Below are 126,444 nucleotides of genomic sequence, written 5' to 3' on the forward strand. Positions count from 1 at the left end.
GAGAAGAGGGAAAGAGAGAGGGGGGGAGAGAGTGAAGGAAGAGAGAGAGAGAGAGAGAGAGGAGGAGGAGGGGAGAGAAGAGAGGAAGGGGAGAGAGGAGGAGGGGGAGAGAGAGAGAGAGGGGGGAGGAGGGAGAGGGGAGAGGGAGAGGGTGGGAGGGAGAAAGAAAGAGAGAGAGAGAGAGCGAGAGAGAGAGAGGAGAGCGAGAGGATGAGAGAGAGAGAGAGAGAGAGAGAGAGAGAGAGAGAGAGAGAGAGAGGACGCCTCACCGAAGTCCCTGACAATGGCTCTCGATGATGCTCTAACATCATGCACAAATCAGAGAGGTGGCTTCTTTACATGGACACATCTAACAAATGGGTTCAGAGAAAAACTTAAGCATTGGGTGACCTTGCCCTCTAGTAGAGATGGGCAACTCAATAAACAAGAAATCACCTGATCCCCCAGGTCCTAAAAGGTATATTTTTAAACACCGAGATGGCTTGAGTCATGAATCCACAGTGGTAACTTCTCAAACATGTACCGATGATGGGCCTCTGAGCTTGACCTTAGAAGAGCACTGGTTTATGTCTTCAACAAAGGGCCAATACCTTCAGAAAGATTCCGGAAAAAGAAGCTATTAGTTACTATTCTATACAACTGAGACGAGACAATGAAACAAGCCCCTTTTGCTAACTCTAAGACTTTTAGAATCTACACTTTTGTGGGCCTAAGTTATTCAGCTGAGAAGCTGTGCCAAACTTCTACCATCTAGGTGGGTCAGTATGAAAGTATCCAAGTGTATTATAGCCAACTATCCACTTTTGCCTAACTTTCTTCTCCTCCTCCCCCAGAATGGCTTAGAGTCCTCCTGGATATATCAGAGACGTGCTTTTATGATGCAATATGAGTAACTATGGCCAAGGGTGCAGTACCTAGTCCAGTCACATATACTCCAGTTTGGAAAAGAATCTTTATCAACGCATTTTTTCAAAGCCTACCTCCAGGTATGTACTGTCTACATTTCGCCACTCCTCCTTAATGCTCACAGGCTCAGGTCCAGGCATATTGATGAGGGCACAACCTCTGCCCTCTAGGTTTAATGGGGACAGAAGGTTCAGGACTGTTGAAGCTCAGAGCAGGTGTCTATGTCCCCAGAAACAAGAACTTTAAGGAAGTTTGCATCATAGTAACATTGCAAAGTATGGAAAGGAGACTTTCTGTCCATAGCAATCATAAGGTGACATGTGCTTACAGGAGCAGCCAGAGGCAGCTGGTTACAGGTAGATCAGGTCTAATGAGGCTCTTTCAAGAACTTTCCAAGCCTGGGAAGCAAGGGTGGGCGAGGAGAGTACTAGGACCCAATGCTCGCCATGGCTACTGTGTGAGGCAGCCACTCAAATGAAGCCGGGATGCACAGGAGAGCTAGGGTGTTGGTGGACATGTCCACACTGACGTGACAAGTAGCAGGCAGGTTGCTACTGTGGAGGCCCATTGTTTGCATCAAAGGAAGGTTCAGAATGGTCACTTGTCTCTCACCCTAACAGGCACTTGAGCCATTCTCTGAAATGCTATCAGGAGGAAAGCAGGTTGGAGGCATATGGAAGCGGGACTTGGTCTGTAAGTGGGAAGACCATCTGCCTGCTGAAGTGTACAGGGGCGATACCAGCATATGGCAACAACGTGGATGAACTACCTTCTCTGAGTATCTTGAGACATCTATAGAGAGGCTGGCTATGCCCTATGGGCATTGCCTCTGGGGCAGTAGCTGTCAGCACATGGGGCTCCCGATAGCATTCTTTCTGAGGAACGTGTGAGATAAGCATGGTGAGACTGCAAGGCTAGGGTGTCACACATGACGGGACACAGCTCAGGCATCTTGCTCCTTTGATCTAGGAAAAGTTGGTACAAATGCTTGTGTCAAGTACAGCCCTGGATTCTCTCTTCTGAGACGAAAATCTCTCAAGGCTTCTTGTGGTGCTGATTCCAGGTCAGGAACTCAGCGACATGCAGGCTTGTCCTCTCGGTTTGCAAGGGAGGGAGGGTCTCGTTCCACCAGGCTTCACGTGAGACCACATCGCTGCTTCCGCATTAGTGTCCCCTGACTTCTTTCTCTGTGCCTTCCAGGGTTCTGTCACTTTGCTTTTACTACCTACTCCCCCTTCACCATGCAGTTGGGCACCTTCCCAGCTCATCTCAATGCCCCTTTCCCTGGACCCTGAGGTCTACTACTCTCTGCAGCCTTGCCCTCCTTCCTGAGCTCTGGTCATGGCAGGCTTCTTCGTGTGGCTACCTGTTGTCACAGCCTAGCTCTGCCCAGCGCTACACATACCAGAGGTGGGTTTCATCACCAGGACCCTCTGTCCTTTCCCGGGTCCATCAACCCTATATCCTGCACCAGAAACCTGAGACAGCTTCTCAGCATCCTCCTCTCCCTACTCCACTCTGCCTCTCAGATCCATTTTGCTAATCCCTCCCTCCACTCTTGTACTCCCCCCTTCATTTCCTTCCCTCCTCCTCACTATCTATCTTAACACCTAGAAGCGGGCCAGCCTTCTCCACAGCACCCTTTTTTGGAGTTGCTTGTTAGGCCTTCCCACACTGCAGCACAACTCTTGTCTCTATTCTTTTTTTTTTTTTTTTTTTTTTTTAATACAAAAGCTGTCCCACCAGCCACAAAGCCCTTCCCAGCATTCAGAATCTGAGTGGCTCCCACTACCCCTTGCAGGCACAGCTTCATGGCCTCATTTTCTCTAGAGGACTCCTGACTCTAAGGCCACGTTAGCAGGGATGTTAGGCTGCTTGGGTTTCTCCACATAAAAGAGGCTCCTCTTTGGGTTCTGCCTACCGCTAACTCCAGGCAAGGAGGACCTCATAGGAGCAAAGATGAACAGTGTAGCCCAGTTCATCTTTGAGGCCAGATAACATTCCTCTCATGACCCCCAACCACTCAATAGTGACATCAGTGACTCCATGAGAAGCAAGCTCTGTTCAAGGATCTATTTGTCCTTGCTTTGAATTCCCTTAGAGCTTAGGGAGGACTGGGTTTTCAGACTTCCTTAGCTGCTTCTTCATTTTCTTCCCTCATTTCTTTCTTTTTCTTTTTTTTTTTCTTTTTTTTCTTTTTCTTTTTCTTTTTCTTTTTCTTTTTCTTTTTCTTTTTTTTTTTTTTTTTTTTTTTTTTTTTTTTTTTTTTTTTTTTTTTTTTTTTTGGTTTTTCAAGACAGGGTTTCAATGTGTAGCCTTGGCCGTCCTGGACTCACTTTGTAGACCAGGCTGGCCTCGAACTCACAGCGATCCGCCTGCCTCATTTCTATGGCCCCTGCTTTAGGCCTTCATAGAGTGGGAAAGGGATGGGACACCTTGTGAGCAGTATTTAGCAGGCCTGGCTAGTAGAGGGAGTCTTGCTGGCTCAGCATCCCAGTGTTCTGACCCTGGCCATAGCAGGTCACAAGCAACCCCAATTCAAGGCTTGGCTGGGCTGCAATTGGCTGGGCACTTGGCTGAGCTAGCGGGCTCTCGCCTGCTATTGCTGTCCGCAGCACCCTCAGAGCAGTCAATATCGATAAAATATTGATATTACAGTTATGCCAAGGACTTAAAGTTCCTGAGAAGGAGTTCACATACCAGTGCCTTGGCCATATTCAACTAAAATGTGAGAAGAGGAGCTGGAGAGGTGGCTCAGTGGTTAAGAGCACTGACTGCTCTTCCAGAGGTCCTGAGTTCAATTCCCAGCAACCACATGGTGGCTCACAACCATCTATAATGTGATCTGACCATACCGTATACATAATAAATAAAAATTTTTTTTAAAAATGCGAGAAGAAACACATTGAGCAAAATCCTCACCAGAGACGTGCCCCCACACGGGAATTAATTGGGTCTATGGAAAACGGGCAGGTAAAACCAGGAGCCCAGGAGCTTTGAGGACCAGTCTAAGTCAGAGCTGCAAGGCCACCCTTGCTGCCAGATGCTTCAAACAAGGTCTCTTTTAAGATGTAAGGCCCAGCTCTGAGATGACTAGGGCGAGGAGGGCTATATGCTGAACCAGGGGAAACAACAACAGATAGTCCTGCTTTGGGAAGAGCACAAGAAAGCCCCAGCCCCACTTACCTGCTTCACGTCCCTAGCAGGTTCCACTCACAGATGTGGAATGGCGGGACGCAGCTATCCTAAGAGTTCTTTGTGTGATGATGGTTGGGGCCCAGAATTCTTAGTCTGCTAACAAGATAAGAGTGTATCTCCTCTCTTGAACCCCTTTTGAACCCTTGGTTCAAACTGGTTTCTTCTCTCAAGCTTCTTATTTTCTATGGCTGTCCTGATCTCCTCATATATAACTCAGTGTCATTCTTCTTTCCAATCCTATGTTTTGACTAAGTACTCTGTGAATTACACATGCGGCATAACATTAATGTGTATATGGTTGATCACATAGAATTATATTTACCTGGGATAAATGAAACAAAGCTCTACATAATCCGCTACTGCAAGCCATTGCCTCCAGGCACTGAAGATGAGGGATCTGGCAGTACGCTCTTCTACTCAGATTTCAGTGCTGGGAACTCTTCCTTCCTGAACATTTCTCATTTTTCCAGACGGCACTGAACACGCACGCCTCATTTCCCCTTTTGATCATCAGCATTCACTGCCTTTCTCAACCTCCGTTCCTCTTCTCTCTCCTTCACTTCCTCACATTTCCCAAGTACAAGACTGCTTTGAATGTGAGTCCTACAGTGACTAGCGCTGTGTTACTTGTCCCTCAAGTTTGACAACATGTAGGGCCCCTCACCATTACACTAGTCCTTTCACTTTCCTATACAGTTAGTAGTAAACTTTGACTGAGAGAACATATGACTGTTTTATACCAACATTCTCTATGTATAAAACCTACTTCCTACCTTCCTCTGGCCCACCTTCAGGGTTTTCTTTCTTTGTTATTGTCTCCTGTGAAGGGGGAGTGTCATTGGCTCCTTGCTCCACTGCAATGTTCCCAGTTAAACTCTGTTAAAATACGTTACAATCAAGCATGTTCTCTGAGCTGGGGAGGCTGGGGAGGGGTAAGAGTACTTGCTATACAGGCATGAGCACCAACAGTCAGGTTGCTGGCACCCATGCACACACCAGGGCATGGCTGCACATGTCTCTGGAACACTTCACTGCAAACTATGTGGCAAATATAAGGATCACTGGACCCCTAGCAGGACTCTGTTGCCTGCTCTTTTCTCCTAAAGGGGCTGCCTTGCGAAACCACAGGTCCTGATGTGACTTGATGGGGTGAGGTGGGTGGGTAAGTGGGGGCTCCTCTTTTCTGAGGAGCAGGGGAGGAGGAGTAGGATGAGAAGGAGGGAGGGTGAGACTTGGAGGAGAGGAAAGGGGAGCTATGGTTAAGGGTGTAAAATGAATTAATAAATTAAGCAAAAAAGGAAACACATGTGAAAAGCTCCTTTACTGACTAATTACAACCCTCTTATTGGAAGCTGGGTGTCTTGGTGCACGCCTGTAATCCCACCACTCAGGGAGGCAAAGGCCGGCGGATCTCTGCGAGTTCGAGGCTAGCCTGGTCTAGAGTGTGAGTCCGAGGCTGATGAGCAGATTTGTAAATCTGCCTCAGAACACCTGGAGCTACATGAATAAAAATCCTACATGGAATTCATCCTTATTTTATTTTTAAGTGTTAGTGCTTGTGTGTCTATGTGTATGAAGACATTACATGTCTTTAATCTATTGTAATTGTAATTTAAACATAATTTAACTATTTACTACAAAACAAGGCATATGGCTAGGTACACACACACACTCACACAGAGACACACACACACACACTGATGCACACATGTGCATGTTGCTTGACTAATGCGTGAACTGCCTCACTATGGAAATTAAAAGGAAACATGTTCACAACACAGAACAGGAAAGCTGCCTTTGTTTTTCACATAATTTTAGATGACAGTTTATAAAATATGCACATGTGTCCAGGTTCTTATAAGGGGCATTTCTATAACACACCATGAAACATGAAGAGTAGTAATAATTACAGGTTATAGGATATCGCGTCTGTTATACGGCTTGTCCTATGTGGTGCTAGGCATGAAAAGAACCTGCAGGAGCTGCCTCTTTTCAGTAAATGGACAACCAAGTATAATATTTCCATTACATTTCCTCCAAGCAGAAAACAGAAACCAAGAATAAAAGGCAACAAAATTACAAAATTGCACTCTGTGTTAAACTGTAACAATGTACCGGGATCCTTGATGCAGCATGAAAATGGTTCCTGACTGACAGAAAACTTCCAAACTCACAGTAATCATTAATATGCAAAATATCACATTTTAGTTCCTCTCTGCTGTGCATCTGACACTTATTTGCCTATTTCCTATTTTGATTTTTATATAAGAAGAAATGCTAGCAACCTTACTTTTAAAAATATATTTTGTTAATTTATTCATATTACATCTCAACTGTTATCCCATCCCTTGTATCCTCCCTCCCTCCCATTTTCCCCTTACTCCCCTCCCCTATGACTGTAAGTGAGGGGGACCCCCTCCCCCTGTATATGATCATAGGGTATCAAGTCTCTTCTTGGTAGCCTGCTATCCTTCCTTTGAGTGCCACCAGGCCTCCCCATCCAGGGGACGTGGTCAAATATGGGGTAGCAGAGTTCATGTGAAAGTCAGACCCCACTCTCCACTCAACTGTGGAGAATGTCCTGTCCATTGGCTAGATCTGGGTCGGGGTTTGATATTTACTGCATGTATAGTCCTTGACTGGTGCCATAGTTTGAACAGGACCCCTGGGCCCAGATCCGCCCATCATAATGTTCTTCTTGTAGGTTTCTAGGACCCTCTGGATCCTTCTATTTCCCAATCTCCCATGCTTCTCTCACCTACAGTCCTCTCTATCCCACTTTCCTGGTAAGTGAAGGCTTTCATGGGACATGCCCTTTGGGCTAGTGTCCAGATATAAGTGAGTATATACCATTTGAGTCTTTCTGCTTCTAGGTTAACTCCCTCATTATGCTCATTTCTAGTTCAATCCATTTGTCCACAAATTTCGGGAATTCCTTGTTTTTAATAGCTGAGTAGTATTCCATAGTGTAAATGTACCACAGTTTCTTTATCCATTCTTCTACTGATGGACACTTAGGCTGTTTCCATGATCTGGCTATTATGAATAAGGCTGCTATGAACATGGTTAAGCAAATTTTCTTGTTGTGTGTTGGAGCATCTTCTGGGTATATTCCAAGGAGTGGAATAGCTGGGTCTTGAGGAAGCCTTATTCCCAGTTTTCACTGTGAACATGAGCATTCAGGGTCAATTGAGTCACACATGCTGGTTATTATTCACTCTGCCCACTGGGCAACACTGTTTGTTGTTCCCTTAACAGGCGTATGTGTACCTCAGCTGAATGCTCATGTTCACAATGATCTCCGACCACAAAATTGTTCTCTAACTGCCACCCCTGTCTACATAGAGTCTTCCATATGATTCTCTACTTTAAATAGTCTTTTTCTCTCCTTGTTGGTGTTTTACCAAATCCACGATCCATTCCCTCCCTTTCAACTCCTCCCCTCCAGCACTTCCCTTTCTCAGCTTGATGGGCTTTGCTTTTTTTTTTTTATATTACACTTATTTTTTTTGTTTTTTTACACTTATTTTTTTTTATCTTAAGATAGATGTTAATTTCACACAGCAGTTTATGTGCTTTAGTAAATTCAGTAGCTGAGGCTATTAATTTCTTTTTTTTTTTTTAATAAAAATCTACTTTGGGAGATTTTTTCTTTTTTTTAAATCTCTTTTTTTATTAATGTATTCATATTACATCTCAATTGTTAGCCCATCCCTTGTATCCTCCCATTCCTCCCTCCCTCCCGATTCCCCCCTACTCCCCTCCCCTATGTCTGTGACTGAGGGGACCTCCCCCCCATATATGCTCTTAGGGTATCAAGTCTCTTCTTGGTAACTTGCTATCCTTCCTCTGAGTGCCACCATGCCTCCCCATCCAGGGGACGTGGTCAGAGATGGGGCAACAGAGTTGGTGTGAAAGTCAGATCTCCTTCTCCACTCAACGGTGGAGAATGTCCTGTCCATCGGCTAGGTCTGGGTAGGGGTTCGAAGTTTACTGCCTATATTTTCCTTGGCTGGTGCCATAGTTTGAGGAGGACCCCAGGACCCAGATCCGCCTGTCATAAAGTTCCTCTTGTAGGTTTCCAGGACCCTCTGGATTCTTCTATTTCCTCATTCTCCCAGGCTTCTCTCACCTAAAGTTTCAATAGGATGTCCTCTCCTTTGACCCACTTTCCTGGTAAGTAAAGTTTTTCATGGGACGTACCCCTTGGGCTAGTGTCTCGATATAAGTGAGTATATACCATTTAACTCTTTTTCTTCTGGGCTTTGCTTTTTATATCCAGTGAGTTTGCCTAATGTTCCTTGTATTTGCGTGAGTATAGGACCATTTACTGGGACATGGGTGGCCTCTCAGGGAACATGTCCCCAAGGAAAAGTGACTCTTCTCCAGCAGTCACCAATTGCCAACAACTCCTGAGACGTGACTTGTACTTCATGGGCCCTCCCACTCCAGCATGCCGGTACTTGTGCTGGCTTGATCTGATAAAGCTCATGAGTACACAGCTTATGTGTTCTCTTCAGGTGGATAGGTATTTAAAAAGACTAACAAGTTTTCATTCCCAACCTATTTTTAAGTCCTTCCAGTAGAGCAGAGACTCTTACCTGACTGAGCATTCAGTGTTTAACTTGTCAGCACATAGGAGACACTAGAGACTATGCTTGAACTTATAGGCACAGGCAAGGGCTTTGTGAACAGGACACTGTACAACAGGCACTAACAACAATGACTGATGAGTGGTTCCTCATGGAACTCACAAGTTTCTGTATAGCAAATGATACTATCATTCAAGTGAACAAGCACCGTACAGAATGAGAAAATCTCTAGCAATTACACTTCTGACAGAGGGTTAAATATTGAGACTATACACAGAGCTAAAAAAAAATTGAGCATCAGGGAAAGAAATAAATTAATTAAAAAATACAGTGTTTGGTCTTGATGTCATAACATACAGGTGTAGCTGTTATGGAAATCAGTGTGGAGAATTCTCCAAAATCTAACATTAAATCTAGCATATGACCCAGGTATACCATTCCTTGGGATATGCCTAAAAGACTTGAGATCCTCTACCGTTGATATTTGCCCAGCCATGTTCCTGGCTGCCCTCTTCCCAACAACTAGGAAATGGAAACATTCTAAAGTCCTTCAGCCAAAGAATGGATAATGAAAATGTAGTACAGGACTGATTGTTGCAGTGTCAATTGTGACTGGTAAACACATTTCCTTTGCTCATCATTTGTTAGTTCATTGAGAATTTTTTACAATGTCTTTTAAATATCCACCCTCTCCCCACATGCCTATCAAATCTACCCTCCCCTTTCCCCCATTTTTATGTCCTCTTATTTATTTTTAATTATTTCTTTTATTTATTGAGATCATACGTATATCATTTACCCACCCCTTTCCTCTTTTCAAACCCTCCTATATACCCATCTGTGCCTCATTCAAATTCATGGCTCTCTTTTATCATTATTCATTTTTATATTCACTTATATGTATGTGTACGTACATATATATATTTCTAAATGTAACCTGACCAGTCTGTGTAATGTTACTGGTAATAAGTTTCCAGGGATGACCATTTGACATTGGATCGTGAATTGGTGTCCTCCTTCTTGGGAACAAAGTTTTCCCCAATATCAGTATTCCTTCGCTGCCTGTAGCTCTTAGTATGCACACGCGGCATCCTGGTGTTTATCCTGTGCACTTTGGCATGTCTATTGCTATTGTTCTGCTCTTGTTTGGGCAGTCATGTAGGTGAAACTTTATGAGTATAGCTTCTGGCATTACTAAGAGACACAATATCCCTGAAAACTACCCGATCCTCTGGTTATTATAATCTTCTGAAATGTTTACCAAGCTGCGGTGTAAGAGTTGCTTTATAGATGTATCCATTGGGGCTGGCTCCTCAACCCTGCCTTTGAACTGACTGTGGTTTCTGTAGTGGTCTATGCCTGCTGAAAAGAGAAGTGTCCCTGATGGGGAGTGAGAATGACACCTGTGTGTACAAGCACAAATGTTTACGATGCAGTGAGCGATTGTGTTGCTTTGGTAAAGTGGTGGTTGTAAGTTCTTCTCTATGACCCATGACTTCATTAACCTTGAGTAGTTGACCACGTTTCCAGTGCTAGACATGGTCTTCCTACTGTTGAGCAAACCTTAAATCTACTAAGAGATAATGTTTGTTCTTGCCAAGGTAGGCGTGCCACTGCTGCACTTGTAGGGTTATTGTTACTGTGCTTCTTGTTGCGGAGGTTCATAGGTACCATAACTGGGTAAGACGGTTGGTGGTTTCCTTCCTTTTTAAGCTTTTTAAGCAACCATGATTGGTTGTTCCTAGGAAGGAGGCATTTGAGCTAGTGTCAGCTCAGGGCCCTCTGAGCCATGTCTGAAATGCATGATATCATCAGCTACAGGAACTTACCTGCGGTGGGCTACCAATGGCGAGAGTAGTACCAAAGACGGCTTCTTATACCTGCTGCTTGAGTTTTGTTAGATGGTCTTTGACTCTTGGGGGGAGTTACCATCAACCCAGAGGAGAAAATTTTCTTTTGAACTATATATGTGTATTTACACACAGACTTACATGTATTATAGGGGTTTTAAAGACAATACAAAATACAATTCCTTCTGACATTTTCAGTATGTTTGTTGTGATTTTACCCTGCAGTCTCACTTTGTACCCTTAGAGAGATCCTGCTTTCTTTGTCTCCCAAGTACTGGGACTATGGAGGCATGGCCCAACACCTGGCTCAGGGACCACTTTCCTCCTCTTCCTCCTCCTCCTCTTCCTCCTGCCATATCCTTCACCTCCTCTTTTTGTGTTACCTACCACTTCGTTTTTCCTTAATTTTTATTTAATTTATTAGAAACACATTTATTTTATAGACTTTAAATGATTTTTCAATTTTTACTTTATACATCACTTCACCCTTCCTTTTTCCGTTCCACCCTTCCACTTCTGACTACCATTTGAATTCACGGCCTCTTTCATAGAACATTCTTATTAGATATGCCTACAGGCAGACTTTGGAAACTAGAAATACAATGGCATGTGTCCATAGAGACTATCTCTATTAAACCCAGTTCAAGAAATATCTCCACTAACTGTAGTGGATAAATGTCTGATTATATTTTCTTAATAGAAATATGATATTCATAAAATTATCTGCCTGAGCAACAAAGGCCTTATTTTGGAAGGGAATAAATACTATGTTAACAGGCCTTTTTGGTTGATTTTGGGACCATAGTCTTTCTCAAATAGAAACCCTAAACCTGCAAGGAAAATGTGTAAAGCCACAAATTTTGATTAACTGGGTATGATTCATTCTTTCCATTAACCAAATTCAGAAGCTACCAATTTTATAGAATCCATAACTTAAAATGATTTGTTATGTTACTCAACTTAATCCCATTTTAACCATGTGATGAGATTAGAAATGAAACAGCATTATTTATGACACAATCAGGATAAAGTTCAATTATGTTTTTAAAAGTTTACCAATGTGACCACATTCTAAGCAAAATATGACTTACAAGTAATCAAAGTTTTAACACTAAATACTGAATTACAGTTTACTATTATACATGATAACATCCTGTAGTTTGTAATATGCACCATCACTAAGCAAAACAAATCGTACTGAACAAGAAATTTAAATTTAAATGATATTTACATACCAGTTCTTGGTTCTCTTTAATCTTATTGCAATCTATTCCACTCTTCAGTGACACTGATTTCTGTCCTGGACCTGTGGACAAATCCATAATACTGTTTTAAAATAACCATATATATCCATATAGTGATATAAATAAATAATTTTAATAACAGAAACAGTGCATTTTGTGTTTTTATTTTCAAGACTTTCAAAATTAACATTTTGTACCCTTTGAGAATTTCTTGCAATGTAGTTTGATCACAATTATATTCTCCACCTTCCTCCTGCAAACCCTCCCAGATTCACCCTCACTTCCCTACCCATACAACTTCCTGTCCCCTCTATTTTTGCTGCCCATGAAATCCAATTTGTGCTTTTCAAATACGCTTGTTTATGGGAACAAATCATGGAATACGGTAAATTATAAAAGGGGCATACTTAAAACAAAAATCAGAAAATTTTTCCAGAGACTATCAGTTTATTATTTTTAAAGATTTATTTATTATTACATATACAGTGCTGTCTTCAGGTACACCTGCGGGCCAGAAGAGGGCATCAAATCACATTATAGATGGTTGTGAGCCACCATGTGGTTACTGGGAATTGAACTCAGGACCTCAGGAAGAGCAGTCAGTGCGCTTAACCTCTGAGCCATCTCTCCAGCCCAACTATCAGTTTATAATGGCTTCTCAAGTATCTTGGAGTTTATACCCAACAACCCCATCAATGTTGAGATTTTTATCTGGATTTATTTGGAAAGTTTTGTTTATGTTGTTGTAACCACGTTGAGTTCATATATTCAGCTATGCTGTTACGTCTGCAAGACACTTCTTCATAGTCACCCATCACCTACTGGTTCTAACAAACTTTCTGCCTCACTGTTTTGTCAGAATCCTTGAATCATTGAGGGAGAAGTGAGAAGGGAAATTTGATGTTATCAGAGCCTTTTCTGCATCTAAAGAGGTGAAAGTGTGGTTTCTGTGCTTAACTCTAGTTATGTGGTGTATTAAACTGATTAATGTATGCTGAACCACCCTTGAATCTCTGGGATGAAACCAACGGGTTCATCATAGTTAATGTTTTTGACGTGCTTTTAAATTTGGTTTAAGAGTATTTGGTTGGGAATTTTATGCTTTTGTTTTGTTGATTTTGTTATCAGGGTAATACTGACTACAGAAAAAGTATTTGCAAATAATGTTTCTATTTCCATTTTATGGAATAATTTGAAGAGTATTGGTGATAGTTCTCTAAAAGTTTGGTAATATTTTGTGCTATACTGTCTTTTTGTTTTGTTAATTAATTATATTCATATTTTTATTCATTTTTGTAATTTTTAAATATCTTTACAATGAAGTATGATTAAATTTATGGATATATGTATGCATATGTATACATGTATTTATACATATATGTATACACATATATATATACACACACACATACACACACACACATATATATATCTCCTCCATGAAATGTGCCCATTATCTCCCCAATATACTCCGTCTGTAGCCTTGTAGTTTTGTTTTTCCGTTTGGTAACCCACAAATTCCTATCAGTGCTGGCCCAGACCATCATTCTCAGCTGCGTACTGTCGATCATCCTGCTAATTCCAAGTGTACAGAAACAAAAACAACACTGATACTGAACGTGTGTCCCCTCCAGATCTTACTAATGACATGATAATGGACCAAAACAAATGCAACCTCAAAAGGCCTGTAAGCAGAATTCAAAGAAGTATTCATTACTCAACAACTCAAAGAACAGAAAGACAAAGATATAAATAATACAGAAAGGTCAATAAAAATATAAAAAAACCCATAATTCAATAAGGGAAGAATTGTTGAAGAAAAGGCAAAATGAAGTCATTCTAGGAACAGCAATCTCAACTTGCTACATGAGAACCGCATTGAAAGCCTCATCCACAGAGTGGATCATGTGAAAAATAGCGTTGAAGATAAAAGACAGATAGAAGAACTAGATTACTCAGCAAAAACTGATAAATTCATATGAGCTCATGAATTGAACACTGGAGAAGTTTGGAGCATGATAAAATGGTCTATCATCTGGGTTATGGGCATTGAACAAAGAAATATGTGCCACACAAGAGGCATAGAAGAAATTTTCAATAAAATTATAGAAGATGAAATTTACACCTAGAGAAAGACATTTACCCAGTTATAAGAAGCCTCAGAACTCCAGACATACAGAATAGAAAAGAAATTCCTCATGACACTGTAACTTAAAACATTAAAAGAAATAACAGGAATGAGCAAAAAGAAGCTCATAGGAACCAAGATTAAGTCACTTATAACATCAGGCCCATTAGATTAACTTATGAGTATCAGACAGAAACTTATAGAGATCTAGAAGACCACAGCTGTCAACTATCTCTTTAAATGAATGAGAAATTTAAAACACTTCCATAATAAAAAGCATTTGAAGGAATTTGTGAGCACTGAGCCAGTACTAGGTAGGATCCTGGAAAGAAATCTTTCCTGCAGATCCTGCAATCTGAAGAGAAGTCTAATCACAACCAAGAAGAGCACAGAACATTTAGAAATCACATGAAGACAGTCAACTATCAATAAAAATAGTCCTAAAATATACCACAAAAAATCAAGTAAATGACAGGAATTTACAATATTGACAAACACTAAGCCATATTGACCAAAAGAAGCAGAGAACACCCATATTCAGGAACTCAGAAACCGAAAGAGAGGCTTTATTACAATATCAATACCACTTAAAGTGTTGTAAGGACATACTTATAAACCTACATCCCACAGGATTGGAAAATCTAAAAGAACCTGGGATTGAGACGATTGTAATTTTAGGTGCTAATATCTGGTGTTGTCTTTGTGGGGTGGGTGTTTTCTTCCTTGGTTCTTAGGAGTGTGTGGTGACTGTGTGCTGCCTGCTTCCCTGGAAGGGGTGGACTGTGGGTTCCCGGAGAGTGCCTGTTGGAGCTGGTGACCACTTCCCTGGGTGTGGCAGAAATGGTGAATTTCTACATGCACACAAAATATAAAAATAAATCTAAATAATATAAATGCTTAGAGATACCATAACCAGCATTGAGTCCTTTAAACTCTAAGTATAAAATATGCTCACTAAAAGATGGGCTTTTTATAGAACCCTACTATAACTTCAAAGAATTAATGTCAATGTAATAAATTTTCAATTAAATACCAAAGGAAGGAAGGCTCCCACGCTCTTTTACAAGTATCACCAAGATACCAAAACAAGGTAAAATGTAAACGAAAACCAAAAATCATAAACATATCTTCCTGACGTATATGGAAGCAAGTTTTCAGTAAAATCCTAGCAAACCAAATCCAAGCTCATGTCAAATGAGACAATCTGAAAGCGTATTAGAAATATTTCAAGAGTCTCTTGTTATATAAAGTCTATCTCAAAATTTCTTTGTTTTAAATAGGTGTTTACTTTAGATAGCCTATAGATCATTCTATTTTACCCTCTAATTTGAAACCCTGTATTTGACCTCAGTATTTCTCTAATGCTTTTCACTCATGACTTTTCTGATTTCCTTGTATCTAAATCAATTTCTTGAATCATAGACACTACTCTTAAATTTCATATGAGGCATAACATTGGTTGTTTCAATCTCAATGCTGGTTAGGTGTCTCTAAATATGATTGATCAGATATGTTTAGAGTCATCAAAGGCAATTAAAACAGCTCTTCATGATCAGATGCCTCAAACTTAATTATGGCAACCAAGCCATGAGGAATAGTAGTAGTCTGGCAGTATCTTTCTCTTCTCAAATAGAGCTTACTGCCAGAACTCGTTACATAGTATCTTGGCATTTTTAATATCATTTTACTTCCTGCCTGAAGGATTTCTCATTTTTCCAGACGGCAGCGAACACGCACGCCTCATTTCCCCTTTTGATCATCAGCATTCACTGCCTTTCTCAACCTCCGTTCCTCTTCTCTCTCCTTCACTTCCTCACATTTCCCAAGTACAAGACTGCTTTGAATGTGAGTCCTACAGTGACTAGCGCTGTGTTACTTGTCCCTCAAGTTTGACAACATGTAGGGCCCCTCACCATTACACTAGTCCTTTCACCTTCCTATACAGTTAGTAGTAAACCCTTCGGCTGAGAGAACATATGACGGCTTTACACCAACATTCTCTATGTATAAAACCTATTTCCTACCTTCCTCTGGCCCACCTTCAGGGTTTTCTTTCTTCGTTATTGTCTCCTGTGAAGGGGGAGTGTCATTGGCTCCTTGCTCCACTGCAGTGTTCCCAGTCAGACTCTGTTAAAACATGTTACAATCAAGCATGTTCTCTGAGCTGGGGAGGCTGGGGAGGCTGGGGAGGGGTAAGAGTACTTGCTGTACAGGCATGAGCACCAACAGTCAGGTTGCTGGCACCCATGCACACACCAGGGTATGGCTGCACATGTCTCTGCAACACTTCACTGCAAACTGCGTGGCAAATATAAGGATCACTGGACCCTGAGTAATGTGAGACTCAGTCTCTGTTCAGTGAGAGGCTGTGTGACAGAACAGGATATCCATCGTCCTTCTCCAGTCTTTGCAGATGCAAATGGGTATGCATGCTCACACTATGAAATGCTGTTCCCTGGACAGCTCATGGCTATGGCAACCATGGAGTCACAACAGCTGGTTTACCTGCAGAAGATCTATAAGATGAAACCCATCCAGCATAAATGATGTAGATGATCTTCAGGCCCCACTGCACAGCAAGGAGCTATTGACAATGAATATTTGCCAAGGCATGGGGGGTTCTTTGAGGATATGGCTAATAGTAGGTCTTCCATGCCCCCGTGGATGGTCCCTAACTGATGCATATATGGAAATCACTAGATGTAGCAGGTCATGACCCCCCAAAAGAAGACGTCATCTTGTTATAGGCATGGGGTATATAAGACTAGCAAAAAGAATTATGGATATTAATACAAAGCAATATAAAAATATATGAAACATTTTGTGTGAATTTGTTGTATATGTGTGATGTACATGCCCATGTATGCCTGAAGACACTGGATTAGGACAAAAAGTGGAGCGGGATACTGAACTCAGGTACCTATTGTACTGGTTGGTTGTGCTGTGTGGTTTCAATGAGGATGGCTCCAATAGGCTTATATATTTGGGTGCTTGGTCCACAGTGGGACTGCTTGGAAAGGATTAGTAGGCATGGCATTGTTGGAGTAGGTGTGGCCTTGTTGGAAGAGGTGTGTCATTGAGGGTGGGATTTGAAGCTTTAAAAGTCCATTAAAGGCCATCTCTCCCCTCCCATCTTTCTCTCCCCTCTCTCCCCTCTTTCTCTCCTATCTCTTCTTTCCTTCCTTTCTTGTTGTTCTTGTTCTTGTTCTTGTTGTTCTTGTTCTTGTTGTTCTTGTTCTTCTTCTTGTTCTTCTTCTTCTTCTTCTTCTTCTTCTTCTTCTTCTTCTCTCTTTTCTCTCCCCCCCTCCTCTCTCTCTCATTAGGATGTAAGTCATGCCTGTCTACTTCCTGCCATGATGACCATGGTCATGTATTAAGCATATAACCCTGTAAGCAAGCCTATTTAATGCTTTTCTTTTATAAGGGTTGCTTTGTTCATGGTGTCTTTTCTTAGCAACAGAACAATAAGTAAGACGGTGTCTTTTTTGTAAACTTAACACAAGCCAGAGTCATCTGAGCATAAGGAACTGCAACTGAGAAAATGCCTACATAATATTAGATTATAGGCAAGTCCGCTTAGTATTTTTTGATTAATTATTGATTTGAGAGGGCCCAATTTACTGTGGGTAGTTCCAACCCTGGGCAGGTGGTCTTGAGATGTATAAGGAAGCAGGCTAAGCAAACCAATAAACAGTGTTCCTCCATGGTTTTTACTTTAGTTCCTGCCTTCAGCTTTTCCCCAGCTTGAGCTTCTTCTCTGACTTCCTCAATTATCAGCTCTTGTCTAGAATTGTAAAATAAACTATTTTCCAAGTTGCCTTTTGTTATGGTGTTTTATCGTAGCAAAGAAACCCTAAGATGTTCATCTATGTTTATGAATATTTACATGGCAGTTGAAAACTGTGCTACTTTAGTAATATAGCATTAGTAGGCCTTTAGAGCTCGTGAGCTTTCAACTCAAGCATTCTTTTTCTTTTTAAAATATATTTTATTAATTTATTCATATTACATCTCAATTGTTATCCCATCCCTTGTATCCTCCCATTCCTTCCTCCCTCACATTTTCCCCTCACTCCTCTCCCCTATGACTGTGACTGAGGGGGACTTCCTCCCCCTGTATATGCTCATAGGGTATCAAGTCTCTTCTTGGTAGCCTGCTATCCTTCCTCTGAGTGCCACCAGGCCTCCCCATCAAGGGGACATAGTCAAACATCGGGCACCAGAGTTCATGTGAAAGTCAGACCCCACTCTCCACTCAACTGTGGAGAATGTCCTGTCCATTGGCTAGATCTGGGTAGGTGTTCGAAGTTTACTGCATAGATTGTCAACTCAAGCATTCTTTACTAGTTTTACATGTATGAGGCATGAGTTCCTCTCAGCTTGGCAGGCTTTGGGTCCAACTAGACAGCTATTGGTTGGCCCAGGATAAGAGTGCCTTTCCAGTCACCACAATCGCTGTGGTTCTCAGTCTTTACAGCTAGGTGGGACTGTTAATAGCTTTTCTCCCTCAGCAGCTTGGATAGCACCTTCCACACTGTGAAAGCCATCTGCTATGGAAGAGGCTTCTAAGTGAGTACACAACCATGACTTCTCAAAATTGTGAAACTCAAGTGTGTGGTATCTTTGGCAAGAGGTTTTACCTTTATGATCTGGCAGAAAACTATTCTGAATGCCTTCTGGGTGCATACCAGAGGCCCGAAGCTCCTCCTGGCTGCTAGTCCTTCTCGCCCGAAGACTTACCAGATCCCAGATCCTTCCTTACTAGAAACACTGCAGCATGCCTGGGTAGCACGGAGATATAGGCATACTCCTGTGATCTCCTAACCAACCCTACAAATCCTTGTTGTCCTGAAGCTGAAATCTTTTAAGGACTAACACCTCTTGGCCCCTTTCCGTCCCTAGGACTGGCTTTGTCCCAGATCTCTCTAGAGATTCTCCATCCAGCCCACATAGCTCAAGTATACAGGTAAGCTACAAATGCGTCCCTCTCACCCCTTCTCCAGCCGGCCACCCGGAAGTTGCCTATGAGAGACCATGACCTCCTCCTTGCCCCTCTCATTCCCCTTTGGGACTCAGTAGTTCCAAGCCTACTCACCACAAGGTACTCTCTAGCCCGCATAACTGCCTGGCAGACACAGGTAAGTACACCCTTAAAGACTTACCTAGAGCCCTTTAGCTGCCTGCCAGGGACCCTCCCATTGCCCTATCTGGACTTGTTACACTGCCAGGAGAAACTGGTTCCAATGTTGTGTGTGTGTGTGTGTGTGTGTGTGTGTGTGTGTGTATTTGTGTGTGTGTCTATGTATATATGTGGTTTTAAAAATTAAAATGTCTGCTCACTTACAATAAATTTGTCTCACTTCAGTCTTGCTGATGCCCCCCCTCCAATCCCGCCTGGTTCTCATTCCCTCTGACCATAATCAGGAGACCCTGGTACTATAAGTAAACTCTAGTGCTTACACCTTTGCATACCTAACACTCATTTCTGTCTCCCACAATTTTAGATGCCATTGTATAAAATACATATGTGCCCAAGTTCTTACCAGAGACATTGCTATGATAAAACATGAAGTGTTGTAAGAGCTACAGGCACTATTCTATTCAGCTCGTAGGATACACATATCTTAAATAACTTGTGTCATTACATGTTGGACATGAAGAGGCTCTCAATACGCAGTCGTCACAAGCCTTTCAATCTAGAACTGGGTATTATTTGGTGATATCCATGTATGCTCAGTTTCATTAAGCGTTTGATAGAACAGCTAGAACAACCTGATAAAACTAAATTCCAATACTGATTTTAAGAAATAGATTTTTAATTTCTAAGTGTTCATAACGCACATTAATTTTTGTTAACGAGAGAACAAATGAGAGAAGTACATATAAAGATCTCCTAAAAAGTACAATATTTTCTTAAAAAGTCCAACAAAGAACAAAGAACTATATTCAAGCATATATGCTCCAATATACATAGTTTTGTACCTAAAGCCACCAGGGAGACCAACTGATTAATTATCGATTAACACAATAATTTGATATGCTAAGCATTTATTAAAGCATAGGAATTGTGGTAGCTGTGTTAGTACAATTTAAACATCATATTAAGTTTCAGCTATCAAAAAATGCTTGCCCAAACTTAAGATTTTCTATATTGTGTGAAAAGTACCAGTAGCATAATTTTTCCTAGTACTATGAATTTTCACCCTATTTTCAGTTGCTAGTACCTCAAAATATTTAGTATTCATCATAGTAAAGATAATTACATACTTTATATAATATATTATTTATATAAATGCACATTTATATGTAACTTATGATTTATGTTTTTCTGTCCAACTTTTCAAATAAGATGATAGGTAGACCACAACTAAACTTTAAATGTACATACTATAGAAAACAAATTTCAGCACAGTAAATAATTTCACAAAAGACAATTTACCTTGATAAAGCTATGCCATTTATCCCTGAGTGGTGTAAATAAGGTAATTCCTGAAGAAGATTCACTTAGAGTTCTGTAAAGCAAAATGCACAAAAAATGGGTAATTGAAGCTATTCTAAAGTATGGCAAAAGTTCAGCTGTTTGAAAAGTTATTATTTTTTGTGCAAAGGGTTTCAAAGGACCATCTAGCTACCTCATTCTGCCTTGTCTCTTAATCAATGAAATAGTCAATAAAACCTCCCAAATTCTTGGAAAAGTCTGAGATTTTATGTTCTAAGTGGCATGTCTTGGGGCTGGGAATGTGATTTGGTAAGCAAAATGCTTGCTGCACAAGTGTAGGGCCTGAGATCAGATACCCTGAGCACATGTAAAAGGCAGGCATGGAGGAATGTGCCTATCACCCAGAAAAGGGGGTGAAGGTTTGTAGATGTGCAGATCCCTCTAGCCAGCCAGTTTAGCCAAAATAATAACCATGAGGCTCAGAGAGAAACTAAGTTGGAGATCAATGGAGGTGCTCCCACCACATAATAATCAAAACACTAAATATGCAGAACAAAGAAAAATACTAAAAGTTGCAAGCGGAAAAGGTCAAGTAACATATAATGGCAAACCTATCAGAATCACATCTGACTTCTCATCAGAAACCATAAAAGCCAAAAGTACCTGGGCAGACATCTTGTAAACTCTAAGAGACCACAGATGCCGATCCAGACTACTACACCCAGCAAAACTTTCAATCACCATAGGTGGAGAAAACAAGATATCCAATGACAGAACCAAATTTAAACAATATCTATGCTCAAACCCAGCATTACAGAGGATAATAAGAGGAAAACCTCCTACCCGAGGTGGTTCACTGCACACACACACACACACACACACACACACACACACACACACACACACACACACACACACACGCACACACGCACATACATGCACATACACAGGCGCGCACACACGCACGCACGCACACACACACAAAGAGGAAGAAGAAAGAAAGAAAGAAGGAAAGAAAGAAAGAAAGAAAGAAGAAAAGAAAGAAAAACCCACAGAATATACCTAAATTCATAACAGCAAACCAAAAGCACACAAGCACACAAACAGAGTTCCACAACCAACACTAAAATAAAAGGTTCTAACAGTTACTGATCATTAATATCTCTTAACATCAATGGTCTCAACTCTCCGATATAAAGACACAGACTTAGAGAATGGATATATAAACAGGACCCATCATTCTTCTGCACAAAAGAAACACACCTCAGCAATAAAGATAGATATTGCCTCAGAGTACAGGGCTAGAAAAAAGGTTTTCAAGCAAACGGACCCAAGTAGCAGCCTAAAGTGGTCATTCTAATATCTAATAAAATAGTCTTTCAACTAAAATTAATCAAAAGAGATCAGGAAGGACCCTTCATTCTCATCAAAGGAAAATTCCACCAAAATGACATCTCAATTCTGAACATCTATGCCCTAAATACAAGGGCATCCACATCTGTAAAAGAAACATTACTAAAGCTTAAGTCACACATCGAACTCCACACATTAATAGTGGGAGACTTCTACAACACACTCTCAACAATGGGCAGATCATCAAGACAGAAACTAAATGGAGAAATAATGAAACCAACGGATGTCATGAAGCAAATGGACCTAACAGACATCTACAGAACTTTTCATCCAAACAAAAAAAGAACATACCTTTTTCTCAGAACCTCACAGAACCTTCTCCAAAGTTGACCATATAGTCAGTCATGATGCAAGCCTCAACAGATACAAGAAAATTGAAATAAGCCCTTGAATCTTATCAGACCACCTTGGACTAAAGTTGGGCTTTGGGTTTACAAGAACAGAAATAAGAAAAAGAATACACACACATTTAAATTGAACAACTTTGTCCTCAATGACAACTGGGTCAGGGAAGAAATAAAGGAATTAAAGGCTTCCTAAAAGTCAATTAAAATTAAGGTACAACATGCCCAAACCTATTGAACACAATGAAAGCAGTGCTAAGAGGAAAATTTATAGAACTAAGTGCCTTCAAAAAGAAATTGGAGACCATAAAAGCAACTTAACAGAACACTTGAAAGCCCTAGAAAAAAGAGAACTAGATAGTCCCAAGAGTAGTAGATGGCTGGAAATAATAAAACTCAGGATTGAAATCAATAAATTAGAAACAAAGAAAGAGTTCAAAGAATCAACAAAACCAAGAGATAGTTCTTTGAGAAAATCAACATGATAGACAAACTCTTCACCAAACTAAGAGCCAGAGGGAGAATAATCAAATCAACAAAATCAGAAATGAAAAGGGAGACATAATGACAGATACTGAGGAAATCCAAAGAATCATTAGGTCTTACTTTAAAAAGCCATATGCCTCAAAAACTGAAAATATAAGTGATGTGTGGACTATCTATTTTCTTTTCTTTTTTTTTTTCTTTCTTTTTTTTTTTTTTTTTTTTTTTTTTTTTTTTTTTTTTGGTTTTTTTTTGGTTTTCAAGACAGGGTTTCTCTGTGTAGCCTTGGCCATCCTGGACTCACTTTGTAGACCAGGCTGGCCTTGAACTCACAGCAATCCGCCTGCCTCTGCCTCCCGAGTGCTGGGATTAAAGGCGTGCGCCACCATGCCTGGCTCTGTGGACTATTTTCTTGATAGATTCCACTTACCAAAACTGAATCAAGATCAGGTAAGTTATGTCACATTCCTGTCTACTATAGAGACACTCTTGTAAGTGGATCAATTTATTTTAAAATTTTACAGCACTAGACTTTGCCAGCTCCAAAAATTAAATACAAAATAAAACACATTTGTCAAGACTACTTTGAAACCTATTTTAATATACATTTAAATAATTTATTACAATTACAATTATCTTGTAGTGTTTATTTCTGTATTACCTTTATCAAAATTGTCATAAATCTCAGTATTTTTATCTTCAAAAACCTTATTCCCACTCATCCCCTGTTGTCCTTTTACAGCTTCCTTTCTTCTGTTAATTCTATGTTCATCTTTATTTTGGCATAACTTGAAAATTTCACCTTTCTCCTTCTTTCTGATCACTAGAGACTCATGTCTCTATATCTGTTTTGCTATTAAAATACCTTACTACACACTTATGGGTAAGGAAGAGCACCTTATAGTTAATGGGAATAACTTTAAATCTCATTTTGGCAAATTATTAAGTCCATAGAACACAGCTTATTGCCTTTGAGTTTTAGGTGCTCGGTAGGAACAACCATTTGCTCAGGATGTTCCTGTTTCATATCAATTTCCAAGATTTCTTAACCCTCCCAATTCCTCTGTTTTTGTCTCTCTACCAACTAAAAAATGAATACATGCCTAAGAGAAACTGAAAAATGTACAAATAGAAACATAAAGAAAAGTAAAATATACAGCAAAAACCTGGCAAGTGATAGAGGATAAAGAATAGGAAACAGAGAAAGAGAAAACGAGTGATATGCACATGGAAATATAAGTGTATACTGTCCTTTAAACAGAAAACAAATATAATAAATATAACATGGTCACATGCACTTGTGCTTTAATTCTGGTAACATAAATCACCCCCCCCCCCCCGCAGGACTTACATCATCTTGATTTAGGATATTTTTCATGCCTAACTGACATCTGTCCTAAAACTATGATGGTAATACTATTTATTGAGTAACATTGCAATTACCACAAGTGTTAGGACAAACTATGATACTGTAACGAGGTTTCTGCTGAGAAGCAGAAATCACACAAAACAATAATTGCCTTTCTGAATTGATCTGTTGTGGAGCTGTATCTTGACCACTGGGACATAGGACCCTCTCAATTAATGCGAAGAAACAAGAGAATGTGCTTCTCTCTGAAGAGCAGCATCCGTAGAGTCTTCTGGGGAAGAGCTTTGGCTGAAAGTCTGGTTATACTGCAAATCACAGTTTACAGTGAGAGAAGGAGCCAGGAAAGCTGACATTCAAATTATGGGACCACAACTTCTTAATCATGGAACCAACTAAGAAAACTAGGAGTGAACCAATTGTTCAAATTATAGTGTCACATAATTAGAAAAAAAAATGCTATAATTTCACCAGTGCTTTAGAAAACTATTGCTATAAATGTAGCACACAGCAGACTATTCTACAAATAGTATTTTTATGCATTTCATAGTCAGTTAACCTCTAATTTTTAGAAACACTATACATCCTACCTGAATAAAGAGAAGTCTTCTGAAAAACATACTGTTAAAGAAAAAGGTAAAAATGTTAAACTGTAAAATGTTTAAAAATGTAACATGGAACTTCTACAGTGAATACGAATTATACTGTTGTGAAGCAATTAATGCAACTATTCTTTTCTACTTGTGAACAAATGAGATGAAATTAAGTTTATTGGTAGCCCAGACATCAACGCAAACTGTCATTTTCAGTCATTTACAGACCTTCAATCAAAACTCTATCACAGAAAACTCTGTGGGTGCTGTGCTTCAGGGAGCTTTTAAACACTTGGGAGTTAGCATGAGAGTAAGTTCCCAAGGATAAGAGAATTATCTGGTATAGAATTGCGTGTGTGTGTGTGTGTGTGTGTGTGTGTGTGTGTGTGTGTGTATGTGTTTAAATGTAAAAGATGTATGCATATTTAATATAAATATATGTATATAGAATTATATATTTATTTTATATATAACAATATATAACTATATACATATATACACAATATATAACAACAATATAACAATGGGAGCACATTTTTTTAACCTACATAAAATGTGCAACAAAAAAAAGAAAAAAAATGCATGGTTAAACTTATTGTTATTTCTCATGAGAAGGAAAAAAATCAACGTATAGAAAGTGAGGCCTCAGTGGTTTAACAATTGTTCTTCAAAAGCATTAGGATAAATATGGACGCGGGGGGGAGGGGCGGGAAGATGTTGTTGTGGGTAAAGTGCTTCCTGTGAAAGTATGAGGACCTGAATTTGGATCCCAGAATCCACATAAATGATGAAACAGCAGTGTACATCTGGTATCCAAGTACCAGGCCAGCAGAGACATGCAGACCCTGGTGGCTAACACATGTAGATAGTCTAGCCAAAAGAGTGTTCTCCAGGCCCAGTGAGAGATCCCATCTTTAAAAAACATGAATAAAGTTGATAGCAATAGGAAAATACGTGGCTAAGTACACCTATGCAGATATGCGTAACACCACACACAGACACCCGCGCACGAACAAACAGAAACATGGCAGGTAATAGCTCTGAGTAAGTAATTGAGTACTTTCTAGGCGTACGGGAAGCTCTCAGTACAATTTTTAACACCATAAACAATAACATAAAAACATATCAGGCATGTCTGGACCAGTTTCATATTCAGGCCGCAAGGAACGGTGTCATTATGGGTCACCTACAGTCTCAACACTCTAGTATTACTTCGGTGTCAAAGGTCACACAACAGACCATGGAGACAGTTTAGAAAAGCATGGTCCCTGGAGACTGTCAGCCTCCACTGAGTTTTGTCTCGCTTGAATTTGCACAGACCTTGTGCACAGTACCTAAGACACTGTGAATTCATGTGGGCAATTTTCATGCTGCGTCCATACAACGCTCTTGCCTTGTAGTCATCTACTGTCTCCTGCTTTTATGTGATCTTTCTATCACCTCTTCCACAATGATCCCTAATTACTTGGGAGGAGGGAGTTTGGTACAGATGTCCTGTTTAGGCTTGAACATTCTGCAGTCTCTTGTTCTTCTCACCTTGACCAATTATAAGTATCCATATTAACCATGTTTACTACAAAAAAAGCTTCTCTGGTGGTGGTTAATAGACACACTAACTTATGCATATCATCACTAGGAGCTGGTTTAACACTGTGGCCATTTAGCAGAATGACAATGGTGGATTCTTTCCTACGGTCTTTGATCTACCTACCCACAGGTTCTTGACCCTGATTAGTGCCAGATATTGGTTTCAACTTGTGATGTGGGCTTAAATTCAATTAAAAGAGTTGGTTACTCCTGTGACATTTGTACCAGTACTGAAAGAATGTGTGTGTCTTACCAGGCCAGTCACTGCTGTAGCTGGCAGGTTCACAGCTGTTTAAGATGGAAGATTTAATGCTCTGGTACCATGCATAGCATCTTCTATCACTGTGAAAATTACCACTAGAGATGAAACTTCAGGTCAGAAGCAGCTTGATTTCTCTGTGTTAGGTGACTCAAGTATGTAATGTCTTCATCATCAGTGTCTTTTTTTGCTTTGTTTCTTTGTTCTTAAATAATGATTTATTTATTTATCATATACACAGTATTTTGCCTGCATGTATACCAGAAGAGGGCAGCAGATATCATTATGATCCACCATGTAGTTGCTAGGAATTGAACTCAGGACCTTTGGAAGAGCAGTCAGTGCTCTTAACCTCTGAGCCATCTCTCCAGCCCCTTATCATCAGTGACTTACAGTCAAGTTCTGGAGAGCAGTCAAGAGCTCTTGTAACAGCCTGTAATGTTTGGAACTCTAAGGACCCTCACTGCCCAACAATTACAAAAACGGTAACCCATTTCCAGCATTAGGCTTTTTCATTAAAAAAAAAAAAAAGGAAAACAATAATATGGAAACTGCTACAGTAAGAACTACCTACACACACATAAAAAGGGCTTAAATTGAATTATCTGATAATAGGGAAACAAGCACCCTACTAAACACTATGGGCTACCAAACCCGATTTTTACTATAACTTCTATTATATAAAATAGCACTGCTAATAGCAATTTATTAGCAGAAATCTTACCTCTATTGGATCTTCGGATATGATTAATTATTGAATTTTGATGGTCCAAAATAACACGGGCACTGTCATGTACAAATAAGGTAGTGTGTAAAATTATTTTAATGCTTATAGAAAAACACTTAAAATATATAAAATTTAATCATATTTCAGACATCAGAATTATTATCCAAACTTGATACCATACACTTCAAATTAATGAGCTGTGAAATATTTGTATTGAGCTTGTAAGTGTAGAGGGAACTAATGAAGATAAACGATAAATAAAAGCAAATACCACCATAGAAACTAGGTAAGTATGACATAGTGAAATGAACTTTCTAGTAGTCCTGGGTCTTTAAAATCTGCTTGTTCTTAAACAGGGCTTTCCCTTATGGCAGCATTAGCTGTCAACTTGGCATAGCCTACACTTATCCAAAAAAAGAGCCCCAATTTAGTAATTGTCCTTATCAAGTCGGTCTTGTGAGTGTATGTTTGGGGGGCTGTCTTGATTGTTAGAAGGATCCAGTTCACTGTGAGTAGCACCACCCCTAAGCAGGTACTCCTGGCCTGTATAAGAGAGCTGGCTAAACATAAGCTTGTGAGAGAACAAAGAAGTAATTTTCAGTAGTTTATACTTCAAGTTCTTACTTTAATGCCTGCCATGGCTTTCTCCAGTGATGCACTGGGACCTGAAATATGTGCCAAAGAAATCCTTTCCTCCCCTAGGTCGTTTCAGTCATGGTGTTTATTACAGCAACAGGATGAAACCAGGGTAGGCTCAGAACTTAAGCTTCTAAAATTATTTTGCTACTTTAGCTCGTAATGTTGGGGTGGTATTAAATAACATAAAAATATGCACTAAGAAATAAAACAGTGGTATATTTTGTCTATTAATGCTGAACTGGTTTAGAATCCCTAACAAAACCCAATGTGTACTTCACATCTGGGTCTATAATTGGTAAATTCCAGGTACCAAAAATAATCCCTAAGCTTGGACATTTTCTGTTCTATTTTCTGTAGTTTTTATTTCTAAACAAATTCTTTAAATTGTATGAGACTCTGATTTACTATCATTACACCAATGAACCCAAAAATGAACAAAGTAATAAATCTCAAGATTTGAGTTGGTCAATCTCTATTCCTCTAGCCAATCAGAGTTTGATCTGGTAGATCTTTGTCAAAATGATGCTTAATCCTGATTCTTATTTCCAACCATCTAGGAAGAGTTAACCCTGTTTTATATATGCACATACACACTGCTACAACAAAATGACTTAGTTCTTACAATTAATTTCAATTTAGAGGTTTCTGAATAATGACTTTCTTGGAAGGCAATATTGGAATATTCCTAAATATTACAATATCCCCACAGTAGCTTGTAGCATTTTCATTAACATGAAAAATTACTTTATTGACCAGTTACAAGTTGATTTCTTCCCTGATAAATATGACACAGTTTCCTCAACAACACAAATGATGATAGGGTGTGCAAAGGAGCCCTTGTGTACAAAAGCTAAAATCAGAGAAGAAAAGGATCTTTTTGCAGTGTTATTTGAAATACATATGATAACTCAGAGTAATCAAAACCCACAAGTCCTCAGAGATAACTTTACCGCACTGTCTTCTAGACTAAGATGTGGGACCACGTAGGCTTTAAAAAGATGGTAAATGCTGGTTTGCTAAAACTATGTCTGTGTAGATAAATCTAGGAGGCTTGGCTCTCAAAGAATAAACTTCTTGTGGTTGGACTATTATTTGAGTTAAAAAAAAAAAAACAAATGGGATGCTATAGCTATCAACTCTTAATAATGTGATTGCCTGCACAAGACCAAAATAATCAACATCCTAACATGGATGTGAGACGACTTCACCAGGCCCAACTCCCAAATGGGTAGCTTCAGGAACTCAATGGATACTGAGGGAGGAAAACTAAAATATTTCTAAGGGCAAGTCCCTGATAGGTTTCTCAACTCTCAGTCGCCACTGCTAAGCTCATATACATGAATACAGCACTAACCGGATCCAGTATGTGTCATATACACACGTGTAACAATAGTGGTCATAGGAAACGTAATGACTTTGAGAAGAGGGTGAGAGGGACCAGGAAGGGGTTGGAAGGTGTAGACTGAGTTGTGGGGGTGATGTGAATACAGTGTACTCAGGCATGAAAATTTAAAATGTTAAAACTCAATAGTGGACACCTGTTTTTAGCTTTGAAGGCGCTCAGCAATATTCTGATAAAGATTCAAACCAGAATCAGTAGGCAGTCCCGAAGTTTAATCAGTACTGCACTGAAAAATCTGTTGTAATAAATAGCACCACAAAAATAGAGTGGGTAGGGAAAAAAAAGCATGACAAGAATTTCTTTCTTTCCCACAAGGGAACCAGGATCTACTTTGACCTCGATGGGCGTGAGGGACCTCTCATGTTCTTGAGCATTCCAAGAGCAGGATGCAGAAGAAAGTTTCCAGGGCATGACGAGATTTCGAGACTACACGAAAACTTAGGAATGTAAGAACGTGACACTATCCATCAGCCATGCGCAGAGGCTGTGTGTGGAGTGAAATGTAATGTCCTAGGGTCCCTAAGGATGAGGACCTAGCTACATCTCAGACAGGAGCTAGGGATGCAGCTTAGGGATAAGTGTTTGCAGGGCCCTGGGGCTGGATTATCATCACCTCAGAGAAGTCCTAAGATAAGGTTCCCTGTGCCCCTGCTTTACAGCTCATCTATTCGCACCTTTGACTTTGGCACAGATGAAGTGCACTAACACACTGTCATTACAAACTGCTTCAACTAAGCAACGGAACCTGGTCCTGTGTAAAAGACAATATTGCTATTATTATGAACCTAAACCTGATCCTAACTGGCATTTAAAACACTTACACTTTACGACGGCCCATAACAGCGTATCTCAGTGCATTCCAACTGAAGCAATCTTTAAAAAATACATCAATGTCAAGCTTAAGCAGAAGATCAACAATACGTTTTGAGTCTAATTTAACTGCATACATTAATGTTGTTCTGAAAAGACACAGATAATGTCATTATTAGGCATTACAATAAAATCATTAAACAGATAACTGAGTAGATTTTACCAATTTTAGGCCTTGCCTGTTTGTACACAGTTGAACACTTACTAACAGACATGAGAACATATTAGAAGCTTAAGGGCTCATTTTTTTCAAAGGTTAAAAGACGAAAGCAAACCAGAGCCTCTTTCCTAACTGGGATCTTATACAGTAGAATTCCTAATTTAATGTTCTGTTGGTGGGAGAAATTTTTGCTCACATTATTGATCTAAAGTATAAAAAGACTTAAGTCAAATATTCTTCACTTTTTCCTCTTTAGTCTCATGCAACATAATTTAAGTCAACTAAATGTCAAGTAAAGAAAGCATATTTATATACTTAAAACCATTATAATAATGCTATAAATAACCCATACTAGCTACAGTTATCAGTGGCGGTAGCCATTTGTTATGCATGGCTAAATATGATTTAATTTTGGAGCCATTCCTCAAGTGTATCATTATCTTCCTAATATTACAAGATATATTTGGTTACAAACAGTGTTCATAAAACCACACAATAAAACTGGAAAGTAAAACTCCTACTTGTAGCTCATTCAGTTATTTGAACTAAGGTTTGCCCAATTTTAGCTATTTTTCTTTTCTCTACCCTTGTCAGGTAATAAGCAAGATAACAAAATTATAGAGATTAAAGGAAGAAGCTACGTGTATCTGGTAATAAGTATAAATACTGACATGTAGCCTAACATCAATATTCTTATTTGCAGGCAAATTAAAGCAAAGAGACGCCCCAAAATATATGTCATTCTCAGCTCCTATTAATGCTCAAGATGGAATCTAAAGTAAATAACTGTAAATACATCAAGAATTTGTTTGGAAGGGGAAAGCCAGATGTCTTAGAGGGTAAAGGCCCTTATTGCCTGATGATCTGAGTTTGATCAGAGGTCTACACAGTAGAAGAGGGGAACAGATACAGGCAAGCGCTCCTTGACTCCCACATATGTGCTCAGGTGAACACCCTCATCCCCACCCACACCACCACATCACAAAATAAAATATAATAAATAAATTAAAATATAAGATTTATTGTGAATAAATGATAAAGCCAAAAGTCTAAAATTTTAAACATCAGTCAACTCTTGAAGAGACTGGGGGCCTTACCATCTATGTCTGTTTATATCACTCATTTCAAATAAGCATTTTATAAATGATGTATTATACTGGTATTTTTCAGTATATCATCAAAGTTAATCTTATTCTTCATATCAAATTAATTTTCCTGACTTGAGTGACTGTTTCCATTCTCATATATCACTAAGGTGTCTTTTTTTAAAAAAAAAAAATCAAAGGATACCTTTGCTGATCATCAGACACATGTATATCTGCTCCCCTTCTTATTAAAAATTCTGCCATTAGTAGCTGGTTTTCTTTGAGGGCCAGCAAAAGAGGACTGAAGCCATCCTGTTAGGAAACCAATTAATAATTCAGAAGCCTCCTCAGCTGAGCTGAAAATCCTGTAGCTGACTCTATAAGCATCTCTGTGTAAGCCAGAGCAGATTGACAGCATTCTGTTCCCTCTCACCTCACCACACTCCCTCTCCCTTCTCCACTACTCTCACCAGTCACAGGAGCCCTGTCCTCTCCAAAACTCACTTGTGACATTTGCTGGTTCCACGAACCTTTGTTGGCTTCAGAGCATTTGTCGCATGGTATTTTGGAGTCGTGTGATTGCTCCCAACTGAAGCAAAACCTTGGGGTCAGGGAGGAGTTGGAGGTTTACCTCAACAGCTCCAGATACAAAGAATAGCAAAGACTTTTCAGTATTTTGACCAATAAATGAAAAGTTCTATTCTTAAGAAAATATTTTGCCTGCACTCTAAATAAACCGATCCCTGACTTTCCGTTGAAAGGATGTGACAAAATGGTAGGGTTTGTTTAAATTCTTCTTTAGCTGTGCTTCAGTGAAGTAGATGTTAATGTGTGACAGAATGGTTTTGGGTACACAATGTAAAACATCTTCCCCACAGACTACAGCCATGTCAGGGGACTGTGGACCCCCGTCTGTTGTTCCAGGCCCTTCAGGCTCACGATCCAAATGCCTCCCCAGGGAAACAGACTCCACTCCAAAGGAGACAGACTTCAAAGCAACTCTGATTGCTTATTGTTAAATAGATTTGGGCTATTACAGTATGAAAGAAATTTATTTCAAGCATTGGAAAGTCCAATCCATGAATTCAGTAGCTACAATGATAATCTTGTGATGATAGTCTACTCCTACCATCATTTTTTTTTTAAATGAGGTCTACGTCTTATGATGTAGGCTAGGCTGGAGTGTGTGAGCCTCCCTCATGAGTCTCCTCAATGCTGGCACTACAGTATTTTTAGTTTTGGCCCACTTTTGCTTCTGTATAATCTGCTTTTCTTTTAGGTGAAACATAAAGCAAAAATAAAAAGACAATACCTTGTCAATGAAAACTGCAATGCTTAGCCATGTTTTACTATTTTTAACACAACGATTTCCTAAGTGACTAAGGCACAATGCTCAAGAAAAAGACCAAATGTTGTGTGCAATATACACAACCTTTCTGACTACAGCTGCGATTAACCTAGTAGCTCTTACAGAGTTTCCCAATAATATTGCTATCGCTTATATTGCAAATAAAGAAAGTGCTTTTTAAGGTGTTAAGTATTGAACCCACTGTCTGGTGGGTGCTAGGCAAGTACTCTTACTGTGAGCCACATTCCCAGGTCAAGAAATAATTGAAGGGGCTGGCGAGATGGCATAGTAGTTTAGAGCATGTATTCCTCTTGCAAAGGACCTGAGTTCTACTTCCAGCATCCTTGTCAGGTGCTTCAAAACTGCGACTCCAATTTCAGAGAAGTCAATACTCTCTCCTAATCTCCTCAGACATTGCACGCACATCGACTCAGAACACAACGTATGGTTAACTGCATAGGACTGATGGAACCAATCAGGGGGAAGGATTCTCGTTGCTATATTCCTTTATTTTGTGGATATCAGTGTTTGCAGTGGCCACTCTGCAATGCTCGGGCTCCATAAACACTCACTGAGATCTCCTACCGCACAGCTTCAACTGACAAAATTCATGCCATGTTAGTGTTTTAATAGAAAAAATCATGCTTGTAATTAATATTTGTTGATCTGACAACCTGAATCATAGCAAAGTGACAGAAATCCTTTAAAAATTGCTCCTCTTTATATTTAAAAAGAAAAAACTGCACACGAGGCACTTGTAAATGCCCTCTGACTTGTGATAGATACTTTATAGTAGATTCTACAATTACCTCTGCTTTCGGCTTCCCTACCCAGGAGACAGGGAAAGAAAGAGGAGCAGAGCAGTAATAATGAAAAGGAGAGACTGGAAGGGTGTGACACTTCATCAAACTCCAGCACCTTTAGAAATGTCTCAAGCTTTTGAGACTCCATGGCTCTCATCTGGAAGCTGCATCACAGTCATGAAGTTACTTTTAAGCATTCATTTCCTAGGCCTTATCAGATTTTCCGAATCAGATTCTTTATCTTCAGAGAAGCCTATAATTAGAGATTTCAAAACTCGGCCTAGTTCACCACGATGCACAACTCTCGTTTCCAATGAAAGTCATAATAATGAAGCCAGTAATATGGCTTCAATCTCCGCCTCCATGTAGCCAACCACCTCCCTTTATCCTCTGGAAATTTGATCATAGAATGAAGGAGACAAACACAGTCACTTACTGAAAGCTCCATTTATCTGGGCAGAGGCAGAACATACATCAGTAAATTCAAAGTGCAAATTGATTTCATTGATCTACAAATGCAAACTAATATATGTCTCATTTACAATCAACGCTTTATAGTTTGGAGAGTGGAGCTTAGCATTTTATCTAAGCAAGTTATTTGATACTCTCTCTGGCTTTTCTCATAATCTGCACCAGGATTATGCTGGTTTAGTGCAGTAATGGTTGTAGATCCTCCTGCAGTATCCACTATTTCACTGAGTACTTCACTAGGTTTCCAGTATCAGTTATGTTTCCAGTATCAGTTATGGGGGTTTTAAATCCAATTAGAAAGCTGTTGGTTACCACCAAGGTATATGTGACACTATTGCACATTTAGAGTTATTGTGCCATGCTAGTCACTGATATGCCTCCTAGGCTTTATACCTAAATAGGACCATTGGTAGCTTCCCTCCTTTTTAAGCTTGCATGCTGTCTTTTGGTGTCATGAAAGCTTGTCCTCTGGGAGGAGGCATTCACGTCAGTTCCAGAGCCTCTGAGCTTTGTTCCTGAAGTGTATGGTGTTAATAATAGTCTAAATATATGTACTTGTACCTACAGATAAGTATAGTCTTCACACCTTATCAAAAAGACTTCTTACAACAGGCAGTGGCCACTAGAAAAATCCACAACCAATCGAAATGCTGAGTCCCAGTGGATATACTCACAGACACTCTCACACCCAAGGCTCAGAGAACATCGTGGGAGAGGTGTAGAAAAGACTATGAGAGGGGAAAAAAAGATTATGAATGGATCAGGGAGTTTGATGTGACATTGTGTCTCTTAATAGTGTGAGGAGCTGTACTTTCAAAGTCTCACCAACATTGCTGTCAAAACCAGAGCTCTATGAGGACTGTACCAGAGGGAACGCCAAAATGGATACAGGAAAGTCCACAAGGCCTCCCCACCCTGCGCAAATAAGTGCTGGCAACCAGGAAATGATGAAAGTGTTTGAAATAATCTTCATCACGGAAGAGACCACCAACTTTCTATCCAATACCAAATGGAATGCCCTGAAAACATATATACAAGTAATATTATATAGATCAAGCAGGTTATATTAAGGAATATGTATGTATATATGCACACAGTCACAATGAAAAAAGAGGCCATGAATTTGAAAGAGAGCAAGGAGGGATGTATGAGAAAGCTTAGAGGGAGAAAAAGGAAAGGATAAATGTTGTAACTATAATTTCAAAAAAAATTTTTAAAGTAAAAAGTATCAAAATATTTCTTGTTAAATTTATTACCTAGAAAGATTTTATTCCCATCTATTTTATACTGGTTAGTAAAAGAAATGAGAGACGGATGTTGCCTTAGTTTTCCTTAATGTGCAGAATTTTCACAATATTTGTAATGAGTATGTATGTATGTATGTATGTATGTGTATAAATATGTAATGACTAAAGAAAGCTGTACTCCCTAGTGATTCTTGCAAAATATCAATGTTTATTTATTATTAAAAACATTTTATATGATAGATACTGATTACAGTTTTCCCTTCCCCATGTCCTTCCAGATCTTCATTTGTTCACCTACCCACATCTATACCATTTCTTATTCTCTCCTATTAATAAAACATATCTAAAACACAGAAAGTAATAATTATAAGATAAAATGGAAACAAACAAACATAAATAGAACAAAACATACAACAGAAAAAAGGAACCAAAGAAAAAGCATCAGAGACCTATATAGGTGCAGACACACACATTTGCACACATAGGAATCCCATAAAGATACAAAGTCAGAAACCATAATATATAAGCAAAAGATGTTTAGTGTTAAAAAAATATTCAGACATAATAGGATGGGAAAACCTCCAAAAATTCCATTGCATTTGCTTTGTGTTAAACATCTACTTTTGGGCACAGGCCTGCACTTAAATGTGATTTTTTTTTTACCACCAGAGAGACTCTATTGGAGAAAGGTATTTTTTTATTTTTGAGTAGTTATCAATTTTAGATAGCTTCCAACTTTCCATTGACAATGGTGACCGGCCTATAAGACCTGATGGTGCAATAGCTGCAGAAAACTTGGAGTAACCAACCCCTATCTGACTGAATTTAAAGTTCACTCCATGAGGAGGAACCCATGTCCGACACTGCTTGGGTGGCCAAGAACGTGAGACTAGTCAGGCCACGGGCCTAGGAGAAAACCAGGCACTATCATTCTGCTAAAGGAATGTAGGAATCAAATGGCTCCTAATGATGATCTGCTATACTCAAAAGGTCAGTGTCTTACTCAGCCATCATCAGAGAAGTTTTCTCCTACAGTAGATATAAACAAATACAGATGCCCTAAACTGCACGTAGTGCAGAGTAAGAGACCTTGTCTCCAACAATTTCTTCCTCTCAGGCTCAGGGAACTCTGTGAAAGAGGAAGCAGAAAGATTGTAAGAGCCAACGTGGATGGAGTACATCAAGAGGATAACGACTTCCAGACACAACAGGACCAAGTCACAAATGAACGCACACTGTTGCAGCGTGCACAAGGACTGCAACCGTCTGAAGCCACGTTTGCAGTTCACTGAGAGGGAACATGGACACAAGCCTCAGGCCTAACCAAGCTATCAGTATTCAAATGAATAAGACAAGTCAATATATTTCAGTCAGAAAACAATTGAGATTTTAAACGGGTAAAATCAACTCTATTATACGCCACTTTTTTTGAAATAGGGTTTCACCCTGACTGGCCTGGAACTTGCAACACAGACCAGGCTGGCCATGAAATCACAGATACCTCATTGTCTCTGCCTAAGAAATGCTAAAGATTAAGGTGTTCACTATTTGCATATCTGTATGTCAATTCTTGAAATGTTTTGGAATTCACATAATGTTAGATATTAAAATGGCTACACCAGCTTGCTTCTTGTGACCATTTGCTTGGAATATTTTTTCCAGCCTTTTACCCTGAGGAAGTAATGTCTATCATTATGGGTGAGATGTGTTTCTTGGATGCAGAAGAATGTTGGATCTTGTTTATGCATCCATTCGGTTAGTCTGTGTCTTTGTGTTAGAGAATTGAGACCATTGATGTTGAGAGATATTAATGACCAGTGACTGTTAAGAGTCTTAATTTTGATGTTGGTTCCAGTAGAGAGTTTGTGTGGTTGTGTTTTTTGCAATAGTGTAGTTATCTATTTCCTGTGTAGTGTTGGTTGTAGCTTGTCCTTTTGAGGTGAAATTTTTCTTCTAGTAACTTATGTAAAGCCAGATTTGTGAATAGGTACTGTTTGAATTAGTTTTTTCATGGAATATTTTGTTTTCTCTGTCAATGGTTATTGCTAGTTTCGTTGGGTAAAGTAGTCTGGCCTGGCATCTGTGGTCTCTTAGGGTTTGCAGGATCTCTGTCCAGGCCCTTCTGGCTTTTATGGTCTCTGCTGAGAAGTCAGGTGTAATTCTGATAGGTTTGACATTAAATGTTATTTGGTCCTTTTCCCTTGCAGCTTTTAATATTTTTTCTTTGTTCTGTATATTTTGTGTTTTGATTATTATGTGATGGGAAGTTTTTCTTTTCTGGTCTACTCTATTTGGTGTTCTGTAGGCATCTTGTATGTATGTTTATAGGTATCTCTTTTTTTAGATTGGGGAAGTCTGTGTGTTTATCATTGAATCCATTTTCATCTTCAGATCTTGAACTGTTTTATTGATTTCTTTCATTTGATTGTATATTCCTGAGTTTCTTCTATTGCTTCTTTATAGGCCTTCAAAGGTTGAACAGTTTTATTGATTTCCTTCATCTGGTTGTTTATTTTCCTGAATTTTTTCCAGTGCCTCTCTATAGGCCTCTTTTATGTCTTCCAACTGTTTGGCTGCATCTTCCTGCATTTGATTACAAATTTTATTTGTTTCCTCCATTATCATCTTCATTACTAAGGATATGAGGTCATTTTCTTGTATTTCTGTTGTGTTTGAGTTCTCTGGGACAAATGGATTGAACTAGAAATGATCATAATGAGTGAGTTAATCCAGAAGCAGAAAGACTCAAATGGTATATACTCACTTATATCTGGACACTAGCCCAAGGGGCATGTCCCATGAAAGTCTTCACTTAACAAGAAAGTGGGACAGAAGGGAGGACATCCTATTGGGACTGTAGGTGAGAGAAATATGGGAGAATGGGGAAATAGAAGAATCCAGAGGGTCCTAGAAACCTACAAGAAGAACATGATGGGCAGATCTGTGCCTGGGGTTCCTGCTCAAACTATGGTACCAGCCAAGGACAATATGTGCAGTAAACTTTGAACCAGATCTAGCCAATTGATAGGACATTCTACACAACGGAGTGGAGAATGGGACTAACTTTCACACAAACTCTCGTTCCCTATATTTTACCAAGTCCCCTCGATGGGGAGGCCTGGTGGCACTCAGAGGAAGGATAGCAGGCTACCAAGGAGAGACTTGATACCCTATGAGCATATACAAGGGGAGAAGATCCCCCTCAGTCACAGTCATAGGGGAGGGGAGTAAGGGGAAAATGGGAGGGAGGGAGGGAGGGAGGAATGGGAAGATACAAGAGATGGGATAACAATTTAGATGTAATATGAATAAATTAATAAAAAGGAAATTCACATCATGTGAGCTTTACCTCCGTCTTTTCCTCGATGTCTGCTCCATAGGAAAGAAGAATGGCAGCAATGGATGGTTTGCCCACATACACAGAATAGTGCAGGGCTGTGTGGCCAGTCACATCCTTTATATTTGGGTCAGCCCCATGTTCAAGGAGTAAAGATACAATGAATTCTTCGCACATTTGTACTGCCTGTTAGTATTGTATCAAAAACATATTGTCAGTGTTCTTTTTTTTTTTTTTTTTTACTGTATCTTTCTTTTTTTTTTCTACTTTTTTTATTAATTTATTCTTATGACATCTCAATGGTTATCCCATCCCTTGTATCCTCCCATTCTTCCCTCCCTCCCATTTTTCCCTTATTCCTCTCCCCTATGATTGTTCCTGAGGGGGATTACCTCCCCCTGTATATGCTCATAGGGTATCAAGTCTCTTCTTGGTAACCTGCTGTCCTTCCTCTGAGTGCCACCAGGTCTCCCCCTCCAGGGGACATGGTCAAATGTGAGGCACCAGAGTACGTGAGAAAGTCATATCCCACTCTCCACTCAACTGTGGAGAATGTTCTGCATTGTCAGTGTTCTAATCTTTAGAAATTAGATATAAATCTAGCATAATTTTCACCAAGTAGTGATGTTCTTTTTAAAAATTATTTAGTGTTTGGGTGTTTTGCCTGCTTGTTTGTCTGCCCACCACTTGTGTGGAGTGCCCTCAGAGGCGAGAAGAGAGTGTTGGATACCCTGGTGCTAGAATTACAGTTGTGAGCCACCGTGTGGATGCTGGGAATCAAACAAATGCTGGAAAGAACAACCAGTGCTTTTAACCCCTGAGTCATCTCTCCAAGCCCCAATTAGTTATATTAAAATGTGGTAAATCCATTTTCCTTCCAAGTGTTTCCATTAAATCCGTCTCAGATGAATTTTATGAATTTGATGTACCTTTATCAATGGTGTTGTCTTCTGACTGTCAAGTGCATTAATTTCACAATTGCTTTCCACTAGGATATTTACTATTTCTTCATTTCCATAACAAGATGCAAAATGTAGGGCAGTTCTGTGGAAATTAGAGGTGCCTTTTGATTAAGCCATGCTACTTCATAATACACAGATGCACATGTAATTGCAAATATCAAATTACATGCGATTCCTCTGCCTTGTTAACAGCTATTTTACTTATACTATCACCTAGAAAGCCAGAGGACAAAATTTTGTAAGTAGTGACTGTCCTAGTTAGGGCTACTGTTGCTGTGATGAAACAGCATGACAAAAACAAGTTGCAGGGAGGAAAGGGTTAATTTTAGTTTCCACTTCCAGATAACAGTCCTTTGCTGAGGGAAGTCAGGGTGGGAATTCAAACAGGACAAGAAACATGGATGCAGGAGCTAATACAGAGCCATAGAGGAGTGCTGCTTACTGGCTCCTTCAGCCTGCTTTCTTTAAAAACCCAGAACCACCAGCCCAGGGATGGAACCATCCACAATGGTCTGGGCCCTCCCCCATTAGTCACTAACTCAGAAAATGTGTGTAGGGGTTAAGATGTTTTTAGGTCTAGATAGAGGTTTTGAGTTGGCAGAGATGAGATATGATAGATATTGATTTACCCTCAGAATTTTAGACACAGCAAGATAGGAAAGACGTTTTCTACAGGTTGCCAAATGCAATCAGCCAAAACACCTTGAATGTAATATTCATGTGATCCCTGGTTGTTTGTGGTTCTTCTTGCTGTATGTAATTTTTCTACTTACGTGTAATAATATAAGTGTGTATGCCAAGAAAAGAAAGAAAGGAAGGAAGGAAGGAAGGAAGGAAGGAAGGAAGGAAGGAAGGAAGGAAGACACTCCACAGGTTTGCTGAGACGTGGTCCACTCTGGTGACTTTGGTTTGTGTCTAGTTGACAAACTATCCAGCACAGTGACAAATAGGTCATTGTAGGCAGCATGTACAAAGCCTGGGAACCCACATCTCCAGGCCCTTTGCAAACGTGGAGATGAGTGTGATTTGGGTAGATTTTACTCTGTGCATTCGTCCTGTTTGGTTTCTGCTGTAAAAATTCACTGAGAAGTGTGAATGGGTGAAGAAAATGATAATGGACCCATGAGAAGCAGCAACGTTTTCATAGGAAAATTTAGAAGACTCTGATCTACCTCAATTGGAAAAAAAATTTGATAAGCAATGTGACATTGTTGCTTTGTAAATTGTGGGGTCTGCCAGTGGGATATAGTCTCTTCTATCAGAAATCATGAGAGATGTGAGAAGTAATTTGCAAATGAGCCAGGCCTGAAAAAAAGCCTGTTGTGAAAGTGTTAAGTAGTGAATAATTCAGAACTCCAGGAAGAAGAGATGGAGAAGCACATGAACAATACGGAAAAAAAAAATCTCCTGAAGTATGGATGATGTAGCCTTTACTATACTGGTGAGAAATAACAGCAGGAAAAAGAGGAGGACCCAGCACCTTCCCCTTTCAAAGTTTCATTGACTCTACTTCAGTAACAAACATGTGGATAGAAGTAAAATAAGACAACTGGTTTCTGACTGGATTTAAAGCCAGTTTTACAATTTGAATTTGATTTCAATAAGTTTAGGTATGAGGTAAATATATTATGAGGAATATTCCTCTCATGCAGCTTTCTAATATGTGATATCTAATATGCGATATATATATCTCACATCATGCCTCTGAATATATACCTTAAAATAAAATGGTGTTCCATTTGTTACATAACACTTTTTAGTAGGTGATATATAGGAGATGTAATAGGGATGGGAAACAAGCTAGAGCTCTGGGCTTGTGTGACTACTCATGAGGACAACGGTGGCACTGGGACCCTGCATAATGTGTAGATTTCCAGGGCTGAAGAGACTGCAGGGGTCAGAAAAGGGCCAGGCTCTCCCACCGTCTTCAGTGAACCAGAACAGCTGGGCTTCCCCCACCTCACCCCATCTCCCCACAGCCCCTTGTCCCTTGTCCTCAAGCCCTCACTTACCTGTCATTCTCATCTCTGTCATTTACATTGCACTTTTCCTCTCTTAAGAGACTCTGTACTGTATTTACTTTCCCTAGACACACTGCAGAGTAGAACTTGTTGTCAGGGTCGTATAGCAAGAGATCATATTTGCTTGGCGTCTCACACCTGCACGCCAGGCAATCCTTCCATTCAGTGGTCTTCCCAGGGCCATCGCAGAAACCCAGAGGTGTCTTGGGATTTACCTCAGAGCTGAAGAGCTTCTTTATGTTTGAAAGTAAATACATCACTACTTTCCTGCCCTCATGGTTTGTCACTTCTTCCTGAACTCGATGTTATCCTTTCATGGCAAACCTACCAACACTTGCTGCCATGCCCCAAACAGGGCAATCTGAGGTGTGGGCTGTACAGCAGACACAGCAGGCTGACGTAACAGTTGCCACCTAGCAACACTGGCAAGCTTAAGCACTTGCGTGCTGTCTCTCACACAGTGCCAGCTCAAGGAGGGAAATCTTGCTCCTCTCTATTGAGGCTAGCCAATAAAAAGCCAAGGACCAAGTGTAGGCTAATTTTTTTCAAATTGTTGGTCAGTGGGGTCCAATAGACCCTCCCCACAAAATACAAGCTATTCCCCTTCGGAACTTGATATGAAGACTGTGTTGCTGAAGGCATCAGATCTTTCACTACTTTCACACTACCTGTGAGTAATGGCACATGGAGAAATCAAGCTGACAAACATCTGAAAGTTTCATCCCTGTCTAGCTTTCATGGTGCTGTAAGGTTCTGTGCATGCTGCTGAGAGGATAAAATTCATCAATAATCATGCACAGCTTTGACCCCTATGAGCTATAATAGTAGCTGACTGGGTAAGACAGGCCATGATGAAACAGCAGCACAAATAGTAAGGGGGTAGCAAACATCTTTCTAATTGGATTAACGCCCAGTTTACAAGATGGAACTCATACCTGATACCATTAACTGCGTCAAAAACCAGGGTCTGGATAGGTACTAGGTCTTAGAAGATAACCAAATATTATTATCTGCTAAATAAATATAATATTAAACTATCCAAGTTTTATCTTTATACCCATAGATGAGGATTTTTCTCAATTCTCACCACAGAACCTTCTTTTTACAGTAGATGCTGACTAATTCTGAGACCCACAGCTAGTCAGCCTGCAGAGAACAAGAGATTGTTCTGTAAATGGGATGTCTGCCTCACATCTCTCACTTAAAGAGTAAGATCCAGTAACAGACATCTGCAGTGGAACAGCATTTGCTGAACACAGAAGGGCTTATACATACATGAACATCTGTGCTGCATACATGAGAGTTATACAAGATCAAGCCAGCCCAAACCCCAGCACGGGTCGGGAAGAGGCTCATGAAATGCCATCCCTAATTGAGAAGCTGTTGTCAATTGACTCTGATGGGAAAGAGAGAATTAGTTTTCTTCCAGAGTGTTGCCCTGAAATGCTACCTGTGAGCCAGTAGATTTGATTAATTTCCTACTGTAATTTGGAAGCATGTGTAAACATGTGTTTTAGCTCACAGAAATAAATGTACCACATTTCACAAGCCCTTTACAGAAAAGAATGAAAAGAAAAAAGGAAAAGAAGAAAAGCCAGCAAGCATCTCTTACTTAGGCTCTAAGCAAAAGTAGCTATAAACTAAGCAGCATTTTAGGCATTTTCTAAATGTTTTAAAACTGTGCTGCGGATGAATAAAATCCATCTGCCTGCCTAGTGTCCTGGCTACATTGGTAATGTGATCTTGTGTGTCAGAAAATATAGCAGGTCTGTCATCTCAGTTCTTTTAGGATATTCCTACGAGAGAAGAGAAGCTCCCAGAAGTTTCCTCTGTGTGAGATATGAAGCTACTACAACTACTACTACTAATAATAATAATTCAAATCTTAGTAAAATTTCCTGCCCTTAGAAAGTTCTGGTAGCTCCAGCTGAGGTGACAGGAGCTAGATTCCATGACATATGGCATATCTCTCAGCTATGGGAATTTGGTGGTCTGATTCTTCTGTGTTTCAAGTGTTTTTGTGACTTTCTAACCTGGCTTCTGGTCCTGAGAACTGTATCTGGTAGACACTTACGAGTCTCCAATTCATTAATTGTCACCTTAACTATTTTTATATATTCTAGTGACACAATCAGACGTGTTTCACCACCTCTCACTCTAGTATATCCAGGTATGTGTAATTGTTATTTCCGGTTAGATGACCTTCTCCTGAAGGAGAGAAACCTGTTCTCTAGGATCCCAAGTGTGGGATCGGAACAGTCTCTTGAGAGAACAGGTGAGGTTAATTCACTAGAAGAGCAACCACCTCGTGCAGGAGCTTAATTGCTGCCAGCTGAAAAGATCCCGGGACCAGACTCTGGGAGGAGATATATAAATGAGCCCAGAATTGGCAGCGGGACAGATTTGGAGACTTGGGATAGATTTGCCTGTTCATCGCTGCCCTTCAAGACGCTCCTAGAGAAAACCGCTGGAGAGAAGGCTTCAGAGCTCCAGCTCCTGCTGAGGCTCTGGGGTCTGGTTACCCCAGGTTCCAGTGGAAGAAATCCTGTGGCTCCTGACTGGAGAATCTTTCCTAGGAACTGATATTCTTAAGGTTTTGTTATTGTGTTCATTAATCCTCATTTCCTACTGTTTTGGTTAATTGGGTTATAATTGACGTAGGCTTGGTCACTAAGGTGTTAATAAGATATTTTGATTAAGAAAATTGTGTCTACATTCTCCACTATTTTTCAGTATTTATTATGCTCACTTTTCCAGTTCACTAGTCCCTCATCAGCCTAGCAGACTTTTTGGGTTTTTTTGAAAGTTACAGGAGGTGGAATAATAACCCAGCAGCACAAGCTGACTCTCCATCTTGGAAATAAATCATTCTTTTTAAATGTTTTTTTTTAATTTGTTCACTTTACATCCCAATTGTAGCCCCCTCCCTCATCACCTCCTGGTTCCACCCTCCCTCCCTCCCCTAGTCCTCAAAAAGGGGAGCCCTCCTCCCCTATCATCTGACCTCAGCCTATCAAATCTCATCTGGACTGCCTGCATCCCCTTCTTTTATGGCCTGGCAAGACCACCCTACCAGGGAAAAGTGATCAGTGTTTAGGGACCAGAGTCACTGTCAGAGGTAGTCCCCACTCCCCATATTATGGGACCCACAAGGAGACAGGCTGCCTATCTACTACAACTAAGCAGAGGGACTAGGTCCTCACCATGCATGGTCCTTGGTTGGTGCATCAGTCTCGGCAGCACCCTTCCCCTTTTCCACCCAGATTTTTTGGCTCCATTGGTCTCCTTGTAGAGTTCCTGATCCCTCCAAGTTCTTCTATTTTGTAGCTCTCCCATAAGATTCCCTGCGCTCCACTCTGAAGTTTAGCTGACTGTCTCGGCATCTGCTTGGTGGAGTCTTTCAGAAGTTCTATGGTGGGCTCCTGTCCTGTTCCTTCTCTTCAACTGCTTCCAGTGTCTATTCTATTCGCCTTTCTGAATGAAAATTAAGCATGCTCCCTATGGTCTTTCTTGTTGTTTAGGATTTTTTTTTTTTTTTAGGTTTTAGTATTGTAGTGTGGTTAAAAATAATACATACCATGTGAGCTAAACCTTATTTATATAACTTTGAATTGGTTACTTTTTCGTGTAGCCTTTTACAAAGACAGCTAAAATTTATGTGAATAGGTGTCTTCTTTCTCATTTTGTGGTAACTTAATTTCCTTTTTTACAGATTATTTACTATTGGATTTGTATTCTCTTTTGTATCAGTGATGTACTTATTTTTTCACAATATTGACTACAGAAATTATTCTAATTCCACTAGCAAACTAGAGTAGAATGTCCTTTACCCCTGGATTTTAGGTTCAGCTATATTTTTATATTTTTATTATATATTTTTTAAATTTATTCATATTACATCTAAATTGTTATTCCATTCTTTGTATCCTCCCATTCCTCTCTCTCTCTCTCTCTCTCTGTCTCTGTCTCTCTCTCTCTCTCTCTCTCTCCCACTTTCACCCTACTCCCCTCCCCTATGACTGTGACTGAGATAAATGTATGGGCTCTCTGCTCCTTCATTCCACAGACAGCAGCATCTTCTTGTGCAGTGCCAACCCTGAACCTGAGACATGATGATGAAGGTTGGAGTAAATGGATTTGGGCATATTGGTCACCTGGGCTGACTTCAACATCAGCAATAACCCTTTCATTAACCTTCACTATTCATATGATTCTACTCACAGTGAGCTCCCTAGCATGGTAGGGTTAAATGGAAAACTTGGAACGAGATCTCCCCAACATCAAGTGGGGTGATGCTCATGCCAAGCATGTTGTGGAGTCCACCAGTATTTTCACACTGCAAATGAGTTCATGCCCACTTGAAGGGTGAAGCCAAAAGTGCCATCATGTGTACTATCTCTGCTGATGCCCCCATGTTTGTGATAGATGTGGACCAGGAGAAATATGACAGCTGGTTCAAGATTGTCAGCAATGCCTTCTGTACCACCAACTGCTTAGTCCTCCTTGCCAAGGTCATCCATGACAATTTTGCCATCATAAAAGGACTCAAAACCATGATCTTTGCCATCACTTCCACCCAGAAGGCTGTGGATGGCCTCTCTGGGAAGCTGTGCTGGGATGGCTGAGGGGCCACGCAGAACATTGTCTCTGCACCCACTGGCACTGGCAAGGCTGTGGGTTATAGTAGAGCTGAATGGGAAATTCACTGGCATGACCTTCCATGTTCCTACCACCAATGTGTCTGTCATGGATTTGACATGCTGCCTGGAGAAATCTGCCATGAGCAATGACATCAAGAAGGTGGCAAGGCAAAGGGCTATCTAAAGGTCATCCTGGGCTACACTGAGGGCAGGTTGTCTCTCGAGACTTTAATGGTGATGCACACTCTTCCACCTTTGATGCTGGGGCTGGCATTGCTCTCAATGAGAGCTTTGCCAAACTTATTTCCTGGCATGACAATTGTGGCTACAGCAACAGAGTGGTGGACCTAATGACCTACATGGCCTCCAAGGAGTATGAATCCATGAACCATCTACCCCACAAGAACACAAGAGAAACATAGAGGTCCTCAGCTACTAAGGAGTTCCTGTCCCATTCAGCCCCCAACGCTGAGTATCTCCCCTCACAGTTCCATCCCAGACTCCCAGAATAACAGGAGGGGCTTAGGGAACTCTACTTTCTTAAATTCCATCAATAAATTTGCTGCACTTGCTACTAGACAAGCAAGCAGACAGACAGATGGTGGATAGATAATAGATAGATGCTAGGTAGATAGATGATAGATAGATAGATAGATAAATAGATAGATCAATAAATAGATTAATGGACAGTTGATTCTTTAAGGATATGGCTCCTGGTAGGTGGACCACAGTTCACTGCATGGTCCCCAGAAGTACGTGAACATCACAAATTGGAATCCATGTGTTATTATTTTTATAAGAGGAGAAAGTGAATTTGGGGAGGATAAAGATATTGGGTTATATTTGAGAGGAGTTAAGGAAAAGAGGATGTGTATGATCAGAATATATTTCATAAGTTCTCAAAAATGATTTATAATCTTACTGATAGGTATATGACATGGCTGATTTCTTTTCTTTTTCATTACTATGTTCTAAAACTGGATGTGCTGCATAGATGTCCTATGATCATCTGTATCTGAGGGGTCAGAGCTAATCTAGAGTTTTCCCTTCATTACTTCCTTGACTTGTTCTGTAATTGGGAAGATCTCATGGTTTTTCCTCCCCTAATGTCACAAGATTACAAACATGTATAGGATATGACAATTTAATATAAGATTGTAGTTTTATGATTGACTGCAATTTCTGAAATGTCAGTATCCCAAGAATGACAGTAAATACTGAAAGCAGAATATGACATTTAAAGCAAAACAAAATAAAGCAAAACAAACATTTGGCTAATGCTAATAGAATTATTTCCCAGAGTTCAAGTCTTTTGTTTTCACTCTATAGGCTTCCTTATAAGTACTTCTTTAATATGAGGTTGTTTGCATTTTCCAGTTAATATAAAGGTCAGAAATAAATTTAGCTGTGGCCAAATATATGTATGTATGTATGTGTGTGTATATATATATATATATATATATGTGTGTGTGTGTGTGTGTGTGTGTGTGTGTGTGTGTGATATATGTGTGTGTGTCTGTATATATATACTGTGTATTAAAATATAAAATTATTTCTTTAGGTTTTATCAGACAATCTTGGTAGTGGTTTCCCTCTTTCCTACTTCTTCTGGCCATCCTTTCTCTCTCCCCATTTTTCTCATTTCCCCCTACATATCTTCTCTCAAGCCTCCCCTCATGGTCCCTTTATAATTTCCTGGTTTCTCCAGTCACTCTGAGTTATACCCTCACATCTGAAGGTTTGGAGCTGGGAGCTACAGATGGGAGCAAACAAGAGGTCTTTCTGGGTCTGGGTAACTCACTCAATATGATCTTTTCAAGTTCCATCTATTTCTCAGAAAATTTCACGATTTCATTTTTCTTCACATGTGAAGAGTATCCCATTGTGTATGTATAGCACTTCTTCATTATCCATTCATTGGTTGAAGGACACTTAGGTTGTTTCACTTTCTTAACTAAGGTAAACAGAGCGGCAATGACTATTTGCTAAGCAAGTATCTGAGGAGGAGGATGTGTAGTCCCTGGGTTTATTCCAGGGTGTGATATAGCTGGGTCATATGGTGGGTTTCTATATAGTTTTGAGAATTCTCCATATTGATTGCCAGGGTGGCCACACTAGTTGGCATTCCCACCAACAGTGAATAAGGACTGCCCTGTTCCTGAATCCTTGCCAGCATTTGTGCTCAGTTGTTTTGCTGCTCTTAGCCATTTCTTATCATCTTTCCATCCAGTCTTTCGTGATGCTTTCTGAGCCTTGAGAGGAAATGTGTGATGTAGATATTCCATTTAGAGGTGAGCACTTCAGAAGTTCTTAGTCTATACACTCTGATCAGTTGTGGGTCTCTATATTAATTGTCATCTACTGAAAAAAAAAGAAGCTTCTTTGATGAGGGTTGAGATATATGCTGATCTGGGGATATAAAGACACATACTTAATAGACAGTTTGATATTCATTTAGCAGAATCATAGCATTAGGTACTAGGTTATCTTCTAGGCTCATAGACCAGCAATGAGTTTTGGCAAAGTTAATGGTGCGAAACATAAATTCCATGGTATGAAGTGGATCTTAAATCTAATCAGAAAACAGTTGCTTAATTCATTAACATTTGTGATACTATTGCACCAGGCTAGACATTATTGTAGCTTGCAGGATTCACATCAGGAGAAGACTTTTCTCCCCTGGTAGCACGCACAGACGCTTCCAGTGATGGCCACGCAGGATTCACATCAGGAGGAGACTTTTCTCCCCTGGTGGCATGCACAGAGGCTTCCAGTGATGGCCACATAGGATTCACATCAGGAGAAGACTTTTCTCCCCTGGTAGCACGCACAGACGCTTCCAGTGATGGCCACCTTGTCTTAGCCATTTCCCATGACTTACATTATTGGATTTTGTTTTGTTAGGTTTTTGGGGGTGGTTTCAGAACAGGGTTTCTCTGTGTAGCCTTGGCTGTCCTGGACTCTCTTTGTAGACCAGGCTGGCCTCCAACTCACAGTGATCCACCTGCCTCTGCCTCCTGAGTGCTGGGATTAAAGGCATGCACCACCACTGCACAGCATTGTTTTTTTTTTTCTTCAAAGCAATAGGTTCTTAACATCAAGATCTGGAGAATAACTAAAAGCAATGACAATAATCTATAATGTTTGCAAGCAGTCTGTGGGATCCCACCAATCAGCGACACACAGCAGGGTAGTCTATACCTGCAAATAGGTTTTTTACTTGCTAGTCTACTGTACTGGAAAAGAAATCCCCCATTTTATTCTTTTTTATTATATGTGTGGGTAGTTTATGAAAGTTCCATAGTAGTAGGTTTTCCTTATCCTTTTCAGCCCTCATTTTCAACAGGTTCAGAAGTACCTTCCCAGAGAAGACAAATATGTTCTCCTACTTATGCAGAGACAGTACCTCTGGCTTTTATGGTCTCCGCTGAGAAGTCAGGTGGGCTCCTGATAGATCTGCCATTAAATGTTACTTGGCCCTTTTCCCTTGCAGATTTTAATATTTTTTCTTTGTTCTGTATATTTTGTGCTTTGATTATTATGTGATGGGAAGTTTTTCTTTTCTGGACTATTCTATTTGGTGTTCTGTAGGCCTCTTGTATGTTTATAGGCATCTCTTTCTTTAGATTGGGGAAGTTTTCTTCTCTGATTTTGTTGAGAATATTTTCTGGGCCTTGGAATCCGGCATCTTCTCTTTCCTCAATGCCTATTATCCTCAGGTTTCATCTTTTCATGATGTCCTTGATTTCTTGGATGTTTTGTGTCAGGAATTTCCCAGATTTAGTGTTTTCTTTAATGGTTGCTTCAAGATCTACTATTGTATCTTCTAAATCTGAGATTCGTGCCTCCATTGGTCTGTGGTTCCCAGTAGTGTTTGGGACGCAGACCGCTTGCAGAGTCCTGGTTAGCATCGCAGGGCCCAAACCATGTGTGCACTCAGTCCAGTTAGCGTCTAGGGACCAAACCAAAGCGTTGAGTCCAGTTCGCATCTCTAGACCCAAACAGGTCTCAGGGCCCAACACACATGCTTAGTCCAGTTAGCACTGAGTCCAGCCAGGTCTCAGGCCCAAACCTTGCATTGAGTTCAGCTAGGGTCTCCGGACCCAAACCGTGCACTGAGATCAATTAGGGTCTCAGGGCCCAAACCATGTGCCAGGCTGTTCTTGGGGCCCAAATCTTACATCGAGTCCCCTCTCCCGCAGCAATTCCCACTGGTCACAATGCCAATCACCTCTGCCAGTGGGTTACCTGTTGGCCATTTCCAGCTGCCATGCTGTGGCGATGGTCTGCTCTCCAGAGGGTCCACACTTCTCCCATGTTCAGGGGTACACAGGTTTTCTGTATGTTGATCCTTTTGAACTGTGGAGTACTCCCACTGTGGTGAGATGGGGAGCTTGGTGTTCCTGGTTAAGAATCCCATACAATTCCCTGACTTGTTTACTGGACCTTCTAAACACGGTCCACACCGCTCACTGCCATCTTGGAGTCCTCATCTCCTGTGTTTCTAGGAGTCCATGCTCTGACTTGCCTGTCAAGTTCATCTTTCAGGGCTTCTCCTCTTCTCACTTTGTCTTCATATATCTGCTTATATGCTTCCAGTTGTATTTTAGTAGAGTTCCTGTGAGATTCTAGTTGCAGCATCTCAGCTTCCATTTCATTCATTCTGTTCTCCATATTCACTCTCATTGACGTGAGATAATCCTGTCTTAGCTTCTCTTTCTCTTTATCAAGGGCAGCTTGTTTCTAAGGGACATTAAAAAGACCCATTTTATTTTTTTCCTTTTTTTATTTTTTATTAATTTACTCATATTACATCCCATCCCTTGTATCCTCCCATTCCTCCCTCCCATTTTCCCCCTACTCCCCTCCCCTATGTCTGTGACTGAGGGGGACCTCCTCCCCCTGTATATGTTCATAGGGTATCAAGTCTCTTCTTGGTACCCTGCTATTCTTTCTCTGAGTGCCACCAGGTCTCCCCATCCAGGGGACGTGGAAAAAGACCCATTTTGAAAGGGGAGGTCCACAGAGAGTTGGAAGGGAGCAGGAGGAATGTTGAATGTGAACAACATACATTCTATTCGTGTTTGAAATTACCAAGAATAAATTAAATAAATGACTTCAAATAACAAAAAGTCCATGTTTAATTTACAAACATCACTGTTTATATTTTAAATCAAAGAAAAACTCAGTTGAAAAATCACTATACCACAAATCATTATTGTAACATTTTCTTTATTTTTGAATCCATGATCCAAAGAACATTTTACATGTATGAGAAGGGAGTTAATTAAAATCATTTACCATTAACATCAAGTTTATTTAAGCAGAATTAGTTTAATGAACCCTTTGCTGCTATAGACTGAACCCAGGGACTCCTGGATGATAAGGAGATACTCCAGCACAGAGCTACAACCTCAACCCTAAATTAATCTTTTTTTTCCAGATCAAATTGGCATTTTTTTTTTAATTTATCCAGATTACATCTAAATTGTTATCCCTTTACTTGTATCCTCCTGTTCCTCTCTCCCTCCCTCTTTTACCCTATTCCCCTACCCTAGGTCTGTGACAGAAGGGGGCCTCCTCCCCCCCATATGGTCACAGCCTATCAAGTCTCATCTAAAGTAATCTTATAATAACTAAAAATTTAATACTTTAATATAATATTATATTAATGTTGGAGTTTACAAACAACTGAAGTACATTATACCACAGTGTTTTCTCTTCCACAATTTTCAAGTAACCTTAAACATCAATTCCCTAATAAAAGCCAGAATTCTGACATATGAACTTATTTAGTCAAATCTAATATGGTTGACAACAGAAATAGATGGCTTCTCATTTCAGAAATCTACAGAAGAGCTGCCATGAGACACATACAATGACACATGATTTAGACTGAAAGTAAAATTTGAGGTGGAAGAAATTAAAGTACACTATAGATGAATACAGTCATCTGTAAAATTAGATTCAAGGCTTTTGTTCTATTAATTGTCCTCTATGTTGCTCTTCAATGACTTCCTAATACTTTTCTAGCTCAGAACGATTTGCTGTGTGGTTGTCCGTGTGGGGTTTGAGGATGTGTACTTACTCTGCATGCTTTTTGTTGCTTTCCTCTAGCATTTCACATTTTTCCTAGGCTAATATAATCTCTAGTAATTTCTCCTGCAGAAAATCATCTTCCTTTTCCAGCTGTTGAAGTTTGTACTAAATTCTGAGAATGTGTTTCCCAGCAAGTGACACACATGCTTTTCCAGCTTCACTTGTCACAGTTTCTACATGAGACTTAGGGATGTCACATCTACTTCCTTTGACCAGCGCTGAAAATGGCTCCCAAAATTGTTGTCAAAATAAGACCATACCTAATAAATCATGTGCTCAAACACCTTAAAACGTTTATGAAATGCAAATATCTTATGATAATATGAAGGAAGAAAGGCAACCTTCAGTAAACAAGCTATCAACCTGAGTGAGGTAGCCCAGACCCATTAAAGACACACATGGCATGTACTCACTTATAAGTGGATATTAACCCATAATGCAGGATAACCACACCATAATATTTAGACATAAAGAAGCTAAATGGGGACCCTAGGGAGGATGCTTAATTCTCATTCAGAAGGGCAAATAGAACAGACACCAGAAGTGGCTGAAGAGAAGGAACAGGACAGGAGCCAACCATAGAGATCCTGTTAAAGATTCCATCCAGGGGTGGATCAAAACAGATGTTGAGACTCGCAGCCAAACTTCAGAGGGGAGTGCAGGGAGTCTTATTGAAATGTTGTTGGGTAGGGGGGCCTGGAGAGGACAGGAGCTCCACAAGGAAGCCAGTGGAGCCAACAGATCTGGTCAGAGGAGGGGGCGTGCTGCAGAGGCTGATGCACCAATGAAGGTCCATGCATGGAGAGGACCTAGACCTTCTGCTCAGATCTAGTAGAGAGGCAGCCCAGTCTCCTTGTGGGCCCCACAATATGGGTGGCTGAGGCTAATTATGACATGGACTCACTTGTTCATCACTTCCCCCTGGAGGGGCGGCTTTGCCAGGCCAAAGAGAAAGAGGATACAGGCAGTCCAGATAAGGCTTGATAGGCTGAGGTCAGATGTTAGCAGGAGGACTCCCCTTTTGAGGACTGGAGGTGGGGAGGGTGGATGAGTGAGGAAGGGTGGGACCAGGAGGCGATGAGGGAGGGGGCTGCAATTGGGATATAAAGCGAACACATTATAAACAATTAAATCGTGTTTTAAAAAGAAAAAAAGCAGTGACGGATAAAATTTCCAACAGTAGATGTGGTGGATTAGCCATTGTCTCTGTATGAACTAGTGAACTAGAAGAGCCAGGATTGATAAAAGAAACAGAGCTGAGGTCGGGAAAGCCTGTGTATGATATTCTTTACAAAGAAGCATCCAGATGTGGCTAATTATCAGCACCAAATAACAGCAGGTTAATGGCCCTGTGCCCTATTAGAGGTTTCTAAGTGAGGGTGATGTCCCCTCTTGGGAATGGGTGACACACAAGGACAGGAAACTGACCAGGCTATGGAAATGCAACCAGGGGCTGAAGTTTCCTTGGATGGAAACAGGACCACTGGCTGTGGAGATTGAGGGAGAGGATGACAAAGGAGCCTGAGTCTGAACTCCTCGGTGTGCACTCTGGACTGAGCAACGTGTGGAGGTGATGCCCATCCCATTGCCCAAGAAAGTGACACAAGAATGTGAAGGGCTGGAAGAGCCCAATCAGTGGGAAAAGTAAACACCAGCAAATATATCTTCCACACTGTCTCAGAGTTTTAGAAAGTTCTAGATGTAGCAATGAAGGTTCCCAAAACGACAGAGGGAAAGCTGTAACCCGCAGGATGAGGATTTCATATTTACAGCCAAAACCACAGTCCTTGCATAAACATTTCAGTCAACAGGAAAGGCACAGTGCTTTAATATGTTTTAAATTGTGGCTATGACTGGCTCTCCCCAACATGATTCTATGCCTGTAAAAGACATATGAAGAAGGAGGAGCCACAGCACTCTGAATAGGACGATACAACATGAATGTTATAATATCTTGTTGCATTTTCTTAATTTCAATTATTTTTAGAGATTTGTACTGTATTTTATTTTAAGGATATGTCTCCTATATCTCTGTATAAACTTCGTGTGTATTTTAGTATTTCCCTTATCACTAGTTCATATGCCTTCCCTAACACCCACACTTCACTCCTGGTTTTTCTATTCCCTCCTTCATTTCATTAATGAATTACAGTTACCTTAAAACCTAAAAAAAACCTTATAAACTGTTTTCCCAGTCCAGAAAACTCTCTGAGCCTTATCAGGTGCACAAGCGTAGTTCACATGTGTCTTTTGTCCAACTTAACACCAGAATGGCAGTCCAATTGTGTCTGTTACAACAGTCATTTCTTCCCCATAAATCATAAGAGGTAACATACTTTTTAGAGATATAATTTAACTGAGAGGCTCATGTGAAATAAGCAACAAGGCGGAGAAAGCGAGAAAAATAAACCTAGAAGATATATTCCTCTGAAGAGGTGAAGAAAGCACAATAATTTTTTTTATTTTGAGAAATGTGGATATATGTTCTCTTTTCCTGGGTTCCTAATGTTTACTTCTCCATGCTTATTTCTATGGAGAAGTCATCTCATCTCCTCCTAGACTGAAAATTTTCTCCATAACAAACAAACTACTTTTGAAGTTTTGAAATTCCATCTACTATTTGAACAATTAATTATCTTTTATGGATTGCCTGATTTTTTTTCCTGAATTTTAGGACTGCACACAATGGCCTCCTTATATAAGTTGAAAATTATTCCAAGAACCTTGTCTTGAACTATGTGATTCAGCCTGAACCATATTTTTATTGATAGAAGAAAGTAAGTAAATAAAACTCAATATAGGCTCTGTGACATGGTTGGGCAAGCATATACCACCTTAGTTTAGAAGAGCATAGAAGTTCTGAGACACAAACAGGGCACATCTTCAACACAAAATTACATATTTTATATGACTTCGTTAACCAAATTTTACAAACTCTTCTTCATGTTGATTTTATACTAAATTAGCTCATTTCCAGGCCCAAATTAATTTAAATTTACCTTGCATCTTATTGAAAATATTGCATCCATTTCACAGTGATTTGTACTTGAAGAGCTCCCACTGGTGCACTCTCCATTTTCATGTGCATCTGTGTCTTTCTTCAACATTCTACACAGGTTCTTATATCTAGAAATTATGTACAAAATAATAAGGTATTATCATCATTGTGAGAGTTTGTGTGTATGTGTGCATGTATGCCTCTGTGTGTACACATCTGTGTTGTTTTTTTTTTTTGAAGAAGTTGGCCTTTAGTTCACGCCCCTGCAGACTGTACCTTAAAAGTGTTTGAACTATAGACATATAAAAAGATATCAGGCTAGCACCTGAATTTTTTTTCAAGGCAGGGTTTCTCTGTATAACATTAGATGTCCTGGGCTCTGTTTGCAGACCAGATTGGCCTTGAACTACCAGAAAGTCATTCTGCCTCCCAGAGTGCCAGGATTATAGGCATACACTACCAGGCTGGCACTTAGTAACTGAAGTTTTAAATTATAAAACTTAATGCATTTTAAATAAAAAATAGGCTTGTCATGTAAATGAAACAAATTTTATGTTTATAAACCTTTCTTGTTAGAATGGTTTTATTATTTTAAAACATAATGAAATTGCAATCTTAATTTTAAAATAAAAAGTTTGAAATGTGTATCATAGATAAATTAATATTGGAGTCATGAATAGAATTTTTTTTTTCGAGACAGGGTTTCTCTGTGTAGCCTTGGCCATCCTGGACTCACTTTGTAGACCAGGCTGGCCTCGACCTCACAGCGATCTGCCTGCCTCTGCCTCCCGAGTGCTGGGATTAAAGGCACGCGCCACCATACCCAGCATTTAATGTGTAGTCCAGGCTGGCCTCGAACTTGTGATCCTCCTGCCTCTGCCTCCTTCAGCAAATCCTACCGGTGTGCGCCACCACAACCAGCTAGAATTCTTATAAATATCATTTTCATACGTCAAGATAAAACACTTATTACTTACGATTTACTATTCAGTATTATTTATTTGACTATTTTTGTACACACCTGTGTGCAGATGTGTGCACAAGAAAGCAGGTACCCTCATAGGTCAGAAGTGCTCAGTCTCCAGAAGCTGGCAGTTACAGGCAGTTACAAGCCACTTGAAGGTGGGTGCTGGGGAATTTGGGTACTGTTATTGTGTTGGTTAGTTATGGTTTTGGTTTTTTTTTTTTTTTTTTTTTTTTTTGTCAACTTGAGGGAACCTCAACTGAGAAAATGTTTCCATCACACTGTTCTATGCACATATCTTTGAGAATATTCTCCTGGTTAATGATTGATGTGGGAGACCAGACCACTATAGGTAGTGTCATCCCTCTGTGGTCAGGTGGTGCTAGGTTGGGTAAGAAAGCAAGATGGTGTCTTGAAGCTCTCAATAGAATGAATAATACAACAAAAGAAGATCACGGGGATCCACATAGGAAATGAGAAAGTCAAAGTATCGCTATTCGCAGATGATATGATAGTGCACCTAAGTGACCCCCAAAATTCCACCAGAGAACTCCTACAGCTGAAAAACACCTTCAGCAAAGTGACCAGATGCAAGAGTAATTCAAAAAACTCAGTAGCCCTCCTATATAAAATGACAAACAGGTTGAGAAAAAATTTAGGGAAACTACACCCTTCACAATAGCCACAAATAATATAAAGTATCTTGGTGCAACTCTAACCAGGCAAGTGAAAGACTCATATGAAAAAAAAAAAATCAAGTCTCTCAAGATCGAAATTGAAGAGGATATCAGAAGATGGAAAGATGTCCATGCTCATGGATCAGGAGAATAAACATGGTAAAAACTACCATCTTGCCAAATGCAATCTCCAGATTTAATTCAATTCCCTTTAAAAATATCAACACAGTTCTTTACAGACCTTGAAAGATAATTCTCAACTTCATATGGGAAAACAAAATACGCAGAATAGCTAAAACAATCCTGTACAATAAAACATCTTCCAGAGGATTGACCATCCCTGATCTCAAGCTATACTACAGAGAAATAGTAATACAAACAGTATGGTACTGGCATAGAAATAGGCTGATTGATCAATGGAATCTAACTGAAGACCCAGAAACAAACCCGCACACCTATGAACACTTGATTTTGGACAAAGAAGCCAAATCCATACAATGGAAATGAAAACAGCATCTTCAACAAATGGTGCTGTTCTAACTGGATGTCCACATGTAGAAAAATGCAAATAGATCCATATTTTTCACGCTTCACAAAACTAACGTCCAAGTGTATTAAAGACTTCAACATAAAACCATGCACACTACATCTGTTAGATGAAAAAGTGGGGAAGAGCCTTGAACTCATTGGCACAGGAGACAGCTTCCTGAACAGAACACCATCAGCCCAGGCAATAATCAATGGGACATCATGAAACTGAAAAGCTTCTGTAAGGCAAAGGACACAGTCAGCAGAAAAAAATGACAGCCTACAGGCTGTTAGAAGATCTTTACCAACCCTACATCTGGCAAAGGGCTAGTCTCCAAAATGCATAAAGAACTCAAGAAATTAAGGACCACCAAACCGAAAGCCAGACATTTGGCACGGGAGAGAGCCCCTGTCAGAGGTCAAGGACAGGAATGGGCAGAGGTTGGAGGGAGGGTTTGGATGGGAGGATAGAAGGGAGGAGATCGCAGTCAGGATGGAGTGTGAATAAGTTATAATAAATAAAATACACATTTAAAAGACAAATGTCAAAATGAAACAGACCTAGATAAGAGACTTCTAACTCATCAGTCTATACTTACATGAATTCAAACTGCAGAACAAGCAGCTAACTTATGTTGCCAATCTCACTGCATGGGAATAGCTCTGAGACTGGCTGAGACATGAATGTCTATGCATAGACAATGCTTCTTGTTGGTTACAGAATCCCTGTGATTTATTTTTTAGATGCCATTCCCTGCATGGTATAAATGAAGATTGACAGATGTCTTTCTTCATCTCATACAAAGAGCAGAGAAGCAGCCTTAATTGCTCTGTGCATCCTGCACACCTCGTACTTTTATAACGTTAGGGCTGTAGAATGCTTGTCAGAACAAAAGAACCGGACACTGACACTGGCTCAGACCGGACAGATTTATTCCTCTCTTCGTGCTGGACGCTGACATCCTACATCCTTCATGTTCCGTTCCCAGGTGCTTCAGTTGCTGTTACCCATCAAAACAGGACAGCTTCGTAGAAAGCTTCTAATCCCAATTGGTCCAGCATTTCAGACTGTCCCGCACAGGACTCCTGTTAAGCCAGGAATTTCTCAATATTTAAAAACTGGACCACAAATGCTATTCCTGGTTTGTTTAACCATTTTCCACAATTTTATATGAGTCCCTTCAAAGGTATTATTTGCCCCAAATCATCCTGAAGAAACATTGAGAGAATGATGCCACTGCTACAGATTCATGTTTATGTGGTGCACTTTGCCTCTGCATCCTGTCTTTTGTCCTTCCTCCCAGTTCCAGTGACCTTTTCTTCCTGACATTGCTTCCAAGGCTGAACCTAAGCTGCACTGTGACATCATCCAGGCTCGCAGCCTTGTGTCACTTCCCGAAGGCCATGTAGCCTTTGAGGTGTGTAGGTAAGAGGAGAGTACAAACACTGTCATGCTGACATCCGGTGTTACGTTCAGCTCAGATGGAAGGGTATCCTGGGGCTCAGGAGCCCTGGAACCATACAGCTCTGAGGTAGGACAGTGTCCTAGTGATAAGCATCCTGAGTCATGGGATCCCAAGAGCAGCACAGCTCTGAGGAGAAGCCAGCCTCCTCAGCAGAAGCATTGCAGCTCCCAGGAGAGGGTGTCCCCAGCTGAGCTGAGCAGCTCAGAAACCTCAGCCACAATCCGCTTCTTTGCTTCTTCTCTTCAACGCTTTTGATAAGAGAGTCACATCAGGGAGAAAATCTCATAAAACAGATTTATTGAGGGTCCAGAGTATGGAGGGACTAATCTAGGGTGTGGCTACCCCTGGATTCTGAGAGAGGACAACAGAGAATTGAACAAAGGGCAGAGTTTATATAGGATTTCCTAGGGGTCAGATCCTTTCAGGGCAGATTGGTAAGATTTCAAGTCCTGAGCTTGGAAGAGCTCAGAGATTTGTGGGTTTTCCTGTTCAGGTATTGGTTGGTTTTCCTGCTCAGAGATTGGTGGGTTTTGTGAGAAGCTCAGAAATTGGTGAGTTTTCCTGCTAAGAGACTGATGGCTTTTAGTTCAGACTTTTCACCTAAAATTAGCATAATCTGTCATGGGTCCTATTGAGAGGCTGGAGATAACCTTTGTGACAGTAACAGAGGCTGGAAATGCTGTTATGACAGTTATAGAGGTCTGGGAGAGGGGTCAGGCTACTGGAGCTTCCTCAGGCAGAAGCTTGGAAGGACACTTTCAGGCCTTGAGGGTATACAAGATTTACAAAGGGAGTACACATCAGAGAAGCCTTTCCCTGCAGCCTGAGTCAGCATGAATAGCCAACAAAGTCTGGAGAAGAAGATGCTGTCACCATGGACACCTCCTGGCACTGTAGCAGGCTAAGGCAGGAAAGAAGGTGAAGAGATGATGGACAGCTCCCATCTTTGGATGCCAGGACGATAAGGAAGCATCACTGCTCTGACAGGACACACCATTTTGACAGGAACTGTCATTTTGGCTCCTGTGGGAGTGAGCAGGCAGGGGCCAAAAGGAGGGGCTTTGATAACACTTGAATGGATGGCAGCCGGCTGCTTTGACGAACACTCAGAATCTACATCAGAAACCAGAAAAGGATGGCTCAGGATGTAAGAGGATGGTGAGGACAGCTGGTTTTGATTCCAGAAGCCCAGGACTTTATGGCATTAACTATGGGCCTTCCCAGCCCTCAATGACCTCTGTCCCCAAAGTCAAGCTCAGATGGAACATACAGGAGAGGAGGCACTAAGACATCGGTCAGTTGCAGGGTTGAGGTCAGAGTAGGGTGAAATATCACTTTGCCAGGCAACACATGTAAACACAGGAGCACGCTGCATCTACATGGTGTGGTGCTTGCACAGTGGTTAGCCAGCCTGTGTCAGATAGCCAGTGGAGACTGGTCCTGGCCACTAGGTAGGGAAAGAAGTTTTCCTGGACTCTCAAGACTGTAAAGGACAGACTAAGAGAACCCTCTGCTTAAATGCTTTCTAGCTCAATTATCCTGGGTTTCTGTAATTTTCCTTCCTACAAACTGCACCAAGCCCAAGGTGGTCTCTGATGGAAGTTACCAGCTGCTACAGAAGGCAAAGGAGTCTCATGGACTCCAGCATCAGTAGCAAGATGTGACCTTTAGAGCAGAAACAAGCTTACCTCTGTCAGATTAAATGGAAAGCTACAGTGTCTGTCTCACTCAATTGCTTTCAGCCTACCCTTGAGTTCTCACACAGAGTCATTTCTCCATGTGTATCTGGATGGAACCTTACACTTAGAAACAGGGTGTCTTATTCTGGACATTTCAAGCCATTTTGCTTTGCCATTCACAGACCCCCGGAACTCTGTTTTCTTCTAAGCAATTGTGGTCATAACTGGATGAGCCTCTTCATTCAGAAATGGCTTGAAGCCTGAAAACTGACCTTCCTCTTCCTCCCCCCTTCCATCTGAAGCTGTGAAGTCCTCCAGATCTGGTGGTCCTCCACCTTTCATCTCTAGGCATTCAGAAACAACACCTGCTCAGGACTTCTTGGATTGTCAGTATCATGGGCACCCTCATCATCTGGCAGATGTCTCTCTCTCTCTCTCTCTCTCTCTCTCTCTCTCTCTCTCTCTCTCTCTCTCTCTCTCTCCATTCCACTCTGTTTCTGCAACCAGGTCTTTCCTTCCCTTAGCCTCCAACTTGATTCTCCTGCCTTTATCTCTAAGTGCTGGGACTATGGGTGTGGGTACCAGGCACATGTCAGGAGAGTGTCAAATCTGAGGCTTTGTGCCCGCTAGTCAAGCAAGAGACTATCCAAGACTGTTTGGGAATAACAAATTCTGTACATGTAAGATCACCATGATCTAGTCTCAGCACTACGATTTGAAACAAGAGCTGAAGATCTCAGTCAGGCATGATAGGATGCCCCTTTGATTCCAGCACCCAGTGGAAGAGACAGATGAATCTCCATGGGGTCAAGGCCATTCTGGCCTACATAGCAAGTTCCAGGCCGTGCAGGGCTACATAGTGAGACCTTGCCTCAAAATTATAACAAAACAAAGCTAGAGCTTTCTCCTTTCCTTTCAACAATGCACTGTATGAAATAAGACATGCTCAGAGTATAGCAAGAGGATATTTGTGGTAATGTTGTATCATTTACATGTAACATATAAAGAAACAGTCTCCTTTTCACAAAACAAAAGCACCTATGTTGTATTTAGTGAAATAATTCAAAAACAACCCATTGCTTCCACAGTGAAAAGCTCTGAAGTTCTACCTTAAACTCATTTGTTAGTTTAAAATGTTTTAAATCATGCAAACATTTTGAATCCACACACTTTATGAAATTTTTGATGAAACTGAGTCTCCAGGTTCCTAGCCTTGAATTATCAATACTCTGTTCTACACTGAGAAAATCAACCTGATGTGCACCTAATGAACAAATCATTCATAGAAAATGCTTTTGAAGTAGGTATCCACTCAACATAGTCTGTAGAATTAATTTTAATTAACTATCAATGAAAGTTGCACAAAGTAGTTTGAGTTTTTAATTTTTTTATCTATACAAGCACTTCATGGTATACATGGGTTTATTTTTTATTTTTTATAAATCTAAGCCTGAGGAACTAAGTGAGCACAAGGATCATACAGTATGTTCACAGCCAGTATTCCAACAAAGTCCAGAATTCGTTTCTGCCACTAGGACAGCACCAATATTGAAACAGTTCCTTAAAATATTTCCTTCATCACGGATAGTCTCTAAGACCCTAATCAGGTTCCTTGAGGCCTGTTTAAAGTAGATACTTTGTAATTATATAGTTTTGTCTTTTCTCTTTCAGCTGTTTCCATTTTCCAACTTCATGCTTTCAGAAGTCATCATAACTATGGGCTTGGGTTTGCAGTGGCAGCTTCTGTTCATTCACGTTAATATTCTGGACTCTGTTAATCACAAAAGAAATGCACATGAGTTTTGAACCTGAAATGCAAGAAGACGATCTTAAATCTGAGGTAGTGGAAATGATATAAGCCTTAAAGGAGGAAAATAAATTTCTCAAAGAACTATAGGAAAATGCATTCAGACAGATGAAGGAATAGAGTGAAACAGAAGAACAGAATAGATAAAAACTGTTCAAGGCCTGAAAATTGAAGCAGAAGCAATAAAGAAAGCACAGTCTGAGGAAATGCTGGAGACTGGATAACTATAGAAGAAGACAGGAACTGTAGGCCCAAGGATCACCAACAGAACACAAGAGATGGAAGAGAGAATCTCAGGTGTAGAAGATACAATTGAAGAAATCGATACATGAGTCATAGAAAACATTAATTCTAAAAAGTTCCTGCCACAAAACATACAAGAAATCTGGAACATTATAAAAAGACAAAACATAAGATTGTAGGAATAGAAGAAGGAAAAAAGTCTCAGTTCCAAGAACCAGAAAATATTTTCAATAAAATCATAGAAGAAAATTTCTTCAACCTAAAGAAAGAGATTCCTATAAACAAAAGAAGCTTACAAAACACCAAAGAGATTGGACCACATAAGAAAATCCTCCTGCCACATAATACTCAAAACACTAAATGTACAGAAAAAAAAAAGAATATTAAAAGCTGTGAGGAAAAATGGCAAAGTCTGACCTATTTCTCAACAGAGACTTTTAAAAAGCCAGAAGGGCCTGTGCATATATCTTACAGACACTAATAGACCACATATGTCTTCTCCAACTACTATACCCAACAAAACTTTTAATTGCCATAGAGGGATAAAACAAGATATTCCACAATACAAATTTAAACAATATCTATCCACAAACACAGCCCTATAGAAGATACTAGAAGACACACACACACACACACACACCAAACGCACTCCATCACAACCAAAATTGTAGGAATTAACAATTATTGATCATTAAAATCTCTCAACCTCAGTGGACTCAACTCCCCAGTAAAAAGACATGGGCTAATAAATTGGATGCAAAACCAGTATGTATTAATCAGCCACGTACAAGAAATACACCTCAGCAATAAAGATAGACATTATCTCAGAGTAAATAGCTGGAAAAAGGTTTTCCAAGGAAAATGTACCAAGGTAGAAAGCTGGAGTAGCCATTCTAGTATCTAACAAAATAGACTTTCAACTGAATTAACCAAAAGAGATAGAAAAGGACATTTTATACTCATCAAAGGAAAAAAATCCACCAAGATGACATCTTAATTCTGAACATCTATTCTCCAAGTGCAAGGGCACCCACATTCATAAAAGAAACATTACTAAAGCTTAAGTCACATTAAATCCCACAGATTGATAGTGGGAGGCTTCAAAACCCCGCTCTCACCAATGGACAGATTGTTGACACAGAAAATAAATGGAGAAATAATGAAACTAACAGATGTCATGAATTAAATGGACCTAAGAAATGAGAACACATCCTGGTGCGGATGTGGAGAAAGGGGAACACTCCTCCATTGCTGGTGGGAGTGCAAACTTGTACAACCACTCTGGAAATCAACCTGGTGCTTTCTCAGAAAAATGGGAATAAGTCTACTTCAAGACCCAGCTATATCACTCCTGGGCATATACCCAAAAGATGTTCCACCATACAACAAGGACATTTGCTCAAATATGTTCATAGCAGCTTTATTCATAATAGCCAGAATCTGGAAACAACCTAGATGTCTCTCCACCAAAGAATAGATAAAGAAACTGTGATACACTTACACAATGGATTATTATTCAGCTATTAAAAACAAGGAAAGCATGAAATTTTCAGGCAAATGGATGGAACTAGAAGAGATCATCCTGAGTGAACTAACCCAGACCCAGAAAGACAAGCATAGTCTATACTCACGTATAAGTGGATATTAGCCCACCATAGATGTCCCCTGAGAGACTCCACCCAGTGGGGGATCTGAACAGATTCTGGAGCTTGAAGCTGGACTCTAGGCAAAATGCTGTGAGTTGTATGGAAGAGGTGGTGATGGAAGGACCCGAAGGGGTCAGGAGCTCCACATGGAGACCATCAAGGCTGGGTGATCTGGACACCAAGGGGCACCGCACAAACTGATGCACCAACCAACAACAATGCAGGCAGAGAACCTAGACCCTCTGTTCAGATGTAGCTGGTGGACAGCTCATGCTCCACATGTGTGTGGGGGGGTGGAGCAGGGACTGCCTCTGACATGAAGTCTGGTGCCCACAATTTGATCACTGCCCCTTGGCAGTTCAGCCTTGCAGGAACACAGAGGAAGGGATACAGGCTATCCTGATGAGATCTGATAGGCTATGGCCAGATAGTGAGGGAGGAAGGACCCCCTGTCAGAGGTCTATGGGAGGGGAATAGGGCAGAAGAGGGAGGAAGGGTGGGAACCAGAAGATAAGAGTGAGGGGATACAATTCAGAATGTAATGTGAATGAATTATAATAAAATATAGTTTTAAAAAGCTATTTTATGGTTTCATCTTACCAGAAAGCCTAAGATTAAAAAGAAAATGATGACAAATGCTGGTATGGAGGTAGGAAAAAGGAACACATCTTTACTACAGATACCTATACAAACTGGTGCTGCCACTATAAAAATCATTGTGGAGGTTCCTCAAAAAGCTAGAGATATATCTACCATATTATCCAGCTATACCACCCGAGCATATATCCAAAGGTGTCTATACCTATTATAGAGATATTTGCTCATCTATGTTTATTGCTGCTCTATTCATAGTTGCCAAGAAATTGAAATACCCAAGATGTCCATCAATTGATGAATGGATAATGAAAATCTGGTATATTTATACAATAGGATATGATTCAACTGTTTTTTGAAAAATGTGAAATCCACAGGTAAATGGATGAAGCTAGAAACAATCATTCTATGTGCAGTAACCCAGACCCTGAAAGACAAACATTGCATGTTTTCTCTCATGTGGTAATGCTAATACTTCCCTTCAGGTATGTGTTCATATCTGATATATAGGAATCAGAAAATTAGTAAAGAACCATGGATGTGGGTGAACCCCAGAGGAGAGGAGATGGAACAGAGTGGTATAAAATGTTAAAGGGAAACTGTAGGCATAAGAGTATTGTGTGATTCCAATGCTGATTTCTGTACCCCCCCCCATATCTGGTTGCAATCCTTGTTCTAAAAATCTCCTGCCCTAATATTGTATAAACACTGTTCCCCAGTTGTCCCCTGATATGCCAGTAATGCAGTCTTCAGCCCATCCCTGAGCAGGGGAGAAAATAGGACTGGGCTTCCTGCCAGCCAGGGGAAAAGGAGGAGGAGAAAGTATGGAGTTCAGTAATGGGAAGAGGTGCAGGAGAGATCAGGCAAGGGTAGCTTGAGCAGGAAAGTCACAAAGTGCAAGTAGCCTTGTGATTTGCACAGGAAGGAAGCCAGATTAGTTTTAGGGGGTTAAAAATAGAGTAATAACTACTCAGTGTTTGTGTTGTGAAACTTGTTTAACAAATAATATAAAAAGAGTCTCAGTTATTAGTGTTATAGCCTGGCAAAGTGTGAAACACAAATTTATAAAAATAACTTTAACATTTTGGAGTACCAAATAAAGCCAAACTTACACAAATCTACCAAGAACTTACATGGAACCTAAAGTTACACAGAGCAGTTTCTTAGAGCTCTATCCTGAAAGAGAAAAAACAATTTCTCAGGCAGGAGCTCAGAGCTTGTTTAATTAGTCCCCCTGCATGCAGCAAGGGCTCCTGTGGACTGCAGAAAAACAAAAACTGAAACAAACCCCAGAGACATAATGTAGATGCAGTAATTTAAAGAAGCCCTTGCTGAGAAAAACTGGTCTTTAACACAAGCCAGCTTCTCAAAGGTCTCCAAGGTGACTTTCCTAGTCAAGACAGGATGCTGAACGCCTTTGAGAAAAGGGATCCATCAAGGGAGGCAGACAAGTCTCTCCCTGGAAGCAGGAAACAAAGACAGTCCAAGAAACCTCAAGCATCTGAACTGGTAAGGTATAGAAAGGAAGCTGAATCTAAGAAAGTAAAGTCTTTAGGGAAAGAGACTGGAGGTGAAATTTCATAAATAGAAATAATTTGAAATTGATAAATATAACACAGGTTTTGGAGTTTGTTCAGTGCTTTTTTAAATGCCAAGATACAATAGCAAAAGTGGAGGAGATTATGTTACCAATTGTGACTCTTTTTTTTACTTTAATAATTTTTGTGCTTTCTATAACTCTTCAAATGTGAAAGCTTTAGAGAAAAAACTTCAGAATTTTATAGATCATCATACTGAGGAAAATATTAAGGTATCAAGAGATAATGAAAAATATGAAATGTGGAAACAAACTTTAGAAAAGAAATTAGAGAAGTTCATAATTAAGAATGAAAGTAATACTAAGATAGAGACTTAAGAAAAAAGGCAAGAATACATAACTCTACTTTGTAATAAGACTACTATATCTCTTTATAAAAAATAAAAACTAAGATGATTTCCCCAGCTTTGATAAGTGAAATACCAGGAGATGAGGAAAATCCATAGGGTTATCAAGAATTCGAATGGCAACCTATAGATCAGAGGCACAAGATTTAAAAAGATTTAAAGAGGAAAAAAAAAAAAAGATTTCTGCCAGGCGTGGTGGCACACTCCTTTAATCCCAGCACTTGAGAGGCACAAGCAAGCTGATCACTGTAAGTTGGAGGCCAGCCTGGTTTACAAAGTGAGTCTAGGACAGACAAGGCTACACAGAAAAACCCTGTCTCGAAAAAGAAAAACAAAAACAAAAACAAAAAAACAAAAAAACAAAAAAAACAAAGAAAAGAAAAGAAAAGAAAAAGATTTAAGGAGGCAATAATGTACCATATGTTAAACAAATACTTAGTAACTGGACCACATGGAATCATGGAATCACTTAACTCAGAAAGACTGGAGAGATTTGATGGCAGCCATTTTAGAGCCTGGCCCTCAGTTGCAATGGCTGGTATGGTGGAAAGATGAAGCTTCACATACAGGACAATGAAATGGGACTAGAGGCATCAATATTGTCAATGATCAGTTACTGGGTGAAGGTATGTGTATATTTTCTGGCATATAAAATGACCTCTAACTTTAACTTTAACTGTTCCACTTAAAACACAGAGTTTGGAATCTACTCACCCTGTAAAACTACCCCTCTTCCAATGCACGCCCTGTGCAGCAGGCTCAGGCTGAAAATTCTCAGGGTGTTTGTTGGAAGAGGAGTAGTTTTAGATGGTGAGTAGATTCCAAACCTTATATTTTAACTGGAAAAGTTAAAGTTAAGGTTGGGGGCTGTCTTACATGCTGTAAAATATTATATTCTAAATTAAGAGTACAGATTACCCTTGATAATGCCATCCTAGAACAATACCATAAACAACCTTAACTGTCTGGGTCAAAGTTGAACAGCAGGGACAAAATGAATCATTTACAAAAATAACCCAAGGTTCAAATGAATATTTCACAGACTTTTTACAGAGATTAACTAAAGCTCGGATTAGGACAATATCATATCTAAATGGTACAAAAATCTTAGTGCTCTAGCTTTTGACAATGCTAATGCTAAATGGAAAGGGTCTGTTACATCCTTGAGAGCAAGCTCTACACCTTTTCATGAGTGGGTCAAAACTACTGCACAAATAGAAGCAAATTTTCTTGATTCAGTTATAGTTTGACAAACAGCCACAGGAGACATCAGAACACAAAATGCCCATTTTCAAGACTGTTAAAAATCAATTCTCTAAGGGAGTGAGAAAACAGTACATAAGAACAATTTTTTCTATAATAGTAATAATTTAGTGAAACTATCTCCTATGAAATGTAAATGTGAAAGCAATGGTTATATGACTCATGAATGCAGGTCATCCAAGGATATCTGAGGCAATACCTTATTTTTGCAAAAATGACTAACGGGCTTTTCTCAAGGCCTGACAAAAACATGAGGCATTCATTTTCTGTCCACCAAAAAGGATTATTCTGAGAAAAAACAACTAGCTATGAAGGAATTGGCTCTGGTAGAAAAGAAATTACAAATTGCACATATAAATTGTCTTGATCCAAAGATGGCTTATATTTTAGTTATCTTACCATCTACTTATTCTTCCACAGGAATTGTTATGCAAAGAGATTGTATCATAGAACGGATATTTTAGCACACAAACAGAGTAAAAAGTTAAAAACCTATATAGAAAAGGTTTCTGAATGGATTCTGAAGAGAAGATTGATACTTCATCAGTTAGCAGGAATAGATCCATCAGAAATTGTTGTACCATTTACTAATGCAGAGATTGTCTCATTGTGGGCATAAAATGAACATCAGCAAGAAGCTTACAGTAATTTTGCAAGAGAGATTAACAACAAATATCCCAAAAGCAGGTGACTCTAGTTCATAAAAAGAACTAATTGGATTGTCCCTCATATAGTGAGAGGGACACCAATTTCTGAATCCCTTACATTCTATACTGATGCAAATAAATCAGGAGGGGAAGGTTATAAGTCAGAAAATATAAGTAAGGTGGTTGAGAGTCTATTACACAGTTCAAAAAATCAGAGTTATATGCAATTCTTATGGTATTATTAGACTTCCCAGAGTCTTTTAATATAATAACTGACTCACAATATGCAGAAAGAGTTATTTATCCAGGATGATTCTGAATTAACCTCACTATTTATTCAACTACAATAAGCAATAAGAAATAGAAAAAACAGTGTACATAACACATATCAGATCCCATATGTGTCTACTAACTCCTTTAGCACAAGGTAATGATGACATTGATCATCAGTTAATAGGAAATGTGCTGGAAGCCTCAGAATTTCACAAGAAACACCAGGTTAACAGCAAAGGTTTAAAAGAGGAATTTTTATCACTTGGCAACAAGCCAAAGAAATTATAAGAAAGTGTTCTACTTGTTCTTTATAAAACCAAACTCCATTATCTGCAGGGAGTTACCCAAAAGGTACTCAAAGACACAAAATTTGGCAAATGGACGTGTTTCACTTTGCAAAATTTGGGGAATTAAAGAATATGCACCACACCATAGACACATATTCAAGATTCCAACGGGCAACAGTTTTATATCTTCTGACAAAGCTGATTTGGTAATTATACATTTATTAGAAGTTTTGGCAATTATGAAAATACCTGTAGAAATTAAGACTGGCAATGCTCTAGCATATGTCTCTAATAAAATAAAACAGATTTTCATATATTATAATATAGAGCATTATAGCAGTATATTACACAATCCTATAAGACAAGCATTTGTAGAGCTATCCAATCATACTTTTAAATGGAATAGATAAAATTTTATTTTACAGTTTTATTATACAGTTCTAACTAACTTTTATAGAAAAACAAATGTCTTACCTGCTCAAACAAAGAGCAGAGGATCATATTTAACTGAACTGTGCTCAGTATACAGACCATACATGTATTAATACAAAATGTATAATACCTTTGAAAGTTTATATATTTTGCAGATCAAGAGGACCAGACACTAAAAAAAGACAAGACAAGAATCCCAGGTGATCCTAACTCACAGACAGCCTCAATAAGTGTTTCCTCAAAGATTTGCATCCAGGACAATTTCAAAATGGCCAGCTAGATCATCCAGCATCGCAGACTGTTGCGGTCAGGACTTTATTTAAGCTTGGAACTTTCTCAGCACTCAGAATCTGGATAGTAAACAGCTAGCTTTCTTAAGACTGGACAATATCCCAATTTTCTTAGGGCCCCCAAAAGAAAAACTATGTCCCAAATCAACAGAAAGCAATTTAATAAAAATATGCCCCATTCCCAAGAGGAGTGGATGGTTTTTGTCATTCTATGGATGATAGATATTATTATCATTTTAAAGCAGTTAATTATAGGAATGATAAGTAAAAAGGTAGACCAAAAAGCATTAATAAGCCAAAAAACTTACATTGGTATAAATCTTTGTATATTGATACAGACTTAAGATTACATTTTGTTGTAACATGCTAAGGTAGTGTACCAATGTAATTCTTAAAAATGCAATGTCCTTTTGAAAGCTGCTATCACCAACTGTTTAAGGTAATTAATAGACACATATTAGCAGGCAGGTAATCAAACTCATAGTCATGTTGGATACTAGTTAATTACAAAAAATTAGATTTCCTAGATTGACAGAATAAAATAGCTAGAAAGAAACAATTCAGATAAGATAGATGGTCTTCAAAACCCTAAGAGATCTACAAAATATGGCACTTAGAAGATATTTTATAAACTTAAGGCTTTATTGACAATGAGGCAGGTCTGATCCTGGTAGCAACCACACTCCACTTCAAAGAGCATCCATATGGAGCTTGCTTCCCATGTTGAAAGCTAGTCACTGGGCACACATTGAGTTGATTACTGTCCAAACCGGACAAACTGTTGCAGGAAGTCTACTGCCAATCTTTTCAAGGACAAGGTAGGCAAGTCCTTTATAATTTCTGCTTCACATAAAGTTCTGTCAAATATTCTGGGCCAGAAGGCTGAAGATGATGCACCAACGTTATGGAGAAATTTGTGGGGACTGTCCAGGAAGCCAAAGAGCTCTATCATTTCTATACTTTTTTAAGCTGTTTGCTTGCACTTCCTACATATTTAGATAATACTTACCCCTTCTTAAGTCTCTGATGGGGTTGAAGACTAGATAGAGTCTTACAGGTAAAATTAATTTTTTAGGATGATAGAAATTGACAGATAGTAGAGTACTTTATCCAAGGGTGCCAAATATACAAATGTAAATCTTACCTAATAATTTTCAACATTGTTATTATTACATATAGTTTGTTATTATAAGAGAAAGAGCCTAAAAGGGGGGAGATGTAGACATAAAGTTGTTGTGTAACTCAAATGCTGATTTCTGTACCCTGCCTCATATCTGGTTTCAATCCTTGTTCTGAGAATCACCTGTCTCAATGTTGTGTAAACACTGCTCCCCAATTGTCCCTTGATATGCCCATAAAGCAGCTTCTAGCTGAACACTGTCCAGAGGAGAGAATAGGGTTGGATTTCCTGCCAGCCAGGGGAGGAGGGATGGAGGAGGGAGTAGGGGACTCAGTGGTGGGCAGAGGTCCAGGAGAGATCAGGAAAGGGGACTAGATCAGGAAGGCCACAAAGTGCAAGTATCCTTGGGATTTGCACTGAGAGGAAGCCAGATTAGTTTAGGGGGTTAAGAATGGAGTAATTACTGCTGATTTTTTGTGTAATGAAACTTGTTTAACAAATAATCTAAGAGTCTGAATTATTTGTGTGATAGCCAGGCAAACAGTGAAATGTAAATTTATAAAAATAACATTAACAGATGTGAGTGAATGACGGCAAGGAATCATGGTGTGTGTGTCTAACATTTTGAGAAAGTCATGAAAATCTACTACTGTAGAAACCTCCTAAAATATACACATACATATTATGTAAAATAATTTAAATGGAGTTATCCTACAATAAGACAACAATGCCCCTCCTAAACACCACAGGATAACAAATGCAAAACTCAGTACCAGGAACAGGTTACTTCTTTTTGAGTTGTTGGCCAGTGACATGCCACGAACCCCAAACACGGGAGGATATAGCCAATGCTCATGGTTTCCCTCCAGAACTTGAGGGCTAAGGCTGTATTGATGAAGACACCAGATACTTGAGTGATAGAAGACAAAGAAACCAGATGCCACTCACTTGGATGCGTCATTCCTAGCTTCCGTAGTGCAGATTACCAGAGGACAAGGTAATCACCAGTCTTACCCAGCTGTGAACTCTGTAAGCTACAACCTGACCAACCTGACAAGATACGCCCATTGGTACAATAGTGACATGAAAATCATAGAAGTAACCAATCATTAGATGATTGGATTTAAGCATACTTCACTGGTTAAAACCCCTATCTGGTACCAATATTTAGCCAAGAACCCAAATTTGTAATTTGGAGAACCTACTATTTCTCTGCTAAATGAGTATAAAACCAACTGCTAATGACTTATCCTTGCACATATAGACATCTTAGCTGTCTATTGGGAAAGCTTCTTTTTGCTGTAGATGGTAATTAATGCAGAGACCTATAACTCGTCAAGATCCAGAGAATACAAGACGGCAGAATCCTCAGACCTAACTGGGACTTCTGATTCCTGCCTTCCCCCTCAAGGCTCAGAGATCTTTGTGAAAGAAGTGGCAGAAAGAACAAGTGGTGAATAAGTACAAGGAAAGCGCTTTCCATGCATATCAGAGCCGTTTCACATGTGGATATATAGAGTCGTCAAGACAGCATGCATAAGACTGAACAGCCTCAAGCCAGAGGGAAAATCCCAGCATGGAAAGTGAAGGTGGGCATAAAGTCCCATCCACAGCTAAGGAGCTATTGGAGACTGAGGATCTCTAAGAGAGGAAGCCAGCTTCCTTTAAAGGTGAAATCTGCTATGAACATGGTTGAGTATATGTCCCTGTTGTGTGGTAGGGCATTTTCTGGGTATATTCCAAGGAGTGGGATAGCTGGGTCTTGAGGAAGCCCTATTCCCATTTTTCTGAGAAAGCGCCAGATTGATTTCCAAAGTGGTTGTACTAGTTTGCATTCCCACCAGCAATGAAGGAGTGTTCCTCTCTCTTCACATCCTTGCCAACATCTGGTGTCATTTGAGTTTTTGATCTTAGCCATTCTGATGGGTGTAAGATGGAATCTCAGTGTCGTTTTGATTTGCATTTCTCTGATGACTAATGAGGACGAGCATTTCTTTAAGTGTTTCTCGGCCATTTGATATTCCTCTGTTGAGAATTCTCTGTTAAGTTCCAAGCCCCATTTCGCAATTGGGTTGTTTGGTTTTGTGGTGTTTAATTTCTTGAGTTCTTTATATATTTTGGATATTAAACCTTTGTCAGATGAAGGGTTGGTGATGTTCATAGCTGCTTTATGCATAATAGCCAGAACATGGAAACAGCCTAAGTGTCCCGCAGTAGAAGAATGGACTAAGAAACTGTGGTACATTTACACTATGGAATACTACTCAGCTATTAAAAACAAGGAATTCCCGAAATTTGTGGACAAATGAATTGATCTAGAAATTATCATAATGAGTGAGTTCACCCAGAAGCAAAAAGAGACAAACGGTATATACTCACTTATATCAAAACACTAGTCCAAGGGATACGTACCATGAAAAACTTTTACTTACCAAAAAAGTGGGTCAGAGGAGAGGACATCCTATTGAGACTTTAGGCGAGAGTAGCTTGGAAGAATAGGGAAATAGCAGGACCCACAGGGTCCTGGAAACCTACAAGAAAAAACTTTATGACAGGCAGATCTGGGTCCTGGGGTCCTCCTCAAACTAAGGCACCAGCCAAGGAGAATATAGGCATTAAACTTCGAACCCCTACCAAGACCTAGCCGATGAACATGATATTCTCCACCATTGAGTGGAGAGTGAGATCTGACTCTCACATGAACTCTGGTGCTCATTTTCTGACCATGTCCCCAGGATGAGGAGGCCTGGTGGCACTCAGAGGAAGGATAGCAAGTTACCAAGAAGAGACTCGATATTCTAAGAGCATATATAGGGGGAGGAGGTCTCCCTCAATCACAGACATAGGGGAGGGGAGAAGAGGGGAAGTGGCAGGGAGGGAGGAATGGGAGGAAACAAGGGAAGAGCTGACAATCGAGATGTAATATGAATAAATTAATAAAAAAAGTCAAAAAATAAAAAATAAAGGTGAAATCCAGGGTGGATGACATGCTTCAACGAAAGGCCACACCCGAGAGTATCTGAACAGCAACAACTGTACTTTCTGAAGTTTGGAGGTATTTACTTGCTTATTTGCTTGCTTGCTTGCTTGTTTCCTTGCTTGCTTGCATGCTTGTTTGTTTGCTTGTTTGTTTGTTTGCTTGCTTGCTTGTTTGCTCACTTGTTTGCTTGTTTGCTCGTTTGCTTGATTGCTTGTTTGCTTGCTTGCTTGCTTGTTTGTTTGTTTGCTTGCTTGTTTTTTTTTTTTTGCTTGCTTGCTTGTTTGCTTGCTTGCTTGTTTGCTTGCTTGCTTGTTTGCTTTGCTTGCTTGTTTGCTTGCTTGTTTGTTTGTTTGTTTTGCTTGCTTGCTTGTTTGTTTGCTTGCTTGCTTGGTTTTTTTTTTTTTTTTTTGCTTGTTTGTTTGTTTGTTTGGTTTTTGCTTGCTTGCTTGCTTGTTTGCTTGCTTGCTTGCTTGCTTACTTTTAGAGGACCGGAAGTTGGATGGTCAATGAAGTCTAGATGGGTCTGAGATAAGTTAAGGAAGGAGACAAATATGATCAAAATACATTTTATAAGATTCCAAAAAACTAATAAAAATGAGGAATTTTGTAAATAGAATGTAATCGTTACCTTCCACTTGCTTATTTACTATGTATAATTTTCATCTTCAGTCCCAAATAAATAATCAACACATGTCTTGGAAGACTCTCAGAGATATTCCTGATAAAACTGAGATATCTCAATTTTGTAATTTGAATGCAATTAAAGAGGAGAATGTGCCAAAAATTAGAACATATCAATACAGAACTTCATATATGTTCTCTAGATTAAGCCTATCTTTGATCTTCATGTGAGAACTCACTAAATACCAGAAGTGGAGAAGAAAAGTACTTATAGATAAATGCTAATATACACATTTCACCAAAGAAATTAGCTTTACAATGTGTACTCCTGTATTTCACACTAAAACTTACATTTGGATTAGTACTTAAACCTTTTTTTGTTTTTGTTTTTTCAAAACAGTTTCTATGTGTAGTCCTGGCTATCCTGGAACTTGCTCTGCAGATCCTCTCAGCCAGAGATCTGCCTGCCTCTGCCTCCCAAGTTCTGGAATTAAAGATATGCACCACAATGCCTGGAAGTTCTTATATATTAACTTGCTATAATAAGCCCTGTCATTTTCAAACATTTCTGTTGTAAGGTCATCACTTTCATATTAGGATGCCTGGATGGAGAAGGGAACCCAAGTATGTTACACTAAGTCTAAAGAGAATATTTGGAATTGATGTCATGTAGGTGAACATGGCTTTTTTTTTTTTTTTTTTTTTTTTTGGTAAGGAAAACAACATAGTGTATGGAAAATACAAACTTGACTCTATGGGTTTAAAGAAAAGATGTGTAAGGATGAGGATAGCTGAGCAGGTAAAAGCACCTGCTGTCAAGTGTGAGGATCAGAGTTTGATTCATGGACCTACATTTGATACCTAAGACCTACATGGTGGAAGAAAAGAGCTGAGTCTAGCAAGTTACCTCTGTCCTCCACATAAGAGTACACATCGCAATCAATCAGTCAACTAATAAATAAATGTAATTTTCAAGATAAAAACACATGATTAGGTAAAGAAGTGGGGGCAGACCCGGGATGAGTTGGAGGAGGGGAATAAATATGGTTAAAATGCATTGTATGAAATTATCTAAAAATTAATTAAATGAAAAAAAGTAAAGATTATTAAAAGTTCTAAGTAAGAAAATTATGTTCCTCAAGGAGAGCTTTACCCCAGGATCAACATTACAAACCGCATTTGCCATAGGTGAGATGGTTCCAGCACCAGCTTTCTTGGTAGGCCTTTAGAGCAAAAGAGCACAACAAGATGCATGAGCACAGTCCATTTAAATGTAATAAAATGTCAGCTGTCTGCACAGCGAATCGCATTTTTATTTATAAGTTGGCTTAAGTGTTTAAGCCCTCTCTAATTAACCATTTCTGCCCCCACCTATCCTGACCTAAAAACGGCTCAATGGTGCATTACTTATGGTTTCGTACCATGCCAATATTTTGGACCCCCTTGGAAATACTTTGCATTTAAATATGGCCTACCTTGGAGGAAATGAACTAAAATTCCTATCAGTGGTTCATAGAAATGAAACAAATCTTAGAGCATAAAAGGCATTACAATGATGTGCTCTTGCCTCTCCCTCACCTAATCCTGGATCAAAGACCATGCTTTATTATGAAAATGTAGTATCTTCTTTCTTCATCACGGAAAATGCGTATTAAAAAGAACCTATTGAAGGGCTAGAGACATGTTCCAGTTGTTAAGAGCATTTGCTGTTCTTTTGAAGAACCCACAGTTTGTTCTCTGGACTCATGCCACGTGCCTTACAACCACTGAAATTCCAGCTCTACAGGGGTCCTCTGGCACCTACACAAACATGTACATGCCCACCTGTAGACAGAGAGATAGAGAAAGAGAGAGGCAGAGACAGAGAAACCTTGGAGGGAATTTTAAAAAAAATATTTCTTCATCTCTTTGAAAAATAGCAGAGGGATTCCCCTGAGACATTTTAAAATGTTGAAAGATAAATTTGTAAAGTCCAAGAATATGTTTACAGTTGGTAATGGAAATGATTTTCACATAGTGGTTGAAACATTATAAATTATAGTGCTAGAACACAGAAGCTGTAAGTGGAGATAGGACATAACTGGAGCCTAAGGTCTAAGTAGGGAGGGGGATGAGCATAGAAGAGGATGGAAAAGGAATAACTAACACTAAGTATGTTTAAAAACCCAAATAGAAACCTACTCTTTGATTAGCTTCTTAAATGTGTATTCATATAGTAAAGATTTATCTGTATTAGTTTTGGTTATGTGTATGAGGTATGTGTATCTTGGTGTTAGCATGTGCACATGAGTACAGGTGCCAGCAGAGGCCAAAAGGGAGTGCTAGATTCTCTATAGCTGGAGTTACAGGCATCTGTGAACCATCTCACATGGGTGCAAGAAATAGAACTCCGGTCCTTTTTAAGAACAGTACATGCTCTTATAACTCTCTTTCTTCCTCTCTCTCTCTCTCTCTCTCTCTCTCTCTCTCTCTCTCTCTCTCTCTCTCTGTGTGTGTGTGTGTGTGTGTGTGTGTGTGTGTGTGTGTGTGTGTGACTTTTTAATGGAGTTAATACTATGTAAAGTATAGTGACCCTCCCAGAGGCGTTGGTCATAGGTATCCCAGAGATGTTGCTGAAGACACCACATGCTGTGGTCACAGAACCTGAGATAATCAAGCTGGTATTGACTAGGAAGCTTCCTTCTTCCTGACTAGCTTTCATAGTACTAGAAGATCCTCCTATGTAGGCAGCTAGGTAAGAAAAGCAATTAAAAGTCTTACCTATCCATGAACCCTATGGGCTACAATGATTAACAGCCAAGCAAGATATGGCTGTGCATACAATAATGCTACAAATGCTATAGATAAACAATTCCCTTCTGATTGCATTTAAGACCATCCTCAAGGGAGAAAATGTATGTGTAAATCCAGCAAATGATCTATGGCTGGGAAGCCCATAGGCCCTAGAGAAGAATCTACCACTATTATTTTGCTAAGAGCAAATTGTATTATACTGCCTTGTAAATATGAGTCTCTGAATCCAGAGAACACTGAAGTTCTGAGATCCCATAAAAAACATCTCTTTTTACAGAGGACAGTGGTTGGTATAGAGACTCAAACATGGTCAAACTACAGAGAATATGAGTCTGTGAAATGTTCAGGCTAAATGAGGCATCTTTTTCACAATCTCTACTCCAAAGGTTCAGGGAATAAGGAACAAGAAGGCACAGAAAGACTGTAAGAGCCAGAGGCCAGGAATGAGTGCAGCAAACAGTGTCTGGTGGACATGACAAGGCCATTGACCTCATGAAAGCATGCTACCAACTGTTAGGTTCATGAGCTTCTTTGCCAGCCAATTGTAAACCTTGACCATACATGTGCACAAGAAGTGCAGCAGTGAGTTGGAAAAGAAGTGCCATAGAGCAGACATCTACCCTGGGTACATGAGAGACTCCAATCCACTCTCTATAAAATGAGATTAAGTAAATGATGCACATTTCAAGTTTCCACAGAAACTTTCCCCAGTGTCTTGAGTGATTTTTAACAACTTTCAAAAAAAATTTTGTCCATTCCCAATATTAAGCAAACAAAAGCAACATATTAGTCAAAATTCTCTTGAACCTCTGGTGTGCACTTGCCCTTCTATAGAACTTTTCAATATTGTCTAGAGTTTTGTGTTATCTTTATCAGACGTATCATAAAACCCATAAAGGACTGTGCATGCAGCCACTGTGCACTTTCAGTAAAACACTCCTCCCACACACTTCTTCCATTTTGCTGTGTACTGCACATGATTTCATAGTCACATTTAAGTAAGATCTTCCCTAAAAAATATTTTAACAGTATTTTTTAAAATATTAAGATACATTCTTGGATTTTATCTGTGTTTCTTCTGAAATGCTAAAGTATATATGACATAGGGGAGGGGAGTAGGGGAAAAGCGGGATAATTTTCTTAATTGCATATATATATATATATATATATATATATATATATATATATATATATATATATATTTCTTGCCCCTGAGCTCTTGAAGAGCTTCTCAGTCTATGAAGAGAAACAAGATACTTCACTATACAAGTAGATAGTCTGACATTTATATCATGGGCTGGATTCTGACTTGATAGAACAATTAATCAAACTCTAAATGATGGTTGCTTAATTATTAAGGTAAATAAGTTATAATAGCATGGGTCCTTTTGCATAGCTGTTGTAAAAACTATAATAAAGAACATGTACTGGGAACTTTGTCCCTGATTCTGTACTGTATGTTAATAGGTGCAGAATCAGGGACAAAGTACAGCATCATGAAGCTTCCTTTCATCCCACTCTATTATCAATTGACATTCTTTTATAAATTTACAAATCCTACCTGATAGAAGATCTCTTTTCAGAACCTTTAAGTGCTATAAAACAGAACAAAATAAAATAAAATTTACCTTGTGTGGACAACATAACACTGCCAAGTATTAAAAGCGCCATAGCTGAGCATGGGAATAGAAAGCAGAGGCCGCCCTTGGTACACCTGAGCAGCTTTGGGCTTGGAGAGAGCTCCACCCACTGCTTACCATCCTGGCCCACCTGGGACACTGACAAACAGAGCTAAGTTGGGTAAGGGCCACAACCCACATTAGCTGCCATCCTGGAAAAGACATGGAACACCTGAGAAGCTTTGAGCTTGGCTCTCTCTCCACCTCCTGCTTACCAGCATGGCCCATCTGGGTCATAGAGAGAGAACTAGCAAAGGTGAGTCCAGCCCTGGCCACAATCCACATTGTCCACTGTACCAAGGATGCCTGAGTGGCACACAAGCAGCTTGGAGCTCTCTCAGTATGCTTCTTTCCTGCCTGACCCAACTGGGACACCAAACAGAGGTGAGCTGGGAGCATGCTCTATCTAACACCAATTGTTTGCCATCATGAGGAGGCTTCTGGGGAGCCCTAGCAAATAGCCTTTGGCTTGGAGCTCTTTTTACTTGCTCACAACCAGCCTGGCCCTGTGGTCCATAGGCATGACCCCATTGGAGGAACCAACCTCCAGGCCTGATAATATCGGAAAATATAAAATGTCTAGAGGCCAATGCAAGAACACAAGCAACAAAACTCAGAGCCATATTACAGCACCAGAAACCAGTGGTCCTACCACAGCAATCCCTAGAGATATTAACATGCCCAAAGAACAATAAGATTTTCAATCTGAGGTGGTAAAAATGATAGAAGCCTTGAAGGAGGAAAATAAATCTCTCAAAGAAATATAGGAAAATACATTCAAACAGATGGAGGAATTGAATAAACCACTTAAATAATTAGAGGAAAATACAATCAAATGGGAGAAAGAAATGAATAAAACTATTCAAGACCTTTAAAAAGAATTAAAAGCAACAAGAAAACACAATCTTAAAAATCCTAGGGTTGGAAAACCGAGAGAACAGAAACTGCAGACACAACACCAACAGAATACAAGAGATGGGAAAGAAAATCTCAAGTGTAGAAGATGTGGTTGAAGTAATTGATACATCAGTCAAAGAAAATGTTAAAACCGAAAATTTTCTGACACAAAATATCCAAGAAACCTAGGGCACTATAACAAGACCAAACCTAAGAATACTGGAAAAGAATCCAAGTTAAACGGCCCAGAAAATATTTTCAACAAAAGCATGGAAGAAAATTTCCCCAACCTAAATCAAGAAATGTCCATAAGCATACAAGAAGCCTAGAGAACTCCAAATAGATTGGAACAGAAAAGAAAATCCTCCTGCCACATATAACCAAAACACTAAATGTACAGAACAAAGGAAAATATTTAAAAAATATTAAAAGAGAAAAAGTCCAACTCACATATAAATGCAAACCTAGCAGAATTACACCTGACTTCTCAACAGAGACTATGAAGGCCAGAAGGGCCTGGACGGAAGTCATGCAGACACTAAGAGACCACAGATGCCAACCCAGACTATTAAACCAAGCAAAACTTTCAATCACCATGTGGAGAAAGCAAGATATTCTATGACAAAATCAACTTTAAACAGTACCTACAGAACCCTACAGAAAATACTGGAAGGAAAACTCCAACCAAAGAGACAAACTACAGCCAGGAAAACTCAAGAAATAAATAACCCCACATCCTCAAAACCAAAAGAAAGGAAGCACATACATGCACTCTACCACTACCAACATCAAATTAATAGGAACTAACAACCACTGCTCATTAATATTTCTCAACATGAATGGCCTCAACTCCCAAATAAAAAGACACAGGCTAACAGAATGGATGTAAAAACAGGATGAATCATTCTTCTGCATACAAGAAATACATCTCAGCAATAAAGATAGTCATTACTTCAGGGTAAAGGTCTGGTAAAAGGTATTCCAAGAAAATGGACCCAAGAAATAATCTGGAGTAGTCATTCTAGTGTCTAACAAAAAAGACTTTCAACCAAAACTAATCAAAAGAGATGAGGAAGGACCCTTCATATTTGTCAAAGGGAAAATACACCAAGATGATATATCAATTCTGAACATTGATATCCCAACATCAAGATCATCCATATTCATAAAAGATATAGTACTAAAGCTTAAGTCACATATTGATCCCCACAAATTAATAGTGAAATAAATGAAGTCAATAAATTAGAAACAAAGAAAGCAATTCAAATAATTAATGAAGCCAAGAACTGTTTCTTTGAGAAAACCAACAAGATAGACAAACTCTTAGCCAAACTAACTAAAAGTCAGATGGAGAGTACTCAAGCAAACAAAATCATAAATTAAAAAGGAGAGATAATGACAGACACTGGGGAAATCCAAAGAATTGTCAGGTCTTACTACAGAAGCCAATATGCCACAAAATTTGAAAATCCAAATAAAGTGGACAATTTTCTTTATAGCTACCAATTACCAAAATTGAATCAAGATCAGGTAAACAAATTAAATAGTCCTATATCTCCTAAGGAAATTCAGACAGTAATCAAAAGTGTCCCAACAAAAAAGAACCCAGGGCCAAATGGATTCAGTGCAGAATTCTCCCAGATCTGCAAAGAAGAACTAATACCAATTCTCTTCAAACTATTCCAAAAAATAGAAGCCGAAGGAACATTACAAACTCATTCTTTGAGGCCACAGTCACCATAATAACTAAACTACACAAAGACCCAACAAAGAAAGAATTTCATACCAATTTCCCTTATGAACATTGATGCAAGAATACTCAATAAAATACTTGCAAATAGAATCCAAGAACACATCAAAAATATCATCCATCATGACCAAGTAGGCTTCATCCCATAAATGCAGAGGTAGTTCAATATACTGAAATCTATCAGTGTAACCCACCATAAAAATAATCTGCAAGAGAAAAACACGTGATTACCTCCCTAGATGCCAAAAAAGCATTTGACAAAGTCCAACATCCATTCATGTTAAAAGTCTTGGAGAGGCTGGGGATACAAGGCACATACCTAAACATAGTAAAGGCAACATACAGCAAGCCTATAGCCAACATCAAACTAAATGGAAAGAAACTTAAATAAATTCCAATGAAATTAGGGACAAGACAAGGCTGTACACACTCTTCATATATCTTCAATATAGTACTTGAAGTCCTAGCAATAAGACAACTAAAGGAAATCAAGAGAAGATAAATCGGAAAGGAAGAAGTCAAAGTATCACTATGTACAAATGATATGATAGTATACATAAGTGACCCAAAAAAATTCTACCAAGGAACTCCTGCAGTTGATAAACACCCTCTGCAGAGGGGCTGGATACAAAAGAAATTTTTAAAAAATCAGTAGCCATCCTTTATACAAAAGATAAACAGTCTGAGAAAGCAATTAGGGAAACAACACCCTTCACAATAGGCACACACACAAAAGAAAAAAAATAAAGTATCTTGATGTAACTCTAAGCAAGCAAGTCAAAGATCTGTATGAAAAAAAACTTCAAGACTCCAAAGAAATAAAGAAGATATCAGAAGATGGAAAGATCTCTCATGCTCATGGATTGGGAGGATCAACATAGTAAAAATGTCCATCTTACCAAAAGCAATCTACAGATTCAATGCAATTTTGATCAAAATGCCAATACAATTCTTTACAGACCCTGAAAGAACAATTCTCAACTTCATTTGGAAAAACAAAAACACCCAAATAGCTAAGACAATCCTATATAATAAAAGATCTGAAGACATCTCCATCCCAGATCTCAAGCTGTACTATAGAGCAACAGTAATAAAAAATGGCATAGCATTGGCATAGAAACAGACAGGTGGATCAATAGAATTGAATTGAAGATTCAGAAACAAACCCACACACCTATGAACATTTGATTTTTGACAAAGAAGCCAAAACCATACAATAGAAAAAAGATAGCCTCTTCAACCAATGGTGCAGGTCTAACTGTACGTCTACTTGTAGAAAAATGAAAATAGACCCTTATTTATCATCCTATACAAAACTAAAGTCCAAGTGTATTAAAGACTTCAACATAAAACCAGACACTGTTAGATGAAAAAGTAGGGAAGAGATTTGGGCTCATTGGCACAGGAGACAACTTCCTGAACAGAACACCAATCGCTCAGGATCTAAGATCAACAATTAGTAACTGGGACCTCATGAAACTGAAAATCTTCTGGAAGGCAAAAGAAACTGTCAACAGAACAAAGCGGCAGCTTACAGACTGGGAAAAGATCTTTACTAAGCCTACATGTGACTAAAGGCTAAAAATATATAAAGAACTCAAGAAACACCACCAAACTAATCCAATTGAAAAATGCAGTACAAAACTAAACAGAAAATTCTCAACACAGGAATACTAAATGGCTGAGAAACACTTAAGGAAATGCTCAGCATCCCTATTCATCAGGGAAATGTAAATTAAAACACACTCTGAGATTCCATTTTACACTTATCAGAATGGCTAAGATCAAAAATTTAAGTGACAGCACATGCTGGAGAGGATGTGGAAAAAGAGAAATATTCCTCCATTGCTGTTGGGAGTCAAACTTGTACAACCACTTTAGAAATCATCTGGAACCTTCTCAGAAACTTGGGAACAGTTCTATTTCAAGACCCAGCCACACCAATTCTGAGCATATACCCAAAAGACGCTCTGTCATAATAATAAAGATATTTCCTCAACTATATTCATAGCAGCTTTATTCATCATAGCCAGAATCTGGAAATAACCTAGATGTCCCTTAACTGAATAATGGATAAAGAAACTGTGATGCAATCTCATAATGGAATACTACTTAGCTATTTAAAGACAAGGGAATCTTGAAACTAGCAGGCAAATGGATGGAACCAGTAATGATCATCCTGAGTGAGGTAACCCAGACACAGAAAGACATGTTTGGACTCAGGAATGTCTCTCTTTTCCATTATTTTTTTTTCAGGTACAGAGAAAGGGGTTGAAAAGAAAAAAATGGAGAATATAGAAATATAAAGGGATGATAGCACAACAAGTAGATTATTGAATTTACTCCTCAACTTAAGGCCTTAATGTTACTAACAAATAAGATTATTTTTAATTCATTGGTATAGAATTTTGTATATTGATGCAAAATAAGTTTAAATTTGATACATTGGTATAGAATTCAAATTTAAGATTATTCTTCACACACACACACACAATATATATATATATATATATATATATACTCTAATATGAGGTATTGTTCCCACACAACTCAAGTAGGATACAAGGTTTACCTCCAACACTTTGAAAGTGCTATTGCAGGCTGTTTAGGATAATTAAGTAATACAAGTTAATTGTTAGCTTATCAAATCATGGTAAAGTCAATTAGTAATCTATTTTTATCACTATAATATACCTCCTAGCTATAACAGATGGATATGATTCTGTAGATAATAAGGTAAAATAGATAAGGCCTTCAAATCCTCAGAGTCCTACAGAATATGGCATTTAAAGATGTTTTTTATTGTTTTAAAGATTCTTTGATAATAAGACAGGTTAACTCCTGGCAACACCCAGCCTACCTCAAGAAGATGATGAACATCAAAGAAACTCCTTATGGAGATGGATTCAAATGCAGCAAACCAGCCACTGGGCAAAATGTCCTCATTTTCGCTACAGACATAATTCTGCCTAAAAATAAGCAAGCTTGGATGCAGGCAGAATTGACAGCCAAACTCTGCCAAGATATAGTAAACAAGTCCCCAACAGTTTCTGCCTCACAAATATGTCTGTCAGATATACTGGGCCAGAAGGCTGAAGATGATGCTCCAATTTTATAGAGAGTTTTGGGTGAGTATTCAGGCAGCAAACTGTCTCTGTCAGTTTTTTCACTTTGGAAGCTGCTAACCTGCACTTGCTGTTTACTTACTTTCCAATTTTATTCCTTCTCAGGTCTCTGATGGGGTTGAAGACCAGATAGTTTAGTCTTACAATTAAGCTTACTTGTTTGGGGGTTAAGATGTTTTTACGTCTTGATGGGTGTTTTAAGTTGATAGAAATGAGTATGATATATATTGATTTAAATGCAGAATTTTAGACTCACCAAGGTAGGAAAAATATTTTCTTCAAATACAAATATTTGTATTTCTATTGCCAAATACAAATAGCCAAAACACTATGAATGTAACATTTATATAATTCCTGATTGTTTTATGTTTCTTATTGCTGTATGTAGTTTATTGTAATTTATGTGTAATAATATAAATGTATATGTAAAAAAGAAATATAACAAAAAATCAATTAAAAATTTTAAGTTTTTGTCAGGTGGTGATAGCAGACATCTTTAATCCCAACACTTGGGTGGCTGAGGCAGACGGATCTCTGAGTTGGAAGCCAGCCTGGTCTTCAGAGAAAGTTCCAGGACAGCAATGGCTATACAGAGAAACTCTGTCTTGAAAAACAAAACAAACAAAGATTTAAAGTTTTCATTGTAAAGATGTTTCATTTTTCTTGGTTAGGTTTATTCCTACATACTTCTATTTTGTGAGGCTATGGGGAATAGGAGTGTTGCTGTTTCTTTCTCAGAATATTTGTTGTTGGCATGTACATTTTTATAAGTTGATTTTGTATCCCGCCACTTTGCTGAAATTGTTGACTATTTCTAGAAGTTTTCTGGTGGAACTTTGGGGATCTTTTATGTTATATCATATCATCTTCACATAGGAATAATTTAACTTCTTATTCTACTTGTATCCCTTTAATTTCTTTTTCCAGTTTTATTGACATTGCAACAGCATGGTGAAAATGGACAGCCCAGCATCGTTCCTGATTTTAATGGGATTGTTTGAGTAGCTAGTGATTTAGAGCTCTTACCTAGAATGGGCTCTGCATTCAATCCTTAGCATTACCTAGTAGAGCTAATATTTTTTAATCTAATATATTTCAGGTAGCCTAGTATTACTGTATATTATACAATAGCTAGTCACCTGAAGTGGAGCTATTGGCATTTATGGCTTCTAGTGGAGGAAGAGCCAGTTTTCCTCAGTGATGGCGGCTCTGAGAAGCTACCCAACTCTAGTAAATGATGCCACACCCATCCACAGACAACGGCACTAAATGGATTCATTGGATATTGAAAGAGAAATTGGGATTAACATGAAACTGGGAGAGGAAAGTTATGGGTGTTACAGATGAGAAATTGGAATAGAAGAAATAGGAGTATGTTTGGTGAAAACACATTACATTCATGTGTAAATATTATGAAATTATATAAAACTACAGAAATAATAAATGAGTGCTGTAGTCTAGATTGAATAGGTTGAAAATGTGTAAAGTCAAGTTTTTTTACTAACAACATAGGAAAGAAAAATGGCCCATTTTATAACGTGCTCAACTTGCTACAATGTGATGGTCATTGGAATATATAATATACTAATTTTGAGAATCTTTTTTTAAACATAGAAGGACATAAACGATTTTAAGTGCCAAAATTAGTAAACCATTTTCTCCTCACACAATACCATTTCAGATTGAAATTTTCATATAATTAATTTCTTCATAATTCTGAACTCTAACCTAGAAAAAAAGTAAGTGCAACCTACAGTTGGTTTTGAAAACTTTTATAATCAGACATTTTCTTCTGGAATACAACTACCAAGAAAAGAGATGTCTTACCTTGAGTTTTCTCTCTTAGATTTATTAGATTTTGCTCATACTCCAAAAGTACTGTCTTCCTATGACATACAAAAAGTGGTACATGCAATCATTACTTTGATATTGGTATCAAAACCATGCCAAACATATGAAATTTTTGAGAGTGTTTCAGGTGGTATCAGTTAAGTTTGTATAGCCTTCAAAACTGTGAACTTGTACATATTAGTATTAAGCATTAAGTTAGATAAGGAAATAACAAAGAAATGGTGACAAATCAGTATCAGCTCATACATTAGGTTATCTTGACATTACAAGAAGAATCATAACTATGAATATACTTCTAGTTTCATGACTAATAGCTGTTGTTGGACACAGTTTCTCTTACAACAAAAATCTTAGGTTTTTGAAAATTACCTTACTGCTTTAGTTCAAGTTATTATAAAAACAACAATATAAAAATATAAAGAAATAAATATAAAAGCAATGTAATTATTTAAATCTTAACAGTGAATTGCTTTAAAAACCAAAATAAACCTTTATGTGTGTTTTTCTTCTCAGAAACTAATGTACAAATATTACAGCTTTCAGCAAATATGATATGCTGGATATTTACTAGATATTCTGTTATTTGTGTTTGCAGTTTAGAAAATAATAGACACTAAATAGTTTTAAACTAAAATTTACATTAACATATCTTCTTAAATTAGTCAAATAATTATTCATTATTATTGAACTAATAAATCATACCAAAATTTTTAAACAAAGGAATAAGAGTACATCATGGTGGGGACAGATACAGAGAACCACAACCAGACATTATACAGAAAGAGAGTCTAAATGGAATGTCTCCATCAACTCCTCAATGCTGACAGAATTCCATGAAAGAGAAGGTAGGAAGATTTTAAGAGCCAGCTGTTTTGGAGGGTACAAGGATAATAAGGCTCTCTGAATCAACTAGGCAGGCTACATATAAGTTCACAGAGACTAAAGCAGCAAGAACATGGTCCGCATGGGTCTACATCAGGTCCTCTGTGCATATATTATAGCTATTAGCTTAGTGCTTTAATGGAACTCCTGACTGTGAAAAACAGTGGGCCTCTGACTCTTGTGTGTGTTCTTGGGACTCCTTTTCCATTCAGTTGCTATGTTCAACTTTGATATGCTTATTTTGCTTCATCTTATTATGCTTTATTTTGTCATGTTTGGCTGTTATCTCTTAGAAGCCTCTTTTTTTCCAATAAGAGACAGAGAAGGAGTGGACCCACAGTAGCAGGGAGGTGGGAAGGAAATAAAGAAGTAGAGGAAGAGAAAACTATAATTATAATATATTATGTGAAAAAAGAATCTATTTTCTGTTTCAAATTAGTAACCAAGTGTTTATGAACTTAATAGACAATTCAAGGGTGTTTCAGTGTTTAAAAAAATCTGTTAATAAAGTTAATAAATCAAAAAAGAAAAAACAATGTTATCAATAAGTGGAAAGGTTTTAGATAAAAACTAGAAACTGTTCTTTTTAAAATAAAACTAAGTCAAAACAAGAAAGAACCCATTAAATACATGTACATAAATATGTCATATCTAAGATGATCTTTGAAACATTGAAGCAGCACTCTAAATAGTGAAATACTAAGGTCTTTCATTTAAAATCATTAGTATATAAATGATCCACCTAATTTCACAATAACAAATCAAAATTATTATATTTTGGTATCTGCATTAAGAGAATAAAAATGGTAAACATATATTTTGGAAAGGTTAAGCCTGCAAATTTTTTCCAATATGTGATTATGTTCACACAAAACCATGTGCTTGTAGAGTATAGAATCTGAAGTGCATTTTGACATGTAAATGAATACAGGATTAATATATAGATAACATAATATTATAATATAAAAGCTAAAAGTAAAGATTTGAAATCCTGATAACATGTACTTGAATCTGGCTTGGCCATCCACTTGATCTGTGTGGCATGAAAGCAAGTAGCAGGCATGGTGTCAGAAAAACAGGAAGCTGGGAGATCACATCTTCAAATAGAGATATGAAACATAGAAAGTAAACTGAAATTTGCATGAGGGTTTTAACCTCAAAGACTAATAGCAGTGATACCTTCCTTCAGCAAGGCTGCACCACTTTAGGCTCCCTAAACAGTGCCACCAATCAGGGACCAAGTATTCAAATGCCTTAGACTAAGGAAGACATTTATCATTCAAACCACCACAATAACCAACTGATTTAGAAGATGGAATTTTTATATATGCATACTGATAAGACACTGTGGGACTTATAGTTGCCAAATGCAGGTAATCTGTTCAATGGTTTGAGCGGCAAAATTTGAAAATACATTGAAATCTTAAAGAACAGATTCATGTAGCTTGGAAGATTTTCATTAATATGGAGAAAAATCACTTGAGTGGCCAATCAAGAGTTGGAACCTGGAGATATACATTTTTGGTGATGGACTGGGGTCAGGTGGGAATGGGAACAGAAGGGATCAGGCAGGCGTTGGGGAAAGACAACTGAAATTGGGGGGGGGGGGGGCATTTGGGGAATGATGTAGAAACGTAGTGCCATGGAAACTTTCTGGAATCTATCAAAGTGAAGCACTTTAGTGATGTGGGATATAGAACCCAAACTGGCCATCTTCTATAACCAGGTAAGGCTCCCAGCAACGAGGACATCAACCCAGCCCCAAATCCTTCGACCCACAGTCCGTCCTGCCTGCAAGATGTGCTTGGGCAAGTGTGGCAAAGAACTTGTAGACGTGGCCAACAATGGCTGGTCCAACTTGAGGCTCACGCACTGAGAGGAAGCCAAGGCTTGGCTATACAGGAACAAGAGAAAGAATATCCCAGAGACCCAGAATAGAACCAAACACACTGGTGTGGTTGTTTGAATAAAAAATGCCTCCCTTAGGCCCATAGGGAGTAGCACTGTTAGGAAGTGTGGCTTTGTTGGAGTAGATGTAGTGGGTGAGCTTTGAGGTCTTAGAAGCTTAAATCAAGCCTAGTGGCTTATAGTCTTCCATCCTGGTGCATAGCAATCTGGGTGTAGAACTCTCAGCTACCATGTCAGCACCATGTCTGCCTGAATGTCCCCATGCTTCCTACAATGGCAATACTGGATTAAACCTCTGAATTGTAAGCCAGCCCCAATGAAATGTTTTCCTTTAGAAGAGCTGTCATGATTGTAGGGTCTCTTCATGGCAATAAAAACCTAATACGACTGGCAAAAAAGTCAATAAAATTATTCCTAATGATATTCTGCTATACCCAAACATCTGTGCCTAGCCCAATTGTCATCAGATAGACATAATCCAATGACTGATGAAAGCAGATGCAGAGACCCACATCTGAACACTAGGTGGATCCAGAAGAACCAAACAGAAAAAGATGAGGAAGGACTTTAGGAGCTAGAGGGTTGAGGACACCATGAGAACACAGCCCACAAAGTCAACTAACCACAGCTCATAGTGGCTTCACAGAGACCAAAGCAACAAACACAGACCCTATATGGGTCTAATATAGGTCCTAAGGGTTGTATGGCTTGGTGTTCTATGGGGGACTCTTTTACCTGTGCTTGGGACCATATTTCTCCTACTTGATTGCCTCATCCATCCTTGATATGAGGGTGTGTGCCAGTCTTGTGCTCCGTTAGGTCACATCCCTGGGAAAAGTGCTTAATTTTTTTAGGGAAATGAAGAAGGAGTGGCTCTTGATCTGGAGGAGAAATAGTTAGGGGGAGGGACTGGAAGTAGGGAAAACTGGGGTTATGATGTAATGTGAGAGAAAAATAAAAAGTTAAAAAAAAAAAACAGAATTGGAACCTTCCCTAGTAGAGTAGTTTAAAATCATCCACACTTGGAAATGGGGCTATTCAAACTATAAAGGAGTGTCAGAGAAGAGCAGAATCTTTGTTTGCTTCTTGCAAAATTATTGGGCAATTTCTGATATTTTGGAGTGGTCACACACATATTTAATGACAGAATAGCCAAAATCTTTAGCTAACCAGTCATGAAGGTCTTGGTTCACATGTGGACTACAAATAAGGATTTTGAGAACAGTGTGGTCTGCACTGTGCTCTCTGTGTGCCAGTTCCTGATTCCTAGTTGTGCTTAGAATCCCATATTGAGCAGCCATTAAGGGATTACCAGGTTAGACCCCTCCTTCAATCCCTTGCTTGAGGGGTTCCTCTGGACAACCCAGTAGCAGCGTGGTCTGCAATGTGCTGTCTGTGCACCAGTTTCTGGGTCCTAGCTCTACTTATAACCCCAAAAGCAGCGATCAGGGACAACAAGATGAGACCCCGTTCCCCCAACTCCCTGTCTACAGAGCTACCCCAGGCAAACCCACCAGATGTGAGATCTACCCCATGCCCACCATGCCCCAGTCCTCTGGCCCTAACTCTACCTGCAAGAGCAGAGGTTGGCAACCATCATGGTCCTCCAAGCCTGCCAATAATGGGACCAACTAGGTGCCTGAAGGACAATGTATGAACATACTCAACCAAATCTAGGGCAATACTGCATGATCAGAACCTAGATATCCTACTTCATCAAGCCCTGGATATCTTAACACACTTGAAATGCAAAAAAAAAAAAAGCCTTAAATTTAATTTCATAAGGATTATAGAGGCCTTTAAGGAGGAAATGAATAAATCCTCTCAAAGAAATACAGAATAATACAATCAAACAGGTGATAGAAATTAATAAATCCCTTTACAAAGAAATACAAGCAAGCAGGAGAATTAAATGAATAAAACTGTTCAAGACGTGAAAACAAAAATAAAAGTAATAAATAAAACACAAACAGAGGCAGTCCTAGAGATGAAAAACCTAGGAAAGAGTAGGAACTACAGATGCAAGCATCACCAAGAGAATACAAGAGATGGAAAAGAGAATCTCAGGCATAGAAGATAATATAGGAGAAATTGATAGATCAGTCAAAGAAAATGCTAAATCTAAAAACTTTCTAAAACAAAACATCTAAGAAATTTGAGACACTATGAATAGACCAAGCCTAAGAATAATAGGAATAGAAGAAGGAAAAGGTTCCCAGCTCCTACATCTGACAAAGATCTAATATCCAAAATATATAAAGAACTCAAGAAATTAAACACCACCAAACCAAATAACCCAATTGAGAAATGGGGCTTGGAACTAAACAGAGAATTCTCAACAGAGGAATATCAAATGGCTGAGATACACTTAAAGAAATGCTCAACCTCCTTAGTCATCAGGGAAACGCAAATCAAAACAACTCTGAGATTCCATCTTACACCCATCAGAATGGCTAAGATCAAAAAATTCAAGCGACACCACATGCTGGCAAGGATGTGGGGAGAGAGGAACACTCGTTCATTGCTGGTGGGAATGCAAACTAGTACAGCCACTTTGGAAATCTATCTGGTGCTATCTCAGAAAAATGGGAATAGGGCTTCCTCAAGACCCAGCTATTCCACTCCTTGGAATATACCCAGAAGATGCTCCAGCACACAACAAGAAAATTTGCTCAACCATGTTCATAGCAGCCTTATTCATAATAGCCAGAACATGGAAACAGTAAGTGTCCATCAGTAGAAGAATGGATAAAGAAACTGTGGTACATATACACTATGGAATACTACTCAGCTATTAAAAACAAGGAATTCCCGAAATTTGTGGATAAATGGATTGAGCTAGAAATAATCATAATGAGTGAGTTAACCCAGAAGCAGAAAGAATCAAATGGTATATCCTCACTTATATCTGCATACTAGCCCAAGGGGCATGTCCCACGAAAGCGTTCACTTACCAGGAAACTGGGACAGAGGGGAGGACATCCTATTGAGACTCTAGATGAGAGAAGCATGGGAGAATAGCAAAGTAGAAGGATCCAGAGGGTCCTAGAAACCTACAAGTAGAACATTATGATAGGCAGATTTGGACCCAGGGGTCCCGCTCAAACTAAGGCACCAGCCAAGGACAATACAGGTGGTAAACTTTAAACCCCTACCCAGATCTAGCCAATGGTCAGAACATTCTCCACAGTTGAGTGGAGAGTGGGATATGACTTTCTCACGTACTCTGGTGCCTCACATTTGACCATGTTCCCTGGAGGGGGAGACCTGGTGGCACTCAGAGGAAGGACAGCAGGTTACCAAGAAGAGACTTGATACCTTATGAGCATATACAGGGGGAGGTAATCCCCCTCAGGAACGGTCAGTCATAGAGGAGGGGAATAAGGGGAAAATGGGAGGGAGGGAAGAATGGGAGGATACAAGGGATGGGATAACCATTGAGATGTAACAAGAATAAATTAATAAAAAACCTGTATATATATGTATGTATATATATACACACATATATATTTTTCATTTTTTCCTTAGTCAAAAAAAAAAAAAAAAAAAAAAAGAAAAAGAAAGAAGGTTCCCAGCTCAAAGTCCCAGGAAATATCTTCAACAAAATCATAGAAGAAAATTTCTCTAGCCTAAATAAAGATATGACTATAAATATACAAGAAGTCTACAAAGCACCAAATAAATTGGGCCAGAAAAGAAAATCTTGCAGCCACAGTAAAATAAAAACACTAACTATACTGAACTAAGAAGGAATATGAAAAGCTACAAGGGATAACGGCCAAGTAACATATAAAGGCAGACATATTAGAATTATACCAGATGTCTCAACAGAGAGTTCAAAATCCAGAAGGGCCTCAGCAGATATCTTGCAGACTGTAAGAGATGTGTGTCTTTCTGGGTCTGGGTTACTTTACTCAGGATTTATTTTTTTCTAGTTCAATCCCTTTGCCTGTGAATTTCAGTATTTCCTTGGTTTGATAGCTGAATCATATTCCAATGTGTAAATGTACACAGTTTCTTTATCCATCCTTAGGTTAAGGGACATCTAGGTTGTTTCCAAATTCTGGCTATTATGAGTAAAGCTGCTATACAATCCATCAAATAAACAAACTGAAAAAATTTTTAAAAAAGCATCTCCTTAGATGCTGAAAAAGCATTTGACAAAGTCCCACATCCATTCATTTTAAAAGTCTTGGAGAGAGCAGGGATACACAGCTCATACGTAAACATAGTAAAGGGAATATACAGCAAGCCTATTGCCAACCTCAAACTAAATGAAGAGAAACTTAAATCAATTCCACTGGAATCAGGAACAAGACAAGACTGTCCACCCTTTCTGTATTTCTTCAATATAGTACTTAAAGCCCTATCTATAGCAATAAGACAAATAATGATTTTTAATGTATTCCAGCAAAAAAAAAAAACAAAAACAAAAAAACAGGACAAGATGGTGTCAGGGCAGAATTCTACCAGACTTCCAAAAAAGAGCTAATACCAATACTCATCAAACTATTCCATAAAATAGAAACTGAAGGGACATTGCCAAACTCATTCCATGAAACTACAGTCACCCTGATGTCTAAACCATATAACAATTTAGCCAAGAAAGAAAATTTCAGACCAATATCCCTCATGAACATTGATGCTAAAATACTCAATAAAATACTCACAAACCAAATTTAAGAACACATCAAAAACATCATCTAATATGATCAAGTAGGTTTCATCCCAGGGGTGCCAGGGTGGTTCAATATATGAAAACCCACCAATGAAATCCACCATATAAACAAACTGAAAGAAAAAACACATGACCATCTCATTAGGTGCTTTAAAAGCCTTTGATAAAATCCAAAACCCCTTCATGATAAAAATTCTTGGAGAGATCAAGAACACAAGGCCCATACCTAAACATAATAAAGGCAATATACAGCAATCTGACACCAACATCAAATTAAATGGAGAGAACACTAAATCAGTTAGAAGAGAAAGTGGGGAAGAGCCTTGAACTCATTGGCACTGGAGACAGCTTCCTGAACAGAACACCAACAGCCCAGGCTCTAAGATCAAACATTAATAAATGGGACCTCAGGAAACTGAAAAGCAAAGGATATTGCCAATAGAATGAAACAGCTGTATACAGATTGGGAAAAGATCTTCACCAATCCTATATCCAACAAAGGGCTAATATCCAAAATATATAAAGAACTCAAGAAATAAAACACCAACAAAGCAAATAATCAAATTTTAAAATGGGGTACAGGACTAAACAGAAAACTCTCAACAAAAGAACCTCTAATGGCTGAGAAGCACTTAAAGAAATTTTCAACATCCTTTATCATCAGAGAAATTCAAATCAAAATGACTCTGAGGTTCCATCTTATACCCGTCAGAATAGCTAAGATCAAAAACTCAAGTGACAGCACATGCTGGAGAGGATGTGGAGTAAGAGGAACACTCTTCCCCTTGCTGGTTGGAGTGCAAATTTGTACAACGACTTTGGAAATCCATCTGGCTGTTTCGAAGAAAATTGGGAATAGCACTACCACTCCTGGTCATATACTCAAAAGATGCTTAACCATACAACAAGGGCATTTGTTCAATTATGTTCATAGCCGCTTTATTCATAATAGCCAGAAACTGGACACAACCCAGATGTACCTCATTCAAAAAATAGATAAGAAAATGTGATATATTTACACAATGGAATACTAGTCAGCTATTAAAAGCAAGGAAATCATGTAATTTGTTGGCAAATGAATGGAACGATAAAAGATCATCCTGAGTGAGGTAACTCAGAAAGCCACTCATTGAATACACTCACTTATATATAAGTCGTTATTAGCTATATAGTTCAGGATAACCATACTACAATCCACAGATCCAAAGAAGCTAAGTAACAAAGAGGACACGAGGGAGGATGTTTCAATGCCACTCAGAGAGGGGAAATAAAATAGACATCAGAAGTAGATGAAAAGAGGGAACTGGGGAGGAGAGGACATGGTGAGGGGAAAGAGGGTGGGGACCAGATGTGGGAAAAGCAGGACGGAAGGATGGAAGAATGGAAACAGAGTGGGGGGGCATCTCTAGGACAAGCTTAAGCCCTGAAATAGCATAGCCTTAGGAGGATATGGGGGTGACTCTAGCTGAGCCTCCTAGCATTGGGGGACATGGAAAGTGAAGTAGTCACATCCTGTAGCCAGGCAGAACTTCCAGTGGAGGGAGGGGGACAACAACACACCCACAAAACCTTTGACCCAAAATTTACCCTGCCTACAAGATGTGCAGGGACAAAGATGAATCAGAGATTGAGGAAATGGCCAACCAATGCCTGGCCCAACTTGAGACCCACCAAATGGGAGAGAGCCAACCCCTGAAACTATTAATGATACCGTGCTATGCTTGCAGGCAGGAGCCTACCATGACTGTCCTCTGAGAGTCTCCACCCAGTAGCAGATTGATTTTGTTTTGTTTTGTTTTTTGGTTTTTCGAGACAGGGTTTCTCTGTGTAGCCTTGGCCATCCTGGACTCACTTTGTAGTCCAGGCTGGCCTCGAACTCACAGCAATCCACTTGCCGCTGCCTCTCGAGTGCTGGGATTAAAGACGTGCACCACCACACCTGGCCTCAGTAGCAGATTGAAACAGTTGCTGGGACCCACAGCCAAATATTAGGCAGATCTTGGAGAGTCTTGTGGAAGATTTGAGGGAAGGACAGAAGGACCCAGAAGGGACAAAAACTCCTCCAGAACACTAACAGAGCAACTAACCAGGGCTCATAGGGTCTTACAGAGACTGTAGCACAGACTGAAGAGCATGCATTGACTGGACGGACTTGGCCCCTTACACACATGTGGCTGATGGGTAGCTTGGTCTTCATGTGGGTCCCCTAGCAAGTGGAGTGGAGGAGGCTGTCTCTAACATGGACTCCACTGTCTGTTTTTGGATCACTTTCCCCTAGCTGGGCTGCCATATTTGGCCTCAGTTGAAGAGGATGTGTTTAGTCTTGATGTGCCAGGATGGGTTTGGGGGGGCCTCCCCTTTTCTGAAGGTAAGGTAAGGGGTAAAGGAGGAAGAGAGTGGAATGGCAGGACAAGGAGGAGGGGAGGGGAGGTGCTGTGATAGTGATGTAAAGTGAAAAAATAAGACATCCATTTTTATAAGGTTTTGAACTGATGGGAAGGGTCAGTTTACTGTGGATGGGTAAGGGGAAAGCTAAGAATCGTAGCTGTTAAAAATAAAGAATTTTTAAAATAAAATCCATATAAAATGAAGACACTGTTCTATGATTATGTGACTATTACCACAAAAGCTCAGGGATGTGAATCAGTAAGAGCAACCAATGAGCAGTTGTTAATCTTTACTGTACTGTAAGATCCACTTTCATAGCAAAACTTTAAGGGAAGTTCTTCCTCTGACCTGTGAAAGAGGGCTGACTTCCTTGTACTTACAGAACTAGTTGGTTTCCTGGAATTCCAAGTAGGAGTGTATAGAAGACAAATTTTAGGGATTTTCTTCTAAAATGGACATTATAAGACTAAAGTAAACAATTAGAAAATAAAAATGTTACATTGTGTCTGGTGCACAAGGGTTATATTTGGAATGAAATGAAGCATTCTGGAAATCCTTAGGCGTGAAGATCTTCAAACTCCTGAGGCAGGGTTGATGGATGCACCTCAGTGATAGAATTCTTGCCTTGCCCACAGGCCCTATATTCAATACCAACACTATTAAAAATAAAACATGTCTTGGGATTAAAATATCCTGCACCAATTTCTACTTCTAAATAATCTGTTATTGTGCTTGGTTTCTAGCTGGTAAAGTAGACTAACTCATGTCCATTTTAAAACTACCTAACCTGACAATGAATATCACCTGGTGTAACCAATTGAAACAGTGAATGTTGATTGGAACTACTTACACTTCACGATCGCCTTCAGTAGCATAGCGTGAAGCAGTCCATCCAAATAAATCTTTGAAATTCGTGTCAACGCCTTGTTGTAGAATAAGGTTGACCATAGCTGGTGAATCACATCTTACAGCATACATGAGAGAATTTCTAAAATAAATGTAACTTGTTACAAACCTTAATATAGTTACTTAAATCGTTATTGGATACGGTTTGCCAAATAGCTTGCCCAACCATATAGAATTATTAATAGACATAAGTATTTTGGGAGATTCAGTATTCAATGCTGTGGGTTATCTTCAAAGCTAAAAAGTCACAGAACTCTAGTAGATTCCTTTCCCATTAATCTATTACCTAGGAGGATTCCCAACTTAATATCTTTGTTGGACAACTATGGCACTAAGGAAAATTTATGTGAAATACATTAAAATTTAGGAGCTTTGTCTATTTCTTCCCTAGCCTAATGTAATATCTTAGAACTTTTTAAAAAAGATATTTATTTATTATGTATCTGAGTATGCTGTCTTCATGTAAACCAGTAGAGGGCATTAGATCACATTACAGATGGTTGTGAGCCATCATGTGGTTACTGGGAATTGAACTCAGGACCTCTGGAAGAGCAGCCAGTGCTCTTAACCTCTAAGCCATCTCTCTAGCCCTGTAACTTTTATTCATATTGAAAAACTAAAATTATTTGGGTGCTTAATATAATAAAGTACCAATATAAAATAATATTGATAATAGTGGCAAAGATGGTTATAGTACTTTCAGTTAATGATGCTGATAGCCAAAGATGAACAGGGACTCAATATGTATGTTTTATCATATAGATCATGATGACTTTAAACTCAGCTACTCCTGCCTCTGTCTACTGAGTGCCAGGGTTAAAATTATGTGCAACCACAACCAGCTCCTACATGAATAATCTTAATACACTCTTCAAGTGTATTATTATATTTTTAATATATTATAGGTGTATTCTTTCTGGTTTAGGTACAAAGGTCTGGGAAGCAATGCAATCCAATACCTAAGAGCAGCTTGCGATTGTTCAGTCTAAAAGCAGAACATGACATCATTCATGTGATGCTGATTTGGAGCAAAAATAATGCAAGAGTTAGGAGATTGTGAGGATTTTCTCCAGGGCTTCAGGATGAAAAATAAGCCCATAAGGCCAGGCAATGGGTAGCAGGCTGGAGTTTCCTGTGCAGAGCTCCTAATTGAGTTATATGTTGAACTGTGACTGGGACCTCGGGGTGCTAGAGATGTCAAGGACACAGGAATCCTTGAGAGAATTCTCCCACCATCTCCCACCCATGGAGATGCTATACCATGGTCTCCCTGCCAAGATAGACAATACATTCTGAGGTCACGAGCCAAAATAAATCTTCCCTCCAGTAATTCGCCTCTGTCATGTATTATGTCATGCCTATATGAAAAGTTAGTAGTATGGAATGGTTTTTTTTAACTTTTTGTACTTAATATAGAATTTTCTAAAGTATATTTAAACAAAAGTCATGCATTTTAGCTAATTCAAGATCATATGTACTAATATCAGATTTAAAATTAGAGAAATCAGTCAATATTAATAAGAGTATAAACACTATTACATATCACTCATTTTGAACTACTTAAATTCTAAACTGGGCATGGTCGCACATTTCTTTAATCCCAGCCCTCAGAAAGCAGAGTCTGGCAGATCTCTGAGTTTAAAGCAAGCCTGATCTATAGAACAAGTTCTAGGACCACCAGAGCTACGAAGAAAAAACATGTCTCAAAAAAAGAAAGAAAGAAAGAAAGAAAGAAAAAAGGAAAAACAGAAATTCTACCTGACAAATAATTATGTTTGGTTTTCAGTATATTCCCATTAATTTCATCTTATTGTTACTATTAATGTAATATTTTTATGTGTATGGTTGTGTTCACATATATATGTCGAATGACACTACCTCCTGTGAGAGTCAACTGCATGTACACTTGCTTCCATCTTTACTAAAAATTGCGCCATCATCAGTCTGTTTTCCCTGAGAGCAAGCAATAGTGGTGTGAGGTTATCCTGTAAAACAGCAAAATAAACTTAGATGTTGCAAAGACTCAAGGAGCATAAACATATGAAGCAGAGTTTGAAGAAGTGGGCTAGAGACATAAGGGACAAAGGGGAGTACATTAAAAACTATCCTTTCCTTCCCGCCCTACTAGGCTTTCATGTACGCAGCGCGTTCTCCTCAGACTGTTGCCCTTTGCTTACGGTTGTGACATGAACTTCAATCCTCCTCAAGGCTCACCTGAAATAGCTTTGCTTCTATGAAACTATGCTTCCTTATTACATTTAACTTGGTATTTTGGTGTCACGTAATTTCTCCTGTCTGAATCCCAGTGTGCTTGAGGGCAGGAGCTGCACCTTTATCTCAAGCGCCAAATCACAAACAAGCATCAAAGGTTTTCATTACTTTATTGAATTAATGAGTTAATTTTCATGTCTAGAGTCCCAAAAATATTTCCATTACAGAAGTACCACACTGTAATATAAAGACTTTATGATCAGCTATTTATCGCTCTAGCTGGCGGCATGAACCTGGGAGAGTGGGGCCTGAAAATTAGACAGACAAAAGTCTCATGCAATAGCCAACCTTTTTCAGAGCATCAGACAATTTATACTCTGAGAGTTAAGAGTCATGTAAGTAAAGTGTGTGACCACAAGGACAGGCTGCCCTTGGCAAAAACATATTTTTCCGGAGAGACATATTAATGAAAACAGATGAAATAAACTCATTCCTATTTGCTACACCCGGAAGAGCATGAAAACACTCCAAGACTGATTCTGTGTCTTGAAGAAAGTGAGGTCTTGTTTTCTTGGGGCTTTCTTACAAGCGTTCAGAATTCTCCTCACACAATTCCATTATTGGACTGTGTTCCGACAATCAGCTATTGTGAAATGTGGAAATACCATGCACTGCACATAACTTTAATTTTGGCTTAATTCTTATGTGGCAATGCACTTTGAGCTATTCATTAGCATTTGAAGAAGTAGGTTGAGGAAAGTGTTGAGTCTTTTCTACTAACTTAGACTCTACCTGCAGGCCATGAGGGCCCCTTGCAGATGTGAAAGCAGGTTCTCAGAAAGCAGATGTACCTTCCACTCAGTCTTCCCCAAGGCTCAATAACTGATTAGAAAATCAACAGTTGTAAAGAGTTTGGCATGTTTCAGACCAGGGCCAAATTATCTAGGCCACCTTTATGCCTCTTAATAGATGTGTCTCCCTCCTCTGTGTGTGAGCTGACATATTTTGATCATTAGGTAAAGTCCCATTGCAGATAGACATGTAGCCCACACCAACTAAGAAGCTAAGGGTGTCATCAGACAGTGTCGGAGGCCCATAGCAGAGATTTCTCCACTTTGCTTAAACCATTCACCTGATGTTTCTGTCAATGCATTTGAAAATCGTCTATTTATGACTTTTTTCTATTACTATAAACATTTCATGACACTGCTTTCCCTTTGGAACCTTTAGGGTAGGAATTTAGGGTAACCTAAACCTGTGTTCCTGGATCATGGTCACTTATGATTAAATCTAGGACAAATTATTTCTTATCCCCTGTAAAGTGAGTGTTCTATGTGAACACAAAACCCCAGAAATCAACATCACTCCCACTCCACATGGTTGACTACAGACTTTGACTTGTAATTAAATCTACTGTCTTCAAAAGGACTTCGAATGCTTCCTACTGAATTGTCTGTGGGTTTTCTCATACTGTAAGTTGAATGTCTTAGCTGTTAGGAAACTCAGTACAAAATATTTTCTCACTGTTAATACTGACCCTACTATTATTCTTTCTGGGGGGTTCAGAATCTCAAGTGTCACCAATGGTGGCCTGACCTCATGCTTCAGCTGCTCTCGTTTCCTAAGTGCTGAGATCACAGGTATGTGCACCTATCCTGGAATGTCTAATCCTCTTAATTCATGCTTACTATGGCTCTACTTTAATTACTAGTTATAGTTACTTATTTACTTATCATTTTGGTCAAAGTAAGTAAGTTAAAAGCCAATGACTTCTCATTGAAATTCCAATATTGATATACATAGATATTTAATTTATAATGTAACAAAGGTCACTAAATCACTCATACTATATAAGTGAAAGTGAAAAAAATATTACTTACAATATTCCCATCTTGATTGGTTAGTATAATTAACCAAACAAGACTTATACATGTTACAATGGGAGTTTCATTACTTATGTATACTTAAGTATACTTATAGTATAGACAAGAGAAATATTTGCCATGTTGGAAATGAAACACGGGGCCATGAATATGTCCTGCAAGCAATCTGCCATAAAGCTCCACTCCCAGCCCAAGAATAGTTTTAAAGATGTGCCTGTGGAAGCCAAAAGAGGATGCCAGTTTCCCTGGTGCTGGAGTTGCATATGATGGTGAACTACTTGACTTGGGTGCTAGGAACTGAACTCTGGTCCTCTGGAAAAGCAGCAATGGTTCTTCTCTGCCAAGCCATTTATAGAGCACGAGCCAAGAAAGATTTCAACATGTCAATTTAATATAATGTTGGAACCTAGAAACCTATATCACAGTATACCATAAGCCAAGTGTTATAGACTCAAATACTAACGCGGACCAACAACATGACACAAAGAAATGCTGAAGTGAGCTCCTTGCATCCTGGAGCAGTCAGACAATGCCATGCTTTCTGCCCAGGACCATCAGTCAACTGAGACTGTAAGAGACTGGATTTGATTCTCTATGAGACCGCAAATTCCAGGTTTCTGCAGAAAAATTCTAAAGTTAAATTATGGTCTATTTATGCCTTTATTGATGGTGTGTTTATCAGTGGATGATTATTTTAAAAGCTTTATATGTGAAATATAAAAAAGTGGCATCGAAATTTAATTTAAAGTGCAAATGACCTTCTCCTGGTGTTACTTACATGAATAATTTGTTGCACAGGACAGATAAATCTAAGTCATTTAAAGAATTCCTATCTTCACTATTACTGTTAGGTTTTCAGTGTTTGCAACCGTAGGTCTTGGACTAACAGACTTCCCGGTGCCAGGCTCTCTCTCCTAGATGGTGAATTACAATCAAAGTGAGTGTTGGTGGCCATACTTCCCGCTCCGCATCCACTTCCTTGCGTGAGAATCAGAAAGCCTGGCTGCAGGCATATTCTGTGAACACTACATCCTCAGAAAGCTTCAAAGGGAGACCTGAGAGCTGCCCCATGGGTTCTGCTTCCTCTTTGAAACCCCCACAGGTTGGCCCTGATGCTGGACCTCTCCCTAGAGCCATGTGTCCCACGTCCTCCACCCCAGCCAAGCTGTTGCCTCTGTGCCATGGCATTAACTAGAAATTCCTAGTCTAGCACCATCAGTCTCAGCTGACCCCAGAACTCAGTCTGAGCTCTGGCTGGGCTGGCTGGACTTATGTCAACTTGACACAAACTATTGTCATCTGAGAGGAGCAAACCTCAACTGAGAAAATGGCTCAGTAACATCTGGCTGTTTTTAAAGTATTGAATAAAATACAAATCTTTAAATCTCTAAAGAACTCAGTGTTTTCACATACATTTGTCTTAAGTGTAGAGAAGAAAGCTCCACCTTCCAAAGTACCAATGCTTAACATGACTTCCCTTCCAAATGTCTAAGCATTTTCTCTCAGAGAGTGGGTGAGCTTCTAAACATGGGTGATTAGCCCTGCACACATCACAGCTGTTTCTAAGCAGAGTGGTCCTTACTTTCGTTCTTTCCTCAATGTCTGCTCCATATTTGAGCAGCCTGGCAGCTGTTGCTGAATTCCCGGCATAGACTGCATAGTGAAGAGCAGTGTTGCCCCTGTGGTCTTTAATGTGCGGGTTAGCGTGATGATCCAGCAGAAAATGCACGATTTCTTCTTCCCAGCTTTGGACGGCCTTAAGGGATTGTAAGAAGAAGCACATGGTCAACTCAAAGGCTTTATGATCCATGCTCACGGGTTTCATCAACTAGCTACGTTTACATGAGATGAATTCATTTTCATGTAAGTCAAAAATCATCTCGCTATTAAAACGATGCATATGGTCTACCTTCATCAGCGGTGTGATGTTACGGTTGTCACGCGCATTAATCTCACAGCCACGCCTCCAGAGATACCTCACCATATCTAGATGTCCATAGAAGCAGGCAAAGTGCATGGCAGTCCTAGAGAAACCACAGTGCCTTTTTCAATATACACAAGTATTAACCAAGACTGGTAAATAGCAGACAGTGCATGTGCCTTTTAAACAAATATGTAATGTCCTTCTGAATAAATGTGTTTTCCATTGTGAAATTTCCTTCAAAAAATATAAATCTGCTTCATTTAAAATTTCAGGATATAGAACACAGATCCTTTGCCAGACTGTAGCACAAATGGCTTCTGTCCCATTTTACTACAGACCCCCTTGTTTCTAGGACTCAGGAGAGTGCGTCTTTTCCTGTATTCCAATTGGCATTCTGTCTTCTGTACTTTCAGGACAGGTCACTAAGCTCTGCTCACAGCACTTCTCCAACATGCAGCTCCAGACTTGCCCACATTCCTACCGCAATGCTGGTCTTCCGCTCTATAAGCCACTTGTTCGTGGTGGTGCTCAGGAAACAGAGAAGGCGCTGGAACTAACAGCTGGCCACACCCTCAACTATGGCCTGATCCAAAAACAAACAAACAAACAAACAAAAAAACCAAAAAAAAAAACAAAAAAAAAAAACCTTCCATTTTTTTCATAAGATTTCATAACCTCCAAAACAGAGCTGCCACCTGAGGACAAAGTGCTCAAATTCATGAGTCTGGGGGTGGGGTGCAGATTTACCTTCAAACCCAGGCAGATTTTAATCCTACTCTAAACTCTGTTACTACAAGTATCTCTTACCCTTTCTAGGCTTCATTTGTGCTTCAATAAAATGAAACCTTGTGATATTTCTTGGGAATATATATATGTTCTCATAACATTCTAGACATCATAGTACTTCAACTTAACATACATGGTAATCTGTAAAAACAATATTTTACAGATTCAATATTTCAACACGTGTAATTTTTTAAGTGAGACGAAATCTTCCTGTCCAAGCTGGCCACACACTCATGCTCTTCCTGCTAAGATGCAGAAGCTGGAGTGCCTTTCTCCTGTCTTATAACTATAAATGGTAGTAATTTTTAGATTGTTATTAGTACTCAAAATAATGGGTTAGAATATAATCCTATATGCATGGGTCCATTGCAGTCTGGTTGCGTCTTTCTTATTGTATTCTTACAAATACAATAGAGCCGGGCGTAGTGGCACACGCCTTTAATCCCAGCACTCGGGAGGCAGAGGCAGGTGGATCCCAGTGAGTTCGAGGCCATGCTAGTCAACAATGCGAGGCCAGGACAGGCAAGGCTACACAGAGAGGCCCTGTCTCAAAAAAAAAAAAAAACCCCAAAAACAAATACAATAGAAACAGCAATAAGAGTAGCAAAATCTAAGCACACAATAATCACGGCTTTAGCTTGCAAGAACCTTTTAAGCCAAAGAAAGAAATTGCCAGAGTCAAATGAGGATGTATAATTTATTTTAGTCAGTATTGCTACTCTGGGAAAAGAAACACAAATTTTCAAGGACAGGTGTACCCTGAAAGATAGTATGTACATAGTAGATATTCTGGTAAGTCTGAAGACGGAATGGATTAAGAGACTGTGGGACAGGGAGTTATGATTCTATAAAGAAATTATTGTAAGAATAAAACAATACTTGTGCAATATTAATAGCCATTTATATTTGCTATCTTTTATTTTCATAACTATGATCAGTGTCTTGGTTTAGAATTCTATTGCAGTGACAAAACATCATAACCAACAAAACTTGGGGAGGAAAGAGTATTTGGATTACACCTCCAAAGCACCGTTCAGCATCAAAGAAAGACAGGGCAAACCTCAAATGGGGCAGGAACCTGGAGGCAGGAGCTGACACACATGGAGGGGTGCTGCTTACTGGTTTGCTCTTTAGGCCTTGCTCAGTTTGCTTTCTTATTGAACCCAGGACCACCAGAGGGATAGCACCACCTGTATAGGTCTCTATAGAATAAAAGCATGTTCAATAATATTTATATGATATAAAAATTTGTAAGCACAGATACAAATATTCTCTTCAGAAAAGATTAAGTATTGACAGAAAATATCAATACATATATGTACACTCAAAATTAAAAGAAAGTGTAAGATTTTCATCTGTGCATGAACACAGTCCTACTCTTCAAATGACTATTTGACGGAATAGCACAAGTGCATGCAGAACCATTGCCAACTCACCACGCAGGAGTCACAGAGCAGGACTCAATGCCAACATACTGCATTGAAATAGATTATAGTCTATATCGCTGAAAATAAACTAGAAAGAAATCAAAAGATGACCACAAGCCCCCAAATGTGCACATTAGACATTCAAAGCAATGGTTCTTAATCTATGGAGGGTCAAATGAGCCTTTCACAGGGTCACCTAACATCATCAGAAAACACAGATATTCACATTATGATTCATAACACTAGCAAATTACAGTTATGAAGTAGCAACGAAAAAAATTTTATGACAGGGGGTCACCACAGCATGAGGAGCATTAGGAAGGTCGAAAACCACTGATTTAAGTAATAAAAGAGAAAAATTCAAATGCTTAAAAGTAATACATCAGATTTTTATATATAGCTTGCCATTAAAAATCCATAATCAATGTCGGTGTGGATATAATCAAACTGAGTAGTCACTTAGCATAACTCACTATATCTGACTATGCTAATATTCCGCTAAGTCTGCCTATGCGTCCTTCAAAGGTGAGATATTCATTTCAATGGGTGTACTGCAATTTTTAATAACCCTGTGTTCTTCTAATGATTTGATATTTTAAGGCAAGTTGAGAAAAATCAAGTGCGGTAGGTTTTTCCCTCCTACTGGAACCAAGAAGTAGAGATGTGTACAACTTTGATATGTAGCAGGAGGAACAGGGGCACTCAGCTATCTTTACAGTTCAGTTCCTTACAACACACATCAGATAGATAGACAGACAGACAGACAGACAGACAGACAGACAGACAGACACACACACACACACACACACACACACACCATATATAATGAATACTGGATTTTGAAAATTTTTTAGGTTTGATGGTATTACATTATGAAGAATATTCTTTTTGTTTCTGACCTTTGAGGGGGATGTGTTGTAACAGGGTTTCTCTGTGTAGCCCTGGCTGTCCTGGACTCATTTTGTAGACCAGGCTGGCCTCAGAGATCCGCCTGCCTCTGCCTCCCCGAGTGCTGGGATTACAAGCGAGCGCCACAGCGCCGGCCCTGTTATTTGCCTTTTAAAATGTATGCCGTGTTGAATTCCTAATGTGTACACTAAGACAAAATGATTTAATTTTGTCAATTAGCACATTTAGGTAGTCTGTTTACTCTCTAAAGGGGTTCGTGGGGGAAGGGAAAGCAACCAGAATTCTGCCCTTGCGCTGACTAGGCCAAGGTCCCTTGCAGGGGCTGAAACAGCCTGCTGTGGGAAAGAGCAGAGCTGGGCTCTCCCCGCCCCTGTTCCTGACCTGAGAGCCAGTAAAGGTGTCTTCTCCCACATCGGCCCTCCCCAGGTATGAAGGATCTCTTACCTATTCTCCTTGTCTCTGTGATTGATTTCGTATTTACCCAGATTGAAGTACAGCCGCACAAAAGGTAAATCTCCCGCACAGGCCGCCATGTGCAGATCATTGTCAGGAAAATATGCCACGTCTAAGTAAGCAGGATCCTGAGTCCCAAAGCACAGCTGGCTTCTCCGGTCCTTGATACTGCAGAAACCCAAGGGCGTCTCTTGGTGACTCTTCTTCTGACAGCAATAGAGCACAGAGAAGTCCGGGAAACCAAAAGGACTCCACCCTCCCCCTCGGCTGTTCTTTCCTCCCATCTCAAACGAAGTTATTGCCAGCCAAAACCGTTAACTGCCGCAGTATCGCGATTATTATAACAAGTTGACTCTCCGTATCACATTATAAATCCACCCCTCCTGTTTTTAATCTCATATATATTGTAATTAGCCCCGATTCCATATCTAAATATCAATGATATTATAATAAGCCTACTCCTCCTGCTCCAAATACTTATTATATGTCATAGGCTAGCCAAGTCTTTCCCCAGTGCCCCCTCAAGCTTCCTGGTTTAGTGTCTATCAACTGCAGAGACAGTTGGCAGTACAGCTGTTGTCAAGCCATCCTGGTGGACACAAACACACAAGGGTGTTCGTGAACACATGCGTGCCTGACTTTCAACTGGCTGAAGCCAATGAGGGTCAATGCGCATGTGCGTAGTCCAGCCTGTCAAATCTCTGCAGAACAGAGTTTCATAGCTTCAAACGTCAGAAGAGGAGGCTGGAGGGACGGCTTCACGTTTAAGAACATGAAAATGAAGTGCCCTTGCAGATGGACCTAGCTCGGTTTCCGGCCCCCACTACAGGTGGCTCACAACCTCCTATAGTTCCAAGAGGGTCCTACCCTCACAGGGCCACATTCCCTCACACACATACGTACATAATTAAAATCGCAAATCTCTTCAAATGTCAAAACTCAGAAAGGTGGATAGCCTTCGGTCATTTGCCCAAGGCTGACCCGCAGACATGGGAAAGCATTGTGTATGGCTGTTGAAAGTGGAGGGCGAGGTGGGGACTAAGAATGTGGAAGGCCTGCTCTACAAGAAAATCTCTCTACTACTTATTTCCATATCCAGTAGTGTCTTTGCATGACTGTATGAGAATTCAGCAGTGGAGCTCGCAGCCGTCTGTTTTCATGGTTTCAGAAATATGTAAGTACAAACTTTGAAGAAAAACTGATGCACTCAACAAGATAGACAAACCATTAGCCAAACTAATCAAAGGGCAGAGAGACAATATCCAAATTAACAAATCAGAAATGAAAAGGGGTATACAACAACAGCCAATCCAAAGAATCATTAGATCTTAGTACAAAAACCTGTATTCCACAAAATCGGAGAATCTAAATAAAATGGGCGAGTTTCTACATAGATACCACCTACCAAAGTTAAATCAACACCAGGTAAACCATTTAAATCGTCCAACAGCCCCTAAGAAAATAGAAGTAGTCATTGAAAGTCTCCCAACCAAGAAGAGCACAGGGTCAGATGTCTTTAGTGCAGAATTCTACCAGACTTTCAAAGAAGAGCTAACACCAATATTCCTCAAACTATCCCACAAAAACAGAAACAGAAGGAACACTGCCAAACTCATTCCATGAGGCCACAGTCACCAAGACTCAACCTTATAAACATTGATGCAAAAAATACTCAATAAAATACGAACCAAATCCAAAAACACATCAAAGATGTTATCTACCAAGATCACATAAGCTTTATCCCAGTGATAGTTCAATATATGAAAATCCATCAATGTAGTCTACCTTATAACCAAAATGAAAGAAAGAAAACACACACACACACACACACACACACACACACACACACACATCACTTGGTGCTAAAAAAAACCTTTGACAAAATCGAGCACCTTTCATGTTAAAAGTACTGAAGAGATCTGGGATACAAGGCACATATCTAAATACAATAAAAGCTATATACAGCAACCCAATAGCCAACATCAAATTCAATGGAGAGAAACTTAAAGCAATTCCACTAAAATCCAGGACAAGACAGGGCTGTCCACTCTCTCCATATCTATTCAACACAGCACTTAAAGTTCTAGCTAGAGCAATAAGGCAACTAAGTGAGATCAAGGAGATACAAATTGGAAGGGAGGAAGGCAAAGTATCACTATTTATAGACGATATGATAGTAGACATAAGTGACCCCAAATTCTATGTGGGAACTCCTACAACTAATAAACATCTTCAGCAATGTGACTGTGTACAACATTAACTCGAGTCAGTAGCCCTCCTTTACAGAAATGATAAATGGCCTGAGAAAGAAATTAGGGAAGAAACACCCTTGACAATAGCCACAAATAGTATAAAATATCTTGGCGTAACTCTAATCAAGCAAGTCAAAGTCCTGTATGACAAAAGCTTCAAAGAAAGAAATTGAAAAAGATATCAGAATATGGAAAGATCGCCCATGGGACATGTAGAATTAACATGGTAAAAATAGCCATCTTACCAAAAGCAATCTTCAGGTGCAATGCAATTCCTATTAAAAATTCCAGCACAATTCTTTACAGACTGGAAAGAGCAATTCTCAACCTCATATGGAAAAATTAAAAAACCCAGGATATCTAAAACAACCCTACACAATAAAGGAACTTCTGGAGGTTTCGCCACCCCTGATTTCAAGTGACGTTATATAGAGCAATAATAATCATAAAAACTGTATGGTACTGGCATAAAAAAGACAAGTAGATCAATGGAATAGAATCAAAGACCCAGAAATAATCCCACACATTTTTGGAAACTTGATTTTTTTTTTTTTTACAAGGAAGCCAAAACCATAAAATGGAAAAAAGATAGCATCTTCATCAAATGGTGCTGGTTTAAATGGATGTTGATATGTAGAAGAATGCAACTAGGTCTGTAGTGAATATAAACATGTTTTTGTTTTGATCCCAAGTGTGGGATGTGAAACAGACTTGTGAGAGGTCACCTGATCTTTGTGCCTCATGTGAGGACATGGTCTTTGCCAGTTGCAAAGCATCCTGTGTGGTCTATGGGAGAGTATAAATAGTCCAAAGAACAAAGATCAATCACTTTTGCATTGCTTCACATTGCTTGGTTGTTCATCACTTCACTTCGAGAAGTTCCTAGAGAGAACCACTCCAGAGAACACTTTGAGGTTCTGGGTTCCAGATGCTGAGGTTGTGGTAGTTTTTGTTGAATTTCTGGTTTGCTCTTTAACAGGTCTTTAGGAATCCTGATGACAAAGGGTAGAATCACCCCAGGGAACTGAGTCTAAAAAGGGTCTATTTCTCCTGTTCCTATTAGCTTTCTTTCTATCCTATTTAGGATAGATGGGTTGAAAGGGAGGTAGAGGCATTAAAGAACCCCAAATAAAGTAGAATTTTAAAAGATCCAAGCCTACATGATCCATATTTATCACCCTGCACAAAATTCAAGCCCAAATGGATCAAAAGCATGAACATAAAATGGGATGCACTAAATCTAATAGAAGTGAAAGTGGAGAAGAGCCTTGAACTCATTGGCACAGGAGATAACTTCCTGAACAGAACACCAACACCACAGGCACTAAGATCAATAATCAATAAAGGGGACCTTATGTAACTGAAAAACTTCTATAAAGCAAAGGACACTGTCAACAAAACAAAACGACAGCTTATGAACTGGGAAAATATCTTCGACCCTACATATGACTGAGGGTTAATATCTAAAATATTTAAAGAGCTAAAAAAAAAATCAACAAACCAAATAACTTGATTAAAAATAAGGTACAGAGGGCTGGAGATGTGTCTCAGTGGTTAAGAGCACTGTCTGCCCTTCCAGAGGTCCTGAATACAATTCCTAGCAATCATATGGTGGCTAACAACCATCTCTTGCCCTCTTCTGACATGCAGGTGTACACAAAGAGAAAGCACTAGTGTACATAAAATAAATAATATTTTTAAATGATGTACAGAGCTAAACAGAATTCTCAACAGAGTAATCTCTAATGGCAAAGAAGTACTTAAAGAAATGGTCAACATCTTTAATCATCAGGGAAATGTAAATCAAAATTTGAGATTCCAGCTGGGTGTGGTGGTGCACACTTTTAATCCCAGGACTCTAGAGGCAGAGGCAGGCAGATCTCTGTGAATTCGAGGCCAGCCTGGTCTACAAAGTGAGTCAAAGACAGCCAAGGCTGCACAGTGAAACCATGCCTCCAGAAAAAGAATTTTGAGATTCTATCTTACACCCATCAGAATAGCTAAGATCAAAAACTCATGACTGCTCATGCTGGCAAGGATGGGGAAAAAGTGGGAACACCCCTCCATTGCTGGTGGGAGTGCACACTTGTACAGATACTGTGGGAATCAATCTGAAGGTCTCTCAGAAAATTGGGAATAGATCTAACTCAAGACCCAGCTATATCACTCCTGGGTATATACCCAAAAGATGCTCCTCAATACCAGAAGGACACTTGCTCAACTATGTTCATTGCAACTTTATTGATAATAGTCTGAAACTAGAAATGACCTAGATGCCTGTCAACTGAAGAACGGATAAAGGAAATATGGCACATTTACACAATGGAATACCACTCCACTATTAGAAACAAGGACATCATGCACTTTGTAGGCAAATGGATAGAACTAGGAAAGATCCTCCTGAGTGAAGTAACACAGCCCAGAAACACACACAGGATATGTACTCACTTATAAGTGGATCTTAGCTATAAAGTACTGGGATAACCATGATATAATACATATAACCAAAGTAGCCAAGGCTTGCCCAAGTGAAAATGCTTGAGTTTCACTCAGAACAGGAAATAACATAGACATCTGGAGCAGAGGGAGAGGGAGAACGGCGTGGGAGAGAGGGTGCAGAGTGTAATGGGTATGAGGACCAGGTGGTCAGAGAGGATGGGAAGACCAGGAGAGAGAGTGGGACTCAGTTAAGGGAGCATCTCTGGGACAGATGAGGCTCCCAGGAGTCTATGGGGGTGACTTTAGCTGAGACTCCTAGAAGTGGGTGTTAAGGAGCATGAAATCAACACCTCCTGTATCCAAATGGGACTCCCAGTGGAGGAAGGAGCACACCAACCCACCCTTAAAACTTTGTACTCAAAATGTATCTTGCCTACAAGAAGTATAGCGGTAAAAGATGGAGCAGACACAGGGGAATGGCAGTTCAATGACTGGCCCAACCTGAGACCCACTCCATGGGAGAGAGCCAACTGACACTATTAATGACACTCTGCTATGCTTGCAGACAGGAACCTAACCCAACTGTCTTCTGAGAGGCTTCATTCAGCAGCTGATGGAAACAGATGCAGAGTCCCACAGCCAAACAGTAGGCTGAACTCAAGTTCTGTGGAAGAGTGGGAGAAAGGATTGAGAGAGCAGAAGGGTTTAAGGACACCACAAAAAGACCTACAGAGTCAGCTAACCTGTGCCCATGAAGGCTCACAAAGACTGAACCACCAACCAAAGAGCATGCTTAGTCTGAGCCTAGAACCCCTGCACATATTTAGTAGATGAACAGTGTGGTCAATAAGTGGGTCCCCTAACAATGGGAGTAGGGACTGTCTCTGACTGCTGCCTGCCACTGGATCCCTTTCCCCTAGCTGGGCTCCCTTGTCAGGCCCCAGAGGGAGAGGATACACTTAGTCCTGCTGTGACTTGAGGTGCCAGGGACGGTTGATACCTCTTGCCCCCCCACTTCCCTGAGAAGAAGAGGGGAGAATGGGAGGAGTGGAGAGTGAGGGCGGGACTGGGAAGAGAGGAAGGAGGGCTCTGGGATCAGGCTTATAATGATTACATACATACATACATACATACATACATACATACATACATACATACGTACATATATATACATGGGAAAAAAACTAATGCACATTCCATGCAAAATGAACATACACCAACATAAGCCTTTTAGCCTCTTTTTTGCCCTGATTTCATTTTTATGTTCTCTCTACTTTTATTCTATTTTCTCCTGCAATAATTTCAAGGTTTACTTTAGAAAGCAATATTTTTTCTTTTTAATTGGCAATTTCCTGTTCCCATATCATCTTTTCTCACTAGGTTACAATGCTATATTCAGTGGCTTTCTGGGCCCCCTGGCTCTGGGGACTTGGCTCTGGCTTCTTCCTCCTTCCCCTCTTCTCCCCTTCCCAAGACAGCTAATTTCCTGTTCCTCCTCTTCTTTTTTTCTCCCCTCTTCTTGTCCGCCCAGAACAACCACAACCCTCCCTACCAGAAGCAATGTCAGCTTCTCAGACCAAGAAACTCAATGAGCAAGGTTCTTTTTTATGAAGCACATGGCTATGAAGCTTGCAGGATTTGTCAGTTTTGACAGTTTGTTCAGTCTTTGTTACACTGAAAAGAAAGATCTAATGCTCTCATTTTCAAATTCTGCATGCACGCAGACGTCCAATAACTAGTAGGACCTCCAAACCCCAGGACTCCTCTGGTCAACATTACCGCCATTCATCACTGGAGAGCCACCTGAGTTCACAGCCCCTGCACTTCACCCGCGGTGCAGCAGGCATCCATTCTGCTGTCAGCTCAGCGCATTGGTAGTCTTCCTCCGGGTTACTAAGTTCCAAACGACACTACAATTCATGTGCGTGAGGGCTGCTGACCACTGTCTTGTGGGCATCACTGTGAGCTTTGCTAGTGGTCCACCTGCTCTGCAAACTGAACTGTATTGGCTTAAAAAAATCTTGTCCAAAGCCTGTATCAAATTGTTTTTTTCTGACACAATAAAATAAAAATACTTTATCATTTCACACTGTGTAATTGTAAAAATAGTGTGTAATTTGGGAACACATCTGACATACATCCCTGGACAGTTTGAAGATATTTTCTAATGAAATAAACTAAAAAATAAAACCAAAAGGATAAGAACTGCACTAAATATTTAAAATATGACAGAGTGGGTGTTCATTATTTTAAAATATCAATGGTCACATTTTCTTGCTATTTACTATGCTAAATAGTGTATATACTTTATATAAATAATGAAATGGTATTCCTGATACTTCCCTTACCATAAAACCCTAGTGCTCAGAAACTTCCTTTTGAGAATACATCCATGCTTAGAATTCTACCCTCTTAGTAGCATGCTAGGGTGCAGCCCCAGGTGAGGGCAGGGCTTGAAGCAGGTGGATGCAAGAGCGATGAGGAAAGAATCAGACTCGGGACACTATTTAGTTCCATTTCATGAGAGATGGGACAGAGAGGAAGCACATCTCAGTATGTATGGCTTGACCTACTCTGACAACCTGTGTCTCTCACAGGCTTTATATAAATAAACACAAAATCATGTTCTCAGAGACTTTAATCATTGACTGCACAGCCTTTTAGAATACACTTTTTCTAAAGTCTTCCTTGATTACATGAGTATATTGAAATAAAGGAAACAAAGCAAGCAAGCAGCAAATTTCATGATAACTAAAATTAACACAATAAAATCAAATTTCTTTTAACTCAATATCTTCTTAAGATTGGTGTCGTAAAGCCATATGGTTACAGAAATGCTAAAATAGGATGACTCTACTTGATTTTGATTCTGTTTCAGTTTGACACAGAATTAATAGATCATAAGTTATTTCCTACTACCTACCTATTACATCAAACTTATCTTTCTACAGAAGTCCTATCTCTTTGACCCTTGTTTAATTCTTTTCCTTCCTCTATTTTTCTTTTATATTTAACATAAAACCACCATTTTTTATTCTTAAAATAATGTGCAGCCCCTTGCTTAGGCAAAGGCAGTCTGTTCTTTGTTTTTCTACAATATCAGAAAAGTCTGTTCAGGAGAGCAGGCAGCTCACTAAGCCAAAATGATGTCCTCTCTGTGTCTGTCATGAACCCTTGTTTCAATTCCCATCATTATTCCAGTTCTGTAAAGAATTTTAAAAAATCAGGATTCCTAAAACTTCCTCCTTTGCCTTCAGGAAGGCACCAAGGTTTGTCATTAATTGTATGATCAAAATCTGTTCCTGTCTGTACAAGTTCCTTGTTGCTGAAGCTGAACATTAAAACCCAGTGATTCAGTTACAGTTTGTCAGCTTCTAGAATTTCTCTAAGCTTTTCTTCTTTCATAATTTTTTTTCAGATTCTCTCTCATGCTTACTAATATCACTTAATAATAATATAAGCATATGTCTAAGTAACAAGTTCTATAAAAGAGTCACTTTTCTGCATAGCTGTTTTCCACAGGGAACTTGCACTAATACCATTTTTGTTGATACTAGCTTCTGTGACGTCACCACAGCTCTAGCTTTCAGAGAGAGGCCTTTAACCATAACAAGCATAAATACAAGCAAAGGTTGTGTAACAAATGTCCACCAAAGTCAGTGAAGAGTCAGTCCAGGTTGTCCAGGCACTGGAACTTTGTCAAGCAGCGCCTTCCGGGTGCTTGGCGCCACCATCTCTCCCTTTTCTTTTAAGTTGTGAAGCGCAAAATGCAACTGTCGAGGCCTGCAAACCTTTGGCTAGGTGTCTGATGATGACTGGGAATAAGAACACGAAAAGCAAAATTATAAAAATAGTGATAGCCAAATTTATTTTTTAAAAAGGACCAAGAATTAGTGCGTCCCACATACAGCCAGTAGAAAAGAGTCAGTGACCTCCTCCAAGGTGGAGGAAATAATAGGAGTATGAGCTGTATCAGAAATTGTCTGATGAAGAGAGACCACATAGATGAAGCAGAATTATTCCAAAAACCTTGTAAGTGTGCCTGAACTCAACCCCGATCGTGTTCTGTATCATTACATGGGAGGAGCCACACAAATCCATCTAAACTTAGAATGACACTGTACACTAACTCTAGCCTTAATATTGTCCAACTGATTTCCAATATAAAGAGCAGCTTCCTCCAAAGGGTTGGAACAATCCTGAAGGCCCCTATCAATTTGCTCCTGTAGCAGAAGTGCTGCAGAAACAATTTTAGAAATCTGACCAACATGAGTTGCACTATGAAGATGTTGAGCTAAAGCAGTTGTAGATATTGTAAAACTGGTCAAAGCTGTAATCCTTAAAACCGAGGCAGTGACAATATGTTTAGGGCATGAGACAGCAGAGGAGATTTGGTTCAGGGCTTGTAGTCCGGGATTATCATACCAAGGAGTAGAGCTATTAACAGGTAGGAGAACATATGGTGGCTGTCTGATTATAACATAAACATCATGTGAGGAAGAAACAGTAGTGCAGTTACTAATCATGCAACCAGAACAACAAAGTCTAAAGGAACCATGGCGGTGACGAAGGTAAACAGGAAACCCTGAGCTCCTTGGTGAAGGACAGCAAAAGGAGTTCCAACACAAGCATGGACAGACTTAGGAAAAAATCCAAAATCAAACATAGCATGGTATAACCAGACTAAAGGTGAAATAAGTCCCTTTGTAAAGGATGTTTATGGAGTGAGGTAAGAACAAAAACTGGAGTGGGCCAACCAGGAGTGTACCGAGCATTAAAAGTCTCAGGGAATAGAGATCGATGGTCATAAGCACATTTTTGTTTGTTGGAGTCAAAATATTTTTATAATCTAAATTAGGTTTGTTAACCGACCAATCAGTAATAGTAAATGAAGCATTAAAAGGATGCAAAGGTACAGAAGTATTGGCAGAACCACATGAAAACCATTTAGGGAATTTGAGGGGAAATATGTGCCCAAAGCAAATAGAAAGTCTAGGGGGCAAAGGTAAAGTTGTAATCTCTTACTTACGATTTTTAAGGGTAGGAAGAGTAAGTTGTAGAGCTCAAAGATTTCTAAAAGATATAGAGTCTCTATTAGGAAAAAAACGTATTCCACCAGAGGAGTCAGCAAAGTATAGAAACAACCAGGAGGTCAGGCGTGGTGGCGCACACCTTTAATCCCAGCACTGGGAAGGCAGAGGCAGGCGAACTGATGTGAGTTTGAGGCCAGCCTGGTCTACAAAGTGAGTCCAGGACAGCCAAGGCTACACAGAGAAACCTTGTCTCCGCAGGGGAGTTTGAAACTGTGAGAGTGGTTGGGGCAGATCAGAGGCAGCTGGGCCAGGATCCAGATAGGGAGAAGAGTCTGCATTCTGTGGAAACAGTCAAGCACACCATCGTTCTGAGGTCAACAGTATATCTGGACCTTTCCAGGTTCCCGTGAGCAAGTCACGCCATTTGACCAAAGGTCTGGGGGAAAGCGAAGACATTCCCACCTGCTCTCCACGGAGATGATTTAAAACAAAAAGGGCATGTTGTAATATATGAGAATATTTAAACTCACCCACCTGTAACCTACAAATACACGCCTTAAGAGTCTGATGGGCTCTTTCCACAATAGCTTGGCCTTGTGGGCTATAGAGAATGTCCATAGTATGTTTTATATTAAATGGCAAACAGAAATTAGCAAAGGCCTTGCTAGTATAAATAGGAGCATTGCCTGTTTTTAACTGTTGTGGCATGCCCAAATATGAGAAACAATAAAACAAATGGTGAAACCAGCTCTTTAACAGCTTCTCCTGTTCCTGCAGAGGTGACAATGCCATGAGAGAAGGTATCCACACACACATGAACAAAAGAAAGTTTACCAGAAGCAACATGAATAATGTCCATTTGCCAAAGATCACTAGGCCTGAGTCCTCTGGGATTTACTGCCATGGGCAAAGAATAATGGGTTTCTGGACAATAGCACATTGAGGAACAATTCGTCTGGTAGCCTCTCTCGTTAAGTCAATTTGATAGTGTAAAGCACGAGAGTTTTGATGCTTGTTCTGAAGCTGAGCAAACGTAAGGTCGTGTAGCAAGATCAGCTACCCGGTTACCTTCTGTCAAGGGCAGATTAGTATATGTCCATAGATGACTTACAAAGTAAGAAGAGGGCCTGTTTTGTAATAAAATGTGCAACTCAGATAAAAGTGAAGACATAGTAGACTTGTTTAGCGCCAGAATTATGGTTTCAATGGCTGGGAAAAGTTTAACCACATATAAGTGAGTCAGAATGTAGATTAAAAGGACAATCTTGTAATTTGGTGAAAGCGAAAATCACAGCAATTGGCTCTGTTCTTTGTGCAGAAGTTTCAGCTGTTTCTTGAGTCTCAAGTTTCACCATTGATAATAGCTACAGCCTTGCCTTTTGCAGACCCATCAGAAAAAAACTAAAGCTGCATTGGGCAAGAGTTCAACAGAATGTTATAAGGTAAAGATAATCCTTTGAGTTTTCAAAAGTAAAAAAAAATTTTTAATTGTAACAAAGGGTGACTGGAGAGATTATGTAAAATCTGACCTGTAAAGTTAATACAACCTGCCAATCTTCTGAGTGTGAAAGCAGCTCAGTGAGTTGTTCATTATTATATGGAACTATATTACAGACATCTCTACCCTTTGTTTCCTTACTGCGCTTGCATCCTTTGGAAATCACAAGTGCCACCAAAGTGACATAGGAAGTAACAATTTTTTTAAGGAGTGACAGGTAGATGGCTCCATTCCAAGGGACCATTTTGCCATCACACACCTGTGGGTGTATGAGCAGTAGGCAGTACTATAGCGTCCCATGGTTCATCAAGTTTTCTCCTCTGTAACTGTTGTTTATTAACAGCCTGTTCCACAATTGTTAGTGCACTTTTTGCTTCTTCAGTTAAGGACAGTTAGAATCACCTTTCAGAGTATATGTGAAAGTCATACCCCACTCTCCACTCAACTGTGGAGAATGTTCTGTCCATTGGCTAGATCTGGGTAGGAGTTTAAAGTTTACCACCTGTCTTGTCCTTGGCTGGTGCCTTAGTTTGAACGGGACCCCTGGGCCCAAATCTGCCTATGCCTCATATTTGACCATGTCCCCTGGAGGGGGAGACCTGGCGGCACTCAGAGGAAGGATAGCAGGTTACCAAGAAGAGACTTGATACCCTATGAGCATATACAAGGGGAGGAAATCCCCCTCAGGAACAGTCATAGGGGAGGGGAATAAGGGGAAAATGGGAGGGAGGGAAGAATGGGAGGATACAAGGGATGGGATAACCATTGAATGCAACAAGATTAAATTAATAAAAAAAAATTTTTTAAAGAAAAAAAAAATCACCTTTCACAATGCCAAAGGCTTAAGCTCCTCAGTGGTTAAGAAAAGGACAAATCCAATTAATTTCCCCTACAATCCTTTAAAGCCATTTAATGTAGTTAATTTGCTTACATCAAGCCTTAAAGGTTGATGGGTCACAGTATCAGAATAAAAAATTCTTCCTAGATAGAACATGTGGCTCCACCTGAATCTTCTCGGGAGCATCTGACAAGTCAAAACTGGCCAGTGGAGTAACAGTAGTTAGCAAAAACGGGGAAGCACCCCAAAAGAGAGTCACCAGATAAAGCCACTTCACAAACAGTGCCAGAAATGCCTACATGTCCTGAGCGAAGACTTTTATGTTTCCTTCTTCTCTTTTAAGAAGAGGAGAGGTGGCCCATTATGAGGGAGGCCATTATAATATTCTGCAGCTTCTTCCTCTGCATCACAGGCATCCTGGGGATCTAAAGGTTCCTTAGGATCATCCCCAGAGTCAGACTCTGTCAAATCATCATTTAATAAGTTAACTAAATCTCCATGCCTTAAGGAAAGCGGTGCCTTAATAGTTCCATATTCCTTGACAAGAGAAACTCTTTCAGAAACAATGTCAGGGAGATCTAACTTTGTCTTCTGCAGACAGGGTGTGTTTAACACAACCCCACAAGGAGACTGCTTGGACAGGCACCTCTTCAGGGCCATGTTTAGTGCACCAACATTGTGGATCTTTTCCAACTCTTTTCCAAATTTCTAAATCTAAAGTTCCATAGTCTGGAAACCAAGGGCTAGTCTTTTGTACAAATTGTAAAAATTCTGACAGACTACTGTCTTTGTCTTTGATTCCTCTTTCCTTAATGGAACTCTTAAGGATATGTATATACAAATGTATCTCAGAGGAATTAGGAATTTTTACTTTTCTCTACTTCTCACTCTTTTACCTAGGCTTTTCTTATACCAGGATGTCTGCAGTGAGATAGACCTTAGTGAGGTCTATCTTACACCAAGACAGCCAGGGGAAACTTACCGTATCTTCAGGCACCTGAGTAGTATTATTTTTATGAAGTGGACTTCAGTGTAATATTTTTGTATGTATATATAATGCATTTGACCATATTCACCCCCCATTACCATCTCATAAGCCCCTTTCCCCAACCCATCCCTAGTCCCATTCTTCTTCCCCAGTATTCCACCTTCAGTATGCATTTTATTTCTTCATTTCTAGACTCCACTTGTAAGATAAAATGTGTTTTTCTGAGCCTGCCTAGTTTAGCTAACATGAAGACATACTGTTCCATCCATTTTCCTAAAAATTACACCTCCACAGAAATCTGCATTCTTTCACACTAATGAAAACTCACCCCTTTGCTCAGTACAAAATCACACAGCTACGCAAAAAGCATTCTCATACACAACACATTTTCACACTCACAATTGCTCAATCTGCATCTCAAACATGCTCACACTGACAAATTAGCACACAATCTCATACTTCGTATGCTCACATTTCCACTTTTGCACACTTATCTACCCAATTCATACACTTAAATACCTCATCTGTTACACATTATTACACTCTTGTACACAACTAACATGCATACAGCTTCACGTAGCTTTACATAGTTATATGCTCTTGCATAAAATAAGCCATGTATCCTAACATATGCCTGCACACTTATGAAACTACATGTCTCACGCTCTTATGTCATTTCAAACTCATACACAAAAATCTACACACAATAATTCATACAAACACAATGCTAACATAAAAACAACACACTAGAATACATACATAAACACTCTTGCACAGTTACATGCTAACACTTTCCCACAATTCTGCCTTTTTCCAGCTACAAGCACAACAGGTAAGGGATCCTCAACCCCTAAGCACCCAGCCCAGACTTGGACCTTCCTCTCAGCTCCTGCTGCCTACAGGTAAATTGGTCCCAGATACTCAACACTTGACACAAAATTTTGCCTTCTCAGCTATTAGGGCTGACAGGTTAGGAGTCCCATGACCTGACAGCACCAATAAACAGGCCATCATGGGAGGGGTGAATTCACAGGACCCCACCCTGAGACAAAGAACTACAGGGAACTAAAGGATGCTGATAGCTAGAACAGTTTCTTCAAGGAGCAAGCCCTGTAACTGCTCACCCAATACCAGGTGGTCAGCCCCTGAAATTATACATATAAGAAACACTAACGAGAGTTCAGCAGTGTGCGTGTGTGTGATAATGAAAAAGAAAAAAGAAGCCAGAGGTTTGAGAGACGGGGCATGGGAGAAGTTGAAAGAAAAAAAATGGAATGGGGAAGAGTGAATTATGTAATTTTAATAAAACAGGTCCCAAAAATTTGAAAATAAAAGGAATTAAAAAGGGTTTTCATTTTTTTTTTTTTTTTAGTTTTTGTTTTGTTTTTGCTTAATGCGTGTGTGTGTGTTTTGTTTTTGTTTTTTGTTTGTTTGTTTTTGAGACAGGTTTTCCCTGTGTGATGCTGGCTGTCCTAGAATTCTCTTTGTAGACCAAGCTGGCCTTGAACTCACAGAGATCCACCTGCCTTTGCCTCCTGAGTGCTAGGATTAAAGGGATGCACCAACATTACCAAGCAAAAAATTTTCTAAAAAGCATGAGGTTGGAGAAAGACGGGAGATGTTTATATCAAAATACACCACATGAAATTTTGAAACAACAGTATATTTAAGAGTTTATGAAGTTGGGGCTGGAGACATGGCTCAGTGGTTAAGAGCACTGGCTGCTCTTCCAAAGGACCCAGGTTCAATTCCCAGCATCCACATGACAGTTCAAATTGTCTATAACTACAGTTCCAGGAGGTCTGACACCCTTACACACATACACAAACACACACACACCAGGCAGAATACCAATGTACATAAATTAAAAAGTTTATGAAATCAGAAAAGAAATGGGAGAGTTTGAAGGTTTAAATAAACTAGAGTGGGGCATATGACCGAGATATACTGTATGAAATTTTCAATGTTAATTTTGAAAGTTTTCGTGGAGTTCCCCAAGCTACTAACTAGGTTTACTTGTCCAAGATTCACCCCTACTTCTCAAAAAGCACTCAAGAAACAAGAACCTACTGAAACAATAAACCAATTAAAGATTTATACCTTCTACTCAAAAAAGACTCCAAAGGTGAACTTCTGATAAGAAACTATACCCACCAAGCAGATCCTCAAGGCACTCCCTACTTCCTTAAACACTAATCAGGTCTGTTTCTTTAAGACCTCATCAAATTGTTCCTGAGCTTCATATGCTACACTATTCTTACTATTGTTATTTGTCTTTGGTCCTTGTTCACTTCTGATTGACATCTTCCAGATTCCAGACCCTAAAATGTCAAATAATGCTGACAAAGGGATGCCAGCCACAAGCATCTCCTTCTACCAACAGCTGTTAGTTGTAATGTTATACATTTCATCCACTCTTAGCATGAATCCCAGAGGGACCCACCCAGCTCATTCATTACTGTCCCTGTTCCGCTCCCAAGCAGCCAAGACTGATGCTTAACACTTGGGTCCTAAATTCTTGAAGGGGAAATGGTATGGTAGGAATGCATAAATTAAATGTTAAAATGTTAACAGATGAATGTACATAAATGGTCTTACAACTGGCTGTGAGATGGCCAAATTAGCTATATAAAAGACAGGGCTCTAAAACTGAAGCAGAATTGTAAATGAAGCAATTAATCAAATTTTGTTAAATTTGATCTCAAATAGTAACAAAATAACGAGTTAAATATATCCTATAGCAACACGTAAACAAGGGCCAAATGTAAACTGTAAATAGTGTGTTGTCAGTGTTCACTGACGGGACTCTAGGATGAGGCTGCTCCCACTGCCACTTCAGACCCAAATGTTTGTCCAAAAGTCTCCAAAGCCCCTTGCTGGGGGAGAGGCAGTTCCCCACCTTTGTGACAGGGAAGGTAACCCAGCCAAGTGGAAAAGCAGTGCCCTTGAAATCATCTGGAAGGAAAACAATCCCTGACAGTCACTACTATTGTTTATTCTATAATACTAAAGTGCTTACAGTGAGAAAGAGAATTCAAAAGTTGTCATGGAAAGTTTACCCACAAGAAGTTGATTAAGAGTGGAGAAGACACATCAACTCCAAATTCCAGCAATGCCCCAGCTTTCCCAGCCCACCTCCGCAGGGTGTTCTGAGCACCTCACTGGGCATCTTCTCTGCTATTTGCTATTTACTTACTTATTTTATTTTCTGTCCGAGACAGGGTTTCTCCATGTAGCCTTGGCTGTCCTGTACTCCTTTTGTAAACCAGGCTAGCCTTGAAATCACGGCGACCTGCCACATGGAACCCTCACCTGAGTGAATGCTCTGATCTGCCCAGACCCTACCGGGAACTCCACTTAAAGGGCTTTCCAGTCAGTTTCTGTTATGTTTTGTGTACCTGGCTCGGTGTTTTGCTATCATCTGCCAATTGCTTTGTAGTCTTTTAATTTGGCTTAGCAGTTTGTTTTCTGTAGCTGTGATAAAGACCATGAAAAATAGCAACTTGGCAAGGAAGGGGTCTCTCTAGCTTACAAGTACCAATCATCAAGGGAACCCAAAACAGGCTCTTGAGATGACAACTTTGATGCGGGGGGGGGGGGGGGTTGGGGGGGGATAATAACTCTTTTACTGCCAATCTGTAGTTGTCACAATCTCCTGAAAATTATTGTAATTATTTTCCTCCTAGCATCTATACCAGCAGTTCTCAACCTATGGGTCCAGACCCATTTGGGGATCAAATGACCCTTTCACAGGGTCACCTAAGACCCTCGAAAAACACAGATATTTACATTATGATTCAAACAGTAGCAAAATTAGTTACAAAGTAGCAATAAAATTTATTGTTGAGGATCACACGAGGGTTGCAACATTAGGAAAGTTGAGAGCCACCACCCTAAAGTGTTGATTTAAATCACAGTACTCTAAATTGAAGTATGGTTAATCAGACTTTCTTATTTTCAGGTATACTCTATTAGCAAGTTTATGTTTGAACAACTCCATTTTGCAATTCTTTAACAAGTTTGAGGGGTTTTTGTGTTTTTGTGGGGTTTTTGTCTGTTTTGGGGTTTGGGTTTTTTGTTTGTTTGCTTGTTTTGTTTGAGACAGTTTCTCTGTGTAGCCCTGGCTGTCCTAGACTCCCTTTGAGAACCAGGCTGGCCTTGAACTCGGAGATCCACCTGCCTCTGACCCCCCAAGTGCTGGGATACAGACATGAGCTACCATACATCTCTCTTCAAGGAGTCAGATGGTGGTGTCTTCTTGTGGCTCTTGTCTTATTTCTGAGGGTCAGCTCTGTTGAGTGAAATATTCTTGGCAGGCAGCACTTTGAATATATTATACTATGCCGAGATTCTGCTATCTGGGCTAAGCATACATGATATTCTTTGTGAATTGCTTTCCTCTTGATTTCAGGATCTTTAATTCTTCACCTTCATTTCATCACTAGGTAATCCTCTCTAAAACAACTGACTGTTACATCTTTCTACAGGCTGGAAAAGTTTCCTGCTATTACCTCTTCAAATACAATTTCTAACCCATTTTTTTTCCTATGCCCAACTCAACAGCTATGATATACATTTCCTTTCTGTCGTGTCCCAAATTCCATTTACTTTTAATTATTTGTATGTGTGTGGGTATGAATAGAAGACAACTTGAAGTTTAGTCTTTCTGTCAGTATCATAAAGCAGTAACCAAAACTAACATGAAGAGGAAAAGCTTTAGCTTACACATCATGGTCACAGTCACTGAGAGAAGTCCAGGCAGGCACTGCAACAGGGGCAGAGGCAGAGACCTAGAGAAAGGCAGCCATGAGCCTGCTCTCCAGGTGCATATGCAGCAACCTTTCTTATGCCTCCCAAGACCACCTGCAGAGGTGTCATCTACAGTGGGCTGGGTCCTCCCACAGGGATCACTAATCAAGATAATGCTCACAGTTGCCCTTAGGTCAATTTTCTCAACTGAGGTCTCCTCTTTCTGGATGATCTAGTTCGTGTCAAGTTCACATAATAAGCAAAAACCTTCAAAAACAGCTGATTCTCTGCTTGTACCATGTGCATGGCCTAGGTCATCAGTCCCAGCAACAAGTGCTTTCACTAGTCCCTGATGTTTTTATTTTCAGATGATGGGCCTTTTCAGTAAATAAGATTTTTCACAATGCTCTCTACTGCCATTTTACATTTCATTCCCAGTATTTTATTTTATTTATTTATTTTGGTTTTTTCGAGACAGGGTTTCTCTGTGTAGCCTTGGCCATCCTGGACTCACTTTGTAGACCAGGCTGGCCTCGAACTCACAGTGATCCACCTGCCTCTGCCTCCCGAGTGCTGAGATTAAAGGCGTGTGCCACCACGCCCGGCTCTCATTCCCAGTATTTTAAAATTCCTAAGATTTAAAAAGAAAAAAAAAAAATTACTTCAATCTATTAAATGGCTCTAATTTCAAAACGATTTCCTTGAGGTGCTGTGTATTCTTTGCTACTGACAGTTAATATTTCTCCTATCTTTAGGACTATCTAGTAGTGTCTTCATTTGTGTCTGTGCTATTTGTCTGATTATTCTTGATCCTTACAGTTAAAGTTAGCTGTCTGACCACTCACTGTATTGTGCCAGTCCAACCTCTGCAGCCTGACTTCTGACAGTGACATTCAGTAGTAAGCCTCCGCGGGTCTTCTGTTAAGGTCCTTAAGCTCATGGTCACTGCAACTGCAGAAGCACTCTAAAACCAGAACTGCCGTGGCTGAATGGGGCACTGATGTGGCCCTGAAGCCCAGCTGCTGAGGTATACAGCTGTTGCTACAGGGTCCTCTGAGCCAGCGGCTGTGTTAGCTGGCCACCATCTCACCGTCACCACAGAAGAGATCTGAGGGGTGTCTGTCCATTATTGGGCCCTATGGTGGTATGCAAGCCCAGTCCTGGGTTCTAAGACCACGTTCTGTGCTTGCTTCCCTTCTTCCTACAGGGAGTCTGTATCTTTATGCTCTACTGGTTGGGATATGGACAAGTGAAAGCTAAGTAATGTACAACTGTCTTTTCTACCCTACTCACCGTACCACTATGCTAAAACCATGTTCTTTATCATATCCGGCTTGCTTAATCCAAGGGAAGGCATTTCCACATATAACGGATTATGTAAGTAGATGTTCCTGTAGAGTGATGGATGCTGGAGGGTCCAATTCCCATAATTCAACTCAGGCATTTGTATGGCTTTGAATATTAGCTCAGAAGCTTAAGACTCTTATATCCACTCTGCTCCTTAAAATGCTTCAGTTGGAATGTG

At 39.5% G+C, this 126,444-nt stretch overlaps 1 protein-coding gene and 1 pseudogene across 1 annotated transcript; one reads left to right on the forward strand and one right to left on the reverse strand.

Annotated features, from left to right (window-relative positions):
• The first annotated feature begins 45,723 nt into the window (after positions 1 to 45,723).
• LOC127193629 (glyceraldehyde-3-phosphate dehydrogenase-like) lies at positions 45,724 to 46,536 on the forward strand (annotated as a pseudogene).
• A 4,027-nt stretch (positions 46,537 to 50,563) lies between these two features.
• On the reverse strand, positions 50,564 to 107,406 carry LOC127193630 (ankyrin repeat domain-containing protein 7-like). Its single transcript, XM_051150867.1, has 7 exons — positions 107,114 to 107,406; positions 103,533 to 103,647; positions 103,206 to 103,379; positions 99,408 to 99,514; positions 97,474 to 97,611; positions 55,213 to 55,339; positions 50,564 to 50,857 (listed from the first exon to the last, which is right to left on the reverse strand). Exons 1-7 carry the CDS (start codon positions 107,404 to 107,406, stop codon positions 50,564 to 50,566), a joined length of 1,248 nt encoding a protein of 415 aa, XP_051006824.1.
• Positions 107,407 to 126,444: the final 19,038 nt, after the last annotated feature.

The sequence above is a fragment of the Acomys russatus genome, chromosome 9 (assembly GCF_903995435.1).
Source record: "Acomys russatus chromosome 9, mAcoRus1.1, whole genome shotgun sequence".
Taxonomy (NCBI): domain Eukaryota; kingdom Metazoa; phylum Chordata; class Mammalia; order Rodentia; family Muridae; genus Acomys; species Acomys russatus.

Bases quoted from the DNA above. Each gene is read 5' to 3' on its own strand.
- LOC127193630 (XM_051150867.1), bottom strand. From the start codon at position 107,406: ATGGGAGGAAAGAACAGCCGAGGGGGAGGGTGGAGTCCTTTTGGTTTC. The intron at 103,648-107,113 runs GTAAGAGATCCT...TGGTTTCTCTAG, and splicing joins CACAGAGACAAGGAGAATAG to GACTGCCATGCACTTTGCCT. The intron at 99,515-103,205 runs GTAAGGACCACT...GCTGTTTTACAG, and splicing joins ACATTGAGGAAAGAACGAAA to GATAACCTCACACCACTATT.